The following is a 144,179-nucleotide window of genomic DNA, read 5'->3' as shown; positions in this document are numbered from 1 at the left end:
CAAACAGTGACAGTTTTACTTCTTCTTTTCCAATTTGGATTCCTTTTATTTCTTTTTATTCTCTGATTGCCATGGCTAAAACTTCCAAAATTATGTTGAATAATAGTGGTGAGAGTGTGCAACCTTGTCTTATTCCTGATCTTAGAGGAAATGGTTTTAGTTTTTCACCATTGAGAACGATGTTGGCTGTGGGTTTGTCATATATGGCCTTTATTATGTTGAGGTAGGTTCCCTCTGTGCCTACTTTCTGGAGAGTTTTTATCATAAATGGGAGTTGAATTTTGTCAAAAGCTTTTTCTGCATCTATTGAGATTATCATATGGTTTTCAACCTTCAGTTTGTCAATATGGTCTATCACATTGATTGATTTGCATATATTGAAGAATCCTTGCATTCCTGGGATAAACCCTACTTGATCATGGTGTATGATCCTTTTAATGTGCTGTTTGGTTCTGTTTGCTATTATTTTGTTGAAGATTTTTGCATCTATTTTCATCAGTGATATTGGTCTGTAGTTTTCCTTTTTTGTGACATCTTTGTTTGGTTTTAGTATCAGAGTGATGGAGACCTCGTAGAATGAGTTTAAGAATGTTCCTCCCTCTGCTATATTTTGGAAGAGTTTGAGAAGGATAGGTGTTAGCTCTTCTCTAAATGCTTGATAGAATTCACCTGTGAAGCCATTTGGTCCTGGGCTTTTGTTTTTTGGAAGATTTTTAATCACAGTTTCAATTTCAGTGCTTGTGATTGGTCTGTTCATATTTTCTTTTTCTTCCTGGTTCAGTCTTGGAAGGTTGTGCTTTTCTAAGAATTTGTCCATTTCTCCCAGTTTGTCCATTTTATGGGCATAGACCTGCTTGTAGTAATCTCTCATGATCCTTTGTATTTCTGCAGTGTCAGTTTTTACTTCTCCTTTTTCATTTCTAATTCTGTTGATTTGAGTCTTCTCACTATTTTCTTGATGAGTCTGGCTAATGGTTTATCAGTTTTATTTTCTCAAAGAACCAGCTTTTAGTTTTTTTGATCATTGTTATAATTTCCTTCATTTCTTTTTCATTTATTCCTGATCTGTTCCTTATGATTTCTTTCCTTCTGCTAACATTGGGGTTTTGTTTTTTTTTTGTTGTTGTTCTTCTTCTTCTTCTTTCTCTAATTGCTTTAAGTGTAAGGTTAGGTTGTTATTTGACATTTTTCTTGTTTCTTGAGGTAAGATTGTATTTCTATAAACTTCCCTCTTTAAACTGCTTTTGCTGCATTTCATAGGTTTTGGGTCATTGTGTTTTCATTGTCATTTGTTTCTAGGTATTTTTTGATTTCCTCTTTGACTTCTTCAGTGATCTCTTGTTTATTTAGTAGCATATGGCTTAGCCTCCATGTGTTTGTATTTTTTACATTCTTTTCATGTAACTGATAATTAGTCTCATAGCGTTGTGGTCAGAAAAAATACTTGATGAGATTTCAATTTTCTCAAATTTACAAGGCTTGATTTGTGACCCAAGATATGATCTATCCTGGAGAATGTTCCATGAGCACTTGAGAAGAAAGCGTATTGTGTTGTTTTGGGATGGAATGTCCTATAATTATCAATTATGTCTGTCTTGTCTAATGTGTCATTTAAAGCTTGTGTTTCCTTATTTATTTTCATTTTGGATAATGTGTCCATTGGTGAAAGTGGGGTGTTAAAGTCCTCTATTATTATTGTGTTACTGTCGATTTCCCCTTGTATGGCTGTTAGCATTTGCTAGCATTTGTATTGAGGTGCTCCTATGTTGGGTGCATAGATATTTACAATGTTACATCTTCTTCTTGGATTGATCCCTTGATCATTATGTAGTGTCCTTCTTTGCCTCTTGTAACAGTCTTTATTTTAAAGTCTATTTTGTCTGATATGAGAATTGCTACTCCAGCTTTCTTTTGATTTCCGTTTGCATGGAATATCTTTTTCCATCCCCTCACTGTTAGTCTGTATGTGTCCCTAGGTCTGAAGTGGGTCTCTTGTAGACAGCATATATATGGGTCTTGTTTTTGTATCCATTCAGCCAGTCTATGTCTTTTGGCTGAAGCATTTAATCCATTTACATTTAAGGTAATTTTCAATATGTATGTTCCTATTACCATTTTCTTAATAGTTTTGGGTTTGTTTTTGTAGGTCTTTTCCTTCTCTTGTGTTTCTTGCCTAGAGAAGTTCCTTTAGCATTTGTTATAGAGCTAGTTTGGTGGTGCTGAATTCTCTTAAATTTTGCTTGTCTGTAAAGGTTTTAATTTCTCCATGTAATCTGAATGACATACTTGCTGGGTAGAGTAATCTTGGTTGTAGATTTCTCCCTTTCATCACTTTAAGTGTGTCCTACCACTCCCTTCTGGCTTGCAGAGTTTCTGCTGAAAGATGAGCTGTTAACCTTATGGGTATTCCCTTGTATGTAATTTGTTGCTTTTCCCTTGCTGCTTTTAATATTTTTTCTTTGTATTTAATTTTTGATAATTTGATTAATATGTGTCTTGGTGTGTTTCTCCTTGTATTTATCCTGTATGGGACTCTCTGTGCTTCCTGGGCTTGATTGAGTATATCTTTTCCCATGTTAAGGAAGTTTTCAAGTACAATGTCTGCAAATATTTTCTCAGACCATTTCTTTTTCTCTTTTTCTTCTGGGACCCCTATAATTCAAATGTTGGTGTTTTTAATGCTGTCCCAGAGGTCTCTGAGACTGTCCTCAATTCTTTTCATTCTTTTATCTTTATTCTGCTCTGTGGCAGTTATTTCCACTATTTTATCTTCCAGGTCACTTATCCATTCTTCTGCCTGCCTCAGTTATTCTGCTATTGATTCCTTTTAAAGAATTTTAAATTTCATTTATTGTGTTGTTCATCATTGTTTTTTGCTCTTTAGTTCTTTTAGGTTCTTGTTAAACGTTTCTTCTATTTTCTCCATTCTATTTCCAAGATTTTGGATCATCTTTACTATCATTACCCTGAATTCATTTTCAGGTAGACTGCCTATTTCCTCTTCATTTGTTTGGTCTGGTGGGTTTTTACATTGCTCCTTCATCTGATGCATTTTTCTCTGTCTTCTCATTTTGTTTAACTTACTGTGTTTGGGGTCTCCTTTTTGCAGGCTGCAAGTTCATAGTTTCCATTGTTTTTGGTGTCTGTCCCCAGTGGGTGAGATTGTTTCAGTGGCTTGTGTAGGCTTCCTGGTGGAGGAGAATGGTGTCTGTGCTCTGGTGGGTGGGTCTGTATCTTGTCCTTCTGTTGGGCAGGGCTGCATCCGGTGGTGTATTTTGGAGTGTCTGTGAACTTGGTATGACTTTAGGCAGCCTCTCTGCTAATGAGTGGGTTTGTGTTCCTGTTCTGTTAGCTGTTTGGCATGGGGCATCCAGCGCTGGAGCTTGCTGGCCATTGAGTGGAGGTGGATCTTTGTATTGAGGTGGAGATCTCTGGGAGAGCTCTCGCTGTTTGATATTACATGGGGCTGGGAGGTCCCTGGCAGTCCAATGTCCTGGACTCGGCTCTCCCACCTCAGAGGCTCAGGTCCGACACCTGGCTGGAGCACCAATACCCTGTCAGCCACTCGTCTCTGCCCTGCTCCCCCACCAGTAGTGTCACAATGTGGAGACCAACTCAGCCTCCAACTTCCATTTCCTCAGGATGAGGGTTCTTCCAGGAGCTCCAGCATCTCAGCAGCACAACCCTCACACCTGCTGCCACTGACGTCTAGTAATCTTGTTTTTATAGAAGGCATTTATTATCTAATTTGGCATAATTTTATGTAGCATATCTTGAACCATTTGCACTCAGTCCTTGGCTACAAGCTGTTTTAGCCTTAGAAGTGGATGCCAATATTTGAAAAACACACATGCCAGTTTACCTAGCTTAGTTTTGGTAAGTAAGTCATACTGATTTTTCAAAAATATTCCTGGAAATTTCTTGACTGCAGTAGCTTCCTCTCAAATTTATCTGAAGTGATACTAGTATGATAGTGAAAGTCCTACTTCAACAAATGCAGTTTATTGCTGCTTTTATACATGCATGGACTCTGCATGTATAAAAACTCTGCATTTGTTTATTAAATTTGGTTTATCTTCTGGTTGAAAATAGTTCCTTTCACTTAATTATTCTGTCAGTATAAAGTTTGAGCATATTATCAGGGCTACATCTGCTTCAAAAGTTCTTACCATGACTTTCCAGTTTGATCCCTTGGTTCAAAGTGAAGCTTTCTAATCTCAGTGGAAGACATTGTCCATAAGCATCTCACTGTTCATTGTCCTCACTGAACTCTTCCCTGACAGTCATTCCTGAACTGTTGTAGGCTCAGGAGCACCTGGTTCAGCCTGGTTTTAGACCATCAGGATGGTACTCACTCATGATGACTGGGTGCTTGCACTGCCTCAGGTTCCCAGATTCTGTTGCTCCCTTATTCTAACTTTTGGTCCTTTGCAGGTCACAGGTCCTCAGCATGGCCACATGCTCTAAGAGTGATGAAGAGCTTCTGTAGCTCATGTCTGCTTCAGGCAAGCTCTCAGGTAGGTCCCTGTGCACCATCTTCAGCTCTCCTCTGCCTATGGATGTCTATGAATTTCCAGTTGCTACTTCTCCTCTTCTGTGGTTATAAAGTGCCTCAGAGAACAGGTCTTGTCTTTCAATTTGCTCTTTCCCCTGTCTTGCAATTATTTTATTTTTCCCCACCCCAAGGTGTCCCTTATCAGATCCCTACTCAATATCTTTAATTTTCTTTTTTTTTGTAGTATCTGTGTCTGATTCTGATATCAGGGTGATGGTGGCCTCATAGAATGAGTTTGGGAGTGTTCCTTCCCCTGCAATTTTTTGGAAGAGTTTGAGAAGGATGAGTGTTAGCTCTTCTGTAAATGTTTGATAGAATTCACCTGTGAAGCTATCTGGTCCTGGGCTTTTGTTTGTTGTAAGATTTTTAATCACAGTTTCAATTTCATTACTTGTGATTGGTCTGTTCATATTTTCTATTTCTTTCTGGTTTAGTCTTGGAAAGTATACCTTTCTAAGAATTTGTCCATTTCTTCCAGGTTGTCCATTTTATTGGCATAGATTTGCTTGTAGTAGTCTCTTATGATGCTTTGTATTTCTGCGATGTCCGTTGTAACTTCTCCTTTTTCATTTCTGATTTTATTGATTGGAATCCTCTCCCTCTTTTTCTTGATGAGTCTGGCTAAAGGTTTATCAATTTTGTTTATCTTCTCAAAGAACCAGCTTTTAGTTTTATTAATCTTTGCTATTGTTTTCTTTGTTTCTATTCATTTATTTCTGCTCTGATCTTTATGATTTCTTTCCTTCTACTAACTTTGGGTTTTGTTTGTTCTTCTTTCTCTAGTTCCTTTAGGTGTAGGGTTAGGTTGCTTATTTGACATTTTTCTTGTTTCTTGAGGTAGGATTGTATTGCTACAAACTTCCTTCTTAGAACTGCTTTTGCTGCATCCCATAGGTTTTGGATTGTTGTGTTTTCATTGTCATTTGCCTCTAGGTATTTTTTGATTTCCTCTTTGATTTCTTCAGTGATCTCTTGGTTATTTAGTAATGTATTGTTTGGTCTCCATGTGTTTGTGTTTTTTAAGTTTTTTCCATGTAATTTATTTCTAATCTCATAGCATTGTGGTCAGAAAAGATGATTGATATGATTTCAGTTTTCTTAAATTTACTAAGGCTTGATTTGTGATCCAAGATGTAAACTATCCTGGAGAATGTTCCATGTGCATTTGAGAAGAAAGTGTAATCTGCTGTTTTTGGATGGAATGTCCTATAAATATCAATTAAATCTATATGGTCTATTGTGTCATTTAAAGCTTGTGTTTCCTTATTAATTTTCTGTTTGGATGGTCTGTCCTTTGGTGTAAATGAGGTATTAAAGCCCCCCACTATTATTGTGTTACTGTCAGTTTCCTCTTTTATAGCTGTTAGCAGTTGCCTAATGTATTGAGGTGCTCCTATGTTGGATGCATATATATTTATAATTGTTATATCTTCTTCTTGGATTGACCCCTTGATCATTATGTAGTGTCTTTCCTTGTCTCTTGTAACATTTTTTATTTTAAAGTCCATTTTATCTGATATGAGTATTGCTACTCCAGCTTTCTTTTGATTTCCATTTGCATGGAAAATCTTTTTCCGTCCTCTCACTTTCAGTCTGTATGTGTCCCTAGGTCTGAAGTGGGTATCTTGTAGACAGCATATATACAGGTCTTGTTTTTGTATCCATTCAGTGAGCCTGTGTCTTTTGGTTGGAGCATTTAATCCATTCATGTTTAAGGTAATTTTCAATATATATGTTCCTATTACCATTTTCTTAATTGTTTTGGGTTTGTTTTGTAAGTCCTTTTCTTCTCCTGTGTTTCCCACTTAGATAAGTTCCTTTAGCTTTTGCTGTAGAGCTCGTTTGGTGGTGCTGAATTCTCTTAGCTTCTGCTTGTCTGTGAAGCTTTTGAGGTCTCTGTCGAATCTGAATGAGATCCTTGCCGGGTAGAGTCATCTTGGTTGTAGGTTCTTCCCTTTCATCACTTTAAATATATCGTACCACTCCCTTCTGGCTTGTAGAGTTTCTGCTGAGAAATCAGCTGTTAACCTTATGGGAGTTCCTTTGTATGTTCTTTGTCATTTTTCCTTTGTTGCTTTTAATAATTTTTCTTTGTCTTTAATTTTTGTCAGTTTGATAACTCTGTGTCTCAGCCTGTTTCCCCTTGGGTTTATCATCCCTGGGACTCTCTGTGCTTCCTGGACTTGGGTGGCTATTTCCTTTCTCATGTTAGGGAAGTTTTCGACTATAATCTCTTCAAATATCTTCTCAGGTCCTTTCCCTCTCTCTTCTCCTTCTGGGAATGGTATATTGCAAATGTTGCTGTGTTTAATGTTGTCCCAGAGGTCTCTTAGGCTGTCTTCATTTCTTTTCATTCATTTTTCTTTATTCTGTTCCACAGCAGTGAATTCCACCATTCTGTCTTCCAGGGCACTTATCTGTTCTTCTGCCTCAATTATTCTGCTATTGCTTCCTTCTAGTGTATTTTTTATTTCAGTTACTGTATTGTTCATCTCTGTTTGTTTGTTCTTTAATTCTTCTAGGTGTTTGTTCTTTGATTCTTCAGGTCTTTGTTAAACGTTTCTTGCATCTTCTCAAGCTTTGCCTCCATTCTTTTTCCGTGGTCCTGTATCATCTTCACTATCATTATTCTGAATTCTTTTTATGACAGGTTGCTTATCTCCACTTCATTTAATTGTTTCTTTTGGGGTTTATCTTGTTCCTTCATCTGGTACAAAGGCCTCTGCCTTTTCATTTTGTCTATCTTTCTGTGAATGCGGTTTTCATTCCACAGGCTGCAGGATTGTAGTTCTTCTTGCTTCTGTTGTCTGCCCTCTCTCAATATCTTAACAAGTCTTTTATTCTCTATATTTATGTTCCTGTCACTGCTCACACGTTTGTTTCCTTTCTGAGTCACAATAAACTGTCCTCATATCATTTATATTCTATGCCAGGTCTAGACTTGGCTTTGGCAAAAAACTGCTCAGACTGCTAAATTTTATCTTGATATATTTTTATAAAAAATGTTCTAAAATGTAGAAAAAAATGTTAAAAAGTCTATTACCTTCCATTAGACTAAAAGACTGTCTAATTTGAAACCCAAAATTGATCAATAAATACTTTATTTAAGCTGTATTTGACTTCCTCTGTTACAATGTATACCATTATTTCAATGGGTATGGAAGCCAGCATATAGCTGAGATTATCAGGAATAGAATTCCATTGCTTTCATCTGAAAAAATATTATCTCAGTTTCATCCTGCCTAAGTAAAACATTGTTTCCTGAAAAAGACACTTATTCTTAGGCAAGGAAGCCGTTTCTTCCTAGAATTTGAAAGTCAAATAGTCTCAAACTTGATTTTTCTGTCACTTGCCATCTCTCCAACATCTGAGTACTAGAGGACACTATGTCTTACCCTAGAACAGTGGTTCTCAAAATAACTGTGCATCAGAATCACCGGAAGGGCTTGTTAAAGAACTACACCCAGAGTTTTCAATTCAGAAGGTCTGCAGTGTTTCCAAGAATGATCATGTCCTCCACTAGTAGCTTTGCCACCAGCATAGGCAAATCTTTCTTTGCGCAGTCATGCACCACTCTCCAGCTAAGTCACAATTGCATCTAATTCAAAAGAGATGCAAGTGTCCTCACCCCCTAAATAATGGTAAGACCCTTTCCTGGTTGCTCAAGACATCTCCAAAGTGACTTAGTGTTCACATTACCAACTGCACATTTTCCTTCAGGCCTGGATATAGAGACCAGTCTTTTTCTACAAGATCCGAGCTCTTCAAATATTCTCTCAGCCACAACATTTAGGGATTTTGTTGTGGAAATTTGTATTCTATACCTGAAAAGAGATTCCATATTTTGAAAGTTTAAAACTTAAGAAAGAAGTTTAAAGGTTATTTTCTATGTCCTTCCTTCTTTCTTTATTTCTTTATTTTTTTGGAAAAACCTATTTCTTCCTTGGTATGATATTTTTTCCCTAAAGTGTTGGTCATGACCTTTGGTTCAAATGACTAGACTTCTCTTTATTTTATTTTATTTTCCTAAAGATTAGTAATGACTCTGTGGTATGGATATAAATCCCCATGAGTAACAGGTCTGGTTTATACCTCTATAGTCTAGTAGCTAAGGTCTATGTCTTACATATCATTCTAATTTTGTAAATTCTCTGATGTTATTCAAAAGGCTTACAAGAGGTCTTGATGTAAATATTGCAACACCCACATTGGTCATTTTGACTGGAGCTCTGCAAAATTTTGCAGCATTGGTGAGAATCCCTTCTTTGTGATGATTCATGAGCAACCCATAGGAAATTGTTGAGGAAGGCCTTTACCAGAAATGATGAGAAGCATAACCTACATGACTACTCAGCCCAGCAATGTGAGGCACATGCTCATGTTGGGACTGATGTGACTCAAACATTGGCCTGGATCCCACATAGCTCTGTGATGGTGTGACCTATGCTAGCCAAGCTTGTGATGCTGTGTTTGCTTCTCCATATACCACCTCCATAAGTCTCACCTCTGATTACAGTTTTCAGTATCTTCTTCTAAACCCCATTCCATGCCAGATGAACTACATCTTCCTTGGGCCAAGTCATATGTTTTCCTCTATCATTTATCTAATTCTTGTTGTGACATAAGCTTATGTTCTGCTATAAGAGCCTTCAACTTTTGCTCTTCAAGGATATTTTATTCTCTTAACAAAGCTCAACTTTAATAAAACAAAAAACTTGACTTTAAAATAGACTCTCAAAACCTATATTGTAAGGATATTTTTCTTTTTTTCTTTTTATATTCCAGTCATATAAACTTAAAAAGTTTTGAGGCAGTGTGCGTAACCCAGATGTACTTTGGACCTTGTGTAAGAAAGGCACCATGACCTTAGGCATAGGATGCAGGCACCTTGATTCATTGCTATAATTGCAGATAAAGAATAGCTAAGGCGTAATAATTAGTATAAAAATGCAAAAAGCAGTATTTGGTAAACAATGCTCCATATCAGATACAGGGTACAATCTCCCAAGCAGATACCACCCTCACAGTTGTAAGAACTTGATAGTCTAGAACACTGCCTCCTTCTGTGATAGATGCAGGGGCTCATTGATCATTCTAGTCCCAATTCTTAGCACAGTGATTTGAATATGAAATATTTTAGTTTATTTTAGCTGAATAGGTTAACAGAAGAGGGAGGTGTATATACTAGGGCATTCTGGTCACTTTAGGTTTTTACATTTATATAGAAACTGGCAATAATCTCAGGTGTTGTGGGTTAATTTATGTCAGATCATCTTAAAGTTTTGAAACTTTGGTTTCTTTGCACACTTAAAAATTATTGAAGATTCCAAATAGCTTTTTTTTAAACAGATTTTATATATTTATGTATTTATTTATTTATTTATTTATTGGCTGTGTTGGATCCTCATTGCTGTGCACAGGCTTTCTCCCGTTGTGGCGAGTAGGGGCTACTCTTCGTTGTGGTGTGAGGGCTTCTCATTGCGGTGGCTTCTCTTGTTGGGGAGCACAGGCTCTAGGCACGCAGGCTTCAGTAGTTGTGACTCGCAGGCTCTAGAGCGCAGGCTCAGTAGTTGTGGCACACAGGCTTAGTTGCTCCGTGGCATGTGGGATCTTCCTGGACCAGGGCTCAAACCCATGCCTCCTGCATTGGCAGGCAGATTCTTAACTACTGTGCCACCTGGGAAACCCCCCAAATAGCTTTTTAATGAGTTATATGTATTAATATTTACAGTGTTAGAAGTTAGAGAATTTTTAAATATTTATTTATTTATTTATTTATTTATTTAAAATAGTAATAAACCCACTACATGTTAACTTAAATATATTTTTAAGCAAAATAACTTGATTTTTGAAATCACAAAGCAATTTAGTCAGAAGAGTAGCATTAACATTAAAAAAAAAAACTTTTAAATGTCTCTCTTAATAGCAGACAATTGGATTCTCATATCTGCTTCCACATTCAGTCTGTTGTGGTATCACATGTCATGTAGGCTCTGGAAAACTCCACTGTACACTTGTGCGATAATGAGTGTGAAAAATACAAATGAGGTCTCAGTGTTATGAAAATAGTTTTGTTTTTTTTTTTTTTAATTTATTTATTTTTGGCTGTGTTGGGTCTTCGTTTCTGTGCGAGGGCTTTCTCTAGCTGCGGCAAGCGGGGGCCATCGCGGTGCGCGGGCCGCTCATTATTGCGGCCTCTCTTGTTGCAGAGCACAGGCTCCAGATGCGCAGGCTCAGTAATTGTGGCTCACGGGCCTAGTTGCTCCGCGGCATGTGGGATCTTCCCAGACCAGGGCTCGAACCCATGTCCACTGCATTGGCAGGCAGATTCTCAACCACTGCGCCACCAGGGAAGCCCTGAAAATAGTTTTAACTTTACAGATCTCCCTAAGGGGACTCATAGAAATGAAGGGATCCCTAATCCATATTTTGAAACTGTTGGCTTGAGTATTTCTTGGTAGTTTCCTTCTTTTGTTGTAGCCATTAAACACAACCCCTCAACATAAGAAAAATAAGTAAAAGTAAAGAGTAAAGAGAGAAAAAAATTTTAAAATACAGGGAAAAACTGATCTGTCTCTTTATGTCTGTTTAATTCATCCCCTCATAAATTTTTATTTATATTTAAAATTTATTTTGTAACCAAAGTGTATTTAACTTGATGTATAAACTCAAGGAAGAAAATAAAATAGCTTCCACATTTTCTATTGACTCAATAAGGGATTATTATTTTGCTCTTAATCAGAAAATAACAATTTCTATAGTTCACATAAGAAAAATCAAAATATTGTGGAATTTCTAAGTTCCAGTTTTAATACTATCAGTTTGTTTCAATGAAAGTCCCTAATAATATTTAAATTTTTTATCATAGAAACATAAAATTTATTGTACAACAACCATATTTAGACCTTGTTTAAGCAACTCTCAAATGTGCCTAGGCAAAATGTGAAAGACAAGTGTCACATAATCGGGCTTGTAATTTGTCATCATTGGTTTATAGATTTAAAGTTCAATAATGACTGCCAATATAATAAATATGTGGATAGATGAGAATTTCTTTTGGATAATTTAGAAAAAACAATCCAAAATGAAGTTAAAATAATTAGTACTATATGTGCATATTCCTTGAATTTTTAGAAAGTGTGTTTATATGTGCCTGGTGTTGTATGTAAGAGAGGCACACACAAAACCAGAAAGACACGAGACATAAAGTAAAAATAGATGAATTAGGGCCTCTAATATGCTAGGGCCTTGTGTTTTTCTCCAGGTATAAACCAGTGAAACTCAGAATTTGTGTTTGGAGCTGAGACTCAGACATCCGACTCTTAGAGACTTACATATTTCAGTATTAAAGAACCAAGAAAGAGATTGTTATGACCCATGTTTCTGCCAGTTATTTGTATTAATATTATGTCAAGTGATTTATCTGCCTTCCTTGGGAATCATCGCTTAACATTTCAAGTCACTAGCTCCCTATTAATATCATCTTAAAGTCCTTTACAACTCAAGTTAATTAGCTTCATGTCTTTGGAATAAAAGAGTTTTTTCCTGAATGGTCCATTTTACCTGCTATTCTGTAACCTGCATTTCAAGGAGAATTAACATAGCATCATAATTCATATATCTTGATATCAGCATTTTATTTTTCACTTGAAACAATATTTTCTCTGTATAACAAAATGAAGTTTTTCTCCTGACAGCCTGGAGAGCTCTGTGGTTGAAAATTAAAATCATATTTAGATCTGGAAATCTAGTTTTGTAAATACCTTTAAGCCCAGAGTATTTTCAACTCCTTTTATTAAAATGAATAAACTCTAAATCAATCTTTCCCATCCAAAGTTTTCTTAGAAATATTTTACCTTAAGTAAATATAAATAAATAAATTGATTTCATAGGAAATACATCACCCTTAAAGCAAAGCAGCGTCACTAAATTTTACTACAAGCAACCTCACCGTGAAAATGTCTTTACAACAGAAGGCTCTGTCATTCTCTGAATATGCAAGTAGTATGTGATCATGAACATCTTATAATAAGCATCTGTGCAAAGTTTCCAGATTCATGCCATGATTCCTACATATTGGATAATTTATCATAGTGCCATCTGTTTAAAAAACATAGTTGCCAACGTGGATGGATGATCAAGAAAATAAATTATTTTGTGTCTTTATGTAAATGCTTTTGATGATATATTCATGTGAATTCTGCATAGATCATTAGCTTTTAAAGGCAAAATAACATTGCAAAGATGGACTAACCACTGAAAATAAATATAATTTCAATCAAACAATACCTCTTAACTATAATAATAAAGTATTAGTTGTTCTGGTCAGTTCATGAAAAAAATAACAAAGTGGTAATTTGGGGGGAAAAATCTGTGTTTCTAGATTTTTTTCTCTCCACCATTTGTGCTGGTATCATATGGACTTAAAACTTATTTCCTTAGAAACAGAGTGTGTATATATTGTTATTAACTTGTATATAATTACAACTATTTCTTCTTAGTACCTACTAAAGATTATATTATAAGTGATCAACAATGGAAACAGAATGCAGGTCATTCAAGCTCTTATACCTCTGAGAAAATGACCTTAAATTGTAGCTCATAGAAATCCTGGCTACAAAGGATTTTGAAGTCATGTGATCCAGTTCCTTCATTTTGTGGCTGGGAAAATTGCTATTCAGCGTGGTTAAGTATTCGTTGTGACAGAGTGTTGTTATTATCAAGGTTTTCCAGAGAAACAGAACCATTAGGACATATACACATATATGGAGAGAGAGAGAGAGAGAGAATTTATTTTAAGGACTGGGTTCGTGTGATTGTGGAGATGCAAGTCTAAAATCCACAGGAGAGGCGGGCAGGCTGGAGACCCAGGGAAGAATTGAAACCCGACTTCAAAAGCTGTCTGCTGACAGAATTCCTTCTTGCTTAGAGGTCAGTCTTTGTTCCTCTAAGGTCTTCGGCTGATTGAATGAGACTTACTCACATTATAAGGATAATCTGCTTTTCTCAATTCCAATGATTTAAATGTTAATCTAATCCAAAAAGCGTTTTCACAGAAACCTCTAGAATAATATTTGTCCAAATATCTGGGCACCATGGCCAAACCAAGTTGACACATAACAACTAACCATCACACTATTGTAGATGCTGCACCTTCAATGTTCTATTAACAATGTTTGGAGAACTGTTTGGGTTTTTACATATTTCCTCTCACGGGTATTCATTACACATCACCCTCTCTTTAAGGAATTTGGTATGAAATTGCATTACAAAGTATGTTTCTAAAAAGTATAATAAGTACATGATGTCACTATCAACTGAACTAAGATGCCTATTTAAGCTAAACAAGCAGTTTAAAAATGTTATGTAAATACTAAATAATACATTTGTCTAGAATTTTTACACTGCTTATAAAATTTATATGTGATCTTAACTCTAGATCTATTTTGAAAGAAAAAAAACTTAGTTTATTAGACTAAGAGTATTACTAAAACATTTGCACAACAAATCACAAGGGTTGAAAGGACACTTCTTGAATAGACTTGACAATACATGTCAGCCCTTAATATGCTATTCTTTTGTATTCAGGTGTCTTTATTTCTGCCATCTCTTTTCTGCTTTTCAACTAATGCTTATTCTCCAAAACAAAACTTAACCATCTCCTGCTCTTCTTATTTTCTGGTGGCTCCTTCCCCCATTCCCAGAGCAACTTGTGTGTATTTCAATCTTGCCAATCTCCTGTGACATAGTTTGCAAGTTTAAGTGAATCAGTATTTATTTTCTACAACAAATATTCTAACTGGAATTCTAACTAGAACTATGAAAGAAAACCTTTCAACCTTTTAGGATGATCCTTGAAAATTTTATTAACTGAAGTAGATATAATTCAATTTTCTGATAAGAATAAGTATAGATTTCACTATGACAATTATATTTGTTAACATTTCTTTTCTTTCTTCATTAAAAAAGTAATGCCTATCCAATGTTACATTTTAAAATTTAATATAAAAATTTCTTTTAAGGTTTTCTCATTAACTAATAGTTGAAGCATGTGGCTACTGATTTCAACATTACTTTTTATCAGGAATGGATAAAATTTATTTGGGCTACATAATATTTATTCCTCTAGTTATGAAATATTTGATGAAAGGTAATGTGTCTTATTCACCTCTTTATCAGGGGTACATGTCATATCTTATCACAGGTATTACCCAATACTTGTTATTTTAAAAACACTAAATAAATCATATACACTATGTGACTTGTATTAAGGAAACTTGATTTTGGATTTCTACCAAGGATAATTATAATAAAATTGCAAATTTATTTTTCTATGCCCTTAACACCATTTTTAAACACCCATTTGTTACTAACACATGTTTATACTCCAGCAAATTCAGGGACTTTATGCTGTCTTTATTTCTTCCCATTAGAAAGAGTTCTGATTTAAATATCTTTCACTAGAGAGTGTTATATAACATAAATGGATCCATCACCAAAGATTTTTTTTTTTTAATATATATAACATAGAAATATCAACACAACTTGGTAAGAGTAAATGTAATAAGTTCATATTGATTGTAAACTGCTACATTTGACATTTAGGTACCATTTATTTTGAAATTATAATGTTAATAAAATATTAATACTGTATATGTTGATAGAGTGGAATATTATAGTAAACACATCCATTTATGCTCTCAAACTTGATCCTTTTCCCCAAATTTGTGAGGCATTTAGGGCACTACTTAGTGTTAACTGTATGAACAAAATCTAATTGGCTCAATTCAATTTTCAAGTGGGATCACCAAGGTCACACATCTCTTAGTTTAGGAACTGGCATTTGACCAATCCTGGCATAGGAAAATGTGGCTGAGAAAGTAGGGGAAATATCTCCATTTGGTAAAAATCATGCGTGGGGCTGTAGACATGACAGCGTCCTTTGTGTTTCTGCATGGGTAAACTACCAGGGGTTGCAAATTCAGTGTATTTATTAGTTATCTATTGTTGTATAGGAAAATACCACAAACTTAGAGGCTTAAAATAACACAAAGTTATTATCTCAAAGTTTCTGTAGGTCAGGAGTCTGGGCCCAGTTTAGCTGTCGTATTTGCTTATAATAGTATAATAATTAAATATTGTAGACTCTAAAAATAGAGCTGCCATATGATCCAACAATCCCACTCCTGGGCATATACCTGGAGAAAACCATAATTTGAAAAGATACATGCACCCCAATGTTCACTGCAGCACTATTTAAATAGCCAGGACATGGAAGCAACCTAAATGTCCATTGACAGAGGATTGGATAAAGAAGATGTGGTACATATATACAATGGACTATTAAAAAAGAACAAAATAATGCCATTTGCAGCAACTTGGATGGACCTAGAGATTGTCAGACTGAGTGAAATAAGTCACACAGAGAAGGACAAATATTGTATGATATCGCTTATATGTGGACTCTAAAAACATGGTACAAATGAACTTATCTACAAAACAGAAATAGAGTTACAGATGTAGAAAACAATCTTATGGTTACCGGGGGGAAGCGGGGGAGGGATAAACTGGGAGATTGAGATTGATATATACACACTACTATATATAAAATAGATAACTATTAAGGACCTACTGTATAGCACAGGGAACTCTACTCAATACTCTGTAATGACCTGTATGGGAAAAGAATCTAAAAAAGAGTGGGTATATGTATGTGTATAACTGATCCATTTTGCTGTACAGCAGAAAGTAATGCAACATTGGAAATCAACTACACTCTAATAAAAATTTTTTAAAAATAGATATATATATAGATATATATATATACATGTATTTATATATATAGCAGTCCCACAAAGCTACAGTAAAGGTCACCTGGGGCTGTGTTCTTATCTGGAGGCTTGACTGGGAAATAATCTGTTTTCAAGTTCACTCAGGCTTTTGGCAGAATTCATTTCTTTGCAGCTGGAAGATTGAGTGCCCCAGATTCTGGCTGGCTAGAAGTTGGCAGCTAGAGGCTGCCGCTGTTCCTAGAGACTGTTAAAGTTCCTAGTCGTGTTAGCTTTCCCAACATGTCACTGTACTTCATAGTGACAAAGCCTGCAAAGGGTCTCTAGAGCAAGTCTGCCAGCAAGATGGAGATTTATTTAATGTAGCATAACCACAGGAGTGACATCCATCACCTACTTTTGCCAAATTCTATTGATTAGAAGCAAGTCACAGGTCCTGTCCACACACTCGGGAAAGTCCTACACAAAAACATGAACCTCGGTTTGATGGGATCATGACATGGGAACAGAGGGACCTGAGAGTCTGTCAGCTCTACTCAATATAGACAGGTTTTATCAGCCACAGATGAAAACAGCAGAAGTAAAAGTTTCTCTCAAGTCACCACTAGCAAATGATGACACTAAGACTTAAAAATAAATCTTTCTTATTCCCAGAATTAGAACCTCAATATTGTGAAATGTTTATATCTGGCGGTTTTTTTTTTTTTTTTTTTGGCTCTGTGACTTTTAGTCCACTTCTCAGGATCACCAGCCACTTCAACCCTGGCTCCTGTCCCCATACCAGCTTTATCCCTAGCCCCCACTCAGTATTCACCATGGTACCCTGTTGACAAAGGATGTGTTTCAGATGCCTGCACCCCGCACTCGCTTCTGAAATTTAACTTGCAAAGAGGCCAGGCATGAGAAATAGGTCCCTAGGATGCAGTCTAGAAAGAGACACCCCAAAGCAAGCAGGAATAAAATAACTCAATAGAGACTAGAGGAAAATTAACTGAAGGACAGAGAAAAAAATGTCATTAAAATGAAGAAAAATGAAAAAAAAAAAAACTCTCCTCCTTACATTCTGCATGTTATATCTGGAATACTTTAAATTGCAGGCATAGCTATATGTACAAATTGTAGGTGGCCAATGACTACCCTGAAGGCTGCAAATTTTAATAATGTAAAAGTGAAGCAGGCAGCTATTTCCTCTCCTTTGGGCAGGTTGACGGAGGTGATCCTGGATGGATGGTGAGCAACGATGTAATATAGAGACTTGGAGGGAAGGGTAAGAAGTCCAGCCGAAGCCCAAAGCTCTCATCAACATGAAGGGACCAGAAACTGAGGTATAGGCTTGAGGTATAAAGCCAGGGACCAGAGAGACAGGATCAGAGAGACAGCTAAGCAGGAAGACCTTCGGAGTGTCATCCTGGGAAAACACCTAACAACTAGGCTGTATTTGAGGATGATCCCTTGCTACTCAATTAGCTGGATGCCTGTGTCAGGAGGATATCAGACTGTGGCGGACAGAAGGTGTGTATCTTGCAGCATCAGGAAATCCTGAACACCCTTTTCTTTAGTCATCCTCTGTGAGGCTACTCATTCATTCATCAGATACAGCGGGGAATAAAAGAGACAAAAATATCCTCTCTCATAGACTTTATATTCCAGTCAGGGGAATCAAACTCTAACATAATAAACATGCATATTATACAGTGATAGGTGATAAGCCCCATGGAAAACAAGAAACAGGGCAAGGGGTCCAGAAGAGTTAATTATTGGATAGTCTTTACTGAGACAAGGTGACATTTTGAAAACTCTTGAAGGAAGTAAAGGTATGAACAGATAGAGTCTGAAATAGGGTCCTGTGTGTTGTGCCCGAGGAATAGCAAAGAGGAAAGTGCATCTGGAGTGGACTGAACAAAGGGGTAAGTAGTTGTAGATGAGGATAGAAAGGTTATGGGAGTTCTTATCACATAGAACCTTGTAAGCATTTAACAGGATCTGGGTTTTACCCTGAGTGAACAGAGAAGCCATTGGCGAGTTTAAACAGGCACCAGGAAGCCCAGAGGTTTCATTAGTTTGATGTTGCACCTACAAGCAGGCTTCTGTGTCCTCCCCTGTGGCTGATGTTTATCTCTACTCTTTTCTACTTCCAAGTAATAACAACCTTATCAGAATTATAGAAGTCTCCTGACCTTGCATTTGCCCTTAATTCCAGCAGTATGTAGTCACTTGCATTCTTTTAACATGGTTTGCAAAATAATATACAGGGATTGACAAATACCCTTTTAACCAAACACTACCTAATGGATGTGCTTTATAATTTTATTTATTTTTCATTTTGATGCTTTGATATTGTAATAACATTAAAAAATCTGTCTATGTCTACAAAGAATTCTTTTGACAAATTTGTGAATCACCAAAATTTAATGAGAGTGATCTGCATTACATCAGGTCCAGGACTGAGGCCAGTAAGGCCTACAATTCATATTCTGATTTCTCATATTTTCCGTATGTCTTTAGACTCTGTTAAACAGGGAATGACCCTCCTTCACACTTCTGATTTTAATATTCCCTAAACAATTCTTTCCTCTTCCTTCACCCCTTACTTTTACTCTCACAGGTGTAGCCAATTATCTGGTTGCTGGGTAAAAGCCATGGTTATGCATTTTTCTGTTTGACTTAGCTAATCTACCAAAAGATATAAACAACAACGGGGATATTGTTTCTTCTTTAATCTCCATTTCAAACCAGTGTTAAGACTGAGAACAAATGAATGTTTGCTGGTTGGGCTCTCCCAGGCTCGGACTGGGGGTCAGTCCATTTGACTATTATTTAAACTCTATCCACCAAGGTAGTCTTGGAAGGCTGACATTTTGGCCTTTTTTTCTTTTTCTCAATTTGTTAGGGATCTTGAGAGTGGTGAGAGATACTTCAAATCCTAGATACCCTTCTTAGATTAAAATCCTACATTTGTCTCAAGACTCAACAAATTTGGAACTATTGTAACTAAAAGGAAGGGTATCATTGAGAAGCCATGATTTTCCACTGTTTTCAACTATGTGTTGCAGTTTTCCTTGTAAATCTCATTCTTGGAATGGTAATATGCTGCTACTAGGTGACAATGTTGCCACACATTCTAGACTTTAAGGCTGAGTTCCTTTTGATTGAGCTAGAAGAATTAGGCATATAATTTATGTTTCTGTGTTAACTTGTGCATAGATTTTAAGTCTATAATTAAGTACATTTTGTCCAATGCATACACCCACAAAAGGAAATACCTCAATTGAAATAGGGAACACTTTCATCACCTTAGGAAGTTTCAGATCACTTTCAAGGAGTCTCAAGAGAATGGGGGAGGGACAGAAGTGGGGAAAGACCCAATTTAGAAAATATCAGAATATCCAAGGTTAAGCATGGTTCAAAAAGTATCCTTTCTCACAAATTACATGGCGGGGAGGGGGTGGTAGTCTGTGTCCTACCTCTGCCTTTAGAGTGTTACTTATGAGAGCACGTTGTGCAAGTGAATGTTCTCAGAGTGGAAAAAATAGGTAAAAATCCTAGAACATTTAATGAAATAAGCCCCCAGAAACAATATAGCACTTACTTCAGTGTTTCTCAATCAATATCCCCTTGTTGAAGCATTAATCTTAAACACCGCTTCATCCATTTGCTGACTTGAAGGCAGAAATCTTCCCCAGGACCTTTAATCTTATTGGTAGACTAAACTGCTGGACAGATGCAGTTTTGCCGAGTGATCGGGGCATTTCTCCATATTATCAGTTGCCTTTCATGTGTGGCATCATGAGTGAGTAAAGAGCTATCTATGTGAGTCCTCACTGTAGAAGAGCCTCCACCACTCTCGGAACACTTGGAATGTTTGCTTTTTTTCCCCCAGCTTTATTGAGATATAATTGACATACAACATTAAGTTGAAGCTGTACACCATGATTTGATACAAGTATATATTGTGAAATGATTACCACAAAATTAGTTAACACATTCCGTCATCTCACATAATTATCATTTTTGTATATGTATGGTGAGAACAATTAAGATCTATATTCTTAGCAACTTTCAAGTATATAATACAGTATTGTTAACTATAGTTGCCACACTGTACCTTAAATCCCTGGAATTTATTCATTTTAGAATCAGAAGTCTGTAGATTTTGACCAACATCTCCCCATTTTCCCCATCCCCAGCCACCATTCTACTCTCTGTTTCTATGAGTTTGTTTTCTTAGATTCCACATATAAAATGAGATCATATAGTATTTGTCTTTTTCTTGCCTGACTTACATCACTTAGCATAGTGTTGGAATGTTTGCTTTTATCATAAGAAAGGAAATATAAATTCACTCTTGAAAATTAACAAATTACTCACTCTTTCTAGACATTATTTGGATTTTTCCAGCTAAGTATAATTTGATATTTTAATTTTTGCCCATCTAAAATGGCTTAGCAATTTTATTTTTGGAAAAAAATTGTAAAAATACATTTACAAAAATGCAAATTGCTTTAGTAAAATAGCTGTAAAGATTTTATGTCTTTGGAAAATGAAACAATCAACCAAAACCGAAATAAAACTCAAAAAAAAAAACATGAAAGTAAATAAAATGGCATTTTAAATATTATATTATCAAAAGAAATAGTAAGCAATAAAGGAAGCTTCCTCTAAGTTCTTTAATACAGAGTGCTACACTATGTCTGTGAGATGATGATGATGATGATTATGAAGGTGACAGCAGAACTTAATTGCTCCTAGTGTCAGCCTCTGAGCTAAATGCTTTGCATGTGTCACCTCCTTGCATCTTTAAGAAATAGACATCGTTATTATCGCTCGTTTACAGGTAAGTAAACGGAGACTCAGCTACATTAATGTCTGAGGTGGCCTAACTGCAAAGTGGCAAACCTAGGGGTCAAAATTAAACTGTATGACTCTGAAGACCTTGAACTCAACTCCCATGGCAATGTTTCTCCAAGTATGAGCTATGAACTGTTTACATCAGTGTCAGTGGAAAATTCAGGGTCTTTGGCCTCACACAAAACCTTCTATGTTTATGTCCAACACTAATAATTAAAATTGACCAAGCTCACAGTAATTCTTAAAACACAGTTTCAGTGCATGTCCTCTCCTAACAGCCAACATATCTGCAAAGACAAAGGATGAATACAAAAAGCCATTTTGGGTATAAAATCACTTCTTGGAATAAGGTAGAGACAATTTTTGTCTACTTTCTTTGTCTATGAGAATTGCTTAAATATCATGACATCAAAAAAGAATGATTTGCTTTTACTGAATAGGAAATTATTTTTAATGTATTACAGTTGAATGTTTCTCAACTATTTGGCTGTCCCTCCACACACCTAAGTAATCAAATGTGCTCCTGTTACTAAGAGTGGTGACTAAAGCAGTGTTTGAAAAGGGGGAAGGAATAGGGTGTGTGTGAAAAAAAAAAAAACAACACTGTTGATGGGAAAGTAGTTAATTACAATGATCTCCTTAGATCATTCTGATATAACCTCTAGTTTTTATTTTTTGTTGAATATAGTTGACATACAATATTGGCTTAAGGTGTACAACACGGTGGTTTGACATTTATATACATTAGGAAACAATCACCACAATGAGTCTGGCAATCATCTGTCACATAAAAGCTATTACAATATTGTTGACTATATGTTTTATACTGTATGTTACATCCTCATGACTTATTTATTTTATGACTGGAAGGTATAACCCCTAATTTTAGTTGAGAATCCTTGATGTCATTTTTGTCAACCACTTCTACATCTAATTTCAGTAATGTGCTATTTTGAATCTTGGTGAAAAAAAATCACAGAACATATCACTGACAATATTCATAAAAATATTTGTAGATCAAACATCACATGTTATAGTAACTGAACCACAAAACTTTCAGAAACTAGCCAAAAGGAGTTTTCACTTTATCTTGTTTCATTAAAGGGGGATCAAAAAATTACTTGCTATTCAATGACGGGAAACGTGTATTCTTTCAACAAGACATTCTGGTTAATATATTTTATTGTGTAGTGAATATTTATAAGAAAAAGAAGTTTATAATATATTATCCATGCTGACATAACATATTCTTTTTGATATGAATATAGAATTTACAGAAAATGGTTCAATTATTTCACAGACTATTTATATTCCATCGTTGTAAGTTCTAAATATTTTGATGCTGAAAAATCAATGATCAGATCTAGTTTAGACTGACAGATATCCCCAAATTAAGATGCCAGATATTTGAGTTATTCATTCTGAATAAAACCACAATGCCAAATGTTACTACTGAGTGTAAAGGAAATTGTCATATCAATTAAGATGAAATCAGTAATGATCCATATGTTAAAAAAACATAATTGTGAAGGAAGACTGAGCCATTACTTAGCAACTTGAGTTTTATATGTTCATAAATACATCATTGATGTAGTAACTCTTTTCCTCTTTTTGAATCTATAGAAAATAGTGATCTAAAAGATATAAAAAACACTATTTTTGTCACCAAATTTCAAGCATGTTTTGAATTTAAAAAAAGAAAATTTATTGCAAATGGAGACACTCTACACGTCTCCATAATCATAGCTCTACATCTCCACAGGGGTGCAAGACTGTCACAATAGAGTGTCGGAAACCATCAATTCCTTTGTAATTTTTATACAATTTATCGCCTCTTGAAATTTTGCCTGTATTGTAGCTCTCTGTGAGCATCTTTTATCAACCATACAGAACTATAAGCTCTTTGAAGGTAGAGTCATAGTATTCATCTTTGTTTCCACACTTGTAGCCTAGAGACTTGACAGTGGTAGACTCTGAGTAAAAAATTGTACTTTTCTGTGTCTGCTCTTCTCATGAATGACCTGAGCAGAGAGGTTATGAAAACAGGTATTCCTGTTTTCCCATGATATAAACCATGGGAGAGCCAGGACCTGTGTTTTCTACAAGGCTTTATCACAGAACTAGGTTATTATTGTTGTCAGAAACATTTATCTCAACAACAGAAAAAAATTTTTAAGTGTTTTATCATGTGGACATAACTGCATTAAGATTTTCCAAGTTTCTCCTCTCCAATACTTTGTGAGGATTATTTAACATAATTATTAATCACCTACTACATACAAGGCACTGAAGAAACAGAAGAGGAAAATATAAGCATGTCCCCGGCAGCACTCACAGACCTTACTGAGCGAACATCTCAGAACTAAAGCAATCAGGATTCAGCCTTAGGTTACCAAGTGAGGAAGGGAGCATTGTAATTTAGGGTAAAGGGAGAAAGAGGTGGAGTCAGGAATGTTGGACATCATTCTGTGTGCCCCATCAGGGCAGTGCTAGAATTAGGCTATAGCACAGAGTTCTAAGTTCATTGTGTGAAATTATGTTGCCAACATAAGACTGTGGGTCATGCATTTTGATATGAAGTCAGCTCTCCTTCTTGAACATTTTCAAACAAAGCCTGAATGGGCTTTTTTAAAATTAAGGAGCTTGTAGTGGAGATTTTATGATAAAGTACTAATGTTGATGTTGGCGATACGTGGAATGGGAAGGGAGAGGAAGCTGAAATAGTAAACTTTCTGACATCTCACCTGGCCATACTTCTGTGTCTGGAATCAGGTTACCAAGCCAAAGTCAGGAAATCTGGGGATGATTCAAATCTCTAAACCTAGGTCAGAGACAAAGGACATAGACTTACAAAGATGGATGCACTAAATAACCGAAATTAACTAAATACCTTCAAATATTATTAATTTAACTTTATTAGTTCATTTATCAAACCCAAATAAAACTATTACCTTATATATTAGTGATCTCAAATTATACTTCTATCTATGGAAATAATTGATAACACACAAATAATATCTTCTTATATAAATTGAAAATTGTGAATCAACTTATATCTTACATTTCTGTTAGCATTAATATTTTGAATTATTAAGCCCCCCAAACTAGACCTTTTAGTCAAATAACATTTTCTTTCTTTTACCAAAAAAGAGCTGCCAAGGAAACTAATTTTTAATTCCAAACTACAGACTATTTTTGCATTTAACCACTCTACTAAACAATACAGAGTGTGATCCTTAACAGTTGTTCAAAAATGTGAACCTAAGACACTTATATAACAAATTATAATATACAAATAAATTTTATTAACTTTTAGCTACAAAGATGGAAATATAGTTTGATATAATTTAGAAATATGTTTATTGAATGCTGAAACAACAAAGAAAAATTCTGTTTGAACATAATGTTTCCAGAGAAAAAAGCAGGGATTATTTCTTTTATTAAGAGAAACTGAAGTGAGATAATTTTCTAGTGCTGGTCCTTAGGTAAGCACTCACCTCATTTGTACCAGTAGTTTTCTGTATCATTTATCATATACGTTCTTTTTGAATACAAGAAAAGAGAGACATACTAAGGAACTGTTAAGTAAAATAATCACTGTTAAAGTTTCCCATACACCTTAACTATAATTTATCTTTTATTGCTCCCATTTACGCAGTCAACACTTTAATACTTCCTGCCTTTTACTGCAATAAACTGTCCTCATATGCCTCCCTTTTCTGTCAATATTAGCATCTAAGTATAACAATTGATATAGCATATAAAAGTCAGACTTGAGAATCTGTCTTATTCCCTCATATTTCCTATATAACTTACTTTGGGCTCACAAAGATGATATAATTGTTAACACTAATTGAATGAATTCCCAATAGTTGGCTAGTGTGGGGACGAGTGTAAGAGATAAAGAAAATAATATTCTCTTGCGTTGAATAATGTCATTATCTGAAATGATCCTCAATTTTCAAAGAATTAAGAATAAAATGGTTACCAATAAAAAGAAATTGAATATAATTTTCTCTTTACTCAGAAACAGAACCTTAGAATGAACGATACAGAACCTCCTGATTCTTTTAATCTTGGATTAATCAGCAGAGTTACATTAGGGAAAAGTCACTGTGACTCCAGTGGTGAATTAGGCAATTTTACCAATAAAGATTTAGTCATGCTTTGGGCTATTTTAAAGTATTTGTATTGTAGATGTATTTATTCATCGCAAGTTACACCAGTATACACCAAAAAGGCTAGAGTGAAGAAAATGTATTCAAGATTTTAGTGACATTCAAAAAGGCCACTTTAAAATTAGGATGATAGAATCAGCCTGCATTAGTTATCTACTTTCCAAATGACTGGTATGGCTGTTTTCCTAAATCTGGATGTTGAGTACAAAATTATCTTCTATAGTAAAGTGGTAGACTCTAGATATATGAAATCAAAGCAGAAGTATGCTGAGTCATCTTAAAAGGGATAGTTATGTCAAGGTCTGGTTGACCAGATTAAGCTCCTTTAAAGAATGCAGGGGAAGGTGGTTACTAAAGGAAGAACAGAATATCAGCAAAGCAAATTAATTAATAAATACACATATTCTATATACCAAGGGCTGTGCTCATTTCTGAGAATATAGCAGTAAATCCTAATTTCTAACCTTTCATGTTCATAAAATTGAATGAATAAACAAATAAACATATAGTAAACAAATGTATTCATAAAATAAGCATATACTTATAAATATAATATACATAATATATAATCTTATATCCCTGTATGTATGTATGTATGTACGTAGATCCCAGAAGCAAAGTGGGTGAGAGTAACGGAAAACAGCGTTCTACTTTAGACTGGGATGTCAGAAAACATAGCTCTTGGGAGTTAATATTCATGCTAATGTTTGAAGGGTGAGCAAAACTTGGCCAAAGGAAGTGGGGAGTATTTCAGGGAAATAGAACAGCAAGGGCAAAAGCCGTGAAGTGAGATAGAGATTTACCTGTTGGAAAAAAAGGAAAGTAGGTCAATGTAACTGGAACCTAATAAGGGAGAGACCAGTAAAAGACAATGTTGTGATTTTTGTGAAGGCTGATGGGTTTTTCCCATCCATCTCACACTTCTGCTGTCCTCATGTTGGTTTCATTTTCAGACAGCTTTCTCCACTTTGTGGCAAACATTAGCAGCTCCAGTCTTTAGGGCTCAGAAAGTCAGAGACATTCCTGTCTTCACAAATCTGCTTCTTTTGTGGTCTTTCCCACCTAATTTAAAGGGGATTCCATCCTTCCAATTATTTGAAGGCAAAAATGGTGTCATCTTTGACTCTCCTCTTACATGCCAAATATAAGCTGTAAGGATTTCTTGTAGGAAACACCTTCAAAATAGTTCCAGTGTCTGCTCAATTTTATCACGTGTCCCTACTACCATCATCTTTCACTTGGATCACTGCAAGAGCTGTCTCCGTGATCTTTCTATTTCACACTTGCTCTGCTTCAGTTGACTTTTTTTTTTTTTTTTTTTGGCTGCGTTGGGTCTTCGTTTCCGCACGTGGGATTTCTCTAGTTGCCGTGAGCGGGGCTACTCTTCGTTGTGGTGTGCAGGCTTCTCCTTGCGGTGGCTTCTCTTGTTGCGGAGCATGGGTTCTAGGCACACGGGCTTCAGTAGTTGTGGCATGCGGGCTCAGTAGTTGTGGCTCATTGGCTCTAGAGCACAGGCTCAGTAGTTGTGGCGCACGGGCCCAGTTGCTCCGCGGCATGTGGGATCTTCCCGGACCAGGGCTCGAACCCGTGTCCCCTGCGTTGGCAGGCAGATTCTCAACCACTGTGCCCCCAGGGAAGTCCCTCAGTCTACTTTTAAGGCAGCAGCCACTCCTCTGACCTCATCTCTACCTCATCTATTATCTTTTCTCTTTGCTCACACAGCTCCAATCACATTAAAAAACCATAATTGTACATACATCTTTCCAGGCTTTAGTTTACTGGATCTACCTCAGGAAATTAAAGAATTTTATGACAACATACATGTAAATGTTTACTATCATGATTCCTAATAAATTCTAATATTAGCAGCTATTAATATTATTATTGATGATTATAAAATTGATTAGTCAATACAGACAAAACATGCTATTTATAAAGACTTTTACTTCTATTGTTCTATTTCTAGTTGTCTCCATAAGCTAATACAATACCATTAGAATTTAAACAATGCATTTTTTGTAAGGTACCTAGTTTAAAAAGTTATTAATTTTGTATTAATTTGGAGTAAATCTGGACAAAGTAGACAAATGACACCATTGAGATTCAAGATTTAGACTTTAGGTGGCTGAAAAGTTACTAAAATAGCACCCCTTAAGGAAAAGTGCACAATAAGCTATAAGCACAGAGACTTGACATAGTGTGTGATGCCTATATGCTTATGGAGTGAGTGACCAGTGAACATGGGACTCGACAAACACTGCAGCTGAAGGGAGTAACCAAGAGGATGTTACAAAAAATTTATGGTTCTTCTTTATTACTTATTTGCAATTTCTCGCTTTGAGTAGCTTATCCTTGTACCGGGTATCTGAAAAAAGTAAAAAAGGGACTTGGAGAAAACAACTTGCTCCAGAGTGACTCTCCATGTCTTATTTTCAAACTGTTTTTTGCTCTCTAATTTTCCTTTTTATGGTATACTTATTGCTTAAATGATAGATAGAAGGAAGTTCATGATAGGAACCAATTACATTAAAAAACAAAAATAACGTTCTGTGTGCAGTAGTGAGAACACTACAGATTTCATTTCCTGCACTGCTTACCCCCTACTTGAAATATATATTATGTAAATTAGTGCCTCATCCATTTCACTTTAAAGCTGGTGAAATATTTCCAGTCTCTATACATTAAAAAAAAAGGAGTCATCTAATATACTCTATATTCCAATTAATTAATTATTTATGAAATGACAGCATAATGACTAAAAAAAGGAAATGTGCATAACAAGGCAACTAAACCCCTTTCAGGAAGAATCTCCTGCCAAGAAAGTATTGAACTATATGTATAATATTATAAAATATGTTTTTCAGTACTGGTATTTGAGTTCTACAAGAGGAAAGGCACATTCTTGATAAACAATAATAGGAAAACATAATTATTTAAGACTCTCCATAATAAGACATTCATAATCTGAGTTCTTTGTGTGAAATAATGCTCCTTTTCTGGCAAAAATGTGATTTGGTAGATGAAAATCTACATTTTGTTATATGTGAATATAAAATATGTCAATTGTAAAGCAGGCTATTTTTCTCCAGTGTGTTTCATAAAATTTACCATGACAGAAGTACAAATCTTAGTTTATCCTGGAATCTGTTTCTCTTTTATTAATAAAACTTATATTTAAACATATAAATTAAACTAGAATTGAATGCTATATTCTTTGTCTAGGAAACCATTCTCATTTATTTCCTAGTGAAATTGAAAGTATATAATGGAATTTCATAGAACATGAATATAAAAATATGAAATAAAAATAATGTCAATATTTATATCAATGTTATCATGTTACATGGCTTTCTGTGGTGTTTCAACATGTTGCCATTAATCTAAAAGAAATATGACAATAAGACAAAATGTAAACTTAATTTGGGACAGATTCTTGTATTCTACAGGAAAAGTGCATAAAGTGCATATCTTTTAACAACACGGACACTCTAAAACTAAAATTCTTAGTGAAACATTAACTGGCTATATATTTTAACTGGGAAGTCAATGAGAATATACATATTTGTTCAACTTGAAACACTATAAATAAACTATAGAACATCCTGTCATTTATAAATATATATAAATGTCTATATTTTCATATATAATAAGAAATTTATTTATTAAATTTTATTTTAAGAAGGACCTCATTAAAAACAGTGAGAAAATAATGTTTTTCCCTGCCTGGCATTGCCACAATATTTATTGCTGTTACAGTAAATTATTAGGTCAAGAATGAATTCTCCAGTGGACAGTAGCCATGTTGGGCATTTCAGAACATGAGAAGTTTTTATTGCATCCAAAAGAAAGCTCTGGGGTCATACAATAACAGCATAACTATGAATATTTTTTATGAAGGCCATAGAAACCAATGCCACTTAAATATGTGTGTTTTCATTCCACGAATATATATTTTTAAGTTTTGCTTAACCCTAACCTCCACTTACCAAAACCACCCTCCTTAAAAGGAATGGATAATTACAAACATCCAAAAAATTGTTCGGCTACACAATTATTCCTTTTCAGTCTGTACTAAAGTCTTTCCTTCATTGGTTCTATCCCAGTCACATTTAAACATGCTTTAACTGCTTCCACATTTAAGTATAAATCAAACATTTGAATGCATACTCACATGCATGAATCCAATCCAAAGTCTCAATTACCATCTCTAAACTGATAATTCCTTAATTTTATCCTCTATGTGCTTAATGGACAGCTCATGAACTGCAAACTTAGAATGTTGATATATCAGTTTTTCTCACAAATTTTTCCCTTCTCCAGGTTTATCTATCTCATGAAATAACCTGCAATTACTCAACCTTGGAAATATCTTTGATTTGTTTTTATTCTGTTCCCCACTACAATTGTTAATCATCAAATTCATTTGATTAATTCTACCTATTCAAGATGTCTTAAAAGATATACTGATATCTCAGCATCCTGCCACTAGCATGGGTTACATCTTTGTCCTGACCACTGCAGTTATCTCCTGTTGGTTTCCCTGCATCCACTTGCCCTGCTCCAAATCATTATTTTCAGATAAAAATCCAACTGTGTCAGTTCTGCTTAAATTTTTCTAATGAATTCCCATTGATCTTGTTATAGAATCTGAAACATTTAATAGAGCTTAAAAGGATCTCCACATGAAGCCTTAACTTCCCAGACACATTTTACCATACCCTGCACCCAGATATTCTAGACTTTATAGTGCCTCAAATACGCCATATTCTAATTCTAGTCCAGTGCTTTACATATGCCGCATTCTCTGTTTAGATTGAGCTGACCCATTCAATTCTGTAGTTTCACTTCAGTAATCTACTTTTCCTGATAACCTGAGCATAATGTCATTTTATCAGAAAATCTTCCCTAATGCCATAGACTAGGTTAAAGTACCCCAGTATATGCTCTTTTATCACAATGTTCCTCTATGTACATCACACATGCACTTATTCTGTCTAGATAATCTACTCCATGAGGACTGCCACCTTCTCTATCTTATTCTAGCTGCATTTCAGTGCTTAGGATAAGTTTTAATCAATGCATGTTTGATAGAATTGAATATACAGTTAGTCATAAAACCTAAACACATAGTTATCATTTATGTTTTGTTTTGTTTTTTACAGATCAAGTTTCTTCAGTGGTGTACTAAAGGCACATGATTATTTAATGAAATAACAATCATTAAACAAATCATCTGAGGAAACCCAGGGATTGAAGGGAATTAGTGTTAATGCACTGTGTTTATAACAATTTTGCATAGTGCATTGTATTGTGCATAGATAATGAGATAACACATTGAATACATCATGTAATGTCATTGGCCACATCATGTAATAGTGATCAATATTTTGTTATCTATGTTGACTTATGCTTTCAGACTGTGGTCATGCAGTAGAATAGACATTCTGAGCTGAAAATTGTACACTTGCTTATAGTCTTCACCTGAACAAACACTGGTTCACTGCTTTTTTTCACCCTAATAAACTTTCAGGACTAAGCACTGGGAAGAGTGATCTCCTTGGACAAATAGGTCAGTGAGGCATAAAGACAGAAAGGTAAGGATTTGACAAATTGCTTCTTGAATAAAAGAGGAGCACAAGAGGGAGTTCTGGCTTCCAGGTATCATCTAAGAAAAAGTATTAAGAAGTATATGGAAAGGAATGCCTTCCTAGAGATCACACTTACGTTTCCTCTTTTTATTTCCTGAGCCATACTGAGAAGGAATTTTTCTTTTAGACAGGGGTTCATTTGAAGTGTTTATTAAATGTAAGGGGTTTTGGGTTTTTTGTTTGTTTGTTTGTTTTGTTTGCTTGTAACTTGTACTTCATCCTCAAGTTTATAACAAAGGAAGAAAAGGAAAGAGTAGTCAGTCACTTTGGAGACTGAATGAGCCACAGTAATTTCTCTTCCCAAGATACCAACAGTCAGTGTAGAAAAAACAATTATAATTACGATTGAAAGCTTAGTTTAAGCAGTGAGAAGGGAAGTATTGGCACTGTTCTATAATCCCTTGAGAGTGTTTTGCTTTGGCATTTGGTTCCAGTATAAATAATGCTTTCATCCTTTAATGGCAACGCTAGCCATTGTTATCTGGCATAAATGCAAATATCTATAATATTAAAGATACTTGGGTTTTGGAGGGTGTCTCAAAGGCGAGTTGCAAATGTCAGAGATGTCCTGGACCTGCATTTCTCCCGGGTCCCGCCTGAGTAAGCATCTACTAAATTTGCTCCAGAGATCCCAATCCCCTGGAGTTGGGAAGGCCAAAATGGTAGAAATGACGCACATAGAAACACCAGGGAACCTAGTGATAATGAGGAGTGGGTGAGGTAGCCATATGTTCAAATTATTTTATGAAAAACGTTCTCCATGACAGCAATTGATTGGATCATTCTTATGAAGCTCAAATACTGAAACCTAACCTCACTTCGGATCCACGGTGGCTCTGAGAAGAGTCAGTTCCTGCTGTTATTATGTCCAGACAAAGGGCTCATGCAGAGAATGCTACACATGACGAGGACCTGCTCCAGCTTTTAAGAAATACTGTCCAAGGACTTCAGGCAGCCCACGGATATTGAATCACTGAGCTCATTCTCATCTACATTCTATGGATAGAGCATGTCAGAAAGTAAAAAAGGTAACAAAGGAAAATGACAGTATCCCTGCTCCTCACCTAGGTTTCTACCAAATGACCATCCCCAAAGTCCCCAATTCAGAGAATTTTATTCCCAAAATAACCTGAGAGGGAGAGGTCACAGAAGGCTTTGTCATTTCTTAGATTATGCTCAGAGCATAAAATAAGGCCACAAGGTGTTTGACCCTTTGGAGAAATATTGTGCTTTTTGAAATCAATAATTTGTGAGAACACAGAAAACATGCTGATATACTGTATATTCCCTAAGTTCCACAGCCCTGGGCCTTCTCATCATGGAAATGCATTAAAAAAAGTAAAAAAATATACATATGGCTGTGATAGACCATGGTAGTCTGAATAGACTCATTAGTAATAAATTGTCAAAATATTTCCTGAATTCAGAATGCCCTGGGGTGTTTATGAGGAAGCTGCTGGGTTTTATCACAGGATTTGAAGAGCAGATATAATTAAAAACGTATGGTTAATGAGAATTTTAAAAATACCTTTGTTTTCTCAAATGGTTTTATTACTTTGGCAGTATGCTCAAAGGCAGTGAGTGCTTCCCAATCTTTTTCATGGCGTGATATACATAGAAAATAACAACATTGGTGTGGAAACACAAGAGTAATTGGGAAGAATGCTTCAGGGCAAGAAGGTTGCCGGGCCAGGTGACTCCAAAAGCCACAGGCCCACCACGCAACCATGATGAGAATGAATTCAGCAGCACTTAAAAAAACCCAACACTTTATTAAGGGAAGATTGACATACAAAAAGCTGAACATATTAAATACTTAATGAGTTTGGCGATAAGTATATACCCATGAAACCATCACTATAATCAAGGTCATAAACATATCTATTACCTCGAACAATTTCCTCTTGCTATCTTTATTTTTTTTCTTTAATTAAAAAAAATAATCAATGTCATGTCAGTTTCTGTTCATTTCAGTTTCAACAGGACACTGTAAATCAACTATACTTAATTAAATTTTTTTTTTCTTTTGTGGTAAGAGTGATTAACACAAGCTAGACTTGTAGCAAATTTTTGAAGTACAGGATACAGTATCATTAACTATAGGCCCTGTGTTGTACAGTAGATCTCTGGAACTTATTATCTTGCATAACTGAAACTTTGCACCCTTTGACTGACACCTTCCTATTTTTGCCTCCCCACAGCCCCTGGCAAACACTACTCTATGCTCTGGTTCTATGAGTTTGACTATTTTAGGTTCCCCATAAAAGTGTAATCATGCAGTATTTGTCCTGTGTCTGGCTTATTTCACTTAGCATAATGTCCTCCAGCGCTTCTTAACCCTTCACTGTACATGAGCCTGCAATGGAACACTGATTGGAGAGCTCAATCCTCAGGTATTATTTTGAGAGAAAAGCTCATTGGGGACATAATTTAACTGGAAGTCTAGTTCATGCAGGTTTACAAATTTATTAGTGTATTTTAGCTTATAATGCTCTCTGTTGGGATATGCCTAAGGAGAGCATGACTTCAGCTCAAAAACTGTGATAGATCCCAAAGGCACTGAGCATCAGCTACCTTCACACCTTACTGAAAGTTTCTTCTTGAAGAGAGATCTGAGTGGCATATTTCCATAATTGCAACAGTCTACCACTTGTGCTGAGGACATCCATTTCTCCATTGTAAGAAAGCAACACATCTATTGTTCATTCTCAGGAGCTTCTTTCTCCTGAAGGGAAATTTAGAAGAAGTTTGGGGTTTCACAAAACAGCCCAGGGCCATGACTTGTGTTAATCCTTTCCCTCCACTGCTGTTCATTCTACACCTCCCTCACCCTTATTGATCTCACCTTTATGATCTTGGTGGTTTGGCTGTTGGCTTGACTCAAACCCTCATTCCTGAGAAATCTGAGCCCCTGGCATCCACATGCTTCTCAAGCCAGGGTTGCTGCATTTATCCATTTACAGTCTTAGCTGGGCAAGGGGAACCCTAATGAATTATTTAAGTTTTCCACATACTTTTCCTGCCCCAGTGGTGTAACAGCAGGTATATGTCTTCTTTTGCTGACCAGTTTCAATTGTCTGTCTGTATGGGGACTCCTCTAGTATTGATCTTTGTGCCAGGTCTTCTCTTTGGACCAGCCAACACTTTCTCAGAGCTACATCACAGTCAGAGGTTTTTTCTACCCCATCTTCCCTTTTTCTCCATCTCTCTCACAGGTATCAGATCTGCATCATGGTCTGAATGCTTTCTTATCCTACTCCTGTTCCCTTCTCCCTTTATCTTTCACAGTCATTACCCCTAATAAATATTTTGCACTATTAACTCTGTCTTGCTCACTTCTCAGAGGACACAGATACAATGAGCAAGTGTGGGAAGGGAAACAGAATAAGTCAGGCTGAAAAGTTCAGCATCCTCTCCAAAGGAATGAAGTTGAACTAGAATAAATCTAAAGGAGATAAGAGGGGCTAGTTTACCAGAATTTGCAGTACCTAATAGGTAGTCCATAGAACCTTACACAACGATTTTAGAAATCATTAAAGAAAAAAACTTTAAAGCAAACTCAAAGTTGGGTCTTTAATCCAAAATTGAAGAGGCTTTCATGTGTGAATGCTTCCTAATATTGCATTGTCGACATTCATCCTCCTGGGTCTAGAAGAGATTATCATTTGATTATTAATTATGTTAAATTAAGTATTAATAGTACTTATGAACAATTATCACTTATTATCTTCTATGGTTCGTACTTGGTTCAGTGACTAAGAACTTGAGCTGCTATTGTCCGGTAAAAATTTATACCTGGTGGTACATGCTGAACTTGAGCAGGGGAGAAGTGGACACCCCATCACAAATATACTGCAGGTAATAGATATGAGTCTCATTCTCTGTTTACCTCATTGTGGGTGCTAATTTTGTGGGTAGTACTTGCTGGCTTTTGGGAATTCAGAGATAAAAGTCACAGTGCTTTCCATAGAAAAGGTGACATATAGATTCAATTGTATTATATTATGATAAATGTTATAGTAAATGTAATCATGTGATTTTATGAGCTAATATAGGGAGTTCCCTAACTTAGCCTGTCATAGAGGAAGTGAGAAGGCAAGAAAATATTTCCATGCTTTGAAGCAAGCATGAGCAAGCTAACAAGCAAGCATGAAGCAAGCTAACAAGAAGAATGAGGATAGCATGTTTGGAGAAGTGAAAATCCTTCCATATTGTTCAAGAATGGGATAAGTGTGGAATATTTAGACATGTGTCTGGGGCAAAAAACTAAGGCCCAAATGAAGTTAAGTAATGGAGTAAGATTTTCTTTTAGCAGTAAAGTGAAATAATATTTTCAAAATATCATTTGTCAGTAGTATAAAATAAATATCGATTTTCTAATATTATTTTTATTATATCTTTCTTCACTGTTTGCAGTCAAGTGTTTGGCAGTTAAAAAATTTGAATATTGCTATCATTACCTTTTTATCATTTTCTCTAAGTCCTTTCCTTCTTTCTGGTATATAACTTTTCCTCTATTTATCTATTAGTCTTTGCCTAATCTTTTCTTTGATGCTAAAGAATGTTGAAAAATCATTCATTTCTAAGTACATCTTCATTCATTTGACTATAGCAACATCTCAGAATTACTTTTATTTCAACTTTAAAAGATAAATCTCAGTTGTGTTTAATAAATATATATTCTAGATTTATTTTTAATACTGATAGTTTTTTCTTTATTCCTTAGAAAGATGCCAGCTAAATTCTCTGTTATGAGTCAGAAAGTTATTCAAGCCTACTATATTTCATAGTAAATAAAATTAAAATAATTAGACTTCCTCAAGAGCAGAGATAACCCTCAACATATATTGATAGGGACAGAGTAAAGGGACAAAGTAGGTGATTAAATAGTTAATCCCACTAGGGGATTGTAGGTAGAAAAAAATATGGGAGACCACTGTAAGTTAATGATTACTCAAGAAAGCAGTTTTACTTAACCACAAAACCAAGCAGGCTTGCCTAGCAACAAAACCATGCGACAGAAGCACGAGACATGTCCCCAAACAGTAAAACAATGGTGGCATGAGACCCACATCCTGCCCAGTGAGCTCAGTAAGTCAATGATCCCTAGGACATACTCTCTGCACACATAAAAAAAATAATGTATGGAAAGGTGCTCATTGTACAGAGACCTGTAATAAGTTTTACAATCCTGGCTTGACCATTGTAGGGACAAAAAAACTCCCCTGCCCAACCTGGAGGAGGAGCTGTTGATGAAAGCATAACATCTACTCAAGAATGAAGAAGAAAGTGATCTTTTCCCCCTCCTCACTTTTCCTTTGATTATAAGACTGTAGCCCACTAAATTCTCGGGTGCGGCACTCTCTCACCCACAATCCTGTAAGTCTCACAAGCATCCTATTCCTATAAATCGTCTCTTATCCATCACTTTACCTCTTGCTGAATTCTTTCTGCACTGAGACATAAAGGATTGGGCTCCTCGGAGCCCCCCTAAATGAAACCTATTGGTTTCACATGTGACTCTCTCTCTCTCTCTCTCTCTCTCTCTCTCTCTCTCTCTATATATATATATATATACACATATATGGAATTTTTAAGAAATCTGTAGTACTTAATGCATAATTGGTCATAGATACTTTTGAGTAACTAATAAAAGTGACATTTTCTCCCCAGAAAAATGAACATAATTTTATCAGATATTTTTTATAAAATTTATTGTATCGAAACTTTATTTTCCTCAAATGGATAGAATAGGAAAATAATCCTTACAAAGAGTTACGTCTCTCTCAGTTATATCTTTTGCATACAAACAAATTCCACTTTCAGAGAAGTAAATATATTTTTTTAAATGTCTTAATAAAACCAAATTCTATTTCTGCACAAAAGTGTATTTCAAGAGAAAAACAGCTATAGTTTGATTTGCATAAGAAATTGAAATTTCAAGCGGTCTTTTACATGGCAAGTTCCAAGTGATGTTTTATATCCAGTTGATTTTGATTTTTCACTTTTATAAGTAATGCAATCTCTTGCTCAATGTTACTCACAGTATCAGAATCAGTATCAGAACTCCTACAATTTGTTTTTCCAGATATCCATAGCCTTGTGTTAAGAATCACTAGATTCTAAGAGAATATTTGTGTCAGAATATATATTGATCTCTTTTTAGTCAAGTTAATGAGATAACATCTGGCTCAGGCTGAATTATGGATTATGTATTGGTAAAAATGAACCTGATTTCAATTCTAAGACAAGTTTAACAAAAGTATGATTCAAAAGAGTACTAACAGTTCCTAGGTCTGTAAGTCTTGGTTTCCATTAAAGGAAACAAGGTTTATGTTTTTTTCACTCCAACCTAGAAAATCTGTTCCTGCAGCACTGAAAAATTTTTCATAGCTATTTGCCTGTAATCGATGGTTCTGGTATCATTTCAAGGTTCTGGCCAAAGAAAATGAAATTTTTCAGCAGCATCCATTATGGTGGCTGGAGGGTGTTGAATTGAAGATTCATCTTATTTGTAATGCAAAAAGTTTTCCAAGTTTTTATTGAGCTCTTTCTTGTACAATAGTTCTGAGAGTGGCTTTCTTCTACCTGTGATAACAGTGAAATTTACACCAATATTTGAATCAAACACTTGAGTCCTTCCTGTGGGAAAACCTTCAGTGTGCATTAAGATTCACACTCTCTTCCTATTTCTTGATCAAAGTGCTAATCTAAAGCCCTTGTTCCAATAAAATTGATAATATTCATAGCATTAGCCAAGTATATTTGTTTCCAAATAACCAAAATAAGATGAAAACCAGTTGAACAAAAAATGGAATTTGGGGGTTAGGGAATCCAAAGATAATTAAAATAACCAAATTAAGAGGACAGAAATGCAGGTGGACCCCAGTCACTACTGAAAATAGGGACTCAAAAAACCCACAAGAACTTTCCCGCTCTAGTCTCTGCTTTTCTTAGTGGATTTGTTATATTTCCCAGCCCCCCCCCCCAATTTTATTTTTCCTTGTTCTAGGAAACGTAACTGTTGATACCTTCAAGATTTTAAATATAATAACTTCTACAGGGGAAGAATTTATCTAGAATCTCAGTTTCCAGAGACTCATTAATCCAGCCTTGTTCAGATGAATTCTATACTGATCAGTGTGGCAAGTGCCTGAGGTCATATAACAACTTAGAAGCTTCCAGAATAGCAATATGGATAGGATATTGCACCAATAAGATTATAGGGACAACTTGGAAAATATTTCCATTGATGTCACCCACAACATGTTGAAATAAGTTTTAATGCTAATAGATGCTATACAGAAAAGAATACTACACAATGTGGCTACCTGTTTTAAAATCAGACAAACTAAGCCTTTCAAGAATTTCATCAATGTTTAGAACCACCTATTTTTATTCTGCTCAGTGTTTTGTATGACAAATTTTTCTCCATATGGAAGTTGTAGACAGCCTTTAAAGTTTTCAAAAGAGGTTTAGCTTAAAAAATGATAATTTTTTTCTGGTGTCAATAGGAATGCAGCCCCAAATTGGGAACTAAAGACTCAAGTAAGCATTATTAGTTTTATCCTAGAAAGGGAAAATGGTGTATCTCTCAATATTACTAAGACATATATAAAAATAATTAAAGAAGCTTTAGTAATTCTTTGGTAATGACATCATGAAAAAGTAGATGTTTTCATTTTTTATGGTAGAAATTGTCAAATGTATTTAAGAGTTTGGATAAATAACAAATTACTATGTGCCCATCAAACAGATTTAACAGTTATCTATGTATGCCCAATCTTATTTCATCTATATCTCTTTCACTTGTCTCCATAACAGATTGTTTTAAAGTAACTAGTAGACATAAAATCATTTTTCCTGTAATACTGAAATAGGTATATCTGCAAGGAGATTGAAAATTTAACTTAGTTTTATGTGTTTGCTTGAATCAGATTTCAAAGGGTTTTATAGTTTTATACATTGCATTAGGCTGATCAATCTACTAAGTCTCTTTAATTGTTTTCTTTTAATTTAATTGTTCCAGAAGTGGGATGGATTTCTCACATTTTGAATTTTTTATCTCTGTGAGAAAAAGGAGTAGTAACTGCTAATAGGTAAAGAGTTTCTCTTTGGGGTGATGAAAACATTCTAGAATTAGATTGTGGTAATGACTGTATAACTTGTAAATATACTAAAATCCACTAAATTGCACACTTTTATATAGTGAGTTTTATGGTATGTGGATTATATTTTTTTTGAAAAAGGAAATAAAATCAGAACATTTAAACTGGAATAGAATTAAGGTATCTTCTGGCCCAGTGGTTTCCGAACTGGCTGATTATTGAAATCACGTGAAGAGGTTCTGATATAAATAGATTTTCTAGACATTCTTATTTCATAGGTCTGAAGTGAAGCATAGAAGTATTATATTTTAAAAGAGATTCTGTGATTATGATTAATATTTAGGTTTCAAAACCATTAAGAGGAAAATAAAGCCCAAAGAAATGTGATCCCAAGGATCAAGGAGCTAGTAGCAGCAGGAATCATAAGCCAAGCCTCTCAGTTTCTTTTTCATGATCTTTTCATAATGCTGTGCTGCTTCCCATTATAGACAGCTTCAAACCAATTAAACTTGATACACATGATCCTTTATGTCTCCTGTATATCCTATAGTGACCCAAGAAAAGCCATTTAAGCTGGGTTTCTTCTCATTTACCCTAGGCCAACAATCCATCTCTTTCCCATTTCTGCCCCCTTCCCTTCAAAACCCCTGCTTCTCCCTTTGATCTGGAACAAGAGAACACTGAGGTTTATGTTGCAAATTTAGACAATCATGCTGAGGAAGGGGAAGTAGATCAAAATAAATCCACAATTCTGTTTCAACACGATGGATTTAAGTATATTGTTATTGTTGTATTGTACCTGCCTCTTTCTAATTTTGTCTGCCTGCCTTTTCATGCCCCTCTCCCTCCCTCTCTCTCTCTCTCTCTATTTCTTTTTAAAATTTTCTCTACTCTGAGACCATCTTCCTAGTTCCTGGGAAGAAGGTCAACCAAAGCAGAGTTGATATTACTACATTCTACAATATATGTTATTAATGCCTATGCAAATACTTTGTAGCTAAAACAACCATGTGGTTATATGTCTACGGAGGAGAAACATAAAGTTATAAAGGAACAACTATGAGAGAATTATTAATGTGATTTTCACTTTGACCTTTTTACTTGCATGATCTTCATCCTAGTTGGTCTAAAGAACACATTGACCAGGGTATAGTCTAGCATTCCTTACAGAATGAATGAAAGGAGTGTGAGGTCATGATTTAATATGATGATTAACTTAATTACATAAGTTAAGAATTGTGAAGTGGTTAGAGCTATGTCTGACGCATAGTGCTTTTTGAGTGTTATTATTGTTAGTATTACTAAAGGAGTCACAACATGGATTTCTCCCTGTAGTATAATAATGAAGATACTTCTGCCCCAGTTCTTGAAACAAGGTTTACTTCACTGGGGGTGAAGTGTGGGTGATGTTAGGGGGTGATAAAAAGGATTCGGGGATGGAAACAAGAGATGGAGGCAGAAATGTAAACTGATAGAGACCAGATCATCTAATAAACAAAGCACCAAAGACTTCTAGCTCTTTCCTGCCAGCTTATGTTTGCGCACAACTACCTTCAGACATCATCTTGGGCGGAAAGCATTGGAGAGCAAGGCTATTTGAGAGAGGTAGCATTTTTTTCTAGAGAGACTGAATATTAACTGAAAAGATTGTTTAAATGATGAAAGGCAGTAAAGGGACTTCTGCGGCTATTCCTTTGCTACCATGTTGTATTTGTTGTTTTCTTCTGAAAACCCACTATCCTTCCTTCAGTCACCTCATTTGGCAATTCATCTTCTCACACTCTTAAACTGAACATATGGTTTCATTTCTGTGGTCCCACCTCTTAACTCTATATAAGTGTTTTATTTAAAGCTGTGATCCTGTTGTGTAGCATTAATATTAGCGGGTGATATTTTTCTCATGTACAATCCAATGTAAAAGACTGAATAGTTGAATTTGACAGGTATCCCTTCTAATGAACACAACAGTGCCAAAGATAATTCTGAAGCAGTATATTTGAACTCACAAAGTCCTCTCATATGGAATTTATTTTTTCTTCTTTTTTCAGTAGTTACAGATGACTAAGAGGAATATAGCCTTCTAGATCAAAAGCATCTGTGGATAAATTGTGTGCTACATTTTGTGTCCTATATTATGTGGTAAAGTGAATTTTCCCCACTCAAATACATAATAGACTATGATCTTTGTTCTCCACTGGTGTCTCCCTCACGCCCCACCTTGGAAGCATTGGTTGCCTTTGCTATAAATGTCAAATGAACAGTGTTAGGGAAATTCAGGTGGCTGTTGAAATAAATTTTTAGGCCCAAGATGGAGCAGCTCCTCCCTGGGGTGCCACATCAGCAGATTAAAACTAAGATAACTTTCTCATTCCTGTAAATGTTTCACTTGACCAGAAACACTCTATATCCAGCCAGCCCATCCCCAAATGCCAAGAATCTGTAATGACTTCCTTGTTATAAATAAGGTCAGATATACAACCCCAGCCAATCAACTTAAGCTAAACACACTTTTCTTACTCCCCAGTTGTCTTCCTCTATAAAAGCTTGCAGCCCTGTTCCTTGCTTTGCAGTTCTCTGGACTCTTGAGGGTGGAGACTGTCTGCTCTGTGAAATGTAAAATAAAATTTGCTTATATCAACTAAATTGTTCTCTTTGATTATTTTAACATGACCCCTTATAAAATTTTGCTTTGGCATAGCTTGTGTTAGCAAAATATGTCCAAAGATTTCATACCACTTATAATTTTGTGTTGCAAAATGTACCTGAGAGGGAGGTTTTTTATAAAAGAAGGAGCAGATAAAGAATTAATAGACAGAGAATCTCAGGAGTTCTAATTTGATGCATTAGGGACTATAGCCTCCGCCTCCTCCCCACCACCATTTCTGATATTTAAAAAAAGATATGGTTACCAAAGGGGAAATGTGTGGGGGAGGGATAAATTAGGAAGTTGGGATTAACATATACACACTACTATATATAAAAAGATAATCAACAAGGACCTACTGTATAGCACAGGAAAATCTACTCAGTACTCTGTAATAAACTATATGGGAAAAGAATCTGAAAAAGAATAGATATATTTATATGTATAATTAAATCACTTTGCTGTATACCTGAAACTAGCACAACATTGTAAATCAACTATATTCCAATACAAAATAAAAATTAAAAAAAATAAGACACAGCAGAATACACTCATTCTAGACCTTGGAGATAGATATAGAAAGTTCTTTGTACAGGTATGCATGCCAACATGTGTGCATGCTACCCCTTTCTTGTACATGCCACAAATATTGTATTTAGTTCATGTGGTGTGAAGCAAGAAAAAATTACTAGCTCAGAAAAAATTCCAGAGAACAAAACTTTAAGCCATTTCTGTATTTCTGAATTTTTCTTGACCCTATTCAAAATGTGGACTTGAAATGATTAAATATTAGTTCATTTTACAACTATAGAGATTAATACCCTCCTGTGCGGGGTGTGTGTGTGTGTGTTTACTTGTTTTCTGCTGTGTTTCAGAATGGAGTTAACCAGGATTAGTTTTATAGTAATAAAGGACCATATTTTTAGGGAAAAAAATAGAGCAACATGAGATTACTGGCATCATGGTTTTATGATGTATCCAGAGAGACTCAGCTGAGCCCTGGAACTGAAGTCTAGTGCCTTATCCAGACAAATAAGGGATAAGGTGATTAAGGATGGTGCTGAGAAAAGTTTATTTCATTTCATCCACTATTTTGTTTCTGGATTTAGCATCTCCAAAAGTTTGCTCAGGAAATAACGCCATTCCAAGAACGACACAATAAAAAAAATAACTTTTGTAATAATAAAGAGTTGTAACTATTTCTTATCATTTTCACCCATCTTTGAATGAATGAATATCATTTTCAAAAGCCTGATGATCAAGATAGTGTAATTGGGCTGATTTAGTATTAAAGAATGGAATTAGAAATTGTAGAATATGCCAGAGGCTATAAATTTCATTGGTGATTGGGCTTTGTCTGGGATTACCTATGGTAAATTTACAATGTCTAAAATAGTGATGTTTATAAATTAGGTACTCAGTGTTTGTTACATGAATTTGTGAATGCATATTTGAGATTATGCAAAAGAAATTATAGCAACGTATATCTCAGGGAGTACTTGCCAGTAATACTTTGCAGAAGCCAAGTTATTAAACTTTCATTATGAGAAAGGGAGTAGGTGACTTAAAAATGTGCATAGTTAATTATTATCCTCTTTTCTATGAGCTAAGTTCATTTTATACCTGAGTGGAACCTGGGTTTGGGAAACAGGATTCTGCTCAACAGATGTCTGTCTGTACTAGATACATTCAGAAGGAGACTCAAGTAGAAATTCAGCTCATTAGAAAGACTACTAAGGTCAGTGGTTCCCAAAGTTGGAGTATACATATTCTAATTTCTATTAAAAAATGCTATTACAAATTCTTTCTTACATGGGCTGCCGTTTGTCAGGGTAGTATATAAAGTATCTTCAAGTAACTCTGAAGAGTACCCACATTCACTTCTTCCCTTTTAGTGTATTGTGACTTGGTAGATAGTTCACTATTACCCAAAACCATGAACAGTAAATTTCATATGAACATGTTTTTTAATGGTAGAATATTTATAATAGAGTGGAAGGAATGCAGAAGTACCAAAACAATTTTTTTTTAAATCACCCAGAAATTTACATGTTTTCTCATAATGAAATACTCAAAAAGGAGATTTCAAATCACATAATTTTGGTAACAGAAACCCAAATGTTCCAAATTTTCTGACAATTTCCTTGATATCATAAAGCTAAAATGTTGTCTATAGTAGTTAACCAGACAGATATTAAGAAATAACCAAATACTTTTTAAGACAAAAGATTAATTTCAAAGTGACAGAACTTTTTGAAAATAGATGCCTAGAAATGTTCTCATTACTGAGATAGCTCAGTAGCTGAGTAGCTTCTTATGGATGAGCAAAGAAAGTGTTTCTTGAGGTGGAATCTACTCCTGGTGAAGACTGTTGAAATGACAACAAAGAACCTAGAATATTACATAAACTTAGTTAAATAGATAAAGCAGGAGCAGGTTTTAAGAGGACTGACTCCAATTCTGAAGAAGTTCTAGTATGGGTAAAGTCCTATGCTACAGAGAAATCCTTTGCAAAAGGAAGAGTCAATCAATGTGGCAAACTTCATGCTGTCTTCTTTTAAAAAAATGCCACAGCCATCCCAACCTTCAGCAACCACCACCCTGATCAATCAGCAGCCATCATGGAGGCAAGACCCTCCACCAGCAAAAAGATTACAGCTTTCTGAAGGCTCAGATGATAGTTAGCATTTTTTAGCAGTGAAGTATTTTTTAATTAATGTATGTATGATGTTTTGTAGACATAAGGTTATTTCACACTTAACAGACTACACTATAGTGTAAATGTAACTTTTATATGCCCCGAGAAACCAAAAAAACCTGTGTGACTTGCTTTTTTGCAGTGGTCTGGAACTGAACCCACAGTATCTAAGAGGTATGCCTGTAAAACCTCTTAAATGTTTATTTCATATTTTTTTCTTCTTTGTGAAATTTTTGTTTTTGTGTTGTTTAATACAATAGTACATAGATAAAATTTTCAAATAAATGCACGCACTTTTATTAGGAGACACATTCAAGTCTTTAAGTGATAGGAATACATGTCAGAAATGTTTGAAGAACCCTATATTGATTGTCCTACCCCAGGCTTACCGCAAGTACATGGATCTTTAAAGCAGTGAGAACAGTCAGCTCACACGGTAAACACTTCTGGGACCAAGAGAGTGAGAAAAATTGCAGCAGGCATTCACCAGGCAAATTGAAACATCAACTTGACGTTTTTCTGTTATCCTCCCATCCCCTTCCCACTGCGTGTGCAAATATTTATGTCTTTCAGAACATAAATGTCACATGTTTTTAACCAGTATTTGATGAGATAAAGCAGAAGTTAGGATTCTAATATAGAAAATATGACTCTAGAGCCAGTGTTTTAATGACTATTCTTTTTTTTCTTCTTTGTTTCTAACACTTAAAACTTATATTTCACACTCTTGTCAAAATTTGTTGTTGAAATGTCAAAGCCGTATTAAATAATATGAAGTCAGAGCGTTACACTCCTGTTCTTGTTTTTATTGTGAATGTCTTCAGTGTTTCCTTAGAGAGGATGATGTTGGCTGCTAATTTGGATTGATGTTGATGTATTACATAATGATATGTATATAGATATTATCATAGGAAGAAATATTGCTTGTTTTCTTATATATTTAGAGGTTTATAAAAAATTCAGTGTTGATACATATCTGTCATTTAATCTTTTATTATATAGATTATAAGCTTGCTCCCCCATGCATCTATTGCATTTATTAATTTCCTAAGTGTACTGTGATGTACCCATGAATTCCCAGTGTAATGCTTAGTTGGCAATGGTATATTATTAGATCAAATTTAATAATACTTTATAATTTGTGCACTAGTCATAAATGAGTTTGTGTTTATTCTATATTCATCATTTTTTGTTGTTGTTTTTCTTGCTTTGTTCATCTTGCTTATCTTCTTTCCCTATGTAGTAGAACATTTTGAATAGCATGTGTATTTATTATTTTTTCAATCTGAAATACGCTCATTTTACTCAGATGCTATTGGATTCTTCAGTTTTCCTAAACCTTCTAAAGTCCATTTTGGAAGTTCGCATTTTCTTAGAAAGCTAGCATTTCATCGAAACATACAAATTTATTTTATAATATTGTATGAAATTATATCTGTCTGAGTTCTTTTATTTCTTTTTTGTGCATTTGAATTTTAATCTTTTAACAACTTGATTGACATATAATTCACATAGCATACAGTTCTTCCATTTAAAGCGTAATTCAATGGTTTTTAGTATATTCACAAAGTTGTACAACCACCACCACAATTTCATTTTGTGACATTTTCATCACTCCAAAAGAAAACCCAGTACAAATTAGCAGTCACCCTCCATTCCTCTCCCACCCCCAGGCCGAGTCAACCTCTAATCTCTACTTTTTATCTCTATAGATTTGCCTGTTCTGGATATTTCATATAAATGGAATAATATAATTTGTGGCCTTCTGCCCCTGGCTTTTTACATTTAGTATCATATTTTCAAGGTTTATTTTTATTGTAACATGCATCAATACCTATTACTTTTTTGGCTGAATAATATTCTGTTGTATGGATATATCAAATTTTTTTCAGCCATTCATCTGTTAATGGACATTTGAGCTGTTTCCACTTTTTGGACGTTACAAATAATACTGTTATGGATACTTATATGCAAGATTTTGTGTGGATGTATGTTTTCATTCCTCTCGTATTTATACATATACCTAGGAGTGGAATTGTTGGATCAAGTGTAATTTTTTATAACATCATAGTAATGATATTGGTTTAGAAATTCAGCAGAAATAGATCTTAAAACATTTACTGGATTCTTTATTCCTTCATATTTAAAAAAATAAATAAATTCCTTCTGTTTTTCATGGAGGGTTCTGAAATTTGAAGAAAAAATGGGCATTAATGTATATTTCAGACAGACATTTTAAATTTTACTCACCTATAAGAGAGCCATATGGATTTGTTATGGGAAAATAAGCTATTGATTTTTTTCTTATTTGTCTCAAAGAGATGCCATGCAAGATATGAACTGGAACCATAGAGAGAATTAAGAGTTGAATGGGGAATTGCTAAATCTCCATGTGGAAACTCTACAGCATCAGACAAAAATTATTCAGTTATCTGTGTGTGCCAAGTTGCAACTGATTTTATAGTTTTCATAAAGGTAAATGATATATGCTAGAATGTTGTGATTTTACTGTTGAATTCTTTTTCAAATAATTATTTTTAGATTCTGTTATTCATTAGGATGTACGCATATGCATATGTGTTTATGTCTGTAGGTCTACACACACCATACACACATGTACCCACACTTAATCTCTAAAACCTAACAGGTTCAAAATAAAACAAATTATTTTTTTTTCTCCACACGTCTTCACCCTTATTAGCAATTTTATTAAAAGTCACCAAAGTGCAAGGTTGTATAAGATAGAGAACTCCGAATCATCTTGACTCTTTCCTATCCTACAGGGTGCTTCATGGTCTGGATTCTGCTTATTACTTCAGAATCACTCCATTTTAGTTCCCAAACACCAGCTCTCTGTGATCAATCCATATAGGCCTTGTCTCAAATCCTACAGTACCATTCTTATCCTGTTGCCTAGAAAGCTTGATTGGTTTCTTCTTGTTCTCCAAGAATCGGATAGATTCCCTCCTTGATCACTAAGATTTCTAGGATAGAAACCTCATTCTGAATCCTGTTTATTTCCTTTGGAGCACTCCTTAGCATGAGGAATAATTTTTATTTTATTTTTCTTCTTTCTCCTACACTAAATGACAAGCTCCAATAAGGAAAATATTCTGACTATTATATTTACCTTGCAGAATTATTGACATTAGAAGTCACAGACTAAATATTTATGGATTGAAAACATAAAATAAAATATCAAGTATGGGTTAATTTCCTGGGAATTCTTTGGAAGATTTAAACCAGTAAGCAAACAACTAGCAAACTATCAGCTCAGACTCAAAAAGAATGAAATTTATTTTTAAAATTACATATTCTTGTTTCCATATGTGAAAATTGCCAAGAAAAATATAATGTACATCTTTGTTAATTTTCATGAAATTTACAAAGATTAAAAAAAATTCCTTTAAAAATTAATATTAAGTATAAGGCTGAAAAAATTTGCCTTTTCTAGGTAGTGATTGTGAAGGATGTGCTGTAAGATTTATCCTTAAAATAATCAAACACACAAACAGTAGAGAGAACAGTGAATAGGGACAATGCAAGACCATACATTTTCCTAAATATGCTGACATTGTTCAAAGTATTTCTGGATCTTCTCTTGGGACTGTTCTTGGAGGCTACAGCACATTCCTTCATGCTTTCTCTGTCAAGGAAAATGCTTATCATTTAAAGGTGGATTCAGTTTTTGGAACACACAACCAATTTTGAGCCAAGTTTGCTGAGTAAGAGAGTGATTAAGTTGGAAGATACTGTTTAAATCAAAGAAAAGAAAAATAACTGAAGAAATAAGACTAAACTTCATGGTCAGCTCACAAAACTGAACTTGAACTAACTCCCAAGAAAGAAATTCCAAAGGTTTTCAGAAAAATAGAAAAAAACTGGAATAATTTTATTGCCTCATAAATGTGACTTATAAAGTTCTAATAGCTCTGTCTAAAAATGAGCCTTTCCCTATTAGCAATATTTTGTTGATTTTTGTTGTTATTGTTGAAGTATAGTTGATTTACAGCTTGTGTTAGATTCAGGTGTATAGCAAAGTGATTTTGTTATGTATACATTTTTTATATATATATTTATATATTGATATATATGCTTTTCAAAAACTCTTTTCCATTATAAGTTATTATAAGATATTGAATGTAGTTCTCTGTGCTATATGGTATGTCCTTGTTGTTTATCTATTTTATATATAGTAGTTTGTAACTGTTAATCCCATACTCCTAATTTATCCTTCCCCCTGCTTCCCCTTTGGTAACTATAAGTTTGTTTTCTATGTGAGTCTTTTTCTGTTTTGATATTTTGAACTACCTTGTTAATTCATTTAAAACTCCTAAGGTAATTACTTGTATGCTTCAATACAATTTGAGTGCATTTACTGGGAGATTATAATGCATATATTTTTTGGAAATTACTCATAGAGAAAGAGTAAAATTGAAAATTGTTGACAGAGTGTTTGATGGCAATGTAAATGTGAGTATGGCTACTTCAAATTGGTGAGTTAAGTGTTATTTTATTTTTCTTTAAAATTTTAAATTACTAAATAACAATAATATATAATACAATAAAAATAATAAGAATAAATAATAATTATGTCCAATTCAGTTTCTTATTGTATTAAAATTTAATGTAGTTAATTATCAAAATGCTAAAATGAGCCATTATTTTTCTTTTACCAAAAATTAATAATCATCAGAATTGTTCAAGTTAATAGCTTAAATTATGCTTAATGTAGGAATTAACATAGAGAAATTGCATAATAAAATTTATTTCCTATTCATAGATCAAACAACCATGATTTTAGAAATAAAATACTTTAAGAATAATAAACTAGTCAAGGGATATAGCTGCCAGAATAAGAAACCACTTCTCTTTAATGTAATAGAAATGGAATTTGTTAAAAGACAGGTAAACAAGAAATCAGCCCATCTCACCAGAAAACTGGTTTGAATGTTTCTCTGGTGCTGACTCTAATTAAAATTGAATTCATGGGACATCAGGAAGGTGACCTCAACTGCTCTCCTAATTTGTATTACATTTTTTCCCAAACTCAGATACTTTTTTTTTAACACCTTTATTAGTGTATAATTGCTTTACAATGGTCTGTTAATTTCTGCTTTATAACAAAGTGTATCAGCTATACATATACACATATCCCCGTATCTCCTCCCTCTTGTGTCTCCCTCCCACCCTCCCTATCCCACCCCTCTAGGTGGTCACAAAGCACCGAGCTGATCTCCCAGTGCTATGTGGCTGCTTCCCACTAGCTATCTATTTTACATTTGGTAGTATATATGAGTCCATGCCACTCTCTCACTTCGTCCAACTTACCCTTCCCCCTCCCTGTGTCCTCAAGTCCATTCTCTACGTCTGTGTCTTTATTCCTGTCCTGTCCCTAGGGTCTTCAGAACCTTTTTTTTTAGATTCCATGTATACGTGTTAGCATACGGTATTTATTTTTCTCTTTCTGACTGGCTTCACTCTGTATGACAGTCTCTAGGTCCATCTACCTCACTACAAAAAACTCAATTTCATTTCTTTTTATGGCTGAGTAATATTCCATTGTATATATGTGCCACATCTTCTTTATCCATTCATCTGTCGATGGACACTTAGGTTGCTTCCATGTCCTGGCTATTGTAAATAGAGCTGAAATGAATATTGTGGTACATGACTCTTTTTGAACTATGGTTTTCTCAGGGTATATGGCCAGTAGTGGGATTGCTGGGTCATACGGTAGTTCTATTTTTAGTTTTTTAAGGAACATGCATACTGTTCTCCATAGTGGCTGTATCAATTTACATTCCCACCAACAGTGCAAGAGAGTTCCCTTTTCTCCACACCCTCTCCAGCATTTATTGTTTGTAGATTTTTTGATGATGGCCATTCTGACTGTTGAGAGGTGACACCTCATTGTAGTTTTGATTTACATTTCTCTAATGATTAGTGGTGTTGAGAATCCTTTCATGTGTTTTTTGGCAATCTGTATATCTTCTTTGGAGAAATGTCTATTTAGGTCTTCTGCACACACTTGGATTGGGTTGTTTGTTTTTTTGATATTGAGCTGCATGAGCTGCTTGTAGATTTTGGAGAGTAATCCTTTTTCAGTTGCTTCATTTGCAAATATTTTCTCCCATTCTGAGGGTGGTCTTTTGGTCTTTTTTATGGTTTCCTTTGTTGTGCAAAAGCTTTTAAGTTTCATTAGGTCCCATTTGTTTATTTTTGTTTTTACTTCCATTTCTCTAGGAGGTGGGTCAAAAAGGATCTTGCTGTGATTTATGTCATAGAGTGTTCTGCCTATGTTTTCCTTTAAGAGTTTTATAGTGTATGGCCTTACATTTAGGTCTTTAATCCATTTTGAGTTTATTATTGTGTATGGTGTTAGGGAGTGTTCTAATTTTATTCTTTTATATGTAGCTGTCCAGTTTTCCAGCACCACTTATTAAAGAGGCTGTCTTTTCTCCATTGTATATTCTTGCCTCCTTTATCAAAAATAAGGTGACCATATGTGTGTGGGTTTATCTCTGAGGTTTCTATCCTGTTCCATTGATCTATATCTCTGATTTTGTGCCAGTACCATACTGTCTTGATTACTGTAGCTTTGTAGTATAGTCTGAAGTCCGGGATCCTGATTCATCCAGTTCCATTTTTCTTCCTCAACATTGCTTTGGCTATTCGGGGTCTTTTGTGTTTCCATAAAAATTGTGAATTTTTTTGTTCTAGTTCTGTGAAAAATGCCATTGTTAGTTTGATAAGAATTGCTAGTATTCTGTTCAGGATTTTTGTATCTATGTTCATCACTGATATTGGCCTGTAGTTTTCTTTCTTTGTGACATCTTTGTCTGGTTTTGGTATCAGGGTGATGGTGGCCTCATTGAATGAGTTTGGGAGTGTTCCTCCCTCTGCTATATTTTGGAAGAGTTTGAGAAGGATAGGTGTTAGCTCTTCTCTAAATGTTTGGTAGAATTCACCTGTGAAGACATCTGGTCCTGGGCTTTTGTTTGTTGGAAGATTTTTAATCACAGTTTTAATTTCAGTGCTTGCGATCGGTCTGTTTATATTTTCTATTTCTTCCTGGTTCAGTCTCAGAAGGTTGTGCTTTTCTAAGAATTTGTCCATTTCATCCAGGTTGTCCATTTTTTGGGCGTAGAGTTGCTTGTAGTAATCTCTCATGATCCTTTGTATTTCTGCAGTTTCAGTTGTTACTTCTCCTTTCTCATTTCTAATTGTATTGATTTGAGTCTTCTTCCTTTTTTTCTTGATGAGTCTGGCTAATGTTTTATCAATTTTGTTTATCTTCTCAAAGAACCAGCTTTTAGTTTAATTGACTTTTGCTATGGTTTCCTTCATTTCTTTTTCACTTATTTCTGGTGTGATCTTTATGATTTTTTTCCTTCTGCTAACTTTGGGTTTTTTTTTTTTCTTTTTTCTCTAATTGCTTTAGGTGTAAGGTTAGGTTGTTTATTTGAGATGTTTCTTGTTTCTTGAGGTAGGATTGTATTGCTATAAACTTCCCTCTTAGAACTTTTCTTGCTGCATCCCATAGGTTTTGGGTTGTCGTGTTTTCATTGTCATTTGTTTCTAAGTATTTTTTGATTTCCTGTTTGATTTCTTCAGTGATCTCTTGGTTATTTAGTAGCATATTGTTTAGCCTCCATGTATTTGTATTTTTTACAGATTTTTCCTGTAATTGATATCTAGACTCAAAGCATTGTGGTCGGAAAAGATACTTGATACCATTTCAATTTTCTTAAATTTACCGAGGCCAGATTTGTGAACCAAGATATGATCTATCCTGGAGAAAGTTCCATGAGCACTTGAGAAGAAAATGTATTTTGTTTTTTTTGGATGCAATGTCCTATAAATATCAATTAAGTACATGTTGTTTAATGTATCATTTAAAGCTTGTGTTTCCTTATCTATTTTCATTTTGGATGATCCGTCCATTGGTGAAAGTGAGGTCTTAAAGTCCCCTACTATTATTGTGTTACTGTCGATTTCCCCTTTTATGGCTGTTAGCATTTGCTTTTGTATTGAGGCTCTCATATGTTGGGTGCATAAATATTTACAATTATTATATCTTATTGGATTGATCCCTTGATCATTATGTAGTGTCCTTCTTTGTCTCTTGTTATAGTCTTTAGTTTAAAGTCTATTTGGTCTGATATGAGAATTGCTACTCCAGCTTTCTTTTGATTTCTGTTTGCATGAAATATCTTTTTCCATCCCCTCACTTTCAGTCTGTATGTGTCCCTAGGTCTGAAGTGGGTCTCTTGTAGACAGCATATACACAGGTCATGTTTTTGTATCCATTCAGCTAGTTTATGTCTTTTGGTGGGAGCATTTAAACCATTTACATTTAAGGTAATTATTGATATGCATGTTCCTATTACTATTTTCTTAATTGTTCTGAGTTTGTTATTGTAGGCTTTTTCCTTCTCTTGTGTTTCCTGCCTAAAGAAGTTCCTTTAGCATTTGTTGTAAAGCTGGTTTAGTGGTGCTGAATTCTCTTAGCTTTTGCTTGTCTGTAAAGATTTTAATTTCTCCATCGAATCTGAATGAGATCCTTGCTGGCTAGAGTAATCTTGGTTGTAGGTTTTTCCCTTTCATCACTTTAAATATGTCTTGACACTCCTTTCTGCCTTGCAGAGTTTCTGCTGAAAAGTAAGCTGTTAACCTTATGGGGATTTCCTTGTATGTTATTTGTTGCTTTTCCCTTGCTGCTTTTAATATTTTCTCTTTGTATTTAAGTTTTGATAGTTTGAGTAATATATGTCTTGCTATGTTTCTCTTTGGATTTATCCTGTATGGGACTCTCTGCACTTCCTGGACTTTATTGGCTATTTCCTTTCCCATATTAGGGAAGTTTTCAGCTATAGTCTCCTCAAATATTTCCTCAGTTCCTGTCTTTTTCTCATCTTCTTCTGGGACCCCTATAATTCGAATGTTGGTGCATTTAATGTTGTCCCAGAGATCTCTGAGACTGTACTCAGTTCTTTTCATTCTTTTTTCTTTATTCTGCTCTGCAGTAGTTATTTCCACTATTTTATCTTCCAGGTCACTTATCCGTTCTTCTGTCTCGGTTATTCTGCTATTGATTCCTTCTAGAGAATTTTTTATTTAATATAGTGTTTTTCATCATTGTTTGTTCTTTAGTTCTTCTAGGTCCTTGTTAAATGTTTCTTGTATTTTCTCCATTCTATTTGAAGATTTTGGATCATCTTTACTATCATTACTCTGAATTCTTTTTCAGGTAGACTGCCTATTTCCTCTTCATTTGTTTGTTCTGGTGGGTTTTTACCTTGCTCCTTCATCTGCTGTGTGTTTCTCTTTCTTCTCATTTTACTTAACTTACTGTGTTTGCAGTCTCCTTTTTGCAGGCTGCAGGTTCATAGTTCCTGTTGTTTTTGGTGTCAGCCCCCAGTGGCTAAGTTTGTTTCAATGGTTTGTATAGGCTTCCTGGTGGAGGGGACTAGTGCCTGTGTTCTGGTGGATGAGGCTGGATCTTGTCTTTCTGGTGGGCAGGACCACGTCTGTTCATGAGTTTTGGGGTGTTTGCGACCTTATTATGTTTTTAGGCAGCCTCTCTGCTAATGGGTGGAGTTGTGTTCCTGTCTTGCTAGTTGTTTGGCGTAGGGTGTCCAGCACTGTAGCTTGCTGGTCGATGAGTGGAGCTGGGTCTTAGCGTTGAGATGGAGATCGCTGGGAGAGCTTTTGCCATTTGATATTACATGTTGCCAGGACGTCTCTGGTGGACCAATGTCCTGAACTCAGCTCTCCCCGCTCTGAGGCACAGGTCTGACACCTGGCTTGAGCACCAAGACTCTGTCAGCCACACGGTTCAGAAGAAAAGGGAGAAGAAAAGAAGAAAACAAAGAAAGAAAGAACGAAAGAAAGAAAGAAAGAAAGATGAAAGAAAAAGGAAGTAAAGTTATTAAAATAAAAAATTTAAAAAATTATTAAAAATAAAAAATTACAAAGTGATAAAGAAAAAAGAAAGAAAGGAGAGAGCAACCAAACTTGATTGTTGTATAAGTTGATTGTGGAGATTTAATCTGCTGCTCCTGAGGCTGCTGAGAGAAATTTCCCTTTCTCTTCTCTGCACAGCTCCTGGGGTTCAGCTTTGGATTGGCCCCTCCTTTGCATGTAGGTTGCCTGAGAGCATCTGTTCCCACCCAGACAGGATGGGGTTAAAGGAGCAGCTGATTCGGGTGCTCAGGCTCACTCAGGCCGGTGGGAGGGAGGGGTACAGATGCCGGGCGAGCCTGTGGCGGCACAGGCTGGCGTGACATTGCAACAGCTTGAGGCACACCGTGTATTCTTCTGGGGAAGTTGTCCCTGGATCACAGGACCCTGGCAGTGGTGGGCTGCACAGGCTACCGGGAGGGGAGTTGTGGATAGTGACCTGTGCTTGCACACAGGCTTCTTGGTGGCTGCAGCAGGAGCCTTAGTGTTTGATGCCCGTCTCTGGGGTCCGCGCTGATAGTCGCGGCTCACGCCCTTCTCTGGAGCTAGTTTAGGTGGTGCTCTGAATCTCTTCTCCTCACGCACCCCAAAGCAATGGTCTCTTGCCTCTTAAGCAGGTCCAGACTTTTTCCCGGACTCCCTCCCTGCTAGCCATGGTGCACTAGACCCCTTCAGGCTGTGTTCACGCAGCCAACCCCAGTCCTCTCCCTGGGATCTGACCTCCTAAGCTGGAGCCTCAGCTCCCAGCCCCCACCCGCCCCGGCGGGTGAGCAGACAAGACTTTCAGTCTGGTGAGTGCTGGTCAGCCCTGATCCTCTCCGGGAATCTCTCTGCTTTGCCCTCTGCACCTCTGTTGCTGCACTCTCCTCCGTGGCTCTGAAGCTTCACCCCTGCCCACCCACCATCTCCACCAATGAAGGGGCTTCCTAGTGTGTGGAAACTTTTCCTCCTTCACAGCTCCTTCCCAGAGGTGCAGGTCCTGTCCCTATTCTTTTGTCTCTGTTTTTTTTTTTTTCTTTTGCTCTACCCAGGTATGTGGGGAATTTCTTGCCTTTTGGGAAGTCTGAGGTCTTCTGCCAGCATTCAGTAGGTGTTCTGTAGGAGTTGCTCCACATGTAGGTGTATTTCTGATGTATTTGTGGGGAGGAAGGTGACCTCCACATCTTACTCCTCCGCCATCTTGAAGGTCTCCTCCCAAAGTCAAATTCTTGAGACCTTCCTGAATGATTGAGTTTGACCCATTAGCTTCCAGGGTTCTGGGAGAATAATACCTAGTATGACCTCTATATATAGTCTGAATCAGATCTTAGCCTTCCATCAAGATCGACAAAGAAGCAGACTGCCAAATTTAGCAATACTTTTAGATGATGGGGAATAAAAAATGAGGGAAAACTAATTTCCACCACTGTCCTTTTTCATGGAAGCATTTTAAGATGAACAGGTTGTTAATTTTTAGTAATTATTGACACTAATATTCTACACACTAATAATACATACATTAATAATACACTCCTAGTAGGAAAACCCTATTTAAAGTGACTCAAAGATGCTAACGTTGTATAGATACAAAGGAAATGTAACCTTAACATACTACTTGGTATTTCTTATTGTTATTTTTGTTTTCTGTTGTTTATTTTTATTCCTATCCTTATATGTTTTTAGCTTTATAAAACTTACATGGAAGAAACACAGCAAACTTAGGAATGATTAAGATCTGAAAGAAGATAGGTCCTCAGTGCAGAGAGAAAAATGGAAAATGGTAGTACTACTATCTTCATCTTGCAGAGTACAAAAGTCAATATTATTGAAGTGATGGAATAGACCTAAAAGTTAGAGCATTTTATTTAAAAGTTACAGACACAAACTATACAAAATTTTAAATAATATTTATATCATAATCTACATATGGAACTGTGAAGAAGGAAACAGTGAAATCTTTTATATAGGGAAGAATATCAATCAGTTGCTGATGTGAAATAAACCATTTCAAAACTCAGTTATTTAAAACAATCAAATAATTCTCACTCATGTGTCTGAAGGTCATCTGATCTACTCTGAGATGCTCTTGACAGCTCTACTTCAAGCTACACATCTGCTTGGGCTTGGCTCCTGCTGTGGATTTGACTTTTGTCTGCTCTTCATGTCTCTCATCCTCCTTGGACCAGCACATTCATTGGGGTAAATTCTTTTCACGGTGAAGGTAGAAACAGAGGGCATAGGGAAAACACACAAAAGCTCTTAGGTCCAGGTTTGAAAATAGCACAAAAACACTGACTAATACACATCTCATTGTCCAGAGCAAGTCTAATGGTCAAGCCAACATGGTAAGAAAAGGGAAAGTATCTGTTAAAGTTGAGGATACAGATTTGTAGTCAATAATTCAATCTATTGTAGTGTAACCATCAGAAAAGCTAAAATCGGAAACAAGGAAAGGATAACTACTTTGGGGAATGGTATTAGAAGAGAGGAACGATGAGATGGGTGATTACTCCTTTTCATCCTAATCTGTTCTGTACCATTTTGAGTCGTTAGAACATTTGCATTGTATTACTTTGTTGAACAGGAAAAAAAAAAAGCACAGAAGAACAAAACCCATGTGTGATTAGCAAAAAAAAGAAAAAGAAAAAAGGAGAGAGAGAGAAATAAATGACTTTTTAAATTGGCCTTGCATATATTTATTATTAGAAAATGTAAAGAATTTATGAAACCAAATTTTAGGTATTCCATATTTTTATGCATGTGTCATATTAAATCACCAGAACCATAATTAATCTGTCTTACGCTAAAGGTTTTCTACTAAAACATGCAGTTTTATAGAAACACTATGGAGAAGGATTTTGATAATAATGCAATATTATATAATATGATTATATTTACACAAACTATATATTTTTAGAACAATTTTTTTGAGGGTATCTTTCTTTTATTTTACTTTTACTGATTTTATACTATTATATTGCTTTCAGACTGCATTTATGCCAGTTAAATACTAAATAAGAACACAGGAACAAAAATTTATCATTGGTAGAAAAATAATTTATTTAGGATGTCTTGTAATATGTATTTACTTTTATGAAATCTTCTAATTCTTAAAAGAAAAAATACTATAGAAGAGTCAACAAACAGAGAAGGCAGTTTGACAAAAAGAGACATATAGTTTAATAACTGACAAAATGGGTTGAAATACATCTGCTCTGTTTTCAATACTCTGAGTCTTTTTCAGTTATAATAGCTAATCTTTCTGAGCATTTATGATGTTCCAGACTCTAACAAATGTTTCAAATTATCAACTATAATCTTCACAATGGCTCCGTAAAGCAGGTGCTAATGTTTTTACCATTTTACAGATGAGGAAATTGAGTTTTCAGGGAGATCAATGAATTTACAAAGGTGACACAAAAAGTAAATGTTGAGGTAGCAATTACTTTGAGTTTTTTCTTCTTCAGTTTCTTGTTTTTAACTATAATACAAGAATACCTTTCTCAAGGTATCTTCTGGTACATTCATATTACAAAGAACATTGTACAGATTTCAAAGTTGTAATATTACATAGGGTGAGTATACAAATTTGCTCAAGAGAGGAGGGGAAAACCAATGGAAAGTTATTTGAAAAGTTCCTTTAAAAAGATTGTTAAATTTTAGATGACATCAAAGATAAATAAAAATATTTAGAATAGAGATTGGAAGACTCCATAGGGTATTAGAAAGTAAGTAGATGGAAATGAAAATATAAGTAAATTTATGTTTTAACAGTTATTCTGAGAAATCAAAGGCCAGTAAATTGAAAGAAGGCTGAAACTCTATTTATTGATGACTCTTTACAAAGTTTAAATGTTTAAATATAGGTATTTTAAATCATTTTTATTCCTGCATTTATTCTGCCATGTATCTCCTGCTCACTTTTTCACTCAAGTCTCTGTTTTTTAGCACTTTTATCAGCAAGAGATAAGAACAGAGAACCAATTAATTAAAGGAATTTTATTTACAGATCTAGTAAAAGGTTTAGTAAGGATTAAACTACTGGCTTGTTCCTTGCCCTCCCCTGGGTTCAATAGATAATAGACCTAATTAGCCATTAGGAAGAAATGCTCTATTCAGAGTTATAAGTGCACAGAACGGAGCAGTTGAGGCTCTGGAGAACCCATGGCATTAAGAATCCCCTTTTTTACACCCAAAAAATCCAAAAGGAAAATCATAGGCATTATGAGTTGGCATTAAATGTACTTTCAACTACATAAAATGGCTTTAAAATTTCTGTATTCTGATCCATCAGCTCACTGACCAACAAAAATGAGGTTTAATTGCTCTTAAAGGATTCAAAACTTTCAGGGTATCTGTACCATCGTTACAGCAGTTAAGTTTCCAATGGGCTTATATTCCAAATACAGATGGTCCTTAATTAAAACCAAACCTGCCTGGTTATAGCTGCAAACTCTTTAAGTCGGTGAAATCCCCTCCTTAAAATTTCTTCATTTCACACATACAGGGCACAGACGCACACAGATATTTTCTTTATTTTATGAAAGAGAACAAGGGATAATTTAATTTTTCTGTTACGAAAATTATAAATCAGTATATTACTGATCACAATGGCCTTAATATTCCCCTCAGCTTGAGTAAACTTTAGACAGATTTATTCTTGTCTATAGTACCACTACCTCCCTTTTCTTAGAGATTTACTTTAGAAAACTTGTAATTACAAATTCTTTCTCTGCCCCCTTTGAAATGTACATAAATTCCCTTAAAAGTCTCTTGACAGTTTTATGACCCAGGGGATGTCTTCCTCAAGGACCTGGGAGCCATCCTTTTAAAACATAATCATCAAGGAAGATAGTGCTCCTATCTCCCAGTCTCTGTGTCTGTGTGTGTGTGGGGGGGGGAGGGTAGAAACCTAATTTTAGTGGGTACATCTTGTACCTCCTGTCCTAAAAATATGAGAAAGTTTAATTTTCCTTTGGGTAAGGCCAACCAGCAAACACAGGTGGCCTAAGATTTCCCCCATCTCAGCTGGTAAGGCTCTCTAGCGCTTTGTTTCACTGGAGTTGAAGAGTAGTCTTTTTTCCCCACTGCAATAGTCTTAGACAAAGTCCTCCTTGACTGTTTAACTTCACTCAGTGAAATTTTTCTTTGACATTATTCAAAATACTTTTCTGTGGAGACCCATAATTTTTCATATGTTTTAGAGGGTTTCTGCATTCATATATGAAATATGTAAATATTTATGATATATACCTAATTAAATCTTGTGATTTTGGGTTAAAGAAAGTCAGTGGGCAAAAGGACTTTGAAGACTTCAATATCTCCAAACCTCGCTCTTGAATTATGTTTTATTATTTTTAGTTTACTTTTTTATTTCCCAAAGAGAATAACAAGAAAAGCAACAATTGAAAGTAGTTGAAAAATAACAGACTCATCAAAATTTAAATTCTATAATTCAGTAATTGAATGACTAGCCTATAAACTATTATACCAAATGCCTTTTTGCTAGTTATCTTTAAACATGCCTTTACAGATTACACTCCATTTAAAGTTATTATAAACTAATGGACATTTTTCCCTGTGCTGTACCATATATCCTTGTTGCTTATTTATTTTATACAAAGCAGTTTGTACCTCTTAATCCTATACCCCTATCTCGCCCGTCCCCACTTCCCTCTCCTCACTGGTCACTAGTTTGTTTTCTATATCTGTGAGTCTGCTTCTGTTTTGTTCTACACATTAATTTTGTTTTTTAGATTCCACATGTAAGTGATAAAATAAAGTATTCGTCTTTCTCTGTCTGACTTATTTCACTAAGCATAATACTCTCTAGGTCCATCTATGTTGTTGCATATAGCAGAATTTCATATTTTTATGGCTGAGTAATATTCCATTTTATACATATGCCATATCTTCTTTATCCATTCGTTGGTTGGTGGGCATTTGGGTTGCTTCCATATCTTGGCTATTGTAAATAATGCAGCTATGAACATCGGGATGTATGTATCTTTGCAAATAAATGTTTTTGTTTTCTTTGGATATAAGCCCAGGAGTGGAATTGCTGGATCTGATGGTAGTTCTATTTTTAATTTTTTTGAGGAACCTCCATGCTGTTTTCCATAGTGGCTGCACCAATTTACAATCTCACCAACAGTGTACAAGAGTTCCCTTTTCTCCACATCCTGGCCAACATACGTTATTTGGAGACATTTTGTTGATAGCCATTCTGACAGGTGTGAGGTGATATTTCATTGTGGTTTTGATTTGCGTTTCTCTGATGAATAACGATGTTGAGCATTTTTTCATATACCTGTTTGCCATCTGTATATCTTCTTTGGAAAAATGTATATTCAGATCTTCTGCCCATTTTTTAAATCAGATTGTTTATTTGTTTGATATTGAGTTGTACAAGCTATTTATATATTTTGGATATTTACCCCATATGTTGAGACATGTTCTATGTCAACTTTGATGAGATTTTTATCATAAATGGATGTTGAATTTTTTCAAATGTTTTTTCTGCATCTGTTGAGTTAATCATGTGATTTTTATCCTTCCTTTTGTTAATATGCTCTATCATATTGATTGACTTCAAATATTGAAACATTTTATCATCCCTGGAATAAATCCCACTTGATCATGGTGTATGACCCTTTTTATATATTGTTGAATTTGATTTGCTAATATTTTGTTGAGGATTTTTGTGCTAACATATCAACTACTTTATACTAGAGTCAGGAGTTTTTTATACAAAGAAAACTATAGCAAGTAAAGGAGAATATTATATTGTGAACAACAAGAGTGCAGGATTCTGGGTTTTTTGCAAGATGGAGAGTAGAAATCACTTATCCCTCATTTTCTATTCTTTTGCATGTTCCTCCTTACTCTTTCCCAACACTTTCCTTCTGCTGGTTAAAGAGCTGTAGAAGTACATCAGCAGAATGTGTGGTTTCAACGCTTATCGAGACTTGGGGATAAAGGACAAATAAATCATCTAAATGCATTTGGCACCATTACTAGACATTTTCTTGCCCATTATTCACTGACTGTTGTTTTGTAAAGGGCAGGGTTAAGAGCACGATATGGAGTGAAGCTTCCCAAGTTCAAACACTGATTCTTCTGCTCTTAGGTAAAATGGAGAAATTACAGTGCTAAACATTTAGGAGGGTTGAAAAGGACAAACCATGTAACCCTGTAAAGCACTTAACATAGTGTCTCATCCTATTAAATGTTAGTTTTTGTTTTGTTTATCAGTTATGATGTAACAAACTCTCACAAACTTAGGAGCTTAAAACCACCATTCCTATTGTTCATGATTTTCTGTGTCAGGAATTTGGGAAGGTCTCAGTTGGGTGGGATGACCTCATTCCACATGGCATTAGATGGAGCAGATGAAGCCAGAGGATACCCTAAGTTTCCTTCTTCACTCACATGTCTGGCACCTTGACATCCTTTCTCCTTCTTTTCATGTGCCATCCCATCTTTGGCCCTTTCTCTGGAGCTTTTTCTCCTAGGCTGGTGATCCCAAGGTAGTCTCACTTCTACCATGGTTGTTAGCTTCCAAGAACCTTTCTATGGAAACTTTCAGGCCAGTTTAAAAGTTAAGCCTGCATCTGACCAGCAATCACAGGACTCAATCAGATTTGGTGGGATTCAGAAATAGGCTGAGTTTCTTGGTGAGGCTTGGCAAGGTCACACTGCAGAGGTGCCTGGGAGATCTTTTGTTACCACCACCTTTGGAAAATACACTCTTCAGTAGTTAGTCTATTTACGGTTATTACTACTTCAGTGATTTTTTCCACATTATGTAACCCAAATGAGATACCTTCATTTTTGACTAAGTTGTGTTGATCTTAGTTTATTAGTTCTTTCATTCATCTTTTAAATAAATATCTACTGAATAACTATCATGTGTGGGACGTTGCTCAAGGAACTGTGACTACAGAAGTAAACATTGCAGGTAAGCTCCTTGTTCATATGTTATCATAAAAATAATTCCCCAGGATATGATAGAAAATGACTGACATCACAGATGGGGGAAATGGAGAGCTTACTGTTTGCTGGAAATCATGGCACCCATTTTTGAAAAAGTGACATTTGAGCTAAGATCAGATTGACAAGAAGCCCTATGAAAATATTGAAGAAGAATATTCCAGGTAGAAGGAATGGTAAGTATCAAAGCCCTGAGGTTTTGACTAAATCATCAGCCACAGAAACTTAAAACTCAAAGGGATTTTTAGGGCTGTGATGAGTGTTGGGAAGAGATTTACCTCTCCTAGTAACTCTTCTCTATCTGCAATTGTTCCTAATTGGGAGAATCTTCTCTGGCACTTATGGGAGAGGAAAGTAAGTACTGTTAATTCAGATGTGGAAAAAAAAAAAAAGCAGTATATTTATTTGATCAAAGAGTCCCACCTATGACACCAGGTTAGCAGCCCATTTCCTCTATAAATGTAAATACTGCCCAAACTCCATTAACTAAATCCAACACCTTTTCCTTCCACAGGGTCTGTGTAGGATAGTGGCTTGGACAGCTTTACCAACAGAGCAGTAGTTTCAGTTTCCTCCTTGCCAGAGTTCTCGGACATTTTCAGATGCGTAAATATGGCCTTCAGTTTCCCTTGGGGATGGAGAAATCTCTGCTCCACCTCCAATTTTCTTTCTCCTCAAAGTAACTGTGGTTGAGGGAGACAGCTACAGGGATGGGGGCATGGGACATGGATGGAGAGAGTAACTCCATGCCATTAAGCACGTCTTCACCTTTATTTTCTGCTGCAAGTGCCATGGCAATGTCATGTGACTCAACCAAATGAACTAATATTTTCAGCCTACCCAATGTTCCATATCATCTCTGATGCCATCTTTTATTTCAGTCCCTTGACTCAACAGCCTTAGTTGCTTTGTTTTCCGCGTGGGACTATGGGGTTTGAGCCCTCTGTCTGACTCAGGCTTGGCTTGTACAGCAGAAAAAATGCTTTGAACAATCCACTTCAATCAGGGGCATCTGCTGCTTTTTGGCCTGGTTTAATGTAAGCACTAAGGGAATTTTCTAAGGGGGCAAGGTTGACTGAAAATATTTATGCAGTTTCTTTGAGTCAGTTTCTCCAATAGGTTACCAGCATCAGAATTAAAAAACCAATCTAGGAAATAAGAGCTCAAATTCAAGTCAATGCTTTATGCTTGATTTACCACAAGAGTTTGTTTGTTTGTTTGTTTTTCCCATAGAGAGCGAAAACCCCTTATAGTAGCCCAGGAATCACTGCAAAAACCTAAAAAACAAGGAAACATTTTATTGTCATGTCCAGATGGATCTAATGTTGGCTTGATGGACTGCAGAAATGGCTGAGCTATAAAATTGTCCAGCTATTGACATTCTTCCTTAAGGAGCCTTGAGCATCTTGCCACCTCCTCTCTCAATTGTATCAGACATTTCCTAACGATTCTCCTAGTTTCTGCCTATAGCAATTGTTACCTGTTCTCCTTTTACATGCAGTGTAGATATACATCTCTGTTATCTGAGAAAGGTTAGAACCCTCTGTTAACTGAGGACAAATCTCAGTACTAGTTATTACAATGGAGCAAACCAAGGTTGACTGCCAGCTTGATGAGGAAGTCCCCCTGCCCAGAAGAGAGTGAGAAACAACCAGGGAAGTTATTTTTGAACCTATCCTAGGACTTAGCCTATAAGCACCTACTCCTTATAAAGTAAAGAAAATGCGTTGCTCAGAAAACCATAAAGTTTGGTCATCATTTTCATTGCTAGTTAGATTGACTCCTCTCAAGTAATTCCAATTGGCTTATGAGGCCTTCATTTTTCTCTTCTAGAAAATCATGTATGTCACATCCCATCTTCATTACTAAAACTATCAAGAAATGTTCAGGATCTGAGATTTTAGCCCACTTGCAAGCTAAATTAGCATGTCACAATTATATGTATATGTACATATATACATACATATACATATTAAAATCATAAAAATGTGCAAGCTGAAACTGCACTAAACATACTTAATATTCAATGGGTAAAATTGTACTGTTACTTGACCTTTAAAATTTTTTGTCAAAATACTAAAATCTCTCTTATTGTTGGTTATAAATATACAGAGAAGGGAAAAAATAAAATCATTATTTTTTAGAAACATAGAGAATTAGTGTTTTATTTCTTTGTAAAAACTTATCAAATATTTGAAAAGTGCTTGCCTTCCTCTGGTCTTACAATATTATAATATGTTATTGTAATATGCAGTAAAATACGGAATGAGCACTTTTATTATGTTGAGAAATTTCATACTCCTTTCTAAATGTGGATCAGCTTCCAACATTTGTTCTTTGCATTTTCAACGTTGTGAAATATTTCCAGGAGTTACTCTAATGTGAAATTACTTGGTATTGTCACTTTCTCTAAGATATCTATATCCTTTTAAACACAGTCACTTTCTTTTTTTATGGTGATAGGTTTGTCTTCACTAAATTCCTCTGGCTGCATATTGAGTCTCTCAAACAGTAGCCTTGTCAACATTCCTACAGGCATTTATCTTCTAACCATATCCAATTTCATATTCAACCCCTTCACTGTTATTTCTTTGTTGGACTTTCATCTTTGTTGGCTAACTACCTCTTTTGATTATCCATTTTTGAAAATGTGAAGTTGGCTTATTACTGGTAAGCCAGGAAGCAACATAATTGCACACTTTGCTGTCTATGCATGAACTATATATAAAAGATGTACAGTAACCAATCACCAGCAGACTTTGAGAGAAGTGACCTGATTGGTCATTGATTATGATACACATCTGTTATTTACATAGTGATTATAGAATGAAGGCCTAGTAGTAAAATTTGTGTTTTATACATATAATAATATTTAATATTCCATCGTAATCTGAATCCAGCTGAGATAGTGATTTCATTTTCTTTGGATATGTAACCAGAAGTGGAATTGCTGCACCATATGGTAGTTCTATTTTTAGATGTTCCATTTTTTTTTTTTCTTTTTGCCCCACCTCGCGGCATGTGGAACGTCCCCGACCATGGATGGAGCCCGCGCTCCCTGCAATGGAAGCACAGAGTCTTAACCACTGGACAACCAGGGAAGCCCATGGTAGTTCTATTTTTAACTTTATGAGGAACCTCCATACTGTTCCTAGTGGTTTTCTATTATAGACTCTTGTAGGAAGAGCTATCTCACTTCTGATTTTGTGTGCTCTGTCTTGACTATTGTTGATGAACTTCAAAATTTCTGGGGACGCTAGAAGTTACTTTAAGTCTACTAACCTTCCCTTTCTTCTTAAAATGGGGTGAAGTTTACTACCATTGCACTGGATCATTCTTCATACCTGCTGAGAGAGCTGTGAGATTCTTGAGTATGTGTTCTCCACCTTGATCCCATTTGATAGACTTGAGAATGTCTGTCAAATAATTTAATTCTCTGGAGAAATTCAGAAATAATTTCTGATATAAAAAATTTGCAAAATAAAATCAATACAGAATGACATTTATTTTGGGATAATTTCTCCTTTAAATAAAACCAGGTGATATACAATATAAAGTCTCCAAATACTCTTTACATATTCATTGGTAAATTTACAAAAACTTTTTAATTTTCTAATTAGAAACAAGTGTATAGAATATTAATGTGTCTCTTATGAAACCATTTGGATAATGACATTTTAATAATTTTAAAACAATTGCTAAAATTTATAAGATTGTTGTTATAGTTTTACTTTTCTGTGCCATTTCCACTAATTATAACTCTTGTAACTTGGGTCAATTACAAAAAATATGTTTAACTGTAATACATTTTACTGTAATTATTAACATTTAGAATAGGAAAATTATTGCATACTAGGCAAAAATATCCATAATTAACGTTTGATTTTTGGTATTCTAACAACTGTGTAGTTTGAATGTTGGAAAATGTAATAATGATTTTATTCCTGTACATTTCCTTACTTAACACAGATTTATTCTATATAATTGGTCATGATCTGATAGGGTCAAAAAGTAGATAATTATTAAAAAAAAATACCAAGTGTATTGTCACGGCATGTCCACTGGCAGAAAAGTTTTGAAATAAAATTATTTTCAAATGTTTTCTGCAATTAAACAAGTAAAAGAACTTTCTGATATTTTGTTTTATGAAGGATGATTTTGTTCATAACTGATCATTTTGAAAAAAAATCTGTTATCCCAACTTCAAAATATTTTTTCAAAATAAATTATTTTCAAATATATGAAAGACTTTGAAGAGGTCTCTGAATAATGATGGTAACAGTAGAAATTAAATAAACTTGATAGCTTATATTTTTTTATTGCTAACATATTTTATGACTCAACAGCATTTCAGTGTTTTCCTAATTTTTGCTACAAAAGGGAAGTAAAACAACAGTTTATTGTGGCAATACTTCATACTGACCTACTTTGTAAATTGTCTTTAATCTCTAGGGTACAGAGAAGAACATTCATGTTTTTAAATTGGATACAAAAGCAGTTTCTATCCCGTAGCTGTTGTAGCATAAATTTTCAGATAGAGACTATTAGACATGTCTAAATGTACTGCTGCTCAGCAATTTCTAAACATTTTCTTTGGTGTGCTTTACCTGGGTGAGCTTATTTAGAATTTTATTGAATATTTTAAAGATACAATATAAGTTATTAAACATTTTCAGTTTCCAATAACATTGTTCTTATGGTATGTGATGCAAGCTCAATGCTGTTTCTTCAACATATTGTCTTTTTAGAATGGAATATAGTCATTCAGTGTTTCTGGGAGAGAAAGAAAGAGAAAGAAAAAAGGAAGGAAGAAAGAAATGGGGGGTGGGAAGAAGGAAGGGAGAAAGAAAACTGAAATAAGGAAGAAATAGGAAATAAAAATTAAGCAGTCATGAACAGTTATATTCAGGATAAGCGGGAATATAGGCAGACACTTCAAACATTAAAATAATACCACTAACCTTGGTAATTAAATACCTTAAAGATTTGTTACATGGTATGTATGAAGGTGGCCGAAAGGTTATCTTTGACACATGCTCTTTCCCCACTTTCCAAATTACATATGGAAATTCCTATTGCCTTAGTTATAATCTAGTTTTTGGATGAATATTTAGTGAAATGGGAGAAACACTTATACGGTCCCTCTCTGTATTTAGAAGGTATTAAATAAAGATTTGTTTATTTATATTTTATATTTAAGAAACAAGATTTTTGTTTTCATTTTGTACATACTTATTTTAGCATTCACAATTTGGGAGCTAAGGGGAGGAGAAGTGTGTATGTGTGTGCGCATGTGTGTGTGTGTTTAACACTTGTCTCTGTATCTTCATTTTTATACTGAAATAACAATAAGTAAAAATACTGGTCTTCTTATTAGATTGGTCAGTTCAGATTTTCTTTAAAAAAAGAAGAATCCAGGTATTCTTAACACTATTTTGAGTATAATGATTAGCATTACACTTTCCTACCCAGGTTCAGAAGTGCATTTCTGTTTAGTTATACTCACACAAATCCACTTACATTCCATTCTATGTGAATTAATTTCTTAACCTCCAATTGTAATTATAGAGTTATCTATACTAATTTTAACATGGTATATATTGCTTTACTTAGTCCAAATTTTCAATACCACTTCTCATTTTAATTTTTCTCTAAGGTGTGATCCATCTCATGGTTGGCAAATATAATGAGAATACCACTGGTTGCATCATCTAATTTAGGACAACTAACATTTCAACTCTGAGAAGAATGTTTACTCTTCCACTAATCAGTATATGTCTGAGGAAAGACTTTCTCATGTTGGCTTTTGTCCTGAATTACACCCTCACCTGCCACATTTCCCTTATATTTTTTTCCTATCCTGGAATTTGAGGCATGCAGCTCTTGAGAGTCAATGAGGACATGCTCTTTCACAGGATACCAGGATACAAGTATTAGCACACATATTTCCACATTTATCTTGGCTACCTTCACATTCCAGTGTAGACTTTTTTGTTCTGATGATAGTTCACCATGAAGGATGAGTGAAAAGAGCATACAACTCTCTTCATCATGGAATACTTATAATTGAGTTTTTAAATATAATTCCTTAAATGCATCCTGACATTTTCTAGAGGAAATCTCAAGCACTACACAACACATCCACTCATTTCTCATCGATAAAAGTCCTACTAAATAAAGAGAAGCAGGTCTGTTTGCAGTGATAGAGGCCTAGGTCTTGAAAAAGTGCAGCCTGTCAAGTTCAAGTAAAACTCAAAAAAAAAAAAAAAAAGCACTTAAAAGTTCTAACGCCTAGATATTTCTTTTAATCATACTGCACAGAGCCTGTAGTTTTGATGGTTATAGACTGCCTCTACTAAAGGATGTACATGTTAGTGATCTAAGTTTTATTCTTGGTGATTGCAACCCAAAGGAGTTCAAAAAAGGAATTTTTAAAGGCTTATGCATCTCTGTAAAATATATCTTTTTAATTCAACATTTTATTTTATTTTTTAAGTTAAAATTTCTAATGGGGGGGCTTCCCCGGTGGCGCAGTGGTTGAGAATCTGCCTGCCAATGCAGGGGACACGGGTTCGTGCCATGGTCTGGGAGGATCCCACATGCCGCGGAGCAGCTGGGCCCGTGAGCCACAACTACTGGGCCTGCGCGTCTGGAGCCTGTGCTCTGCAACAAGAGAGGCCGCGATAGTGAGAGGCCTGCGCGCCGCGATGAAGAGTGGCCCCCGCTTGCCGCAACTAGAGAAAGCCCTCGCACAGAAACGAAGACCCAACACAGCCATAAATAAATTAAGAAAAAAAAAAATTTCTAATGGGTAAAAATAATTTCCTATTTTTCTTAGATAAGGTTCATGCCTTATGGATGACTATGAATCATCCTCATTTCTCTAGCTCACACTTTGACAGAGTTTCCTGAAGACCTACTGTTTTCATAAGCCCCGCCCTTATGACCTCATTAAACCTTAATTATTTTCTTACAAATTCTGTATCTAAATATAGATGCACCGAGTGTTAGGGCTTCATATATGGATTTTGAAGAGACATGATTCAGTTCATAAGAGCCATCAATTTGCCAGTCTTGAATAACTAAATATGTCATCAAAAATCTAGTTAAAGTTGTACTGCTAAACAAAATCTAAATAAAAAAAGTTCTGATGTATCATATGTGGGTGTCTCCTTAAGTCAGATAACCTAGTAGAGTCAACAGTAGTCCCTGTTATTTTTTATATAATTACATTAAGAAAATGAGAATCCAGTTTGCTCTTATGACAACAATCAATTGAGGGGAGCCCTGTAATCAATCTGATGCCTCGTCTCAGGTTGGCTTTGCAACATTACATGAATCTTGTTAGGCGGACATCCGTAGAACCATCCCTGGTCCTCTGACTTTCAGCAGCATGTTAGTATGAGGACCTAGGCAGCCAAGCAAAAGGCTCTAGATATTACATTTGAAATAAGACACACACACTTCCTGTGCATAATGGGGTTGGGATAGAATGAAAAAAAAAGCTCTTTTTTTTTTCTTGTCCCTAGTGCTAACAAGTCACACTTTTTCCCTCTTTTAACCACTTGGTGTTAAGGAGGGCTTAATTTGATCTAATAATATGAGCGTGTTTGGAAGAATAGAAATAAAGACTCTAAGTCACTTTAAGGTAGCCCAGCATATCATTTGCTACCATGAACCAAGGATGTGGACAGAGATAATAGAAATGGATCTTGGAGATAAGACTCTGAGTCTTGGCTCTAGTGCTCATTAGTTTGGGTATCTCAGTTTAACACGTTCAAAGGAGAATATCATGTATCAATTTCATGAAATTGTCTTGAGGATTAGATATAATTTCCATAATATAGTAGCTTGTACATGATCAAGACCATAATAAAGACAATATTCTGTATCAGAGTATCATTCTAGGATTGTGGTCTAGAATAGAAGTTTCTCCAGGGGTATGGTTTAAATATTTTTCATTATACTTTAGTCTTGTTATAATTTTAATACTTTAAATATAATCATCATGCAAAAGCAAATAAACCAACACATGCTTTATTGATTGTATTTTAGACAAAACTACTGCTCATATTTTTTTATATGTGATTTCAGACCTCATAAAAGGAGCTGAACCCAGATAGTAGTGTTCTGAGAAAGTGATTATAAAACAGCCCTATTGCAAAGTTTAATTTAAAAGGAATTCAAAAGTAATTGCATGACATAAAATAAAATGAGTCACTGCTAACTTTGAAAACACATTTCAGGATCTGGTGTCAGTTACCAACTTTGTCATTGGGGTTGGTGTGGCAAGTGGGTGAGAACCAGGTCTAAAAATGTTTATATGATAATTTACTCTGGAGCTAATACTGAAGAATGTATACCCTAATCTATGAATTAATCCTTCTTTAGTGTTTATGGAGTTTTTGATTCTTTTCCCCTAAATCCTTGTCTATCATTGACATAACATGAAGAAATAGCAGTAATTGGCTGATAGGTTTAAGAGGTACATTACTAGTGAAAAGTTTGGGCTTCATTAAGGGCTTTTCCTGCACAGATTATAATACACTCATAGTCATTTTCAGGTTGGTTGGCAATTTGAAGTGCTTTGCTGAATCTGAAAATTGTTATATAATCAGTTACAGGCCTTTGTGTATTTTTTGTTCCACTTCAGTAAGCCTAAAGCAATTGCTAGAAGCAGGCAACCCTGACAGAAATGTAAAAATGAGTTGAGTTTTCTTGGTTACTTAACAAGAATCACTTTCTTTTCTCTAGTTATTCCACTCCCCAGTTGCCCAATATTTCATCTCCTGAAGCTTCAATCTTGAAGTCAATGTTTTGGAGGCTGACCAGGTCTAATCTTCATCATTCGCTTTTCTGTATGTTAACATAGTGTTTTAGAGCCTGAGCTTTGGACTGAGACAAAACTAGATTTAAATTCTGACACTAATGCTTACTAGTTGTGTGTCCTTGGGCAAGTCTCAGAGCCATAACTGGTGAACGTGATAAAATAATTTAAAGTCTCTGGAAATTGTCCTGAGGGTATAAAGAAAACAGGGAAATATTTATTCTAGAAAATGTAATAAATCATCGTAAGAACAGGAAGAGTTTGTGGCAACTTCCTTCCTCTCACCCACTGAGCTTGGTGTGACAGGAGCTCTACCAGAGGCAGGTAGAGAAAAATACAGGCCTACTCTTCCCTCAGCCCTAGTTGAAGGCTAGGGCATCTCCCCTGGTTCCATGTTGCAGAAGTTTTATTCTAGGAAAGAAAGGCTGAGAGACCTGGGCTCTCTTCATCCACTCAGCCTCCACTCTTAGGCAAGAAATTCTATTCAGGTGAGGCAGGCCAAGGATGTGAGGACCCTCAATCACTCTCACCACAGCTCACTCAGAAGGCAGAGATTTTCAAGTCAAAAGAGGCAAGCTGAGAAGACCAGAGGCTACTGCTCTCACTCAGAGCCCTGTTTATAAAGCAGGCATCACACTGAGGGAGGCAAGCCACTGTCCACATCTACCACTACAAAGTAGTGGTTCAGAGAGTCTACCCAGAATCATGAAAACATATGTGCACATGAAAATTTGTACATAAATGTTCACAGCATCATTAATCATAATGGTCCAAAAGTATAAATAATCCAAATGTGCATCAACTGATGAATGAACAACAAAACAAAATGTGGTGTATCCATGCAATAGAATGTTATTCAGGCATAAAAATGAATGAGGTACTGAAACACGCTACAACATAGATGAACATTGAAAACGTTATGCTAATTATAAGAAGTCAGTCACAAAAAACACATATGGTAGCATTCCACTTATATGAAATGTCTAGATAAGCATAGAGACAGAAAGTAGATAAGTGGTTTCCAAGGACTGGTAGAAGGGAAATTTTTCTTTCAGGAGTGATGAAAATGTTCTAAACTTAGGTTGTAGTGATGAGTGCACATCATTGTGAATATATTACAAAAAAACATGGAAGGGGCGAATTTTATGGAATGTGAATTATATCTCAATAAAAGTCCTAAGAAATGGTCACCCTCTCCCCCAATAATAAACTTGATTTTGATTTACTCTTTCAAAGCCTTTGATAAACCTTTGTCAATAAATCAGGTCAATCAAGTCAGTATAGTTAAGTAACATTCCTGGTCACCACCAGAGATATAAAAAGTGCAGGAGATAACATCATTTTACTCAATATACTCCCAATGAAAACAGGGGAAAAAAATCTCTATAAGTAAGAAGAAAAACATGCATCGAAGAAAGTGCATAACAATTTTGCTCCCAACTGATATTTACTGATGTGTTAAAAAATTCAACACCAAAGTTTATGTAAAAATGGATAGGATAATCTATAGACCTAAATATCCAGAGGCATAGGAAAAAATTGAAGAAGATATATCAAGATATTAACTATTTTCATCTTTAATTGGTGGAATTACATGCAAGTGTTTTATTTTTATTATTTTCTGTATTCATAATTCTATAATTACATATTTTTATAATCAGAGCAATATTACCCCTTTAAAAAGAGTCAAAGGAAAGATGTAAGTTTCCAAAGAGTAACAAATAATTATTAAAAGTTTCCATAACTTATCCATATGCAAGAAATAATGCTAAGTGATATAAAGAATTTAAAGATACATAAAACTCAGGCTGGCCTTTCAGGAGCTTAACACTTAGTAAAGGAGATGAATTCTGTATATAAATCTAACACAAACTTTAAACCTACTATGTGATTGATTTTATATGTGTATTAGAAACCTTAAGTGCTGGGGGAAATTGTGGGGGAAGATCTTATCTGATAAGAAGGTTTTATGGAAAAGAGGCTTTGCCTTGGGTATGCTACTGATAAATTGTGTTATGACAAAAGTCATTCTTAGTTAAGGGAATAATGTGAACAAATATTATGAAATTTAAAAAAAATAATAATTGAGGCCATAGAACAGGAAGTATAAGGCAGAACTGACAAGAGATAAGACCAGAAAATGATGTAGAGCATGGAACATGAAGATCAGAGAAGGATATTTTTTGAACTTATCATGGATCTATTTTGTTGGGTAGGAATTAAATCAGCAGAGAGTATGTGGGAGATCATTCCCAGGAGAAAGATGAAGGAAGAGAAGAGGATTTGCTGAATGTGTATGAGAATAGTGGCTGAAGTTGGTGAATATGTAGAATAATGGAAGGAAGCTTTATGCTTTGTACATCTAAGGAAGGGCTTGAATTTAATTTGTAGGTAGTGGAGTGCAATCAGAGTTTTCAAAGAAATGGAGTACTAGCATGACATAAGTAACACATAATATGCTTTTCTTATTCTATATAGCACAAAACACACTCTTTTTTTGTGGCCTACTCATTGGTGTATCTCACCCTTTCTATTGTAAATTTTGGGGGGACACGAACCATAACTGTGTGGCATTCAATAAATATTTGTTTAATAAATGGAAAGATGAAAGAAACAGGGGAATGTGTAATACATGATATGGTTTTAAAAGTTTAAATATAAAATTAGTGTTAAAGAACAAGTAGTGAAGGACAATCGGAACTTCAGACACCATAATTATCTCAAGTTATTTGAGAAATGGCTTCTCTAGGTATTCAGATATTAGATAACTGGTTCATATGCTTTAGTTACATCAGAATTACCTTATCACAACCCAGACTGCTGCACCTCATTACCAAACTTTCTGATTCAGTAAGTCTTGGTGCCCAAGACTTCATTTTTAAGAAATTCCCAAATGATGTCCATAACGCTGAATGCCTTGAACATATCACTGAACTCTGAGTGGATGGTACATGGTTGTACTCAGTTAATGGTGACGCTATAAGAGAGTGATTAAAGAGTTTGAGGGTCAAAAACGTTAATTAGAAGCAGGCCATTCTGTGTGATTGGTTGGGGGACATACTGGGCTTTCCCTGGTTGGTCCCCAGTTTAAAGTGGCATCAAAAATTAGGGAAGCTGTCAGTTTTTTTCAGGTTCTAGATATTTGGGGCCAATTATTGCAGGGGTTATTGTTTGGCTTTCTGGATTGGTTGCTAGAGATAGCAACCTGACTTCCTACAAACCTGACTGATAGAAAACAGGCTGGCTTCCCGGGCTAGTAATTGTTACTGTAAAAAAAAATTGGCTTGGTTTCCTGGACTGGTTGCTGTAGATAGTGGGCCAGAGTTCTGTTTTTACATATGGTTTAGCCATTGTCCATTGGTATATTCTGTATCTCAATAAAATGATTGTTTTAAAAGTCTTCATGTTTTGGGACCTAAAGATGGTGGAGAGATAAGATGTGGAGATGACCTTCCTCCCCATAAGTACATCAAAAATACATCTACATGCAGAAAAACTCCTACAGAACACCTATTGAATGTTGGCAAAAGACCTCAGACTTCCCAAAAGGGAAGAAAATCCCCACATACCTGGATGTGTGGGTGACAGGGTCTTGGTGCTCCGGGCTGGTGTCAGGCCTGAGCCTATGAGGTGGGAGAGCCAAGTTCAGGACATTAGACCACCAGAGACCTCCCGGCCCCATGTAATATCAATCAGTGAGAGATCTTCCAGAGATCTCCATCTCAACGCTAAGACCCAGCTTCACCCAATGGCCAGCAAGCTCCAGTGCTGGATGTCCCATGTCAAACAACTAGCAAGTCAGAAACAAAGCCCCATCCATTAGCAGAGCAGCTGCCTAAAATCATACTAAGTTCACAGATACCCCAAAACACATCATTGACGCAGCCCTGTCCACTAGAAAGACAAGATCCAGCCCCAACCACCAGAACACAGCCATCAGTCTCCTCTTTCAGGAAGCCTATACAACCCACTGAACCAACTTCACCCACTGGGGGCAGACACCAAAAACAACGAGAACTATGAACCTGCAGTGTGCGAAAAGGAGACCCCAAACACAGTAAGTTAAGCAAAATGGGAAGACAGAGAAATATGCAGCAGATGAAGGAATAAGGTAAAAACCCAAAACACCAAACAAACGAAGAAGAAATAGGCAATCTACCTGAAAAAGAATTCAGAGTAATGATAGTAAAGATATCCAAAATCTTGAAACTGAATGGAGAAAATACAAGAAATGTTTAACAAGGACCTAGAAAAACTAAAGAGCAAACAAACAATGATGAAAAACACAATAAGTGAAATTAAAAATTCTCTAGAAGGAATCAATAGCAGAATAACTGAGGCAGAAGAACGGATAAGTGACCGGGAAGATAAAACAGTGGAAATAACTACCACAAAGCAGAAGAAAGAAAAAAGAAGGAAAAGAATTGAAGATAGTCTCAGAGACCTCTGGGACAATATTAAACACACCACCATTCGAATTACAGGGAACCCAGAAGAAGAAAACAGAAAGAAAGGGTCTGAGAAAATATTTGAAGAGATTATAGTTGAAAACTTCCCTAACATGGGAAAGGAAATATAGTCAATCAAGTCCAGAGAGTCCCATACAGGATAAATCCAAGGAGAAACACACCAAGACACATATTAATCAAACTCTCAAAAATTAAATACAAAGAAAATATATTAAAAGCGGCAAGGGAAAAGCAAAAAATAATATACAAGGGAGTCCCCATAAGGTTAACAGCTGATTTTTCAGCAGAAGCTCTGTAAGCCAGAAGGGAGTGGCAGGACATATTTACAGTGATGAAAGGGAAAAACCTACAACCAAGATTACTCTAGCCAGCAAGGATCTCATTCAGATTCAACAGAGAAATTAAAAACTTTACAGACAGGCAAAAATTAAGAGATTTAAGCACCACCAAACCAGCTTTACAACAAACGCTAAAGGGACATCTCTAGGCAAGAAACACAAGAGAAGGAAACGACCTACAAAAACAAACCCAAAACAATTAAGAAAATGGTAATGGGAACATACATATCGGTAATTACCTTAAATGTAAATGGATTAAATGCTCCAACCAAAAGACATAGAGTGGCTGAATGGATACAAAAACAAGACCCATATATATGCTGTCTACAAGAGACCCACTTCAGACCTGGGAACACATACAGACTGAAAGTGAGGGGATGGAAAAAGACATTCCATGCAAATGGGAATCAAAAGAAAGCTGGAGGAACAATTCTCATATCAGACAAAATAGACTTTAAAATAAAGACTATTACAAGAGACAAAGAAGGACACTACATAATGATCAAGGGATCAATTCAAGAAGAAGATATAACAATTGTAAATATTTATGCATTCAACATAGGAGCACCTCAATACATAAGGTAAATGCTAACAACCATAAAAGAGGAAATTGACAGTAACACAATAATAGTAGGGGACTTTAATACCCCACTTTCACCAATGGACAGATCATCCAAAATAAAAATAAATAAGGAAACCCAAGCTTTAAATTACACATTAAACAGGATTGACTTAATTGATATTTATAGGACATTCCATCCAAAAACAAAAGAATACAACTTCTTCTCAAGTGCTCATGAAACAGTCTCCAGGATAGATCATATCTTGGGTAACAAGGCAAGCCTTGGTAAATTTAAGAAAATTGAAATCATATCAAGTATCTATTCTGACCCCAACACTATGAGACTACATATCAATTACAGGAAAAAAACTGTAAAAAATACAAACCCATGGAGGCTAAATAATATGGTACTAAATAACCAAGAGATCACTGAAGAAATCAAACAGGAAATCAAAAAATACCTAGAAACAAATGAGAATGAAAACAGGATGACCCAAAACCTATGGGTTGCAACAAAAGCAGTTTTAAGAGGGAAGATTATAGCAATAAAATCCAACTCAAGAAACAAGAAAAATCTCAAATAAACAACCTAACCTTACACCTAAAGCAATTAGAGAAAGAAGAACAAAAAAACCCCAAAGTTAGCAGAAGGAAAGAAATCATAAAGATCAGATCAGAGATAAAAGAAAAAGAAATGAAGGGAACAATAACAAAGATCAATAAAACTAAAAGCTGGTTCTTTGAGAAGATAAGCAAAATTGATAAAACATTAACCAGACTCATCAAGAAAAAAAGGGAGAAGACTCAAATCAACAGAATTAGAAATGAGAAAGGGGAAGTAACAACTGACACTGCAGAAATACAAAGAATCATAAGAGATTACTACAAGCAACTATATGCCAAGAAAATGGACAACCTGGAAGAAATGCACAAATTCTTAGAAAAGCACAACCTTCTGAACCTGAGTCAGGAAGAGATAGAAAATATAAACAGACCAATCACAAGCACTGAAATTGAAACTGTGATTAAAAATCTTCCAACAAACGAAGTCCCGGACCAGATGGCTTCACAGGTGAATTCTACCAAACATTTACAGAAGAGTTAACACTTATCCTTCTCAAACTCTTCCAAAATATAGCAGAGGGAGGAACACTCCCAGACTCGTTCTATGAGGCCACGATCACCCTGATACCAAAACCAGACAAAGATGTCACAAAGAAAGAAAATGACAGGTCAATATCACTGATGAACATAGATGCAAAAATCCTCAACAAAATACTAGCAAACAGAATCCAACAGCCATTAAAAGGATCATACACCATGATCAAGTGGGGCTTATCCCAGGAATGCAAGGATTCTTCAATATATGCAAATCAATCAAAGTGATACACCATATTAACAAATTGAAGGATAAAAAGCATATGATCATCTCAATAGATACAGAAAAAGCTTTCAACAAAATTCAACACCCATTTATGATAAAAACTCTCCACAAAGTAGGCATAGGGGGAACTTACCTCAACATGACTTCACTTTTATAATTAGCTTGAATTAATTTTTTGAAAGTATATCTACACCTAAATTTGCCTGCAAAATTATTTTGAGGTATTAATACCAGCTTTTCTATAGGACTTTTCTTTTTTGTTAAAGTTTTATGTTTAAATTTAATCTTTACTTTCTGAAAATATAATGAATCCCTAATAGTACATCATTTTGGAGCCAGACTGCCTAAGTTGGAATTTTGGTTTCAACTCTTGCCAATTGTTGACTTTGGCCAAGTTCTTAAATATCCCCATTCTGCAATTAATTTCCTTGTAAAACAGGCATAACAGTATCTACTTCATGATATTTTTTGAAGATTAAATTACTTAACGTATGCAAAGCACTTAGAAAAAATACCTCGTACAAAGTAAGTGCTAAAAAAATCTTGGCTATTTTTCTTAGTATTATCTATGGTGTTGAGAAAGAGGAATTCAATGAGTAATTATAACAAATGCCCTGAATTTCATTTTAGGTAATGAACTATGTCCTAATACTTCAAATACAAGTAATGCCAGGACTCGAAACAAATTCCATGCAATAATTTCAACAGAGTAATTTTAGCAATTTAGTGAGCTCTATTATGCTGTTTGTGTTGTTGTGTTAAGTACTGTTTGTGATCCTTATTATTGAATTGAGCAGAAATAATACTTGGAGATACTCAGTGTTACCATAATGAATGTAGGATTCAGATATTCATGAACTACCAGTTAGGGTTCAGTGAAAAAATCTGGATCAGCTCGGGATTAACAATTTCGAACATGAAACAAGTAAACAGAGGAATTCAGTATAGCAGCACAGAAGTACTGGATTGGAATTTAAATATCCAGTTTTAAATCTTGATTATGACAGATAACTGTGTAACATTGCTTAACTTTATCATCTTCAGTTTTTTGGTAAATGGAAGTAATAACATATTTTATAAGTATTTTGAAGATTCAATGAGTTAATTTCTGAAAAATTAATTTCCATAAGTGTTGTTGGTGTTTTTCTGGAAAAGTGACAATTAGGTATTTTATTACTTAGAGGCAAGAACTATATCTCAGTGTGAAATTGTTTCATGGATAACCTTACAAAAGAAAGACTTTAATCCTTCTCTAAAACCAACCAAAACCAACTTAAAGACTTAACAACTTTTCCAATGAAACTAGGATAATCACATAAGTCAAAACCAGATATTATGATACATCTATTATGATATATCACTGCCAAATACAGGACAGTTTGAATGACACCGAAAGATGATTATAAGAGCATCTGTGTTAGCTTTGCTGACTCCTCAACACAGAGATAAAGGAAATGGAAAAACCTTTCAACAATTACTTACTTTGAGTTGCAAGGTTCAAGTCTACCTTGGGGAAGTACAGGGCACCCAAATGGGACTAAACAGCAGGAGATGAGCTATTTTCATTTTCTATTACCCAACCTCATTTTGGGAAATGTCTTTGTGATCAGACAGGGTAAGGGAAATAAGACCTTTGACTTAGCAACAAATGACCACAGTCAGGGGATCAGATACTTAAAATGGCAAACACTAAAGCACCAAATGGAACCTCACTAAAGTACCTCATAGAGAACTGAGACAGGAGAAATGTTGAAAACCAAGGAGAGATGCGTTCCCAAGGCAAAATTGTTGAGCAGGTGTTTTAAACAACATTTCTGAATTGCTAGCTGCTCCAGATCATTCCTTTTGCCCCTCCTCACAGAATGCTTAATCAAATTGCTGAACTACCTAGAAATGATCTCATTCAAAAGCTCCTAAGGCAGTATATTAGTGAGGGTTTTCCAGATAAACAGAACCAACCAACAGCATATAAATATATAGAGAGATTTATTTTAAGAAATTTGCTTTCACAGTTGACTTGAGGTTTCCAAAATCTGATGGGATAGGTGGGTGGGCTAGAGACTCAGGGAAGAGTTCTTGTTCAAAGACAGGCAGGTGGCAGAATTCCTTCTTGGTAAGGAGATGTTAGCCCTTGTTCTAGTTAGGCCTTCAGCTGATTGGATGTGGCCCACCTACATTATGGAGGACTTTGGCTTTATTCAAAGTACATTAATGTGAATGTTAATCTCATACCAAAAATACCTTCACAGAAACATTCAGAATAATGCTTGACTAAATATCTGGGCACTGTGGCTCTGCCAAGTTGATACAAAAAATTTATCATCACAGGCAGTAAAGAAGTAGTGTGGTTCTTAAGCCAAATTACTGAAACTTTAAAAGTAGTAACAAAATGTCAAAAGCAAAAGGAAAATTAAAATATTTTTCAATAGAAAAACTTCTCAAACACACAATCTTCCATGTCTTCACAAAATTAATGTGAAATGGACTTTCTAAAAAAAAAGCAGGTCAGATTATATTACTCTTCAAACTTTCCATTGGCTCTCCAGTTCACTCAGAGAGGGGGGAAAAAAAAAATCTTTGGAATGACTTACAAAGCCTGACATCACTTGATCTCATTAATTCTCTGACCTAATCCCCTTCTACTTTCCCCCTTGATCACACAGTTATAGACACACTGGCCTTCTGATGTTTCTTGATATTCCATCATGCCTTCCCCTTGGGGCCTTACACTGGAATTTCCTTCTGCCCTTTCCGAGGTGGTTGCATGACCAACCCCTTCACTATTTCCCAGTTTCTGCTCATTGTCGCCTTCTCAGGGAGACCAATGCTGTCATCCTATTCAATGCTGCACATTTCCCCCGCACTACTTTCACACATTCACCTTCCTTTCCCTGCTCTATGTCTTCTTTCTTCCATAGCAATTATCATATTCAAACGTTCTGTATTATGTACTTATTTATTATGTTTTTACCTTTATCTCCCCAGCCCTGCTAAAGCATAATTTAACTGGGCAGGGATCTTGGTGTGCTTTGTTTATTGATATATCTCAAGCACAAAAAATAGTACCATAGCAAGTAGACAATAGATTTGTTAAACAAGGAGGTAGATGGATGAATGAATGAAGCAATCATCTGAAGAAGAAGGATATATAAACTATAGGGTTTCTATTCTAAAAAAAAGCAGGAGCCAAGAACATTGAAAATGAGCTATAAAAATTAGTAAATATATATAGATAAAGTAAATTTAAATATCATTTGTTCAATGCTATGCAAAGAAACTTGATCTGATGATGTATTATTTTTTAGAAACACATGCATTTCCAAACTCTATCTTAAAAGACATGAAATATTCACAGTCCATATGTCTGAAAATATTGAGAAATCTTAAGGCATGACCTTCCTTAAGCACCAGGACAAGACGTTTTTGTCAGTGAATTATTTCAATGAATTATCATTCCAGGAATGAGATAAATTCTGGTACAATTTAAAATGCCACAGTGCACAATAGAAGAAAAGTTTCCCAAATTCATTTTTGATGCTACCCTAAGACTGCTTCACATGATAAAACTAGCAGTTTAAAAACTATTACCTAAATTCACTAATGAATTTAAATGCAAAAAAATTAAATGTTGGAAAATAAAATGAGGAAATATATAAATACATATTATAATATTAAAAATGGCATTGATTTCAAGAATATAAGAAAAATCAAGCTAGAAAATTCACTATTGTAATTTACCATTTTAAATATTGGAAAATGAAAGTTTAATGTAAATTTTGACAAAATTCAAGTAGAATCAGATAGATACTCTGTATATAGTAAAATACACATTATTTCTTCCATGTAACCAGCACTAACTTTAACGTGAGTTAAATAACCATTGTTATTTAACAAATTAACATTGCCTCAGAATACTTACACAAGTGGGAAAAAATTAGATTTATAAATATTGGATAGGAGGAAGACAAAAAATAAATTCTTGTATTTCAAGATTGATTACTTAGAAAACTTAAACGATGGTTCAACTTAACAGTTTTTCTCTGGACTTTATTATGGTACAAAAGCAGTATGCATTCAGTAGAAACCGTTCTATGATATTGAATTTTGATCTTTTCTGAGGCCAGCGATATGTAGTACCATAATCTCTTGTGATGCTGGGCAGGGCAGCAAGCCACAGCTCCCAGTAAGCCATGTGACCACACAACCACATCACTATGAAGGTAAACAATCAATACACTTACAGCCATTCTGTACCCATACGACCATAACTGCTTTTTAATTTCAGTACAGTATTCAATAGGTTACATGAGATATTCTACACTTTATTATAAAATAAGCTTTGTGTTAGATAATTTTGGTCAACTGTAAGCTAACAGTAAGTGTTCTGAGTACGTTTAAGGTAGGCTAGGCTAAGTCACGATGGTCAGTAGGTTAGGTGTATTAAATGCATTTTCAACTTATGATATTTTCAACTTATAACGGGTTTATCAGGACGTAACCCTATCAAAATTGAGGGTGATCTATACTAGAAACAAACAATTTAGCAAATTTACTAATTTTAAAACAAAAAAGGCAAAACAAATGCTTTATATAAGTTAAAAATAACAAATATAATGGCTAATATTTCCTATTAACAGTAATCATAACAAAAAAACCTAGGTAAGTATTCAACAAAAATTACTTGGATCTCTAGAGCATAATATGAAAAATTGAAAGATTTAAATGGAACTTGTTACTTTTCTTTCATATGAAGACTTTCTATGGTATATTTCATATACAGGGAACATACATTTATACACAAATGACATTTCAATGGCAATCACAACCCCTTCCTTGCAGCCTACTTTTAACAAAATAATATAAAATTCCTGTAGAAAAAAATAATAGTGCAAATAATTATTTTGAAATATAAGTGACAATATTCAGAAAATTTCTGAAAAGTAGAGTAAGGAGGAAAAATTAATCCTTCTGTTTATTCAAACACAATGTAGCAATTAATGTAGGCTGAAACTAACACAATGAAGGTATAAATATATTAATTAGATATAATTGGGAGAGCAAATGTATATGACAATTCCATAGATGCAAAAGAAGACATTTCAAATCATTTGGGAGAAAATTGAGTATTCATTGTGACAGTTAGCCAGCCATTTGTAGAAAAATAACATGTAACTTTACTTCACTACTTGTGTCAGAAATAATTCCAGATGGATCAAATATTTAAATGTCTAAATAGGACCAGAAAGTTATTAGAAGAAAAATCATGAATTTTAAAACGATAAACTTGGAATGGAGACAACATTTTAAAACATGGCAACTTATTCAGGAAAATGATAAATCTCACAAAAGATTCAAATTTTGATTACATTTTATTACACTTTACTAGATAGAAAATTAAAGTATAAAAAACAAAGAATTCTTAAAAACTAAAAATGAAGAAAAACTCTATTGCCAGAAGAGAAATCACAGAAACACATGAACTTACAAACATCTAAGATGATGCTTTTTTTCACAATAAAAGAAATGTAAATTAAATGAGGAAAATGTTTCACATATGATGGCATATAATTTTATATATTGATGATAGTATTTGAGAGGAAAACACACCCATAAATTGTTTCTGGGACTATATGTTGATGAAATAGTTGCAGAGCACAATTTGGAACATATTGTAAATTATAAAAATCATGTATTCTTTGGCTCAGCAATCATCATTTGCATAAAAATATAGATTTCATATATATTATGTGTGTATATGTATACATTTTATATAGTCTCAGTGTAGAGACATATATTCATAAACATTGCCTAGAATTATAAATAAGTTATTAAGAGTGATCATTTCTGTGCTAAACCCAGGATGCGGGAGTGGAGTGATGAGTGTTCAGAGAAGAGCAAACAGTATGGGGAAATCTTCAGTCTTCACTGTGAATTCATCAACGTTTTTTAAAAATGTCTTTAGTTTTAATTGTATACCCTTTTTACTATTTTTTTTCACCATAAGCTTTGATTGCTCTTTAGGTTTTATTATCCTTGGTGTTTCTTAGGTTTACTTTAGTTCATGGTACATGGTAATTACTGATCATGAAGAATCTGCTCTAATTAATTAGTTGATCAGTTATTTTTGATGAGTTCAAAACCCCAAGCCAAAGCTAAAACCTTGACAATAAACAACACCTAAGTATATAGTTCCAACACAAACCATTTAAACGCCTTCCCCCACCAGAAATAACTACTATCCTAAATTCTATGTTTATCATTTTCTTGTTCTCCTCTTTATATAATCTTGTGTCCACATATTAATTTATAAAGTATGCTTTTAGCATCATAAAAAAGGGCATCAAGTTATAAAAATGTGGGGACTTAATTTTAATTTTAAGCTTCCTATTACATTCCTAAAATTCATTCATGTTTGGAAACATTGCTACAGTTCAATTTTTGACTGCTGTTAAATATTCCGTTGCATGAATATGCTATAGTATATTAATCTATTCTCCTGATGATCAGAGGTAGAGTTGTTTCTAAGTTTTATGAATTGCTCCTATAAATATTCTTGTACATGTGTTCTGCTGTTGATATATACTTAAGCATGGAATATTCAGGTACCAGAGAAAGTGTCTGTTTTCCAAAGCAGTTGTACAATTTACACTACCACCAGCAATGTACAGAGACCCTGTGACTGACATCTTCAACACGTAGCTATTTTCACACATTCTGTTTTTTTTCCCCAAATAATTAGGTGTAAACAGAACTTCATTATGGTCTTGAGTTTTCTGATTATCATTGATGTTGAATATCTTTTCATATGTTTGTTGGTCATATGTGTTTCTCTTCCTTAAAATGCTTATTTATGTCTCTTGCTCATTTTTGTATTGGGTAGTTTGTTCACTTCTTAACGATTTTTGTTATTTACACATTTTTGACATGACAATTTTAAATATGATTCCTTTAGTTTGTAATTTGCCATTTTCACTTTCTAAAAGTGACTTTTGATGAAAAAAGTTCTTAAATTTAATTTAGTGGAACACATCTTTTAAAGGCTATCGTTTTTGTGCCTTGTTCTAGACCTCTTTCCCTCCTCCAAAGTTTAACATATATTTACCTATATTTTATAGAAAAAGTTTTTAAGTTGTTTTTGTCATTTGTCCTTAATCTGTTTGGGTTAATTTTTGTGTATAGTGTGGGGAACAGATCCATTTTTCATCTTTTCCCACGTGCTTAATTAATTTCAAAGATCAATTTTGTTGAGTAGTTTCTACCTTTCCCATTTGATTGCTTTTCTAATTAAAAATGGAAGCAAAGGTAAATAACAAACACAACCCTAGGATCTAGCTTTAAAGCTCATTTCCTTGTCACTAGTCTCCTTAAATAGATACACTTTGATCATTCCAAATGATACTATGTTCTGTTTTAGGAATCACTTTCTAATTAAATATTAGAATGGGAGAGGTTTACATGTTCATATGTGTCCTGTGTTAATTTTCAGCATTTCCCCCCCCCCCTCAAATTCTGCTATGAATGAACTTAGACAATTCAAGGTAGGGCACTTAAGTGTCAAGTTGTAAAGCAGTGTCCAGGAGGCTTAATTCTCAAATAGAAATATTGACATATGATAATACTGTAACTTTTACTGTATTTTTATTGCTTCTGGGCACTATTCAACCATTCATACATGCATTATCTCATTTCATACTCACAATAAGCCATAGAGAGGTTTGATTAGTCTCAGTTTTCTACATAAGGAGGATTAGAGAGGTTATATAATTTGCCTACATCATACACATCATGTTTAAAGTGATTTGAACCTAATTCTTTCTCATTCAAAAGCACGTGTTCTTTCCCATTATATGAAATTATCTTTCTACGACCCTAAACTATTTTTGTTGTTTATTCATCCCGTATTGTCTATCAGTGTTTCTAAGGTTTACCTCAGTAGCTGACTGAACAAGCTCATATTCAGTCCAGGCCCCCTCTTCATGGATGGGTCTTTTGTTAGGTGCCAGGATTTTTCTCTTCTCACATGCTGCTATAAATGAACCAAGACAGTAGAAGGTAGGACACTTGAGTGTGAAATTACGAAAGATTATCAAAGATGTCCAAATATTAAATAAAAAATATCGTTTTCCAGTATTCAACTCAGATCTGAAATGTAATTTCTTTTTTTTAATGTTTATTTTAATAGAGAAGCTGAAAAAAGTGTGTAAATCGAGTTATGAAGATCCATGTAGCAAGTGTGTTGCGCTATGTAAATTTCACCAAGAATATATAAGAGATGTACCTTCCTGACATGGAAGTTATTTTACTTTCAGAGAAGTTTTTTGAAAGTGCTCTTGATTTTTAAATAAAAACTTTCTTTAGGATTTTGTACAGCAGTAATTGAATAATAACCAGAATATAATTTCAACATTAAAGTATGACTACTAAAATATAAAATAATATTCACCAGATGCCACCATATACCATTAGCCCATCGAGCCCAGTGTGACAGTGATCCTTTCTCACTGTTAGGGCAGCACGGCCCAGCAATATCCTTGCTTGCAGATTCTGTCTTGGATGGTCCACATGCTACTATTGACTCCAAATTCCCTGACAGTATAAACACTGCTCTCTGATAGAAGGTTGGCTGAGGCAATCATCATTTCCAAGGGAGTAGCCAGCTACTTACTGAGTTAGGTAAAGCTGCCAGACACGTTGTCAATCCTCTGTGCTGACACAGAAGAAGACATATCAAGAATCCCCACTGAATTGTGTTTGGACCCTGCTTGGGTACACAATACCATTGCTATCCCAGATTTTTTCAGATATCAAAATGGGAAGACTTTCACTGGTCTCACACATACTAATATTTTTGTGAAAAGGAAAAGTATTTCCATATGAGCATAAGAGCTTCTTCTCCCACATTTTCCCATCCTCACCCAGTGTGTTAAGATTATTTTTTGCTGTCCAATGTGTTCCTATATACATTTTTGTGTGTGTAAAGAACAGGGTAAGGGATGTATTTGTATAGGCCAATGGGGATTTTTTTTTAAATTGTGGAGTATCTGATTGATTATGTCTGTGAGATAATGAAAAATACTTTTGTCATATTTGCCTTTAACCCTGAGCAGAGAATTACTAAGTGATACACAAGCAGATCACCTGTGTTTCAAAAGTATTCCTTCCTGTCCCATGGAATAATAGCTACCCAACTTCACCCTGGTGATGAGGGTTAATTATTCCTGCCAGTATGGTAATACTTTCCATTGCCTCCTCAACTCTTGGCGAGAGGAGCCTAGAAGTTAGTAGGTGGTTTGCCATAGTTTTAAGCTGAATGAGACACTTAACTTTGTGTATGGTAGGAGTGATCCTTCTCTGGGAACCTGGATCTCCACATTAATAGTGCCTAAAATTGTGTGTCAGAGAAGCAAAATTCCCTATGTGGGTCACTGTTGGGCCCACTTGCACATTCAATCCTTGGTTTTTAATTCATGTACTCTAAGGGGCCAACAGCTTCCGGGTATTACAGTATGTGATACAGGCAATGGATTCCATGTACAGGTATATAATCCTTCTCTCTTATGTGGTAAAGTGGATTGGTTATCTTCTATAATGTAATATTATGTGGAACTGTGTCCTGATGAGTCAAACACTTTATAGGAAAGGTAGAACCATACCCAGAATACGTATCAATTCAGGTCAAGATGGATCACTGCCATTCCAGGTTGGGAAAGGTCTAATGTAATCAACATCCCACCAATCCATTGCAATCCAGCAATGGTGGGACTTAATGCAACAACAGTAGCTGGTCCAACTTTCATGAGGGGAAGCCCACATTATTTGGTTCAATGCATAGTGTCCTTCCCATTGTGCCTACTCTATTCATGTGCCCATGTAGCAGATCACTGGTCACAATGACCTGATGATGTCAGTTGGCTCAGCCATTCTTGGGTGTTTAGTTCCAATAACTGTGTGAACGGTGTCTGCTGGGCAAAGCTATACAAAACAAAGTTCTTCACACTTTGTATCCACTCTCATAGGCCCACCTGCGTGATTATTCCAAAGACTTTTATGTCCCCTAGCTTCTAGTTTTTAAATTTCCTGGCCACTGACCAACTAGCTAGTTCACTTAACATTACTTCCCTTTGCACACAAAAAAGTAGGTAACCGGGTTTGCCACCTGAAGAACTGCCTTTAGGAGAATATTCCCTCATAACCACAGTCATGGTAAAGTGAAGCTGTTTAGAATTAGCTCAGTAAACGGCCATAGGTCAAATCGGCAAAGAACTGGGGAAATCATTGTACTTTACAATTGTCATTGCATTCTGAGGGTCTCTTTCTCACTGGAACGCAGTCTTGATTTCAATTAATGGGTTTACCTGTTGGAATTGGCTCAAAGAAAAATTGGACAATAGATCTTGATAGTACAGCCATAAAATCATTTTTCCTTGATGTCTTTTAGTTGTACAGATTAAGTAATACCCTTGTTGGCTATTTATCTATTTTACTCCTAGGAACATGGTGTCTAAAACCATCTTCATAGCTCTCTGCGAGTTAGCCAGGCCCCTCTGACTGCCACTTAAACTTTGCAACTTATTATAATTAAATGTTAAACACAGACACCTGGCTTCTATTATTTTTTTATTTCTATATTCCCATTGCTTTCAGGGAGTCCAATTCTGTAATAGCATTTCCTATTCTGCACTACCATCAACCCTGGTCTACGTTGCTCATCTTAATAGTGCATTTCCTATCACTTGTGAAATAGAATGCCCTCCAGTCCCTCCTGTGGGACAGTTTTCTGCCTTACATAGTATACCCACTCTTGCATACCCAATATGTTGATCCTTTTAATCTCTTCTTCCACCATTTACTATGTCAGTTTTAACATTTCTTCTTCATTTAGTGTGGGCCATCACTATTCATATGCTTCCAAATGCCAAATGAGCAGCTTAATAGCATCCTGTCCTGGTGGACTTGTCAGTGTATTAGATTCTGCTGTCACAGGGGAATGCACCTATATTAATAAATTCTCATTTATCCAATTTTGTATTACCTCCTGCTTGATCATAAACATTGAAGATACAGTTCTGTGTAATTCTCTACCACCTGATCCTGTGACATGTTGACTATAACTTTGACTATAGTTTGATTAAATTATAGATTCCTTTATCCTCGCAGACCAAGCACTTCACTGGCTGCATTTCCTTCCAATGACATCCCTTTCCAATTTACCATCAGTGAAATTTTAACAATTTGCTACCTCAACATTTGAGGGGTTATCATCTGACCCCTGATCTGTCAGTAGTTCATCTGACACTAGTGAAATATTTCACTTTTTCATCCAGCTAAGAGGTAATCCAGTTTCAGAATCTCATTTTAGAATCTGCTCCCTATGGCCACTTTTCACAATAACTGCTTTAGGTCAAGTTTCCTAGAAAGTGACCCTGTGATGGACATTTCCACATAGGATGTTGTTTGAAAATAGCTCCTAGGAACACTTTCACTAGGTAGTCAGTTATGCCACAGGATAAAATATAACATGAGCGTGGCCAAGGTCAAAAGGAAGATAAGTACAACCCAGGGAACAGACCAGTGTGTGATTTGAGGTCACTGAGAACAGAGATGAAGTCTTCTTCATCTATTATTTTTTAAAAAGTGTGTATATTTTTTTTCTATAGAAATCTCGGAATTATCTTCTTATATTTATTTTTGGTTAATATTTGATACTAATGTATTTTATTTATAATTTAATTTTTATTACTTTTAAAAAACATATCAAAATATAAAAATGAAATCAGCATATAATAAAATGAAGGAAGAGAAAATATTTTGGAAACAAGTATAGAAAAATGTGTATCTACCTCTCAAATATTATATAAGGAGGTAATGTCATTTGAATCATGTTTTAATAGTGAATTCACAACACTCAGAACTAAATGTTTCCTATCAATTCAAAATAGAGACTTTATTAGGTTATACCTTAATTCTAGTGAGGTATTTATAATTTTAAAATACTTTGAAGCTGGTTTAGATGCTCTCTTTAAAAAAAATATATATATATATATGTGTATATATATATATATATATCCAGTCAATATTTGTCTCCTGAGCTCTTGAACACACACACATTTTTTTTTTTTTATTTCTAACTGGATTTCTCCTACGTATCTCAAATATACCATATGCAAATTTGATATCATTGTTTCATCAACACCGGCTCCATCAACATATAAATTTCCTCTCTTATAACCTACTCTCTCTCTTTTGCAAATGGCACAATTCTCCTTTTTTACCAAAATAGTTATTTTATTAACCGAACCTTATTAACTTGATCCCACCTTTGACCTAATAGATCACTGATTTCTATTGTTTCTATCTCTTAAATTCTCTCTTCTTTCCATTCTCATTACCTATGCTTCAAACCTTCCTTAGCTTCTGTGTTAACTCCCACAGTTAATTTTTCACTGGTTTCCCAAGTTCCAGTCTTATCTATGTCCAATTAAACTTTCTCAATATTTCCATTATTGCTAAAAGCACCAGTTTTATATGCATATTACACAAATCTTGATTGGTAAAGTAATTTGCAAAACGGAGATACTTAGATGTGGATTTAGGTTTTGGAAAGAGTTAAATATCATTGGTTTGTGAATAGGAGTTAATTTTGTTTGAGGTAAAAAGTAAAACAAAATTACATAATGATTCTGATTTCCTTGTGTTACTTGCAAAGGTCACTGATATAAATCTACCTTATTATCTCTGTGCCATAATTAACTGAACTATCTAATGACTGAAAAATCTAGTTTTCCCTAATAATATGAAATTAGCTGCTATTCATCCTACACTTTCTCTATTTCTTCACCAATATTTTGCAATGCTATACTTACCTGTGATCAGTGCTAAGATGCCCAGAAGTGATGGGAAGGCTCCTAGGAGAGCTGTTTTGCCATTACAATGGCTTTATTATAAACACACTCTGAAATTTTAGACTTCACTCTTAGTTTCCCATCTCTAATCACATAAGTTTTTCAGAGAAATAAACATATTTTCTTTAACAAAAAAGCATGTGCTTTCTCTGTCCTCTATTTTTAACTTGAGAAGGATTACTTTGCAAAGAAACATCATAGGAAAATGTACATGAACTTTAACATCAAAAGGACTAGATTCAAATTCCAGTTCAAATACTCACTGACTAAGATATGTTGGACAAATGGTAAAATGAGCTTCTTTTTCCAAAACCCCAAATAAAAATGGCAATGAATTGTTTGCAATATTAAAGAGATTAAGGTAACTCATGAGAATCTGTTGGTAGAAAGCATTTTCTCTATAACTTGAACATAAGCATCTTAGAGGCCTGGTGTCTAAGATTTGAAGTAGAACTTGAAAGTCTAATAATGAAATCCTGTTTTCATAATCTTTTCTGTAAATCATTGTCATGTGACAATCCCTTTGATGGAGAGAGGCATGTATTGGTAATCATTTACTATCTGAGGACATTATGTCTAAGAGTTGTCAAGAAACTTCTGAAAGATCACACAACTCACAAACACCAGACCTAAATCTTTCATCTGAATTTCATGTTTCAATTCTGTCTTTACATCATCAATGCCAGCAGGCACTAGCCAGTGCAGGATTTTCTCTGCCGCAGCCATTGCAGACGTCCTATTTCACAGTTGTTGACTAATTGAATCGCCAGTAAATTCTGTTAATTTAGAACTGAATCTGCTTCACAGTAATTTCTAACCCATAATCCTAGTTTGGCTGTCCAGAGCCACACTATTTACTCATACTGAATGATATTTCAAGGGTATCATGTTCCTCATATCTTCTGCTTTCTAGATGTTACTTACCTCTGGAGAAATCCCTATTTGAATAAAAATCTGTGGAGGATTACAGGGCAAAATATTTCAAATCTTTCTATAATATATGTTGCCAGTGACAGCCGTGAGGCCAATGACAGCAGTGAGGATAACCTTGGGCAGGTTATCATTATGAACATTCATATAAGTGTGATTTGTTATTTAGAATGTGAATATATTGTAAAAGAATAAATTGGAAGCTTACTATAATAAAAATAGCCACAAAGTCAGTTTAAATTAGAGGGTAATTTTGAAAATACTATGCTTTTTAGAAGATGGAATCATCAGGCTCAAAATGTGTTAAAAGAAAGTTGTGCAAAAGCAGATATTTCTGTTACCAGTCTTCCCTGCAAAGGAGCTAAGAATGACTGTAGATGGTTTCTTCTCCTTTCAGTTCCTAGCATGTGAGCTTTTGCATTATATCTTGCATCACGGCAGGTTAAAATCTGTTATAGACCATTCTGGTAATGAAAAACATATGATATTTATTACAAAAAATTAACCTCCTAGACTGGGACTCAAGATGGGAGAGTTCATTTTAAGTGGAGTTCATCAAACTTCATAAATTGTGGGCTTGTGTGATGCTTTATTGAAGATAAAATACACCTGAGAATGGTAACAGTACATAGCTCCATAGTTTAACTCAGTAAACCTAGTCAGTATTGGTACCATTATTTTCATTATTTAAGCCAATTTATGTGCCTACTGGAATAGTGGTTATATAGTTTATACACAGATAGTGGTTATATAATTTGTATACAGATGGTGGTTATATAATTTAATTAGTCCCAGGTCTACAAGTTTTGTAATTTTTAGCTATTAAGAAATTTTATATGTGTGTTTGTGAATATGTGTGTATGTGTGTTTACACACAAATAATTCGTACAATTAATAATTAATACATCCTCATCTATACTACTCTAGTCTTCTGAAAATAGGAAGATAGTTGTTGCTAAACAGAGCACCTTATACATAGATAAGAAGGTTGAAAATTTTATTAATTTTTTAATATTCTACCAAGGATAGCATTTAGAACCATTATGACATATGTACATCATGTTAGGAAATAGTTTACCAGAGCCTTTCAAATAAAAGTTCTAATTAAGAATAGACATGACATTATAGAAGACCAGACTTTTCTCTCCCCTAGAAGGGAGTAAGCACTGCTGGAAAGACTTCGCTCCAGGAATAAGAAAGCTAACAAAACTAACAGGAATCAGTAGTTCCCCAAGAAGAAAAGATGTCATCATGGGGCAGCAAGTTAAATAGAAGAGATAAATGTGAATGAGAATTTATTTTGATTTCCCCAAACTGAAGGTGTCTAGTGGCCCATCAAAAGTTCTACTTTTTTTTTTTTTTAACCAGGTTAGTATCTAACCTAAAATTTTACTATAAGTTTCTTTCAGTTGTTATATATACTCAGCTTCCCAAGTTCACTTTGAATCAACTCCACCATATTGCCGGTTCCTTCATGAATGAGTTAATAAAAATGTTAGGCACATGCTAATTTAAAAACAGTCCTGTTCTGTTAGTTCTGAGTACTATGAGAAGTCACAGTGAAAAGAACAAGAGTACCTTAAGGTGTTCGATTTCCCTCAAAGCAAAAGATATTTCTCATATACCAAACACTTTATCATATAGTTGACTTTGTCATAATTCAAGAGAAATAATAGTGCCAAAGGGGGTTTCTCCAAAACCTTGAACCAATTTACAGACTTTAGTAACCAACTTCTTATTTCCCTTAACATTTCTTTTTCTCCCTCAATAGAGGTAAAACAATACATTACCAAAGGAACTTCTCTAAGTGGGAAACACAAGAGAAGAAAAGGACCTACAAAAACAAACCCAAAACAATTAAGAAAATGGTCATAGGAACATACATATTGATAGGTACCTTAAACATGAATGGATTCAATGCTCCAAACAAAAGACACAGGCTCGCTGAATGGATACAAAAACAAGACCCATATATATGCTGTCTATGAGAGACCCACTTCAGACCTAGGGACACATACAGACTGAAAGTGAGGGGATGGAAAAAGATATTCCACGCCAATGGAAATCAAAAGAAAGCTGGAGTAGCAATATCAGATAAAATAGACTTTAAAATAAAGAATGCTACAAGAGACAAGGAAGGACACTACATAGTGATCAAGGGATCAATCCAAGAAGAAGATATAACAATTATAAATATATATGCATCCAACATAGGAGCACCTCAATACATAAGGCAACTGCTAACAGCTATAAAAGAGGAAATCGACAGTAACACAATAATAGTGGGGGAATTTAACACCTCACTTACACCAATGGACAGATCATCCAAACAGAAAATTATTAAGGAAACACAAGCTTTAAATGGCACAATAGACTAGATAGATTTAATTGATATTTATAGGACATTCTATCCAAAAACAGCAGATTACACTTTCTTCTCAAGTGCGCACGGAACATTCTCCAGGATAGATCACATCTTGGGTCACAAATCAAGCCTCAGTAAATTTAAGAAAATTGAAATCATATCAAGCATCTTTTTCAACCACAACGTTATGAGATTAGAAATGAATTACAGGGAAAAAACCATAAAAAACACAAACACATGGAGGTTATACAATACATTACTAAATAACCAAGAGCTCACTGAAGAAATCAAAGAGGAAATAAAAACATACCTAGAGACAAGTGACAATGAAAACACGATGATCCTATACCTACGGGATGCAGCAAAAGCAGTTCTAAGAGGGAAGTTTATAGCTATACAAGCCTACCTCAAGAAACAAGAAAAATCTCAAATAAACAATCTAACCTTACACCTAAAGGAACTACAGAAAGAAGAACAAACAAAACCCAAAGTTAGCAGAAGGAAAGAAATCATAAAAATCAGAGCAGGAATAAATGAAATAGAAATAAAGGAAACAATAGCAAAATCAATAAAACTAAAAGCTGGTTCTTTGAGAAGATAAACAAAATTGATAAGCCATTAGCCAGACTCATCAAGAAAAAGAAGGAGAGGACTCAAATCAATAGAATTAGAAATGAAAAAGGAGAAGTCAATAGACACCACAGAAATACAAAGTATCCTAAGATACTACTACAAGCAAGTCTATGCCAATAAAATGGACAACCTGGAAGAAATGGACAAATTCTTAGAAAGGTATAACCTTCCCAGACTGAACCAGGAAGATATAGAAAATATGAACAGACCAATCACAAGTAATGAAATTGAAACTGTGATTAAAAATCTTCCAATGAACAAAAATCCAGGACCAGATGTCTTCACATGTGAATTCTATCAAACATTTACAGAAGAGCTATCACCCATCCTTCTCAAACTCTTTCAAAAAATTGCAGAGGAAAGAACACTCCCAAACTCATTCTATGAGGCCACCATCACCAAAACCAGACAAAGATACTACCACAAAAGAAAAATACAGATCAATATCACTGATGAATATAGATACAAAAATCCACAACCAAATATTAGCAAACAGAATCCAACAACACATTAAAAGGATCATACACCATGATCAAGTGGGATTTATCCCAGTGATGCAAGGATTATTCAATATATGCAAATCAATCAGTGTGATGCACCATATTAACAAGTTGAAGAGGAAAACCATATGATCATCTCAATAGATGCAGAAAAAGCTTTTGACAAAATTCAACACCAATTTATGATAAAAACTCTCCAGAAAGTGGGCATAGAGGGAACCTACCTCAACATCATAAAGGCTATATATGACAAATCCCCAGCAAACATCATTCTCAATGGTGAAAAAATGAAAGCATTTCCTCTAAGATCAGGAACAAGACACGGATGTCCACTCACACCAGTATTATTCAACATAGTTTTGGAAGTCCTAGCCATGACAATCAGAGAAGAAAAAGTAATAAAAGGAATCCAAATTGGAAAAGAAGAAGTAAAACTGTCACTGTTTGCAGATGACATGATACTATACATAGAGAATCCTAAAGATGCCACCAGAAAACTACTAGATCTAATCAATGAATTTGGTAAAGTTGCAGGATACAAAATTAATGCACAGAAATCTCTTGCATTCCTATTCTCTAATGATGAAAAATCTGAAAGAGAAATTAAGGAAACACTCCCGTTTACCATTGCAACAAAAAGAATAAAATACCTAGGAATAAACCTACCTAGGGAGACAACAAACCTGTATGTAGAAAACTATAAGACACTGATGAAAGAAATTAAAGGTGATACCAAAAGATGGAGAGATATACCATGTTCTTGGACTGGAAGAATGAATATTGTGAAAATGACTATACTACCAAAAGCAATCTACATGTTCAATGCAATCCCTATCAAATTACCAATGGCATTTTTTACAGAACTAGAACAAAAAATCTTAAAATTTGTATGGAGACACAAAAGACCCCCAATAGCCAAAGCAGTCTTGAGGGAAAAAAACGGAGCTGGAGGAATCAGACTCCCTGACTTCAGACTATACTGCAAAGCTACAGTAATCAAGACAATATGGTACTGGAACAGAAACAGAAACATAGATCAATGCAACAAGAACGAAAGCCCAGAGGTAAACCCATGCCCCTATGGTCAACTAATCTATGACAAAGGAGGCAAGGATATACAATGGAGAAAAGACAGCCTCTTCAATAAGTGGTGCTGGGAAAACTGGACAGCTACATGTAAAAGAATGAAATTAGAACATTCCTTAACACCATACACAAAAATAAACTCAAAATGGATTAGAGACCTAAATGTAAGGCCATACACTATAAAACTCTTAAAGGAAAACATAGGCAGAACACTCTATGACATAAATCACAGCAAGATCTTTTTTGATCCACCTCCTAGAGTAATGGAAATAAAAACACAAATAAACAAATGGGACCTAATGAAACTTCAAAGCTTTTGCACAACAAAGGAAACCATAAACAAGACGAAAAGACAACCCTCAGAATGGGAGAAAATATTTGCAAACATATCAACGGACAAAGGATTAATTTCCAAAATACATAAACAGCTCATGCAGCTCAATATTAAAAAAGAAACAACCCAATCCAAAAATGGGCTGAAGACCTAAATAGACATTTCTCCAAAGAAGACATGCAGATGGTCAAGAAGCACATGAAAAGCTGCTCAGCATCACTAATTATTAGAGAAATACAAATCAAAACTACAATGAGGTATCACCTCACACCAGTTAGAATGGGCATCATCAGAAAATCTACAGAAAACAAATGCTAGAGAAGGTGTGGAGAAAAGGGCACCCTCTTGCACTGTTGGTGGGAATGTAAATTGATACAGCCACTATGTAAAACAGTATGGAGGTTCCTTAAAAAACTAAAAATAGAATTACCATGTGATCCAGCAATCCCACTACTGGGCATATACCCAGAGAAAACCAAAATTCAAAAAGACATATACACCCCAATGTTCATTGCAGCACTATTTACAGTAGCCAGGTCATGGAAGCAACCTAAATGCCCATCGACAGATGAATGGATAAAGAAGATGTGGTACATATATAAAATGGAATATTACTCAGACATAAAAAGGAACGAAATTGGTCATTTGTTGAGATGTGGATGGATCTAGAGACTGTCGTACAGAGTGAAGTTAAGTCAGAAAGAGAAAAACAAATATCATATATTAACGCATATATATGGAACCTAGAAAAATGGTACAGATGAACTGGTTTGCAGGGCAGAAATTGAGACACAGATGTGGAGAACAAACGTACGGACACCAAGGAGGGAAAGTGGCGGGGGGGTGGTGGTGGTGGTGTGATGAATTGGGCGATTGGGATTGACATGTATACACTGTTATGTATAAAAGTGATGACTAATAAGAACCTGCTGTATAAAAAAAATGTATATCTAGATTAATGAATATTTTCTGACAGAATCATTAAATCAGAGAGATTTGATTGGATATTAGAGAAAATTTATTAAAAATTGATGAGATTTTAGAGTATTTGACTTTAAGCCAGATTCAGTTGTCAAGGCCATTCTTAATGCCCCAATTCACATACCATGTAGCCTTAAGAACATTTACTTTTCTACTCTCAGTACCTGGGGTATATATATATACAGTCTATAGTTTTAAATCATTAAGAAGCGAATTAAAAGTAGTGGGTAACAATATCTATCCCTATTTGATAGTTCTCTTTGTCTAGAATATTTCTGCTGACCCTGACCTTTGACCTTGATAAGGTGTTAATATGCAGGTTCTACCTGAAGTTTAAGTTTGATTTGGAAAGGTTTCACTCCAGAGAGCCAAGGGCAATGAAAATATCAATAAAACTAAAACAAATGGCTTATTTTATGCCTAAAACTAAAACAAATGGCTTATTTTATGCCTAACAGGTTTTTTGGCAAACTGACTAAGCAGGGCCAGGAAGGGGGCTGGAAAGTGAGGCACCTAAGGCACAAAATTTCAGGAGGCCTTCCCTCTCAGCTGTGGACAAGTGAAGACAAAGGAGTATGATATGCAGAAGTAGAGATATGGGGCTGTTTTGCCTCAGATACAAGCACTCAGTACTTCAGTGGAGGAGCAGAACATTCCATAAGTGAGCTTGGGGGGGGGCGCAGCATAGGGATGTATTTTAGTGCTCTTTGTACAGGTAGTGAAGGTGGTTTCCACACTAATTTTTAACAGTGCAATTGACTGAAATGAGCACCTAACAATGTGTAGGAAAGTCTCTCTTTGTAGCAAAGGTTGCGGTAACTCTTCCTTGGTTATTTTACATTCTTCAAAGCTGTCTGTACAAAGATAAACCTTCTCATAATATATATGTAAATAAATAGATACTTCAAAAAATTTAGCTAATTATTAAAAAAAAAGAATCTCAAGGGAAATTAGAAAATATTTAAAACTAAATATTAATGAAAATACAACACAAAATTTATGGGGTGTCGCTAAAAGTTATAGTGCTTTATAATATTCCAAGGGCAAAACAATGCATATAATATTGACTCACTTTCAGTGAGGCACCCTTCTCTCTGGTATCTTGGCCCCTCAAGTTGTGGCTGGCTTGGAAACTTGTTAATGAACTCACAGTGATTGTTTTTTGTTTTATATTATCCAGCTTTTCTAGTTCTCAGAAGTCATTCGTTAACAGCTACTCCATCATATCTGGAAGTGGAAATCTGGAACGTTTGCCTTTAATATCTAGAATTAAGAGGCCCAGGTAAAACATTAATATTTGTAGTAAAAAGACTGGCTGAACTAATGGGGATCTTACTCAGTTTTCTCTAATGTTAGCACAATTCAGAAATATTGCAAAGCATCTGAAAATGCTAGATCTCTTGATCTTAATGACTCTGCCTTTGGATTGGTATTTTGTCCTCCTGGGAGATAAATTAGTTTTTCATAAAGCTGTCCAGGAATACCATAATCATTGAATTTTACTTCAGATTTTCAGGTGTAAATCTCAGTTTCTGTAGCATATATCATTTATCAATGCAACTTTGAACTACAGAAGATTACTGAATTTAAATTTGAAACATTATTTATAATTATATCAGAGTTAGTGGAGTCTGTTACAAGTTATTAAATTTGTTACATAAATCTTTCAATTGGGTCTAATAAGAATGAATGGTTTCCTAATGTTTTTGCTGTAATTAACTATAAAAACCAATTAAGAAAATGAATTGAAAAGTAACTGAAATTCAACTTCCAGAAGAACTAATATGGGAGCAAATTTATTAAAATATCTAATAAAATACCAGTTCCTTAATAGTAACTCTATCTTCAAATAAAAACGAATACTTGTTAAAAATAGCAATCTGAATTACTACTGTAACTTATCCACTTTAAGCAGCTTTAATTATAATTTTAAATGTTTCCTTTGCAAAATATGTATCAATTTCTTTGTTATAATTAAAACATTATGAAAATATGCTTTGAGTTTTGCTGTTTATTTAATTACAATTCTAATAAACAAAAGCTTCAGGGACTACACAGAAAAGTTATTGTAGAAGATGCACTATTTTTGCTAATTCACCACAAAGTTATTATTTCACAAAGAATATATTTAGTTCTTAAAATGTGATCCTGTCCTATCACTTCATCAATGTTTCATTAGCACTCTTGGGAATGTTTAAAACTTCATGAAACTCTTAAAACAAGGTCAAACTTTCTTAACTTTTATTATACTTTATTTCTTCTATTTCTTGAAGATAATGCCACCATTTGAAAACTGATTCTTCAACCAAAAAAGATAAAAATTTTCTTTAAATTTTCTTTTTATTTCTTGTTTGTTGCCACATAACTCAGTTTCAGTTTCTCTTATTATCTTAGTTTCCTTATTAAAATCCTAAAACTGCATACTTCTCTCTACATGCATTTGGAAAATTGTAAAGCTCTATATAAATGCTAAGTATTTTTACAATTTTGGAGAGATGATCATTGGCAATTAAAAATTGTTATAACCAAGATTTGTTTTCTTTCACCAGGTTCAAGGAAACTATGAAGCTAATTGTTCCTGAGTAAATTCCAGAGAAAAAAATTAATAGTGAAATGTTTTGTTATGTTTTTTAGGTAAGGAAAAATTATTCTATTATTGACAAAAATAGGTCTCTGGAAGATACTTTTGGAGACAACAAATAAATCACCTTTTGAGACTGTTGGCTAAACAGTAAATGAATACCTGCATTGTTGGTTCAAGTATTAACAGTCATATTAAACTATTTAAAGATAAGGTCATTTTGGTGGAAAAGAAATATGACTCTGAATTTGCACCAGAGCAAACAGATGCGGTTCTGCCTTTATTATTTACTCTATCTCAGAAGATCATCTAGAATTTACTTTTGGAGTACCAGTATTATATATGATCAATTAAATTAGCATAGGGTCTCTTAGGGAAGCGTCCATTCAACAATGGTTAAAATAATTCCTATTTTATATCTCTACTTTAAGCAATATTTTGCTTAAATAAAAAATGTAAGCCAAAAACCTATACTTTTCAGTTTGTATCAGAAATGATTTATGTACCCAGCAATTTGGCTATATCAAATTACAGATGTTTCTCTTTTGTCAACCTAAATAAACACAGGAGGCAGTAATCGAGCAAAGACCAGACCCCGTTGATTGGGAAGAAAATGTCTTTGTGGCTTTCCAGAACCTGAAGAGCAACTTCTCAGTCCCCCTCGTTAGGACATCCTAATTACCAGCTTCCCTTTTATTTTTTGTTTACCAAAAGGAGAGGAATGCCTTGGGAGTGCTTATAAGAGAGGCATGGAGGTCAACACCGACCACCTTGGCTACTACAGGCAGCAATTAGACCCTATAGCCAGAGGTCTTCCCCCAAACATGAGAGCTATTTCATCAGCAGCAGCCTTTACGAAACCAACTGAGAAATAGTTATGGGCTGTCTATTCAATATCTATGTTCCTCATGCAGTAGAAGCCTTGCTCAATTCTTATCACACTCAATACCTTTCTGTAAGCAGTCTTATGTCATATGAAATCTTGTTACTAACTTCCCCTCAAATAACCCTTTCCTAACTACAGCAACCTTACCCCTGTAAGCCCTCTTCCTTTACCTATTGACATAACTCCTCATTACTGGGTGACTGATCAGATATTAATCCCTAGAGCTGACTTACAAGAAACTCTTATTGCTAATGCTGAGATTTCATGGTTTACTGATGGTTCTTTTTTAAAATGTGGAGAAGGAAAATTTCATGTCCGGTATATAATCACCTCCTCCCTTGAACTGAGACTACTCCACTGCTGACCACTACTTCTGCCCAGCAGGCAGAACTCCATGCTTTAACTAGAGGTTGCACCTTAGCAGAAGATAGAGCTATGAACATCTATACAGGTAGTCACCATGTCTTTGGGGATAGTCGCACGACTTTGGCATGCTTTAGAAACAAAGAGGATTCTTGACCTCAGGAGGAAACCAGATTAAGAATGGAAGTTGAGTCAATGAGTCGTTGGAATCAATCCAACTTCCATCCGTCCTAGACACTATTACAGTGCCTGGGCATTCAAAATTAAATTCAGAAGAAACCAAGGGAAATAATTTAGCTGATCAGACCACAAGGACAGCAGCCTGAAAAGCCACCAAACCTGAAACTGTTACAGCAACGTTTGACTACATTCAGAAATAGAATTTAATGAAAATGATCAAAGACAATTGATCATTGATCTCTGATCAACAGATCAAAGACCAATTTAAGGCACCACATAAAGGCGAAACCCCATTGACAAGGCACTCCTTTTTCATGATGGTGAGTTTCTCTTTGAGTGTGTTATAATTTTGTGATTAAAATTTCAAGGGAAAAAACCTTCTTCTGCCTCTTTCCTTTGGGAAGGGGAGGACCAAGAAAGGGGGCGGGGGCTGTTGGGGTTGTGCCTATCTACCTCTAGACAGATAGAAACGAAAGAGGAACAAATTCAATACCGAGGTGCCCAAACCAGGACATTAGCATTAACTCTGGAGTGGAGGTTGGCGGGGTAGGGGTGGGGAGTGAGGGAAATAAGGTACCGCAAAAAGTGAGGCTTCACTGAGCTGATAGCAGTTGTATTTTAAGTCCAGCATCCAACATATGATATGGCCCAAATAAAAGACCTGTCTTGCCAGAGTCCATGTAAAGACTCCTGATGGAAATGAGTCATCAGATGACCCACTGGTCAGCAGATAAACTTATAAGTTTCATGAAACGAAACTGGTGGGGTAATATTTCTAAGGCCACCAAGATGGCACAATTAACTTATGTTGTATGTTCTAAATACAACCCAGGGAAAACTATTCAAACCACCTCTGGACACTTGAACCTTCCTAAAGGGCCTTTTGACCTTTGAGGAATGGATTTTATCCAGTTGCTTCCTTCCTAAGTCTGTAAATTTGTTCTTCTTATGATTTGTATGTGTTTTCATTGTATTGAAGCATTTCCTTGCCAATGGGCTACCGTTTTTGTTACTGGGTTGGCGTGCATTGTGTCAAATAGCTTCAACTGAGGAGGTCAACGGAAGAACCGGACCAGCAATCTCCATCCTTGTGATAGCAAGCAAAGAATTGCAGACTACCACTTCGTGCTCAAGCACAAAGCACAATTTATTAAAGCATAGTTACACTCTCAGGGTGAGAGCGGGCTGTTTCTGCGAAGTGAAACCAGCGCTCCTGTACAGGCTTAAGGGTGTTTAGAAGGAGCGTTCGTTTATAAGGAGCGTTCAGGGAGGAGGCGGGGTGTGATCATGGGTGAGGGACAGGAGATCATTATTTGATTGACAGTCCCGAGCTATGTAACAAGTTCATTATTGCGCATGCCCTTACCCTTGATTTGCTGAGAACAGCCCACGCGGGGGATGGGGGAGCGGAAGCAAAACCACGTGCAGATTTTATTATAATGATGGTATAATGAGTTTGGGTTTACTCTCGTTTATACGCCTGTCTCGTCTGGGCATGCTCAGCCCGGGGAAGTTGCCTCACGTTACTGTACTCCCTCTTTATCAGGAAAAAGTTGCCCACCACCCGACCATAGTTTCGCGGTTCTGGGTGGGGTCAGAGGAGAATCCCCAGATGGCTGGGGCATAACTTGACCACTTCCTCTGTCTTTTTGCCCCTGTCATCTCCTTGCTGCTAATGTTTGACTAACTACCTAACACTTTGGCAGCTACAAAATTGTTACTGGCCATGTTATGAAGCAGATCTGTGAGGTTTGGCCTATTCTATAATATTTTTATTGTGCCTCTCACCCCTAGTCCTCAGGACTGGTAGAAAGAACAACAGCATTATTAAGATTCAATTGGCAGAATTTATCCTTGAAATTGACTTGGCCTAAGGCACTTCCTCTGGTCCTTTTGAATCTGAGAGCTACTCTCTTTGGGAAACACAATATGTCACCATTTGAAATCACTATTGGCAGACCTCTGCATTTGGCTCTCTCTGCTCTTGATATTAAACTAATTAAAGGAGACAAGCTGCAATATTGCAAAGAACAAATCAGAGCCTTAGACAAAAAACCATACCCTGGTAGGACCATCTTTCCACAGTGTGTTCCCAGGAGAGGAAGACCACAAACATCACAATCTACGCAAGGTAATTTTGTCTGCTGGAAATGACATCTTCAAAAAGATTCTTTACAACCTAGATGGAAAGGACCATGTCAGGTACTCTTAACTAATTCTTGTGCTGCAAAGCTTAAAAGTGTTGATTCTTGGATTCATGTTTCTCATTTAAAGAAGACTCCAGAACCCAACTGGGCTTCTGAATCAACTGGAGAATTAAGATTAAAGTTAACTAGGAAGTGAAGCAGAAGACATCTGATGCTGATAGCTTTCCCAAGATTTGGGAGCAGGCCAGTATATACAGACACACTGCTCCAACCTCTTTACTGATTCTTTTCATAATAGGCCTGCAGTATTGTACTGATGAATTTACTGAGTTTAATTATACTAATTTAATGTTCTTCATAAGGAAGTCCACTGAGTTGGCTGGTGGTTTCAGAATGTTGTTGGACCCAAGTTCACGTGCCTGACGCACAGTGAAGCCAAACAAACCAAAACATTTAAGTTTGGAGCAGAGAAACGTTTATTAGTCGGGGAGGTGTCAACCTGGAAGATGGGAGACCTAGACTCATTTCAAATCCACCTTGTCAGATCACCAGGGCACAAAGTTTTTAAAGGCAAAAAAGGTAGAAGTGCAAGGTGGTCTTTGTGACTTCAGCTTCCTGATAAGATCTCAGCTGCAAACTTCTTGGCACTGTATTGTGACTCGATGTGTCACTGGTGATTGTGATTGATTTATGTGTACCTGCAGTGCAAACTAGTAAATCATGATCTTGTGATCACTTAAAATTTTTGTAGGAGAGAGCAAAAGCAATGGTTGAGGCATTTTATTATTTACTTAGAGCCTTCCGGGTGGTTAGGGGTTTCAGCTCTTAATTCACTCTCCCAGTGTCATCAATTTCAAGTCCACATGATGCAGCTCGTTGAACCCACAGAATGTCATCTGGACAGTCTGGGGTCATAAATCAAGACAATTAGTTTAAGCTGACAATCATGGAAAAGATTATGTTGGGCTCACTTTTCTTTTGTTTCTGTGTTCCCTCATTTCCCTAGTCAGCAACTGTTTGAATATACTCTTTGGAACTCAGGGAAGGTCTAAGAGACTAAAGTCTTTACAAACAAGAGGTCTGTCCTAGGAAGGTTTTAAAGGCAAAGAAGGGAGGTTTGCATTGCAAGAATTTTAACTGGAGTTGGAGGTAGAAGCAAGTCTTGACTAAACATAATTGAGAGCTAAGGCTACAACTAAAGGAAGGAAAAGTCCATTAGTACAATAAGTCACAGGTGTTCTTGGAGAATCCTTTGAATATCTGTGGTTTGGCCCAGTTCAAAAGTTCATGGTTCCACCCAGCGAGGATGTGTATAAGGTCCACCTCCTTAATGACTTCTGGGCTCAATTTTAAAATCCCTTGACATAAGTGAATTCATTTTATTTCACACTTCACACTTTATAGATTTAATTTAGATACTAATTAGTGATTAAAATGAACTCCTTACTTACTGATTTTGAACAATAATTTCTAATTTAATTTATATATATTCCCTATTATATTTGGCTGAGTACACAATTTAGCAATTCTAAATATTCCTAAAACAAAAACGGATATATTGCATTGACATTTGAAAGTGTTCTTTAGATGAGGGTATCATGTCACACTAGGATAGTGCCTATATAGAGCTTTGGAACCAGTCTTAGCTAATAAAAACGCATGTTCAAGATGATGGTATAAGAGGTATGAGATTTGTCTCTGAGGTCAAATGGGTATAGTTTTATATCATGGCTCAAGACTCGATTCAAATATTACCTTTCCTTGGACAATTTGCATAAGCTTTCTGAGCTTGTATCCTCAACTGAAAAAAAAAAAAAATAGCAAGTAGCCTATATTCACTATATGTTAGTTTTCAATATTATAGGTTTTTTATATTTCATGGAGTTCCTTCTCTACAAATATTCTTTCCAAACCACACTTAGTAGATGCCAAAATTAGGAGTTTGGGATTAACATATACACATACTATATATAAAATAATCAACAAGGACCTATTGTACAGCACAAGGAATTATACTCAATATTTTGTAATAATATTGGGAAAAGAACCTGAAAAAATATATATATACATACATATATATGTCACTGTGCTGTACACCTGAAACTAACATGACATTATAAATCAACTATACTTCAATAAAAATAAATAAAACATAAAAATTTTTAAAAAAGAATTTGATGTTTCAGAACCTGGGTTTTATCCACGGAATCAGGATTAACATCTACTTCTCATAGCACCTTGTGCTAAAAGGTGAGATCATTGATATTATTGGGACCCAAAGTGAGCCCCAATGGTATATTTATTATTTTGAATTAAAGTTATTTAAGAAACAGCCAAGGTTAAAGAGACACTATGAACCTCCATTCTGTCTCCTTTAAAGCAGGAAATAAGCCTCTCATGTGAAAGGTGCACTCCCTGCATCTGGGGGTAGGACACCCTTATCGCCAGAGATGAATTCAGAACAAGAAGTCTGTTTAAACAAACCTTGTTACTTTAATTTACTACCCAAACCCAAACTCAGTTTAGATTCGTCTCTGAGCACCCTGGACCTGGGTTTCTTTGTTCTGTGAATTCCTCACAAATTCACTGTTTCTTTATCTAAAAAGTATAAAAGCTGCCTGCTTTGGCCATAGGTCCTATTCCCATGAGACCTCTTTGCACATGATTAAAATTGATTTCTTTTTCTCCTCTTACTCTGTCTTGTGTCAGTTTTATTATTAGTCCAGCCACAAGACCTCAAAAAGATAGAATGGGAGATTTTCCCCTCCCTCATGATATAAAATACACTTAATCAAAGAATTTTTGAGCAGCCCAAATCACACATTTCAAGTATATAACATTTTGATTGCACAATTTGATTCAAGGTCAGATAAACAAATAAACAAACCTTTTAGACTTGAAACATTCTTTTCCATCAAATATCACTTCCTCAGAATTTGTAGAGAAGAACATTTTACTTCTATTTACTGATTCATGCCTAATATGCTGCTGTTCTGAATTGTTTATAGAATAACAATTCAAATACTTTTAAAAAGCCCCCTGTATCTGTCTGTAGTTTATTTCTAGAGGTAGCATGAACTATAAAAATGCAGTTATCTTCAATTACTTCCACAAAAGAGAAGTGCAACTCGATGCTTTGGAGCGACTGAAGAGTTGAGGACCCATAATGCAATCTGTCTGCTTCCAGATATGGTCAGTTCAATTTCTAGGAGATCACTGCTTCAGTCAGCATATCAGTATTTCTTACAGAATGAGAGAAACAAAATTCAGTCATTTCAATTGAAAAGGAATAGTGATTTCTCTATTTAAAGCTTTGTTCTTCTCGGTTTCCATAGGGTTAAGACCATGAAATAAAACTTAGTGGCCAGGGTCCTCCTCTGTGGAACTTGAACAAAAAAGTACTAACCACAGCCTGGAATATCAGAGTGGAAAGAATACATACATAAAGAAACATGAATTATACTTCAGAAAGAGTACAGAGCTATGAATTTTGGCCTAACGATGATTTCTTGATCTCCTGAGAATCTCTAGAGCACTTTTTATTGATGAGACAGAAATGAAAGCAGTCATTAACTTGTGCAACACTAAAAATAGTGCATAAATGGGAGGATGTGAGCACCATGTATCATTCTGGATAATGATGAAAGATAATGCATGGCTTTAAGACATTGACTTACCAAGGATATCAAGCATTCTTTCATAATAAATTCCAGTCTCCTTGCATTTCTCTGTGGACCATATTTAAGGCCAAATGATAAATCAAGATTACTACAATGAGACTCCAGATTCTAGATTACATTAAAATCTGAAAGCATTCATGCCATGTAGCTGAAATTTGGGAGGTTACTTGTATATAAAGGATGCATAATAGAATAGCCGTATTTCTTAGCACTTGCATTTTGAATATATGAATTTTTATAGCAATAAATAGAAGGGCAAGAGGAATGGTAAATACATTTTTAAAATAATTTCAAGTGATTTGTTCATAAATGTGAAATATTGAGTATGGTATATTATATAAAAAATTAATACTGATCGCTTTATAACTGAAACTCATTGTAAGAAACACCTTATGTTTCCAGACAGTCTTGGCTTTCACGTCAGTCTAGTTCAGGAGAAATAGAAGATTGATGAAATTCAGCTTTGCTACAGATTTAATGGATTTATAGAGAAGTGGTTGTGAGTAAAGGGAAAAAGGAATAAAGAAGGTTTGATGTGGAGCTATGGAACCACAGATCCAATAATATGAAGGAGGAAATTTTCCAGTATAATCTAAAGTAAAGAGATTCATCTTCTCAGAGTTAGTAAGAATATATTAAAACTGTCATCAAGGAATATCTAGTAATTGACAAGGTTTATGCACACCAACATATATTATATATAGGGACATCAATTTATCATATTTCACTACATTTTTCTATTGTTAAAAGAAAAGCAATTGTACTTACTTGTTTTGGTGGTTAGGTACACAGATTTCAGGTCTTAGTTATTGACTTATTTTGGACTAATTTTGGGAGAAATCCCTAGAACAGCAGAGATAGCAATTGAAAATTGTTAAAGATAAATTGCTTTAGTGATGAGTTTCTTAACTGAATCCATTGAAGACATAAATATAATTGAGGTAAATTATGTCTGTTATATGAATTTAGAGAAGAAATACTATTGGCATTCTTTTAACATGCCAACTTGATTGTTAAGCATTGTAAGTGAGTTAATGATATTTTTCCATTTTCTTCTCCTTATATTTCATGTTCAGAATGAGTACTCACGGGGCTTCCCTGGTAGCGCAGTGGTTGAGAATCTGCCTGCCAATGCAGGGGACACGGGTTCGAGCCCTGGTCTGGGAGGATCCCACATGCCGCGGAGCAACTAGGCCCGTGAGCCACAACTACTGAGCCTGCGCGTCTGGAGCCTGTGCTCCACAACAAGAGAGGCCGCGACGGTGAGAGGCCCGCGCAGCGCGATGAAGAGTGGCCCCCCCGCTTGCCGCAACTGGAGAAAGCCCTCGCACAGAAACAAAGACCCAACACAGCCAAAAATAAATTAATTAATAAAAAAAAAACAAAAAAAAAAAACCAAGAACAATCAACCCCCTTGCCTTCTCTCCCTTTCCAAAATTCAATTGGCAAAATCCCAGCTTTGGGATGGTTGAGCTCAACTCTCTCCAAACTGTCTCTATACTGAAAGAGCTACAGAACATTACCTGGTTGACCGCTTTAGCTTGAAAATTATGAGGCTCTCCCTATTTATAAAAAAAAAAAAAAAAAAAAAAATGAGTACTCACAAATATACAATTTAAGTCACTTATACTATATATTTTTACCATGTTTATTTATAAAAAATTGATAATTACAAATATATGTATACATATAAAATATATTCTAATTAGTTTGTGCTATTAAATTTCAATAATCAAGATAAAATTTTAAGCATATGTGTTTATTTGACTTCTGTGATTCTTCAGTCATAAACATATATGCGTACATATTTACATTTATAGCTCAAAGTGACATAGATTAAATTGATATGAATTGTTGCTGCCTTCAGTACCTGGAAATATAACAAGAATTCTACCTGTGCTGAGAGTTTACTCCACAGCCACACTGGGCATCATGTCAAATGTTTGTCTTATCTTTTCAAATTGAAAGCCAGATTTCTTTTCTAAGACAGAATATATGCTAAAATCTATCTCAGCCTAGTTGCATTAATGACCATTTCCTTTTCACATGACACTTAATCTTATTATGTGGGGCGATGTCTTAGAGGAGATGAAAGATGGGAGATGATGCCCCAAGAAGATTTTATTTAGAAACACAGACTGAATATAGAAGAGTGTAGGAAGTGGTTTGGATCTGGGAAGTAGAGAATAACTTCAATTATCCTAGAAAATAAGAAAGAAATGTATTTATGGGAAATGTAGGACTGAACTGAATTAAATATGTACAGGTCAATTTTACTTAAATTTTTATCTGGAGTATAAGGCATTATAAAAGCAATAAACAGATTGATATCTATTATACTAATTTGACAGAGTAAGTAGAAATTAGATTTGGCTTAGCAAAAAAAGCTGGGATGTGAGAATCATTCACTTGCTGTCTCATCCTAGCTTTCTGATTCCTAGATATGACATTTGAACAATTTGTTTTGATAGTGGTGGTGGTGGTACTCATTGAATACTAAATACTTTCTAGGCAAGAATCAATGCTTTACATGACCTTAAAAGTCCTTTCAAGTCTTATATTTGGAAAACAGTAGATGGAAGCTTGCAACAAAGAGGGACAGAAAGTAATGACTATGGATTTTATTTGAGACTATTGAGAGAACTGAAATCTATAGCAAATGTATAAGAAAATATCATTAACACTTAATGATGGGTTGCCTGTAGGCTGTTACCTCTGGAAGTAGGTAAAGTGCAAAAATGAAAGTTCATTCTCTGGTGAATTTAAACTAAATAAAGCTCATTCTAGATAAAATTTACATATCACTTCTGAACCTTGAGTCCTAAATTGTCTAGACTGGAAATTCACTGCCCATAATGATTAATTGCCCATTTTTCCTTCTCATTCTGTCTGCACTTTTTAAAACTAGGTGCTCATACAAAGTTTAGAGTATAATGCATTTCCTGGGGATTTGAATTTTAAAAGCCAGTTTTATACTGAATCAGACATCAATACATTATGGATTAGGACTCAAAAACCCAGTGCAATCTTAAGACAAATCTTGTGATATCTAAGAACTATTATCTTATGCTCCCAAGCTCCCTAAATTCCAGTTTGAGAAACAGGAGGTGGACTTATGTGTTTGGGATTTGTCTGTCTAGGGAAGAAGAATTTTTTGTGACATAACTGTATGTATTCTTTTTACTGTTCCTTATTCTCATCACATTCAACATTTAACAAATATTTATAGAGTGTTCTTATATTCACAATATCTAGTTATTCTCTCCTATCTGGGCTAGCAGAAAAATACATTTTGTAGCTTATTTGAAATCAATCAGGGTCACGTGGCTAGTTCTGGTCAATCACATATGACATAAAGTGAAAAATGCCACTTTTATTCTGAGACTATAAAAATATGTTTTACAATTATACAGAGTCTGTATTCTTTATATCAAGAATGGAAATGGCCATGGACTTCAGCTGGTGCAGCTAAAAGTCACTGTGCAGAGCAGGGTACCACATTAACCTGTGCATAAGCACATTTGTAGGACTTGCTGCATGAGCAAAAAGTAAACTTCTGCTTTATTAAACCACTAAGATTTGAGTATTTCAAATAAGGCATTATAATGTAATAAATACAAGCACTGCTATGTTTCCAGCATGGTTCCAGATCCTTGGAATTCATTGAAGGCCAAAATGAGACAAAAATCCCTCCCCTGCTAGAGTTTACTCTATAGAGGATCACAACATATGTAGTAAATATATTGGAAATAAATAAGGGGTTGGTGAAGGTGTGGAAGAAGAGCATAAGTAATATAACGTTTGTGGTAGGTAGAATAATGACCCCCCCCCAAAGATGTCATTCCCGATCACTGAAAACTTTGAATATATTTCCTTACATGTCAAAAGGGACATTACAGATGTGTTTAAGTTAAGGGTCTTGAAATGGGGAGTTTACCCAAGTAGGTTAAGTGCAATCGTAAGAGTTCTTATAAGAGAGATGTAGGGGGCTCAAAGTCAACTAAGGAGATGTGATGATGGTAGCAAAAGTTGGAGTGATAACGGGGACAAGAGACAAAGAATGTAGTGACCTCTAGAAGCCAGAAAAGACAAGGAAATAGTTTCATCCCTAGAGAATCCAGAAGAATGAAGTCTTGCCAACCCATTTTAGACTCTGACCTTCAGACTGTAAGATAGTACATCTGCGTTGTTTTAAGCCACTGTGTTGTTTAAGTTTATGGTAATTTACAGCAACAATGAGAAACATATACAATTACCTAAAAAGAAGTGCTACAAGATCTGCCTACTTTTTTGAGAATAGACTGTATTTGGGATTGTAATAATTCAGGTGAGAGGTGATGATAGCTCAAACCTTGTTGGTAAAAGTAGTGATAGTTAGAATTAGTAGGATTCTGTATATGTTTTGAAGGTAGGAATTCCCTTATTAGTCAAATGTGACGACAGAAGAGACCATGTGAAACAGTCTAAGAAAGTAGAGGAATGAGTAGACTCGTAAAATATATTGTGATATACTATAGTTGCAAGGAGAACCAAGGGTCCACTTAAGCTGTGTGTGGACATGAATTTAATGTGGTATCAGTTAGTACATTCCCCAAAGTCTAGTGAGGCACCTTGCATATCATCATTAAAGATCTGATGAATAAATTTAAAAAGGCTTGAAGTCCTCTTAAAAGATACTGAATTCATATCATAGGGATGACCTTTGCCTGTTTGATTTTCTACTTTTTCTTGTCCTTCTAAGGCACATTTCACACTAATCATGGGGGAAAAAAAAAAAAAAGAACTACTCTGTTCTAGATGCTCGAGAAACAAACTCTGAGATCTGCATACAAGAGGTTTATTTGAAAATATTTCTAGAGAAACAGAATTGGGACTAGGGCAATCGAATTAGGATATAATTCCAATTAATCCTACGAGGAGTTGGAATGTATCTTGAAAATTGTTGCAATTGAGATAAGATTGGTGGAACTCCGTACCCTTTTATTAGCCCATCATTGGATATAGGCTGCCAAGGGAGTGGGTGTAACATTGTTCAAGGCAACATATTTCAGCCTAGGGCAATTCCTGAAGAAGGACTAAGATGTCAGATAAACGATAATGTTAGAAAAGTTCTTAGAGAGATAATTTTCAGTTACTAAATTCTCCACTTCTTGGTAAATATCCAGAACACTTTGTAATATAATTACCTCTTTTTCCACAGTAGCGACATTTAAATCTTTATCCAAGACTAGGGTCTAAAATATAGAAAAAACATAGGGTCATTGAGTCAGATAAGGATTATAAAACACTTATTCTGGCTGTTCAGTAGTTGGATACAATAATCCAAACCTTTGCTTCTAGCTTCTCTAACTCTATATTTTGAAATTAATAATAAATAAATAAATATCTAATTATAGCCCATTAACTTGATTTTATAACCTCCTGATGGTTTTCAATCTGAAGTTGGAAAAAGATGGACTACAAAACACAGAAAAGACGCACCTACTCTTCATCCATTTAGCAAGAATTCGAGAAATTTCCTGGGCACAAGTTCTATCCATAGGTAAAGTGGTCATAGAATATATCATCCACTCTCAGATTCTTTGAGAGTAAATGAGGCATAAACAAGGACTGTCCCACTCTACATAGTGGGAGTTTTCCATCACTAAGCCAAGTCAAGGGTCAAAGTAAAGAAACCAGAAGAGCACAGCAGTGGGATCCCAGCAGTTGTTTGTCCTCTTCCCTATTTTTCCTTTTGTTTCTCGTGTCCAGAAAAAATAGAAAAAGAGGAAGTCAAAAGACATTTGCTATGTACTAGAAGCTACTAACCGAGCTTGGATAAAACAGGGGAAAAATATTAATTTGCAAGCTAAAATCAAACCCGAAGCAAAAAGTATCAACTACACTTGAATTGGAAAAAGCCACAGTTGCCTGTGAAATGACACACAAGAAAGCACTATGTTACTGGGTTATTATGCACTGAATAAAGTAGTATATGCATATACCTGATGTCTCATTGAAACTCTCAGAGGTTGCAAGTCATGGAGAAACTATCTTCATGTGTAATTATGAGACAAAAAAGCAACCAAGGAATTTAGCTTTATTTGGATTATCAAGGTTTTGTTTTGACTATCAATTTTCCCAATTCCTCATACAAATCTAACATGCCTCTTTGTAACTGTATTTAATCAAACCTGGGTTTTAATTTTTTTTCAGAATTTTATAGAAGTTTATTTGGTGTGATGGTTAATTTTATGTGTCATCTTGGCTGGGCTAAGGGATGCACAGATAGCTGGTAAAACATTTTCGCTGGGTGTGTCTGTGTGGGTGTCTATGAAAGATTAGCATTTGAATCAGTAAACTGAGTAGAGAAGGTTGCCCTCACCAAAGCGAGAGGGCTTCATCCAATCCACTGAGAGACTGAGTAGAACAAAATGGAGGAAGGGTGAATTTGATCTCTCTACTTGAACTAAGACAACCATTTCTACCCTTGACATTGGCGCTGCTGGTTCTCAGGCTTTCAGTCTCTGACTGAATTACATCACCAGCTTTCCTGGTTCTCCAGTTTATAGATCATGGGACTTATCAGCCTCTATAACCATGTGAGCCAATTCCTACAATAAATCTCCTCTTATCTATATCTATATCTATACCTATATCTATATCTATCTATTTGTCTCCTATTGGTTCTGTTTCTCTGGAGAACCCTTACTAATATATTTCATTAAGTATTTCACAGGAAGTGGTTGAAATGAACGTGTTAGGATACATTATCTTTCCTTCTCCCAGCAGATCATTTGAATTTATATTTTTACCCAAATAATTTTCACAGAATACTAAAATCATTAATGTTGAGCTTTTCTAATTTGAATGTGATTTCAATGGAACTTAAAGCAGAGAAGGAAATATATTAACTGGAGACTAACTGAAACCAAAACCAAAAATATATTTTAGGAAATAGTGTAGCTCATTAAATAAGCTCTTCTTACCTTCAAATTCAACACCATCTTCTAGTCAAAAGGAGGAGAGGGAATTCCCTGTCGGTCCAGTGGTTGGGACTCTGTGCTCCCACTGCCAGGGCCCTAGGTTCAACCTCTAGTCAGGGAACTAAGACCCCACAAGGTGACGCAGCCAAAAAAAAAAAAAAAAAAAAAACCTGGAGTTTTTGAAACTAAAGCACCCCATATATAACATGGAATAGAAAATAATATAAACAGTTCTCAGTCATGCCACTGTTTTTCTTTACTATAAAAGCAAAGTTTTTGGGGCTTCCCTGGTGGCACAGTGGCTGAGAGTCTGCCTGCTAATGCAGGGGACACGGGTTCGCGCCCTGGTCTGGGAAGATCCCACATGCCGCGGAGCAATTAGGCCCGTGAGCCACAACTACTGAGCCTGCGCATCTGGAGCCTGTGCTCCGCAACAAGAGAGGTCACGATAGTGAGAGGCCCGCACACCGCGATGAAGAGTGGCCCCCGCTTGCCACAACTAGAGAAAGCCCTAGCACAGAAACGAAGACCCAACATAGCAATCAATCAATCAATCAATCAATCAATCAATCTTAAAAAAAAAAAAAAAAGCAAAGTTTTCCTGGCTTCTTTCTTATTTGATGATACCTGATTAAGCTATGAATTCATTACACACACTCCATGGTTACAACTTTAAATGTTTTCCTTAAACAACAGTGAAAAAACTGGTGAATCATATCACTTCCATACTATGGTAAACTTCCCCTCTCACCTACTTACATACTTATACTACATACTTACATATAAATGCATCTGAATAAATATGCTCCTGCTTACAAGGTTTTTCTTGCATAACAAATCAAGACTGTTGTTATTCATTCATTGTGTGTGGCCAAGTGTTTATAAACTTAGTATGCACAGGTTTACATTTGAATATTCATAGTTCATTTCTGCTCTCATAGTGGAAATTGTCATCTTGAGAAATATATTGTCTGTCACTTTATTCTGCAGAGTGGCCATTCTTTTGATAATGAAAACTATTGAATAATGTGATTCTTTTGTAGAACTAGATAATCCATTAAAAGAAAATAATAAACATCTGAGTGGTAAGAATAACAGAAAATATATCTTATTTTCTGTTACTTATTATTCATTAAAGTAGAATTGAGTAATTTTTCTCAAACAATTGATTTTAGAAATGTAGACTCTGTGTTCATTTTGCAAAACTTTGCTTTACTAATTTTTATCATAAATAATTTTTAAAAATTAGTGTCTTTTAAAATGTATTCTTAATTTTCTCTTAAAGAAATGTTAGTGCTTATGAAGTTTAAAAGCTAATTAATAAATAATAAAACATGCAAAATAAAAGTATTAAGTTATAGAATGGAAACTATACATAATTCAGAACATGAAACTAATATAGAATTAATGTAATAATAGAAAATTTGGAAAACTTTCTATTTTAATACAAAGTTTCTTTTTTAAAAAAACAGTAATATTTATGTAGCTGCTTTTGTAGCAGAATAATTATTTTAACATTCAGGCCAAAAACTAATTTGCGGGAAAAAGCAATAACACAGAATCACAGGCAATTTAGCTTAAAAAGTCTTCCATTCTACTATGGTTCAAAAAGGATATGTTTTCATTTTCAAAAATGGGCCATAAAGCTTTAAAACAGGAAAAATTCAATAACTCTTGTTTCCAATAAAACAGATTTTTAAAATATCATGAACCCAATAAAGAGTTCTAAGAATTATTTAGGAAAAAAGACTTCATATTAACATTCGTTCAGATTATAAACAAAAAGTATAGCATCTATGTAATCCCTGAGTACCGTACACTAAGCTCAATGAGGGATTACTGCAAGCAACTAAATGCCAATGAAATAAATAACATGGAAGAAATGGATAAATTCTTAGAAAGGCACAACCTTCCAAGACTGAACCAAGAAGAAATAGAAAGTATAAACAGACCAATCACAAGCACTGAAATTGAAACTGTGATTAAAAATCTTCCAAAAAAATAAAAAAGCCCAGGACCAGATGGCTTCACAGGCGAATTCTATCAAACATTTAGAGAAGAGTTAACACCTATCCTTCTCAACTCTTCCAAAATATAGCAGAGGGAGGAACACTCCTAAACTCAATCTACAAGCCTACTATCACCCTGATACCAAACCCAGACAAAGATGTCACAAAAAAAGAAAACTACAGACCAATATCACTGAAGAACATAGATGCAAAATTCCTCAACAAAATTCTAGCAAACAGAATCCAACAGTACAGTAAAAAGATCATACACCATGATTAAGTGAGGTTTATCCCAGGAATGCAAGGATTCTTCAATATATGCAAATCAATCAATGTGATACACCATATTAACAAACTGAAGGATAAAAACCATATGATAATCTCATTAGATGCAGAAAAAGTTTTTGACAAAATTCAACACCCATTTATGATAAAAACCCTCCAGAAAGTAGGCACAGAGGGAACCTACCTCAACATAATAAAGGCCATATATGACAAACCCACAGGCAACATCGTTCTCAATGGTGAAAAACTGAAACAATTTCCACGATGATCAGGAACAAGACAAGGTTCCCCACTCTCACCACTATTATTCAACATAGTTTTGGAAGTTTTAGCCAAAACAATCAGAGAGGAAAAAGAAATAAAAGGAATCCAAATCGGAAAAGAAGAAGTAAAGCTGTCACTGTTTGCAGATGACATGATATTATACATAGAGAATCCTAAAGATGCCACCAGAAAACTGCTAGAGCTAATCAATGAATTTGGTAAAGTAGCAGAATGCAAAATTAATGCACAGAAATCTCTTGCATTCCTACACACTAACAATGACAAATCAGAAGGAGAAATTAAGGAAACATTCCCATTTACCACTGCAACAAAAAGAATAAAATACCTAGGAATAAACCTACCTAAGGAGACAAAAGACCTGTATGCAGAAAACCATAAGACATTGATGAAAGATATTATACAAGATACAAACAGATAGAGAGCTATACCATGTTCTTGGATTGGAAGAATCATCATTGTGAAAATGACTATACTACCCAAAGCAATCTACAGATTCAGTGCAATCCCCGTAAAGCTACCAATGGCATTTTTCACAGAACTAGAACAAAAAATTTCACAATTTGTATGGAAACACAAAAGACCCTGAATAGCCAAAGCATTCTTGAGAAAGAAAAATGGAGCTGGAGGAATCAGGCTCCTAGACTTCAGACTATACTACAAAGCTACAGTAATCAAGACAGTATGGTACTGGCATGAAAACAGAAATACAGATCAGTGGAACAGGATAGAAAACCCAGAGAAAAACCCATGCACATATGGTCACCTTATCTTTGATAAAGGAGGCAAGAATATACAATGTAGAAAAGCCAGCCTCTTCAATAAATGGTGCTGGGAAAACTGGACAGCTGTGTGTAAAAGATTGAAATTAGAATACTCCCTATCACCATACACAAACAGCCTCTTCAATGAGTGGTGCTGGGAAAAGTGGACAGCTACATGTAAAATAATGAAATGAGAATACTTCCTAACAGCATACACAAAAATAAACTCAAAATGGATTAAAGACCTAAATGTAAGACCAGACACCATAAAACTCTTAGAGGAAAACATAGGAAGAACAGTCTTTGACAAAAATCATAGCAAGATCCTTTTTGACCCACCTTCTAGAGAAATGGAAAGAAAAAGTAAAATGAACAAATGGGACCTAATGAAACAAAAGCTTATACGCAGCAAAGGAATCCATAAGCAAGATGAAAAGACAATCCTCAGAATGGGAGAAAATATTTGCAAAGGAAGCAACTGACAAAGGATTAATCTCCAAAATATACAAGCAGCTCATGCAGCTGAATATCAAAAATACAAACAACCCAATCCAAAATTGGGCAGAAGACCTAAATAGACATTTCTCCAAAGAAGATATACCGATTGCCAACAAATACATTAAAGGATGCTCAACATCATTAATCACTGGAGAAATGCAAATCAAAACTACAATGAGGTATCACCTCACACAGGTCAGAATGGCCATCATCAAAAAATCTACAAACAATAAATGCCGAGGAGGGAGTGGAGAAAAGGGAACCCTCTTGCACTCTTGGTGGGAATGTAAATTAATACAGCCACTATGGAGAACAGTATGGAGGTTCCTTAAAAAACTAAAAATAAAACTACCATATGACCCAGCAATCCCACTACTGGGCATATACCCTGAGAAAACCATAATTCAAAAAGAGTCATGTACCACAATGTTCATTGCAGCTCTATTTACAATAGCCAGGACATGGAAGCAACCTAAGTGTTCATCGACAGATGAATGGAAAAAGAAGTGGCACATATATACAATGGAATATTACTCAGCCATAAAAGAAACGAAATTGAACTCTTTGTAGTGAGGTGGATGGACCTAGAGTCTGTCATACGGAGTGAAGTCAGAAAGAGAAAGACAAATACTGTATGCTAATACATATATATGGTATCTAAAAAGCAAGGTTCTGATGAACCTAGGGGCAGGACAGGAATAAAGAAGCAGAAGTAGAGAATGGACTTGAGGACACGGGGATGGAGAAGGGTAAGCTGGGACAAAGTGAGAGAGTAACATTGACATATATACACTACCAAATGTAAAATAGATAGCTAGTGGGAAGCAGCTGCATAGCAGAGGGAGATCAGCTTGGTGCTTTGTGACCACCTAGAGGGGTGGGATAGGGAGGGTGGGAGAAAGATGCAAGAGGGAGGGGATATGTGGATATATGTATACTTATAGCTGATTCACTTTGTTATAGAGCAGAAACTAACATAACATTTTAAAGCAATTATATTTCAATAAAGGTGTTAAGAAAAAAAAGAAACAACATAAAAGGATTAATATTGGTGGGAAAAATATAAAGTACAGGATGTTTTCATTTAAATAAAGAACAATGGAAACTGGTAATAAGCTGTTAATCTCCAAAAAATTTTGTAAGATTTCTTGAACAAGGATATTTGAATAGAAACCATTTGCATTTTTGTGTGTTCTGTCAGTCAAAATCACAGCAAGTTTTTAGCTTGTTGTTTGTATTTGCTTTGTGGAAATGAATATGATGATCCTAAAATATTTATGCAAGTCCAATGGACTTAGAACTGCCAAGGCTGTCTTGAACAAGAATAAAGATGGAGGATTTACACTAGTAGATATAGATTATTATCAAGTTATAACAATCATAATGTGTGGTATTAGCACAAGTATATAAAAATACACTCATAGAACAAAAGGGAATGTCCAGAAGCAGAGCACACATATACAGTCACCTGACATGATCAAAGAAACACTATAGTGCAGTGGGTAAAAGGTAGCATTTTTAGTAAATGTTACTTTGGAAAAACAATGAATCTTTTACTCTTCCTCACACATACAAACAAAAACGTTATAAATTGTATATAGCTCTAAATGTAAAAGTTGAATAATAAATCTTTTTAAAAAATTGACTGAATAGATTCATTATCTTGGATTAGACCAAACTTTCTTAAACAATACCCAGACAGCAATAAACCAAAATGAAAAAAATGATAATATAGAATACATTGAAATTAAGAAATTTTAACAAAAGTAAAATTCTGAACAAAACAGAAGTAAGAAAGAAAAGCAAGTTACATAGTAGGAGAAGATACATCTTAATATCATGAATGATCCATTGGATGAATCAATAAAAAAAGAAGGCAGGGAACCTAATAGCAAAAAGGAAGAACAAAAGAAAGATTTTGAACGACTTTATATAAAAGAAGATATCTATTATCTACACTGCAGTACACATGTGAACGTGCTAATCTTCATACAAACCCATCAGAATAGCTCAATTGAAAAAAAAAAAAAAAAAGAAACCAAGCAAAACAAAACAAATAAACTAAAAGAAGGGTTGGCAAGAATTTAGAGCAGCCAGAAACCTGGGGCACTGCTGGTGAGAGTATAAATTGTTAAAATCACTCTGGAAAATTGCTGGGCAGCATCTCTTAAAGCTGCAAATGTACACTCCTATTTGAAGCATGCGTATATGCCTTACCAAAATCTGTATACATGTTTACCGAAAATTATGAATAATTATTTCTATAACAGCATTAGCCAAACATTGGAAACAACTCAACTGTGCACTAACAATAGAATGGATATATTGCAGTATATTCATACAATACAACGGAAGATAGAAAACAAGACAAGCTACCATTTAACACATGATAGGATACAGCTTGCAGAGATAATATCGAGGAAAAAAACCCAGTAAAAACCAAAAAACCAAAAACCAAAACTCAAAAAGGAAAGCAGCCACAAAAAGTACATTCAGTGTGATTCTATCTAATGTGGAAGCAGACCTCCATCAACAGTGTTAGAAGTAGGGATGATGGTTACTCTTAGAGGAGATACTGATGGGAAAGCACCATAAGGAGGTTTCTGGGACACTGGGTTTTCTTCATCTGGATGCTGGTTAGAACGTGTGTGCTCTCTTTATGAAACTTTATCAAGCTATATACTAGTGATTTTTACATCTTCCTGTGTGTATGTTATGCTTCAAAAGAGTTTACAAGAAACACACACACACACACACTACACCTGACAGTACATAGCAGGTGGATAGTATTGGAATTTGCAAGCATTTTTAATAATCTTAGTAACAGATGAATCTCCAAGGAAGTGCTGAACATTGCCACCTGGAAAGAATTCTCTCATCTCATAGTCATTTCAGCAAGTGAACAGCATGATTAGGTAATGCAGCCATAAAGGTAAAAAGGAAGTGAATACTTTGACAAAGTTGCCTCTGGATTCCATGGACAAATATTCATCTGGGATACACGTATTCATTTAATAGGTGGTTTACCAAGTGTTGTTCCCAGGCCAGCAGCATGGGTATCAGCTGGTAAGAGACCTACTGAATTCTAAACTTTGGGGGTGGGTCCCAGACACCTGTGTTTTAACAGTTTCTCCAAATAATTCAGGTGCATGCTAATTTTTTTTTTTTTTTTTTTTTTTTTTTTTTGCCATTTAGTAACTTGTCTGGTACATTGTTGATGATGAATGAACAGCTTCTGAATGAATAAATAGTGATTTGCATGATAAATGATATATAATTATTTATTGAATTGCATTTAATTAATTGTATCCAACATACCGGAATGAGATCAACAAAATTGGAATAACTTTCATGCTGCTTTTTGCTACTTTAGTTCAATCATCATGCATTGACATGAAAAAAGGCAGAGAAAGAGTGAGGAATCTAATTATTTTTGGCATTTGAGTACCACATTTCCATAGAGATCTTGATGTAGTTCCTAAAGTTTTAAAAGAACTCCTGACAGAACTTCTTGATCATGGACCATTGATTTGGACACAAGATAAAATAGAAGTGGAAAAAAGCACTCAAACACTGACTTGTGAGGGAGTGAAGCTTTACTTAAAAAAGAATGAAAAAAACCCCAAACCTTCTCTAAGGTAATGAAAGAGTAAAAAACACAGAATACAGAGTATCTTACTACTAACCGTCATGAATTAAAGTGAAATACCTAAGGCTATAGCAGGGAATCAGGCTAGTATAATCAGAGAAATGATCTGTCTGCCTAAATCTGAATGCCTAGCACTATGTGTGCTTTCTGCATAAACGTTATATGTGGCATCAATCTCATAGAATAAGCAGAGTTTGAGCTAAGGTGTCATAATTCATGAATCCGTGAAAATTTCATGAGTACCAGAAGTCAGTTATCACTGAAATGTTTTCTTTTTTGAAGCTGAGGTCACAGATCATTAAGCAGCTATTTAGGTATAAATCTTGCAATTAAAAACATCAAAATTGGGCTTCCCTGGTGGCGCAGTGGTTGGGAGTCTGCCTGCCAATGCAGGGGACACGGGTTCGAGCCCTGGTCTGGGAGGATCCCACATGCCGCGGAGCAACTGGGCCCGTGAGCCACAACTACTGAGCCTGCGCGTCTGGAGCCTGTGCTCCGCAACAAGAGAGGCCACGATAGTGGGGGGCCCGCGCACCGCGATGAAGAGTGGCCCCCGCTTTGCCGCAACTAGAGAGAGCCCTAGCACAGAAACGAAGACCCAACATAACAATCAATCAATCAATCAATCAATCTTTAAAAAAAAAAAAAATCAAAATTGATGTGCAGCTAGAGTCCCTGGCTTAGTAGTTGATTGTTAATCAGAATTTGGTATACTGCTACTGAACAACAGATCTTTGCGAAAAGATTTCAATTCCCTTTCACAAACACTGGACGGTAACTTGAATTCTAAACAAAATAGAAATTAGAAATATTCAGTGGCATCTGAAGAAGAGGAAAATATTTTATAAAGTCACTCTATTTCATTATAACTTGATTTATTAAACCAAAGAAGACACCCATTAAGTTGTGTTACTTCTATTATATCAATCACTTTACTTATGAGTTAATGTCATAGAGATGCAAAAAAAAAAAAAGATGCCATTATATATGGAGATTTTATTAATTTTAGTGCTTGTATCATTTAAATTTTTGCAATAATAGGCTCATTTCTGTATCCATTGATTAACTGATTGGTCGATTGATCTTCTACTCACAGTTTAATAGTAAAAATGTAGAAGTTTGAACTCAAATCCAAGGGTCCTCTGTGTTGAAATTATGCCTATGTATTAATAAAGTAACCTCATGTTTCTATCTTTTCTTCAAGTAAATTATGCTTCAAATGCTATCATGATTTTTAAATTTTACTATGCAACTTCTGGTCAGATTTTGACTCCTTTGGGTAATTTTTCATAGCTTACACCAAAAGTTTCCCCTCTAAGAAGGAGTATCAATAATAGCCAAGTGTTAGGAGTTCAAGATTGTGTTTGAAGGATGAATTTGTAATATTCCAAAGTGTAATATAGCCCTACAGCTTATATTTTCATCATTGGACACTCTTTCTTTCTATATTTACTTAATATCATCAGTTCTCCCCTTCATTGTAAGAGAACTGGAGTCTACTTTGGAAGCTAAACAACTCTTTTAGGAAGAGGTGTTATTCTCTTAATAATAGGATGATTCATATAAAAATTGCCATTTTGTGGACCAAAAATTATTGAACCCGATAATTTCTTATGGTGCAAACTAATGATACATATGAGATTGATCAGTTAAATTATATCAGTTTAATAGAATTTTCTCAGCTTTTTTAAGGTGCAATTGACAAGTAAAATTGTAAAATATTTAAAGTGTACAATGTGGTAATTTGATATACATATATATTGTGAAAGGATCCCCCCATCAAGTTAATTAACACAACCATCACCTCATATATTGTGTGTTTTTTTTTGGAGGGGGGAGGATATTGCAGTTCTATTCTCTTAACAAATTTCAATTATACAGTGCAATGTTATCAGTTATAGTCACTATGTTACACATTAGATCCTCAGACCTTCTTCATGTTATAACTGAAAGTTGGTAGCCTTTTACCAACCACTCCCTATTCTACTCCTTGTATCTATGAATTCATCAGCTTAACTGGTTTTTAAAAACCTGTAGCATTTGTCAAGAATTTTGCTAAATATTAAGAATACCATGGTAAAAAAGGAATCATCTGACAAGTAGAACACTCGGTCCTATAAACAAAGTCATAATGCTAAAAACATTTTAAGTTTATTTTTATTTATATTATTGTAATAACTCTGTACATATTCAGATATAGCACACAAAAAAGGAAAGGGTAATTTATGGTCCAATAAGAGAAGCCTGCAAGTGGGACTCAGAGAAGAAGGAAACTAACGTGTCTGTCTGGTCCTGTTCATGTGAGATTCTTAATGGTCCACTCTTATAAACCCAGAAATCTCCCTCTGACAATTAGCCCCACTTTTATATAAAAGGCTCTTTTGTTATCCTACCTGTCTACTGGTTCTTTTATTGCAGACAAGCCTCCTTAAAGTCTATTTTCAAATTTTCTTATTTCATCTCTCTCCTTCCCATCACACCCCAAGGTGTTTTCGGATATTCTACTTTTTACATCAACATCTTCAACATATAATATTAAATATATACAAAAATGTATGAAACATATATGTAAATTATAAATATAATGCTAAATGAATAATTGAAAATGAACAATTGTAAATCTGTATCATAGCTCATGAAGTAGAACATTACTGATATGTTTTATTTACCATGTGCTCTTTTCATGTCCTGCACTCTTGCCTCCCCTGAGGTACAAAAACCTCTATCTAGAATTAGTGTTTACCCTTTGTTTTTTAAAAATTAGTTGTACTTATATACATGCCTAAATATTATACTGTTTAGTTTTTATTGTTTTGGGGATTGTTAAAATTTTATTATGCTTTGTGTAATCTTCTGGGACTTGATTTTTAGTCAACATATTATTGCTAAAATTAATCCACACTGTTGTGGGTGACTGTAGTTTATTTGTGTTCACTGATGTATGACACTGATATATAATGTGTTAACATACCACAATTTATTTTCTTGTTGACCTGTTGATGAATAGTTGGCATATTTTGTCTTTAATCTTTTTTCCTTTTTTTAGCAAATAATGCAGATCTGGGCATTATTTTACATGTCATTTGTTGGATATGCTCAATAATTTTTCTGAGATGCACACTTAGGACAAAACTAATGCATCACATTTGAACCTTCAACTTTATTATATGATTTTACCTTGTGATACAAAGTGATTATAATGATTTACCTTCCTACCAGATATATAGAAAATGAAAAATGGACTTTGTCCTTAAGATCATGAACATTGGAGCCAGACTGCCTGGGATTACTTTTCCTTTGAACTAAAATGCACAACTGAAGTACACTTAGAAAACCACACAAATGTAAGTGCACAGCTTGATGAATTCTCATAAATTGAACCTATCTTTATAACAAGCACCTAGATCCAGAACCCCCAAATTACAAACGTCCATGGGTCTCTGCCTGTGTTCTTTTCCACTATTACTTTCCCATCCCTTCAGAATAACTGCTATCTTTACTTCTAGTTCCATAGATTAGTTTTGCCTGTTTATAAATTTTATAATACTGGAATCACAGAACATGTATTCTTTTCTGCCTGGATTTTATGGCTCAATTCATATTGCTTAATATAATAGCAATCCATGCGTTCTCACAGGCAAACAGAATATCATTGTATAAATACACCAGGATTTATTCATCCATTCCACTGTCTATTAGCAATTAGATAGGTTTCTATTTGGGCCCATTTCTAATAACGCTGCTATCAGCATTCTCGTACATGTTTTTTTGAGAACGTACATGCATTTTTGCTGGGTTACTTAGAAGTAAAATTGTTGATTTTAATATGTTCATCTTTAGTAGATACTGCTGAACAGTTTTCCAAAGCAGTCCTACTGATTTTTGCTCTCTGCCAGCGGTGCATGAGAGTTGCAATTGCTCTATGACCACAACTTATTTGTTTTATTTCTACTTTGTTTCATTTTGTTTTCACTTTAACCATTCTGGGAGTATATTTCGGCATTTCAGTGCAGTTTTATTATGTATTTTACTCATGATTATGTAAGTAGAGCCCTTTCAAGACGTTTATAGACCATTTGCACTTTCTTTTTGTGAAGAACCTGTTAAATCTTTTGTCAATTTTTTAAAAATTGATTTTTCAATATTTTTTCTTAGCAATTTTATTTGTATTCTGGATGCAAGGACTTTGGTAAGCTATTTAAGTATATGTCTGTGGCTTGTCTTTTTTAATCATTTGATGTTTCTCTTTGATGATGGCTTATACAATATAGTCCAAATTATCAAGTATTTCCTTCATGATTATTGCTTTAGAGTCCTATTTTTTTAAAATATTGGAATACCCCAAGTACAATATGTTGTTTTCCTATATTTTATTTTAAAACATTATTGTTTTCCTCTTTGTATTTACGCCTCTAATCCATCAGGAACTGATTTTGTGTATGTTACGAAGTGGGGGCCAGACTCCCTGGTTTGAATCCTCGGTCCAGTAATTTTGCTGTGCAAACAGGGTAAGTTACTCAACTTATTTGTCCCTAAATTTCTTCATCTGTAAAGTTGGGATAAGAATACTGTCTAACACTTGTTATGACAGCTGCTGGGATTGCTGTCAACACGTAGCCCTCATCTGTCAACTTCTTTTAGGGAGGAATTCAGCTGAAGAGAGCTCCCTCACTAACCCCCTAGCCTGGGGTGTCTGGCATCCAATGGCTGATCAACACAAGTGATAAAGTCCCAGGTCTCTGTCACCTCAACTCAGACAGTTCTCACAGTCATTCTATTTTCACAACCATCATCTAGTTAGCTAAGAAGTGTCTTGAGATTACACCACAGCTTGATTCCTCTTTCTGTTCAACCTGACTTCCTTCTTTTCTCTTCCTCAGGTGTTGTTCACAGGAGCAATCTCTAATAAACCTCCTGCATGGCAAAGTCAGCTTCCTTTTGAATAAACCATACCTGTCACCTGCCTTGTGGGAATCTTATTTATGAGGATTAAGTAAGTTAATATATGTAAAGCCCTGGAACACTGCTAATTACCATCTAGTGTAATCAAAGGAAGACCAGGGAAGGCTCTTGGGAGAAAATAGCCTCCACATCAAGGCAGGAATGGTGAAGAGCTCTTAGCAAGTTTAAGTTTGTTGGGTAGAAGGAAGTATGTTCCAGGCAGTGGAAATAACACATGCAAAAACTCTAAGAGAAGAACTAGAAACTGAAAGACATTCAGTATGGCCTGAGAATATTATGGGAGGAGGTAGTGTGTTCAGAAATAAGGCTGGGCAGGTGAGCAGGAGTCAGCTCTTTCAGTGTGTTGTCAACTTTGCCAAGAGATTTATATTTTTTTATTAAGAGGATGGAAATGGCCAAAAAGAAGCCATTGCAGGAATTCATAAATATCGGTGTTGTATATTTCCAAGATTACTCTAGCTCCAAACAATTGAATAATTAGAGAAGAGGTATTAGTTGGAAAACTACATTAGTCTAGTTTATCACTGAGAGTGACATAAACTAAGTGCAAAAGGATCCAGAACCAAAAAGTTAGGTGCTAGCAATAGAGATGAACCAAAATTAACATGATTTAGTAAATTATTTGTTATGGGGAGGGTGGGAGACAGAGGTCACTGTTAATGTTCTTGCTGGTGGCTTTAGTAACTGCATGTATGGTATACTCTTTGTTGAGCGAGGGAAACAAGAGGAAGAGGTTTGACACAAAGTGAAAAACTTATTTTTAGATATGTATTAGACTACCTATTTGAAAATCTACATGGATTTTCTTTTAAATTAACATTGTAAAAAAAAGAGCTTTACATGGTAGGTGCAAATTTCCGTGTTTAATATATTTTAGTGTTAAAAGCACATACTTATTAATTTAAATTAGGGAGTGAATGAACAAAAAGTAGACAAAAAGATATTATCACTGGATCAAAAGGTATTTTATGACTGTGGTACTTCAGACAATGGAATATTATTCAGTACTAAAAAGAAAGGAGTTATCATGCCATGAAAACACATGAATGAAATTCAAATGTATATTACTAAGTGAAAGAAGTCAATCTGAAAAGGCTACATACTGTATGATTCCAACTTTATGACAAGGGCAAAACTGTAAAGACAGTAAAAAGATTAGTGATTACCAGGCATTTGGAGAGAGAGAGAGAGAGATGAATAGGCAGAGCATAGAGGATTTTTAAGGCTGTGAAATTACTCTGTATGATGATCATATATCTATGATGATAGATATATGTCATTATACATTTGTCCAAACCCCTAGAATACTCAACACTAAGAGTGAACCCTAATGTAAACTATGGACTTTAGGTAATAATGACGTGCCAATGTAGGTTTCATCAATTGTAACAAACGTACCACTTTAATGAGGGATGCTGATATGCTGGAAGTTACGCATGTGTCGGGGTAAGAGGTATACGGGAAATCACTGTGCCTTCTGATCAATATTTCTGTGAACCTAAAACTGCTCCAAAAAACAAAGTTTACTTTATAAAGGTATTTTATGTAGTCTAAGTTTCAGTAAAGATTTCTGCTTATATGGCATATATTAAAGTGACAATAACATAAGTAGCTTGCCAGGTATCTTTCTATTTCACATCCATTTAAAAACAAACAAATAAATATTACCTATTAAATGGCAATTACAACATTAACCACAATGAAAACACCCATGAACAAAATTACCAAGAATCTGTGCCATATGGCTCTTATATTTTAGTCGTAAAAATCACACCCTAAAGAATTAGCATAAGAGTCAGTAAACAATGCAATTCGTTAGTGGGGGTAAGTCTTAAGGATAAAAATTGATCGTCTGAGAACTGGCAAAGAGGAGACCGAATTAAAATAATGGAGAAGTGCATGACATGCTTGGTCCTACAAGACTCATCTTTTTTTGAACACTTGTTGTTTTTATGTTATTACAATCATCATCAATGCAGTATTATTTTTGGCTTTCTACTCAAAGACTTAGGTTTTCTTTGTTACTTTCTTTGTTCTAGTGAATTAGGATCCATTTATTCAATTTAAAAACTCTAGAATTCTAAAGATTCCGTCTTACAGTGGGGGTATTCTGCATTCTATCTAGTGGCATATATACTCAATTTTAAAAGTAAATATTTGCTGAAAAAAATTAGATGCAAATTTTTAAAGTGGTATGCTAGGTTATAATTTTAAAAGTAGCAGTGCACTGATATAAATGACTCCCCAGCTCCCTCCTCATATCACTCACACTGAGAGACCACCTGGGTTGAGATTTGGAGATTTCCAAGTATCTTCAGGGCTTGTGGAGCTGTGCATGAGTCCCTTGGAGAGAGTGGGGAACAGAACCGTGAGTGGTGGTGGTTATTCCAACCCTAAACCAACAAAAAGGGGCTCTAAGGAGACAGCATGAAGTGCTTAATTTGTGTTTCTCTGCTCTTGAGGGAACACCTTGAGCTCTTGTCTGATTTACAACTAAGAAAGGGGGAGAGACTGATGAAGTGGTTTATTGAAGCAGAATAAAGGTGATTTTTTGATATTTGACATTTCACAGTTTGTGAGGCAAAGCATTTGAGAGCATTTCTCTTGAGTCATATGAATCAACTCAAGAAAGAGAGCCAGAAAGGCATCACTTTAGGTTTTGCCCAAGAGGGGGAAATAGAGCTCAGCAGAGAGAATCTAAAAGGATTCCTGGGTGCTGAGAACTGAGGGAATATCCAGTGGGAATTTGCTCTACAGGAAACTGCAGGTATGAGATCCCCAGAACGAGGCAACTTTTCTCAAGACAACACACGCAATTAGTCACCTGCTAAATCTGAGATTGTTTGTGTGCATCATGGTGAGATTTCTTAACTGAAATTTTTCCTGATGCCCTTCCTTTGCACCTTTATACTCTAGGTCCTATCTCAACATTGTCAGATACCACAGTTATTTTTCTGGGGGAGAAGAAGCATTATGTAGGGGAAAGAAAGAGAGCAACTTGGTCATAACACCACTTTCTTGAGAGTGGCTTATATAAATGAGGAAACAGTTTCAACTTTAGATCATATTGGGTTGTTTGATTTTTACCTGGTACTAGACATTTAAATTCTTGAATTAGAAACATATTTTATGGTCTAAAGTGCTTGTAATGTTTTAAATTACCTAAAAGTAATCATAAAGTTAGGGACACTGGCCATCTTTCCATCCAGGAGCAGGGAAAAAACAAACAAACCCTTCAATACAAATTCCAGGAGATAGTGGGAGAAAATGATTTACCATTACAATCAATGAGTTGTGTGAATTGTGCCTTTTCAGTGAACCAGAAACCCACACACACAGATGTATACACACACACAGAAACTATTTTTGTTGCTGTTGTTACTGACAATGTGAAGGATGAAAGAGTAATCCATTGACTCCATCTGTAAAACATGAATACTAAAATTCTACAAAATTTCCCCATATACCCAACAGGATTTTTAAAATTAAATGTGAGATATTTAAGTGCTGGTAAATATTAATTGTATTTCTATATTATCTGTCTTCTCTTTTAAAAGTTACTCATAATTGATTACTTTTGCATTTTAGAATATATTTTATAGGCTTATTGTATAGGTATGTAGACATGACTATATTTAGTTGGTTTTACTGCCAACATTAAGCTTTTTTTACTCTCTTCCTCTTCAGTTTGCATTTTGATTCATTTTTCATTCAAAGAGAGATTTTATTTATGTAATTCATTCAGGAAGTTTACTTGAGTGATATAGATACTAAAGTCTTGTTTTAATGATTTTAATCAATGAATAATTTATAAGCACCTACTATGAATCAGGGAAGTCTGTTTGCTTAGTGCATGACAGGTATTTTGGCTGAGTAGGGAATTCTTGAATTTTGAGTCTTCTTTGTATAACTCCTCACCTACCATCCCCCAAAAGCTCGTTAGTTGAATTTGCATTATAAATGTCCTTTAAGGTTTCCAGTCTGTTTTGTTTTTTCTGTGTATTTCACTCATCTCCATTCTGCATAATTTGGATGCTTACACAATTTTTGAATATTTGGAATAAAACCATTTCCATGAAATAACACTTTGTATTAGCATCTTTTACTTTTGCTCATAGATTCATGTTAGTCTTCATTTAGAAGAGTTTTTATTATTAACTTGAGTTATAAATAACTTGAATTTCCTGTTCTGTTTTATCTTGTTTATAGATTGGATTTTCTTCATCTGTCAAAGGTCTTATATTTTCTTGTAATTATCTTTTTTTTCCATTAATTTGTCAGTTGTCATTATTTTTCTGTAATTTCCAATAGGTTGTTTGATGCTTACTGGACAAAATCATGCCTATCAAATTAAAAAAAAAACAACTTCTCCATCTTTTTAGACTGTTTTCTCTTTATGATCAATTGCTCTAGCTTTATAGCCAAGATATATTCTCTTGAATCTGGAGGACAAAATAAAAAATGTTCTGAAGTTTTGTTCTGTTTATGTCAGCGAAAGTGTTTTCATGGTACTATCTCCTTTGATTAACAATAGAAGACCCTGGCTTTTGACTATTATGTCTTTACATATTTTTGATATTTTTCATTTTTGTACTCTTTTAGGTAAAAGTCCTAGAAATAATTCTCTCCTTGTAGTAACTGCTCATTCTGGAAAAGGACCATATTTGTGACAGCCAAACATGAAAAGGCTTTTGACTTGTTGTGGCTACCCAGTCTAAAAGGAATTCCTGCTTCTCAAATACTCTGCCTCCTAGGGCTGCCTTTTATCATTCATTGAACAATTAGTGATGCCCTATATCACTTGAGGAACATAGCTTTAGGCTAGGAAATACTGTTTAGAAGGAGAGGTACTCTGCCCTCATGGAGTTAAGAACATGCCCAATACTGCCCTTTGGGTTTATCAGGATTCCTTTGGGTTTATCAGGATTCCTCTGTGAATGCATAGCATTCTTTTTCAAAACAGGATATTCCATTTTCAAAGCAAAAGACATAAAATGTCTTCCTTCTCTGTCAGGTGTCTGTTACTCTTTTGAGTGCACTTAGCAGAAATCCCTGGCGACAAGTCTTACAAAATGTCCCTTTGAGTTTGAAGCAGTGATATGGATTTCACCACATTTTTATTTATGCTGGTCACAAATCTGGTGTCTGTCTGGTGGGATAAGAAGGAAAATGAACACCCATGTTTATGTTGTTTGTGAGTCAGATGTCACTGTTGTCTCACAATTTCTAAAACTGTTCAGACATTTTTCTGTGGCAGAAGACCTCTCTATCATAGAATCACTTTGTCTCATGGAAATTAATGTACTTGATTTTTATTTGAATTAATTGAGAAGCAACTCTAGATGTACAGATACTAATGCATGTAAGATATTGCATGATTTTGTTCAACTTTAAGTGCTAATATATGCTCACATTCATTACCAACCATTAAGAATTTGATAAACCTATCCAGCAGATGGCAGTGTTACCCCAATTTGGTGGATGTTTAACTGATTATTTTGGTCATAGCAGTTGGGGGGATACAATTTCATTTAAAGGGAATCTTTTTCAAGTATGAACAAATATGGTACCATCTACGCAGAGATTCAATAATGCATATAAACTATATCAAGAAATTTTCTGTGTAGAAATGATAAAATAGCATAATAAATATAAGAAAATCAATACAAATAATTTTCAAAGAACATGTTTTTTAATAAATTATATATAATTATAATAAAAGTATATGCAAATATAATTTATAAATATAGTTGATAGTTATGTATAATTTATTAAAATAAGCTTTTTAAAAATTAATTATTTTTATATATTTATTTTGCTTATATATATACATATGTAATACGATTTATTTTATAGCTTGAATAGATATAATCAATAGATCCATACATATGTTTCTAAAATATTTTTGTGCCAATTTTATAGTATAAAATAAATCATATTTATTTAACTTACTGAATCCATGGACTAGATTTTAATTGAAGCAGTTAATACCAGGAAAATAAATGTTAATGGCTCCTCATACCTATTGGGAAACTTTATAAAAGATCTTGAAGAGTGACATGAAATATGAATTCTAAATATGATAGGACGTTGACAAAGACAGTGTCAGCATGGCAGGATAAGAGAATTAGCTAAGGAAGTGTACATATCATCAGGACTTAGAAGGTCCATGGGTACTTTGACATAAATTTTTGTTTGTTTGTTTTTTATACTGTGATTTTCCTGTCATTGGTTTCATTTCATATTTGCTGGAAAAATTAACATGACCCAAGGAATTACATTTGGGATTTACTTTTCCCAGAAAAACATTTAGTAGACCTTTTATAATCAATTTTTTTTCCTAATCAAAACGTGATCTGTAAGCTTTTCATTTAAGGGGGAGAATAAAGGACACGTGTGTACTGATTGGTTTTACTAGAAAGCACATATTTTGAATTTACTATTTCTGGCAGTAACATAAGACTTTCATTTTTGATTGGGAAATATGCACTATAAATTAAAACATAGTTGAACAAATATATGTAAAAATGTTATTCAAAATTTACTCTACCATAATCATTCTAAGGGAAGGACACATGTGTATTGATTGTTTTAAGGAAAGCTTAAATACAGTGCTTTTCAAAGTGTGGTCCCTGTGCTAGCAACCTCAGTATTACCTGGGAATGTGTTAGAAATACACATTCTTAGACCTCACCCCAGACCTAAAGAATGAGAAACTCAGGGGTTGCTATAGAGCCCACCAGCTGTGTTTTAACTTCTCCAACAGATTCTGAAGCCATGAAAGTTTGAGAACCATTGCTCTAGTATAGTGGTTTACAACCCTAGCAGTGGAGTAGAATCACCTTGAGATCTTTTTAAAATGACTTTGCCTGATCTACACCCATGTTGGTTCTGATTTAGTAGGTTTCAAAATATTTTTAAGCTTTCTATTTCTTACAACATTGTACATAACACAGTTACACTGTAATATGTTACTGACCTAATATTTTGTATGTTCCGCAATGCTTTTTCTTTTTTCTTTTTCTTTCTCCCTCTTTTCCTCTTTTGCCATAGGCTACTGTTATACATCCAAAAGGAAAAACAACAACAACAGCAACATTTCTACATTTTAACAAAATCGATCATTATACCATGTTGACTTCGTAAACTAACTTTTCTAAATTAATCTTATAGACTCACACATGGCCCACCTCTAAATTAAACTGGCAACTGTACTCCACTGGGAAAAAAATCATGGAGAGCAAACACTGAATCTCTGTCCAAAAAAAAAAATGTAATCTAAGATTTAGATACAACCCTATTCAACTTGATATTTACACTAATTCTATAGCACTTAATCTAATTTATTATTTTGTTTGATTATAAAAATAACACAAGCTCACTACATAAAAGTATAAAGAAAAAAGTAATTTACCCACAATTATCAATTTGTAATACACATAATTTATATAAATATATAAATTTATAATATATAGTATACACATAAAACATTTATAAAAGTTAATATATTGCTTTGATGTATATCAAAAATTTTATGCAAATGTATTTATTGTATATGTGTATATTGAATATTAAGTAAATAAATCTATATAATCTCATTAATGAAGTACATTATGCCTTATTTAAACATTATTATACTAGTTTTAATTTTTATCAAAATTCTGCAATGGTAATTGTATACTTTTTCTACATATCTATATATCCAATCAATAAATACATAGATACATAGATAAATAACTAATTATTTTTGGCGTTTTAACAATTTATATAAATGGTAGAATCATACTTATCTGTCACTTTCAGTTTCCTTTTGGCTCACAATTATATTTTTGAGATTTTTTCCATGTCTATCCTCTTATTTATAATATTAGAGTTTATTGTGAGATTAAAACATACTTTATTCATTCTCCTAGGTACTATTCTTTCAGAGAAAATTATTTTTTGAAATATTTTATGACATTACTAGAAATGAATATTGTGTATATTTCTTTGTGCACATGTGATCCTTCTCTCCAGAGTAGAAATCTAGATTAATCAATGCTGGGCTACATAGTCAACAGTTCTGGAATCACTAAAATGCTTTTCCCAAGTAATTGTGCCAACTTGAACTGCCTGTGAAAAAATTTAAATGGTCCATTACCCAATAAGCTTACTACAGTTTTATATAATGGCTTTTTATTATTATTTATCTTTTGCTCCACTGATGGTTGTGAAATAGTAACATACTGTTTTAATTTACATTTACATATCATTGGAATTTAAACATTTTCTCCAATTATTACTGATTAACAGTTTGATTGTTAATCAAATTTTGATTTTCTCTGTTGTAAGAGAATTGCTTTATGTAAATTGTCTGTTCATATACTTTGGACTCTTCTTTGTTTGCTAATTTTTTATTAACTTGTAACAGCTTCTGTCACGGCTGCTAAAACTGTTCATTATTTACCTGTAAATATGTTTTCCTGGAGGGGCATTTGTATACTCACTTTGCTTAGTGGCTTTTGTTATTGATAAGTTTTAATTGTATAATAGATAACATTATTTTTTTACATTTTGTCCTTTTATTTTCTTAAGAAAGCTATATTGTTACATATTCTCCTTTGTTGTACTCTAAATGTTTTACTTTTCTTATGTTCATAATGTGGCCTTTATTCCTCTCAAATTTATTTTCTTCATAGGTAAGACAGAGACCAGACGAGGTTGGTTTTTGTTTTAATACCTGTATAAGCAAATTATTTTTCTAGGACTGTTTATTGAACATAAATTTTGGAGTGAAATCTTATTTTCAGTTTTGGTGAGTCTCAGCCCCGGAATCTCCCCTATTGCAGAGCATCCAACTGGAATGTTGTGTGTGTTCACAGGGTCCCTCCCTCTGGCACAGTCTGAATTCTAATTCCTGTCTACTCAACGTGGTGAGACTGCAGAGTATTCCAAGCAGTATTTTTTGGGAGGTTATTAAACATTTCAGCTTCTGCCCATGCAGAGTTTAGCAAATACCTTTGTGAAAATGAGTGTGTATCAGGCTTAGTTCTGCATCTCGCCCTTCTTACTGAGCCTGTGTTCTTCAGTCTCTAATTTTGTCTCCATGAATCAAGGAGGCCACCAAAAGAGCTCTATTGCTTTCTTCTTGAGCAGCCTCCCTCTGCCCACAAAAGGCTCCTGTTCTCAACCTCTATCCTGTGCACAGGATGGATGAAGGGGCTACAGAATATCAGCTCACCTCCCCATGGTTTCCTGGCTCCCGAATCTTGGTCCCTGCAGTCCCAGTTTCTCCAGAAGCCCTCTTATGTCCTTAAATGGATCCCAAATGTTTTATCTGTGTTTTCTAATTATTCTCAGGAGAGTTGTATTGCTTCAGGCTACTCCATTATAACCAGAAGCAAAAGTATAATGTGATTAATTTTATATTTGAATTTGTTTAATTTATTTTGTATTCTTAATTTATTTGTGTGTCTTGCATTTACTGTGCTTTATCCTTTGTTTATATGGAAAAAGCATTCTCTTTTACTCTGTCCTTCTATTTGTGTTTTAAAGTTCTTATTACTCTAACTCCCCACTCCCTCCTTAGAAGATGTATATTTAAGGATATACTTTCAATAATTTTCTTTACTACTGTAGCATGCATAATTGCCACAGAAGGTCTGAAGCTAATAAAGAGTTCTATCCTACTCCTAAATAAAAGAAGAGACTGATTGCTTTAACATCGCGTACCTGCTCTCCAGTTTCATGCTATTGTGCTAGTTATTTTATTTTAACAAGTTTTTAAACCGCCAAAAAGTTCTTACTAAGATTTCAAATCTTTTTAATTTTTAAAAAATATTTGCCAGCACAATTAATATTTTTAAAAATTACATGCTTCTTTCATCTTTTCTCTCTTCTGGTTTCCAAAATGCATCCTTTATTTAACTTTTCATGAATAGCAATGAATAACATTTTCAAGTTTGACAATGTGAAAATGTTTGTATTTGTCTCACTCTTTACTTGTAATACAGTAGGACATGAAACTGCTTCTGGTCAGTTCATTATTTAAGTTCTTAATAATTAATAATTGTTTTGGAACTATGTATGGTGACTGATGTCAACTAGATTTATTGTGGTGATAATTTTGCAATATATACAAATATCAAATAATTACTTCATGCAGCTGAAATTAATATAATGTTATATGTCAATTTTTCCTCAATTAAAAAAGAAAAATAATTAGTAATTGTAAGCTTTTTTGGGTAATCTTGTTTTCACAATGAGACCCCCTTGTTGGTTTGGATGGAGGAACATAATCACAAATAAGATTTTTTCAAATCTTCTTATTTAGATTTCCTCATTATATAACTAAGACAACTTGGAAGTTTCTGGACTATGAAGCAGTGGAAAGTCAAACCAAATCTCAAACAAAGCACAGATTTTGATTACATTTACTTCTGAGACAAATTTTTTCTACCTGAACCGCAAACAGAGTTCAGTAATAATTTTAAATTGTCCCTTTACAATGGTAAAAAATATTTTGCTTAGTTTAATGTTTAACTCTGAGTACACTTTTTCAAGCTTTAGGTAAGATCCCAATTGAAACCTCTGCCTCACAAAAGCCCAGAGATTTGATCTATGGCCCTCACATAGTTTAAACTGAAGTTATGTGTTACCAGGATCATAATCACCACCATCGGAATCCACGGCTCAAATCTATTATCTATGTATTTACCTCTCTCTCTCTCTCTCTCTACATATATATATATATATGTAGAGAGAGAGAGAGATCACAAAATGTAAGGACTTTAAATGACCCTAGATCCCTAGCAATTATGGAGTTCAGTTTATCACTGTGGGACAGAATTATAATATTTTTGACAGATGGTCATCAACCTGCTTCTGTTAGGCAGCACACTATACATATTAACTGCTCATTTCATTCCCCAATTGCTTTAGTTGCTGAGATAGTATATCAAATCCACTGATTTTTATTATCACTATCTTTATTTTGTCTTTGTTTCTGAAATCAATATCTTCAGGAAAATGCTATCGTGAACTATAAATGGAACTATAAATGGATACAGCTAAAAATACACTACTAAGGATAACAATTCACTGGAGCATTTTTGGATAGAACAAGCCAACTTCAATAAGTCACTTTATTTTCTTTTTTTTTTTTTTAATCTTTATTGAGGTATAATTGCTTCACATCGTTGTGTTAGTTGCTGCTGTATAACAAAGTGAATCAGCTATACGTATACATATATCCCCATATCCCCTCCCTCTTGCGTCTCCCTCCCACCCTCCCCATCTCACCCCTCTAGGTGGTCATAAGTGGAAAAGAAGAAATCTTTATTTCTGGGTTAGTAGCTAAGTATAAGCTTCTTTTTACTTCCAATGTAATATTTAGATAAGTAAAATATCCTAGCATATGATAGAGTCTTGATTAAGAATGGGAGCTTTGGAGTGAGCTCATCCCAAGTGGTGTCTGATTCTGCACTTACTAGCTTTGCCTATAGATATTGGGAAAATTTCTTACACATTTTACCTAACCTGTAAAATGGGATGAAATGATATCTTCATAATGAGCTCTTGAGGAAATTAAATAAAATAGCACATATAAAAGATTTAACACAATGACCAGCTGTTGATGGGGAGGAGAGGCATACTGAAAGATATTTAGGAGATATATAGAGACCACTTCATAATTTTTATATGATAATGGCTTACAGAAGAAAATTTGATTGGCAGAAGGTGTATTACTTAGGACACAGATTAAGACAATGGCATATGTATTGTGGATGCATTGTAGCAGGACCCATACATAGGTACTGAACTCTGTATTGGTTACGATACAAGCTCAGTTACTGTGACAAAGGTTCAAAAACAGCAGTGGCTTAAACAAGATAGAAGTTTGTCTGTCAAGTAAGAGTTTTATCATGGGCAGTCCAGGGTTATTATTGTGGTTGTATTGTATCTGGAACACAGGCACTTTGTATATTGTTGCTCTGCCATTTTTCACATGTGGCTTTGACCCCTTTGCATAATAAAGGTGTTATATTTCCACCATATCCATATTCCACGGAGCAGGAAGGAGAGAAACTAATGGAGATCATAATCCCTTTCTTTAAATCTGAGTCAGGAAGGTGACCATGTCACTAACTTTCCATCACCCAAAACATAATTACATATACCCACCTGCAAAGGACATTGCAACATGCAGTATTTATCTCGGTTACTAGGAGATCAATTAAACTCACAGAACCTCTGTTATTTGAAGGGAAACGGGGAAAGTGGGTATTGAATTTCTTCCATGGTTTACCAGTTTAGCCACCCAAGTATACTTTTCTCACTCCCTCACTTTCCAAATGAGACAATGACAATAACATGTCTTAATAAGTTACTTTATCCTACTCCAAGTCAGGATCTTCAGTTTATGAATGATCCTCTACATAAAGGAGAAATTACCTGACCCCCCAAACCAGATATAAAATGGTAGACTAGCAGACAGATGACCACAATTAAAATCTTCCTCTAAAAAGGAGATAATGGGAACCATAAATTAATCATCAATCCATGATAATGATCATATTACAGAAATTATGGGAATTTCTTGTCCTAAACATTGAAAATAAGTTAGCCCATGTGACAGCCTGGATCTTGTTCTGTCCATTGCTCTCTGTGGTCCCTGGCTTTGACCTCTGAAGGATGTTTCTTGCCCATCATTTAGTCTGGAAGAATTTAATGTGGGCATTGGAGAATATATATATATATTGGATATATATATATATATCCAATATATATATTGGAGCTCTTGGGGATGTAAGATATTGCAACCCATCTTTTCCTGCAGGCAAATTTGGGATTCAGAGGATCAAACACTGGCAATAAATTACCCTTCAAAATAAGAAGACTATCAGTTTATTTGCAGACTGGAAGTTCCAAATGCAAATAAGCACAGTTAGAGGTCACATTTTGACAATTTTTTTTAGAAAACACTGACGTTTGGTTACTACCTTCTGTGCTCTTTCCATTATTCTTTCATTTGGCTTATTAAAGCCATTCGATATAGTAGGCTTGGATGGAAGAGTAATTGTCTTAATCTCATTTTCTACCATTTAGCTGGCTTCCAATGTCCATCCAAGAAGATAGAGGGAACTTCTTAAATAATGGGAGAATCTAGAATAGAAGTTATTTGAAGCAATACACCTAAAGCTGTGTGTAGCAATTACCATCACAATCTGTCAGTCAAAACATAACTTCCCTGGTAGTCCAGTGGTTAAGGCTCTGTGCTTCCAATTCAGGGGGTGCGGGTTCGATCCCTGGTCAGGGAACTAATATCCCACGTGCCGCAAGGCAAAATAAAAATAGAAATAAAATCAATAAAAAAAAATAATTATATGGCCACCTCTAGAGGTAAAGGCATATGAGAAATGTATTCTGTATATGGGGAGTGACACACCAAGATGTTACTTAGGCTGTTATTAATAAAGAAGGGAAGAATTGATATTAGAAAATAATTAGCAATCTCTGACACTGAAAGGTGAACACTTGTTTTGAAGCACAGTGCTTTTTATATTAATTAAATTTAAATTGGTTAAATCTTTCAATTAAAAGACAAAGAATGTTGATATGCCATTTACAAGAATGATATCTAAAATATAAGGATGAAGAAAGGTTGAAAGTAAACAAACGATGTGTATGAAAAAATTGCTAGGAATATGTTAGTATTAGAAATCAGTATTTAAGACAAAAGAGTATCCAGGAACCAAAAGTGAATGCCCAAGCAGATCCTATACCAGACTTGCCAGAACAATTTTTATTGAGAGGAAATCACAAAAACAGCAGTGGTGGCAAGTATGTGGACCCCCTGTTGCCCACTCAGGAGCAGATATAGCCAATTTGCTTTGCTGTACTCCTGAAATTAACACAATATTGTAAATCAACTATACTTGAATTAAAAAAATATACATGGGCAAAGAAGAAATTATACTGGATATTATAAAAGTTTCATATGGATCATATGGTAAATAATATATATCTTAAATTGTGACTTATATCTAAAAATTATCAGAAAGAACTATTTACCTTCAAATGCAAATGTTAGAAAAAAAGGGTAACAGTTAATGAGCTAAGCATCTAACCAATAAAAATGCATAAAAAGCAGCAAACTAAACTTGAACAGAGGAGTAGGAAGGAAGGAGCACAAGTATGAATAGAAATTAGTACAATAAGAAAAGATCAAATAATAGAAGAGATCAACAAAACCCAAAGAGTTCTGAAAATACTAATAACCTTGGTAAACCTCTTGAGAGAAGGATAAAGAAAAAAGAAAAAGCACAGAACAACCAATTTGAGGATTAGTTATAAATTAGAATATATATATTAGAAAAACATAACTTTTCAAACTTACCAAGTTGTATCACAGCAATAAAATTTCCTCTCACATTTAAATTACAGTAACATATGGCTTCACAAATTAATTAGTCCAAACATTCAAAAAAAACTAATACAAATTTTTAAATAAAATACTAATGAGAGAACACTTCAGCACATTTGATGAGGCTAGAGAAAATTTGATGCTAACATCCTGGACAGCATGAAAAAGGAATATAATAGCCACTTTTGCTCATGAGCAAAGGTACAAATATTCTAAACAAACATTATCAAATCAATCCCAGCAATTTATAAAGAAGATAATAATTTATCAAGTAATAGGGTTTGTCCCTGGGATTCAAGATTGGGTCACACACAAAAACATCAACTGATGTAAACCACAACATTGATAGAGTGAAGGAGGGAGAAATATATATTAATTTTCATAGATGCAAAAAATATGTGTAATAAAAGTCATTATCCTTTCTTTTTAGGTGGAGGAAGATGATGAAAATCAATTTTATTCACCCTTCCAATAGGGCCACTGGGCAGATTCTACTGTCTGCACATTTTGCTAAGACAGTATTAAGGTCACTTACATACATATTAACTCATACATATTTGGCAATGAAAATATTGAGTAATATGTCCTGTGGCTTTTTTTGTTTGTTATTTATTGAAGTACAACTGACATATAACATTATATTAGTTTCAGGTGTACAAAATAATGATCCGATAATTGTAAACACTGCAAAATGATCACCACAATAAGTCTAGTTAACATCTGTCACCATTCATAGTTACAAACTTTTTTTTTCCTTGTGCTGAGAACTTTAAAAATTTACTCTCAACAACTTTCAAATATGCAATACAGTGTTATTAACTATAGTCACCATGCTGTACATTACATCCCCAAGACTTACTTATTTTATAACTGGAAGTTTGAACAAAAGGTACAAACTGCCAGTAATTATCTTTTCTTGATTAAAAAATGTCTCTAAGCTAAGTATTGATATGGAGAAACTCCTTTATCTAATAAAGAGTACCTTCAAAAAATCAAAGCAAGCATACTTATTAGGGGATCATTGAAAGCTTACCTTTTGATAACAAGAACAAGACATTAATGCTCGCTAACAGAACTTCTATGTATCACACTGCAATTGTAAATGCACAGTATAAAAAAGAGAAAAGTGATAAACAGTGTCAAGATTAAAAGTGTACAACAAAATCCTTATTATTGGCTAATATGATTATGTTTATATATATACATAGATATTTCAAAGAATCTTCATACAAATTATCGTAAGTAATGAGGGCTTAGGAAATTTTCTAATTACTATTTTAATTCTAATAGAATTTATTTTTATTTCTAGATTACAGAAACAACCAGGAAATAACACAAAACTAAAAAATAACTAGTAATAAATCTGACAAATAATGTAAGGACCTCTATGAAGAAAAGTGTATGTTTATTGAGAGACATAAAAGAAAGCTAATAAGTGGAGAGATACATCATATTCTCCATATTCAAGGATTGCAAGAATCAAACATAATACAGATGTCCACTGTTTATAATTTATATTTCAGTGCAATTTAAATCAGTCTCACCAGATGTGTGTGTGTGTGTGTGTGTGTGTGTGCGCGTGTGTGTGTAAATAGCCAAATCTCTCTGGACAAAAAGGAAAAAAGTGGGGCTTGCTATGAAAGAAACAACATATAGATAAATTGACAGAATAAAAACCTCAGAAGGCCCACATATATATCTTAATTTGATACACAGGATATTATTTTTCAGATCAGTGCATCAAATTTCTTTGTTTTAATAACAGTGCTGGGAAAATCGAGTAGCTATATAGAAAAATAAAAACTTGAATTACTATTTCCCAACATACAAAAAATACAGGTAAAGAATGTAAAAGCAAAGCTACTAAATTTTAGGACAAAATGTAAGTAACTTTTAAAAAATCTTGAGATAGGGAAGAATATATGAAACAAAACATTAAAACCATAAACATCAAAATAAGTTTAACTACATTAAAAAAAAGAGATCTGTTCATTAAATAACACTAAAATGAGAGTGAAAAGACAAGCCACAAAGTGGGAGAATATATTTTCAGGGACTACAACTAACAAAAAAATATTTAAGTTCTTAAAAATTAATAAAAATAAATAGAAAAAAATACAAATACCACACAGCAAAATAATTTAGTAGGAATATCATACTGTGAAGAATACAAATACCCAATAAAAAATGTGAAGATGTGTTAGTCTTAAGAGACAAGTATACTAAAATCAAAATTAGGTATTATTACACTCCCTATATATAGGCAAAAATACTTAATTATGAAATCCTAAGCATAGGAGTGGAGTGGGGCGCACACATTCTCACATACTGCCTGAGGGAGTAAAATTGGTCTAAGAACTTTGGAAAACTATTTGGCATTGCCCAGTAAAATGCAAGATGCACAAACTCTACAGATCGGCAATTCCACTCTTAGGTACAAACCTTAGAAAATTGCTTGCACATGTGTGTAGAATCATGTACAAGAATGTGAACAGACACATAGTTTATTATTGCCCAAATCTGACAAATATTTTAAGCAAACAGTAACAGTAATAAATAGATTATGGTAGATTCTAAAATGAAAAATATAACAATTAAATGCAATACAGCTATAGGCAATGCATATGAAACTCAAACAATATTGAGTGAAAATACATGCAATATGGTTAAATCTGTATGCATAAAAAGTTTATAAATGCATAAATTTAAAATTATTAGCATGGTATGATGACAATAGAAATCGGAGCAAAGTAGTTCCTCTGGGAAATGTGAGAATTCATGTTCAGGAAGGGGCACTTGTGGGGCTTC

Source organism: Balaenoptera borealis (assembly GCF_965194805.1).
Source record: "Balaenoptera borealis genome assembly, chromosome: 5".
In the NCBI taxonomy this organism is placed as follows: Eukaryota; Metazoa; Chordata; class Mammalia; order Artiodactyla; family Balaenopteridae; genus Balaenoptera; species Balaenoptera borealis.
Note: the sequence above shows the minus strand (reverse complement) of the source record.